The following is a 144,179-nucleotide window of genomic DNA, read 5'->3' on the forward strand; positions in this document are numbered from 1 at the left end:
TACATTAAGTAGCTATTTGTCACTCTGGAGCAACCTTTCGGTTCCCTTTTTGTTCTGTTACCCCATTAAAAACCCTGTCTTCTGTTCCCATCTTTGGGGTATTCCTAGCTTCCGAGCTTTGTGATACCACAAGCTATAGTTCCTCTGTCCTGATTAAAGACCTTATTTCTCCTATATTGATTGTTTCCTTAATTTCCAGGTTAACAGTATATACATACACATATATATTCAAGAAGCAGCCAGGTAGTTCATTGGACAGAGCACTGTACCTGAAGTCAGAAAGACTTGAGTTTAAATCTAACCTCAATGGGGCAGCTAGGTGGCACAGAGGATAAAGCACTGGCCCTAGATTCAGGAGGACCTGAGTTCAAATCTGGTCCCAGACACTTGATACTTACTAGCTGTGTGACCCTGGGTAAGTCACTTAATGCTCATTGCCCCACAAACAAACAAAACAAATCCTGCCTCAAGTATTTAATAGCTATGTGACCTTGGGTGAGTCACTTAACCTCTGTTGACCTCAGTTCCCTCAACCGTAAAATATGGATAATAATAGCATCTACCTCTCAGGGTTATTGTGTAGATCCAATGAGATAACATTTATAAAGCTCTTAGGACAGTGCTTGGCACACAGTAGGTGCTATATAAATGTTAGCTATTATATCTATATGTCTATATGTGTATATAGACATATACACATGTGTATGTGCATATCTATCATAGATAGATAAATAGAGAGATATCTCTGTGTGCAATGGTGTGTTGGGGCCAGCTCTAAGAACCAATTATTAAAGTTTATACCTTAGAAATCTGCAAACATTACAAATCAGGGCTTGATTTATTATTTTGTTGCCTGTCTGGATTTAAGAAAGAGATGGAGAAAATGTTAATAATACAAATTAAACTTTTAAATGTATCCTGCAACCATTTTTCTGAGATCTGGTTGTTAAATGTTTACTAGCACCTTTTGTGTGAATGTATGTCTACCCTTCATCTATGCATCCACGTGTATGTGTCTTTGACAAACTATACCCATCTTCCCCCACCTCCCCACCTCCCCGCCCCTGCCATGTTTGTATCATAGATAAAAGGAGCTATGGGTTTGTATTCCCTCCAAATGCCTTTAACACTAAGCCTGCTATGAGGATCATGGGGTCATAGATTTCATTCTGGAAAGAACTTTAGGGATCAGTTAATTCAAACCCTAATTTTTTCACATGAGGAAACCAGAGAGATGAAATGATTTGCTTGAGGTCCAAGAGGTAGCAGAACTGAGTTTTAGATCCACATTTTCTAATTCCAAATTCAATACTCTTTCTACTATATTAGGGAACTTTCCAGACAAGCCTGAGGCAGAAGAATAATGTTTGTGAGGTTCTCTTTTTTTTTTTTTTTTTGGTAAAGCAATTGGGGTTAAGTGACTTGCCCAGGGTCACACAGCTAGTAAGTGTCAAGTGTCTAAGGCCAGATTTGAACTCAGGTCCTCCAGATTCCAGGGCTGGTACTCTATCCACTGCACCACTTAGCTGCCCCTGTGAGGTTCTCAGCATCAATCCTTCTTACCCACACACAATCCAATTCCTATAGATGGATGAATGGATGGAGGGAGGGATGGATGGATAGATGGATGAATGGATGGAGGGAGGGATGGATGGATAGATGGATGGATAAATGAGGTGGAAGGGTTAGAGTCAGCAGGAGGTCAATGTCTTTCTGATACTACCAGGTCTTCCTGAAGGGAGTGGGGGTACAAGAGAAATTGGGGGCCCCTAGAGCTGAGGACATGCCTCCCCTCTTTCCCCTTCCAAAGCCAGGCCCAAGTACAAGTTCTGGGGCCACAGACATGAGAAGTATTTTCAGGTGGGCCCTTTCTCTAGTCCAAAGAACACTTGATTTTGAACCAGAAAACCTAGATTCATATCCCTGTTCTCTTATTTACTATGAGTATGACTTTGGGCAACTCACCACTTCTCTGGGCCTCAGTGTTATTATTTGTAATGTAACAGGGGATCAAGTCCAGACTTTCCAATAGCTGTATAGTCAGGACTCCATTTCCCAGGAGCCTGGGTGCCTATAGCACTGGGTGATGACATCTCAAGGAGAAGACAGCAGTAAGGTGTGTAGGGGGTAATTACATCAAGAGTACAATGGGGACTTCTGGGCTAGATAAAGAAGGGGAAGGAAGTAAATAAAGAAGGAGACAACAGTGGCATTGTCCAGGAGTCCAAGACAAATTTATCCATTTTAGTACTTTTTTTACAGATAAGGAAAGAGAGGAAGGAAGGAAGGAAGGAAGAAAGGGAGGGAGGGAAGGAAATAAGGAAGAAAAGAAGGAAGGAAGCATTTATTAAATACCTACTATGTGCCAGGCACTAGACTAAGCACTTTACAAATATTATCTCATTTGATCTTCATGACAACACTGGGAGGTAGGTCCTATTATTATCCCCATCTTACAGTTGAGGAAACTGAGGCAGACAGAGGTTGAGTGGAGTCCAGAGAGGTTAAGTGATGAAGATACTAAGAGGCAGAACCAGAATCAGAATAAAGCTCCTTTGACTCCAACTTGGCTGTACCATGTGGTTTGAATCCTGGCTCTGCCCTTATTAGCTGGGTGACCTTGGACCAATCATTTAGCCTTTCTGTGCCTCAGTTTCCTCATCTATAACATCACAACAATAGTACCTGTAGCATTCTCCTCAAAGGGTTGTTGCAACATTCCCAAGAGTGGATACACAAAAATGCTTTGTCAACCATAAAGCACTCTCTAAATGCCAAGTATTATTATTTCCAGGGAGAACAAACCATCTAGGACCTGATTTGCTGGACTCTCTGCTCCATGACCTGGGCCCAAAGGGCTCTGGGTAGGAGGAAACTCCATTCTGGCAGCTGGCCAAAGTCCCCATCCTTTGTGGCCTTTCTGCTTTGGGTCCATGGTGGAGACCAACAAACACAGTAGGAGGAGGCAGGAAATGAAGATGATCTGATGGACACGTCCCCTGAAGCATGTTTAAATGTGAGATTGGTTGACAAGAGTCAAGCTCTGGGCTCAGACACTTGGGTTCTGAGACACTCAGTCTTTTGTCTGAGGACTTGGCATATAGTCAAGGAGGATATTCACTTGGCAAACCAGTCTCTTTATATTCTCCATCGAGGGATACAGAGAGCTGTGCTGGGAATCTGGGAGTAGCTTTCCTCATTTGTAATATGAAAGGGATTGGCCTGGCCACCTCCAAAGATCCTTTCAGTTTAAAATCTACAATCCTATTAATACAATTATTTTGCCCAAAGATATGTCAATAAATTTGACAATCTAAGTGAAATGGATGAATATTCACAAAAATATCAATTGCCCAGATTAACAGAAAAGGAAATAAAATACTTAAATAACCCAATCTTAGAAAAAAAAAAGTTGAACAAGCCATCAATGAACTCCTTAAGAAAAAAAAATTCCCAGGGCCAGATAGATTCACATGCAAATTCTACAAATGTTTAAAGAACAATTAATCCCCATATTATATAAACTATTTGGAAAAAAGAAGGAATCCTACCAAATTTCTTTTGTGACACAAATATGGTGCTGATACCCAAACCAAGAAGAGCGAAAACAGAGAGAAAACTATAGACCAATTTCCTTAGTGAATATTGATGCAAAAATTTTAAATAACATACTAGCAAGGAGATTATAGCAATATATCACAAGGAAGTGGGATTTATACCAAGAATGCAGTGCTGGCTCAATATTAGGAAAACTATCAGCATATGTGACCATATCAATAAATAAATCTATGATTTTGTCTTAAAAGCCAAGCCTTCTGATTCTATCTCCATAGTTTCCCTATGGGAAAAGGTGCACGGGACACAATGAGATCCTTATGAATGAATGAGTGAGTGACCGAATGAATGGATGGATGGATGGATGAATGAAAAGAACATTTATTAAGAGCTTAGTCCTGTGGTAAAGCTTTAAGATACAAACATTTTTAAAAAGCAAGACAGGGGCAGCTAGGTGGCGCAGTGGATAAAGCACTGGACCTGGATTCAGGAAGACCTGAGTTCAAACCCAGTCTGAGTTCAAACTCAGACACTTAACACTTACTAGCTGTGTGACTCTGGACAAGTCACTTAACCCCAATTGCCCCGCAAAAAAAAAAAAAAAAAAAAAAAAAAAAAAAAGCAAGACAGTCCCTGTTCTCAGGGATCTTATACTCTAATTGGGGATGAATAAACTAGAGTTGAGAAACGGGCATAAGGAAGAAGTTGTGTGATGAGCTTGGGACCAGGCAATAGAAAGTGAAAGCTCACCAGTAAAAGCCCAAGTTTTCAGGATTGGGAGTCTGAGTTGGAGGGGAGAGGGAGGGGCCAAGGGCAGGAGGAAGAGGAGGAGGAAGAGACCAGAGTGCTGAAGTGTAGTTTGGAGATAGCCAGAAAGGAAGTAGTGACTACCTTTCTCATAGAGCCTCAGGACTGCCCTGAATTTGACATACTGTGGGGACCTTGAACCCTACTCTACTTCCATGGTCTAAGAAGTGGCTATGCTTTGGCAGGCAGATGCACCCCGTAGTTATCTTAGACATTTAAAAAGGGCTGCTTTAGGTTTCCAGGGCCCTTCTGTCTGCTAATCTACATGACATGGAGCCCCTGGCACCCCTGAGAACCCTGGTTCTGGATGGTCATGTTGCTTTTCTCAGATTTAGTGTGGCCATTTCGTATAGTCCATTATGTAACTCATGGCCTGAGCCCCCATTCTATACAATATTCTATTAACAGACAATGACAGGGGCAGCTAGGTGGTGCAGTGGATAGAGCACCAGCCCTGGATTCAGGAGGATCTGAGTTCAAATCCGGCCTCAGACACTTAACACTTACTAGCTGTGTGACCCTGGGCAAGTCAGCTAACCCCCATTGCCTCACCAAAAACAAACAGACAATGAACTCAAGAGTCATAGATCCTAGAGGAAAAGCATTTAGTTAAGACTTCAAATAATGTGAATAACAAAAGGAAATCAAACAGTTGAGGCATTCTCTGGTTCATACACAAATGAGTACAAACTTCTACATCTTTGGAGGTAGCAGATGCAATAGAAACCTCCTGGGAAGATTTACAAGGCAGTGTAAAGACCATTCCTTTGGGCAAAGAAAAATTAGTTAAGAAGACTGTCAATTGGTACTCTATCTCCTTCTGTTGCTTTTCTGATGGATAGCACAGAGATTTGCTAAACTCCCTGAATAGAATGGAATCTTCTAAAACCTCTCAGCTTGCTCCAGAGTCATGACCCCTTCCCATTCCCTACTCCAAGAACAGTCCAAAGTTTGCCCCTCTAACTCCGATCTCTCTTGGGTAGCTCTTGCAGCTTTGTTCCAGGGCAGATCCCTCTGCTCCCAACTTCTCAGAAATATCCCAGGACTTCCTGGATGCTTAAGCCCAGTAGTCCTCATTCCTGTGCCTCTGTCACACTCATTTCCTTCTGTCCTTTTTCCATGCAATACCTTGTGCTTTTTCTCCCCAGCTGATGCAATCCTGAAATCCATTTGCAAATCCCTAGGGGAATCCAACTTCCTGGAAATACCTCTAGTGAAAAACGGCTTTCCCTGCTTTGTCAATATGGATACCTTGAAGTTGCTCTATTAGTTCTGATAAAATGATACAGTTAAATGACTGGTCCTCACATTCAAATTCTGCCTTTCCCAAGAAGTCTCTCCACTCCTCCTCCCCGCCCATATGAATTGGTACAGAATGAAGTGAGCAGAACTAGATCATCGTATCTAGTAAGGATGATCAACCATGAAAGACTTAGCTATTCTGGTCAATACAATGATCCAAGACAACTCCAAAGGACCCATGATGAAGAATGCCATGCACCTCCACAGAGAGATCTGATGAACTCTGACTGCAGATTGAAGTATGCCTTTTAAACCTTCTTTTTCTTTTCTTTTTTTTTTTAGAAATATGGTTAATATGGAAATAAGTTTTGCCTTATTTCACATGTATAATTGATATCAAATTGCTTGTCTTCTCAATGGGTGGGGAAGAGGCAGGAGGAAGGGAAAGAATTTGGAACTCAAATTTTTTTTAAAAAGAATGCAAAAAATAAATAATTATAGAAGTCTTCTCCCCATAATGGAAGATTAATTGATGCCTCCCCTTCCAAAGCATATAGAATCCTATACTATTAGTGGAGGAAAGGACCTATTCTAATGTCCCTCTATTGTATTAGGTGAAAGCTGACCAATGAGAGAGCCCAAGGTCTCAGGACTAGGAGTCTGAGTTCTGGTAAGAGGAAGGGGAGGAGGAAAAGGAAATAAAAGAGGAAAAGGCCAGAGTGCTGGAATATGGATTGAAGACAGCCATTTTACTGAAAGGGCCACTGAGGCCCATGCATTCATTCATTCATTTATTCATTCAGAGGCAGTTAGGTGACACAGTGTGATAAAGCACTGGGCTTGGGGTCTGGAACACCTGAGTTCAAATCCAGCCTCAGATACTTACCAGCTAAATGGTGGACAACTAGGGTATTTGCTAGATCCCAGTGGAGAAAAGTGTGTAACAACTCCTTGGCAAATCTCAGCTCTGCATCATAAAGATGTCACTGTGTCCTTGGTTGCTGCAAGCGATGGTGCCACAGTGTGTGTTACAAAGAAAGGAGATATTTATTTAATAACCCTGGGAAAATCACTCAATCTCTGTCTCAGTTAACTCATCTGCAAAATGGAGGGGTAAAAATCCACCTACCTCCTAGGGTTGTTGTGAAAATCAAAGGAGATAATATTTGTAAAGTACTTTGAAAACCTTAAAATGCTGTATAAATGCTTGCTGCTATTATTATTCAATTCTTTTGGGGGTGGGGAGGGGCAATGAGGGCTAAGTGACTTGTCTAGGGTCACACAGCTGGTAAATGTCAAGTGCCTAAGGTTGGATTTGAACTTAGGTCCTCCCGAATCCAGTGCCAGTACTTTATCCACTGTACCACCTAGCTGCCCCTATACTATTATTATTCAATAAACATTTATTAAGCACCTACTATGAACCAGACCTTGTACTTGGTGCTGGAAATACAAAAACAAAAAAATGACTCAATCCCTTCTCTGACAGAATTTACCTTCTTTTAGGGCCTAGAGAGAGGAAGGGACTTATTCAAGGTCACACAATGGAGTCTAGTCAAGAATCCAGATCTCATAACTCTCCATCTAGGACTTTCTACTCTATCCAAGGAAAAGGCAGTTTCACTAAACAAACTAGCCACTTCCAACCTCTTCCTTTCCTCCCTATCCTCTACCAGTCTCGCTGAGCCACTCCATAGGCTGCATCATGGATAGAGGCCTTGATTTGGAGTCTGGAAAACCCGGGCTTTAATTCTGCCTCAGACATTCATTTATTAACTGTGTGATCCTGGGAAAAATTACTTGCCCTTTCCTTCTGTGTAAAAGGAGAATAACGATACATAGAGGAGTAACCTCAGAGGACCACTGTGAGGATGACATGACAATATGAACAAAGTGAGGTCTAGTAAGGAGAATGATAAAAATCAGTTATTGTTATTGCTGTTGTCTCTCAATATCACCCTCGGATGGCATGCTGGGGTCCCACCTGATTGATTTAGTAATGTTTGAGAAACCAACCAAGTACCTACTTGGGATGATTAGATATAGGCCACATCTGGTCCTTACACTCCAAATGAGGAAATTCCCTTTACAGATGCAAGTTGACACCTCCTTTGCAAGTTGTCTAGATAACTCCATGCTCCAATACTTACTGGCTGGGTGTCCCAGGGGACAGCTAGGTGGCACAGTGGACAAAGCATTAGCCCTGGATTCAGGAAGACCTGAGTTCAAATCCAGCCTCAGACACTTGGCACTTACTAGCTGTGTGACCCTGGGCAAGTCACTTAACACTCATTGCTCAGCAAAAAACAAAACAAAAACCCCAACTAGCTGGGTTTCCATGGGTTTTCCATCAAAGGGGTCATTTCACCCCTTTGAGCCTTAGTTTCCTCATCTGTATAATAGAGATAAGAAGACTTGAATAGTTTACTTCACAAAGTGGCTATGGGGAGAATATTTTGTAAACTATAGAAGTGCTTAAGAAATATGTATTATCATTATCTGTTAAGGGCAGCTGTGCAGAAGAGATGCAAATCAAACCTTCAGTTAGCCTCTCTTTGGGTTAGCATCACCTTAGGGTATCCCTCTCTGATGTATGTCCTTTTCTGGCCACCTCACTTATGTTTCTCAAGGACAAGGACTGAATCTTGTTCCTTTCTGTCTCTACCACAGAGCCTGAGACACTGGGGCTCAGTGAATGTTAATAAAAGCCTTCAATGCCTTAACCTAAAGGACTGAAGTTCTAAAGGTGGGATTTTAGGCACATGAGGAAGATATTTGGAGAGAGGAGTACCCTCTTTCAACACAATATTTGAGCCATATAAGCAGTTACAAACTCTACCAGTAACAAGGACTATCTATGGCCATGGGGCTCAAGACTAGCCCTCCTATATGACTAAGGACTATTGAACCTTTACCCCTCCCCTTTTGAGTCACAGGTGTGAGTCACCGACCTAACTTTTGATTCTCATGAGGAGAGACCCAAAGAGGATTCAGGGATGCCACCTGGTGGGTGGGGTCAGCACACCTGTTCCTGCCTGGGGCCAGGAGTGGTGTTGAGTGATCCCTAAGGGATCCTAGCTTTCTCCTTAACTGCCAGTCTTTCAGTGATCGAAACCTGATAGTGAGGGGTGAGCCAGAGAAGAGGGCCTTTGTTTAGAGGCATGATAGGCGCTCGGAGTGGGGGATGGCTTGTGGCTTTTTTTTTTTTTTTTTAGTGAGGCAATTGGGGTTAAGTGACTTGCCCAGGGTCACACAGCTAGTAAGTGTTAAGTGTCTGAGGCCGGAATTGAACTCAAGGAACTCCTGAATCCAGGGCTTGTGCTTTATCACTGTGCCATCTAGCTGCCCCCTGTGGCTTTTTTTTTACTCCCCTCTGACCAAACCCATGATGCCAGAATTTCCCTTCTCCACACCCAGTGTGTCCAAACCTTTACTTAGAGGAGAGTAGAAAGGAGGACACTCTGGGATCAACCAGGCTGGACACCAATGCCTATCTAGAATACCCACAGAGGAGAAGGAGAGAAGATGGGGAGGGGAGGAATGCCTGCTATGGAGATGGGAAAGTTGGACCAACTTTATTGTTTTTGTTTTTTTTTTTGGTTAGGCAATTGGGGTTAAGTGACTTGCCCAGGGTCACACAGCCAGTAAGTGTTAAGTGTCTGAGGCCGGATCCGAACTCAGGTACTCCTGACTCCAGGGCCAGTGCTCTATCCACTGCGCCATCTAGCTGCCCCGGACCAACTTTATCCACAGATTGTTGTTGTTTTCATGATCATCAATCATCATTATTGGTCCAGGTCCAGGCCTGCATTTCACTGTTAGGGAGAACTTTAAGAGGACTTTCCCAGGAAAGAAATTTCCTCTCCCCACGTGAAGCCGTTCTGCAAATTATAGCCTTCGAGAGTTATGTAGGACACTGAGAGGTTATATAGTACCTTCCCTGGGTCACACTGCCAGTGTGTGTAAAAGGGAGGAACATGAACCAGTTCTTTCTGACTCTCAGACCATTATTCTATCCCCTAATTGAAGGTTTCCTTCAATACTCAGCTCAAATCCTACCTCCTGCTGGAGACTTCCCAAGCTGCCAATGCCTTCCTCTGTTAGATTACCTTCCATTGCTTCTGTCTATATTGTGTATATACCTGGTTATTTATTCATTCATTCATTCGTTCGTTCATTCATTCATTCATTCATTTATTTATTCATTTATTTATTCATCTATCTATCATCTATCTACCTATCTATCTATCTATCTATCTATCTATCTATCTATCTATCTATCTATCTATCTATCTATTGTCAGGGCAATGAAGGTTAAGTGACTTGCCCAGGGTCACACAGCTAGTAAGTGTCAAGTGTCTGAGGTCATCTTTGAATTCAGGTCCTCCTGAATCCAGGGCTGGTGCTTTATCCACTGCGCCACCTAGCTGTCCCCTGTCCTTGGTTATTTAAAGGTCATCTCCCCCAGTAGAATGTACACTCTTTGAGGGCAGAGAAAGCTTTTTGTCTTTTTTTGTATTTCTAGTAGTTAGTACAGTGCCCAGCATATAGTTAATGCTTAATACTTGCTTGTTGGTTCAGTACCTATTCCACCACTCTGTCTGCTCTTCCTCCTTCTTCTCACTAAAGCATGTAAAATTCTTTCCCATCCATGATCTTCTTTGATAAACCCCTGCCCTTCCTCTTTCCCAGGGTTGATCCTAAGGATCGAATGAGATCACGGATGTAAAAGTTCTTTGTAAACTAAAATGCCACATGTACCTAAGGCCAATACTTGTTACTTTGGGGAGGAGCAGCAGGGGATGGAACTGGGCCCTCCATTGCCTTATTCTGTTGGCTCATAATTGAAGGAGAACACAGGAGAGAGTGCCACCCAACTGCCCAGCCTGGGAAGTGCCTCACCACCTTGGGGGAGCTAGCCTGTGGGAAGACCTACGTTCACTGCATTCTCTCCAGGGTCCCAGAACGCCCATCTTGAGGCTTAAGCTAAACTGTGGGCTAGGGATCCAAGAGGTCTTTAGGCCCCTCCAATCATGCTCCTGAGCAATGCTGACAAAAGCATCTGTAGGGTATCCCTGGAGGTCAAATTCTGCTTCCTGACTTCCTCAGGGGAAGTTCCTCAGTTTAAAGATCCTGCCTAGGTTACCTGATGAGCCCAGTGCAGAGCTTCAAGGGATCCTGGGAGAGTGAGGAAGAGTTGAAGAGAGCTCTTTTGTTTTTGTTTTTGTTTTTTTGCTTTTTTTGCAGGGCAATGAGGGTTAAGTGACTTGCCCAGGGCTACAAAGCTAGTGTCAAGTGTCTGTGGTGGGACCTGAACTCAGGTCCTCCTCAATCCAGGGCCAGTGCTTTATCCACTGGGCCACCTAGCTGCCCCCAAAAAGAGTTCTTTTGCAAAAATGAGTTCTAATCATCTGTCTTTTGCCTCTCTTTGTATCCTTAGCTCTTAGTCCAGTGCCTTGCACTGCTTATTACTGCAAATGTTTATTGTCTTGACTGCCTCCTTTTATTTTATTTTATTTCAATTCTTTTTTGTTAGATTTTAAGTTCCTAATTGTCCCCCTTCCTTCTTCCCTCCCTCCCACTCCACATTAGAGAAGACCACCATTTGATGCAGATTTATTAATATATGTAAAACCATACTCTGCCTACTTCTATTTATCAGTTCTTTCTCTGGAGGTGGATAGCATCTTCCTTCATAGATCCTTTATAGTTGAATCGAGTACTTATAGTACTCAGAATAACTTCGTTGTTCACAATTATTCTTTGACCGATGTTCTTTTTTGTTGTTGTTGTTGTTGTTGTTGTTGTTGTTGTTGTTGTTTTGTTTTGTTTTGGGGGGGTGAGGCAATTGGGGTTAAGTGACTTGCCCAGGGTCACACAGCTAGTAAGTGTTAAGTGTCCGAGGCTGGATTTGAACTCAGGTCCTCCTGACTCCAGGGCCAGTGCTCTATCCACTGCGCCACCTAGCTGCCCCCTTGTTTTGTTTTTAGTGAGACATTTGGGGTTAAGTGACTTGCCCAGGATCACACAGCTAGTAAGTGTCAAGTGTCTGAGACCGGATTTGAACTCAGGTCCTCCTGAATCCAGGATGGGTGCTTTATCTACTGTGCCACCTAGCTGTCCCTAATGATGTTCTTTTGGTTCTACTCACTTCAAAACTTTTCATTATTCATACAAGTCTCCATGCTTTTCTAAAATCAACCAGTTCATCATTTCTTATAGCACAATAATATTCCATCACACTCAAATACTACAGCTTGCTCAGCCATTTACCAATTGATGAGCAACCTCTCAATTTCTAATTCTTTGCCACCACAAAGGGAGCTGCCATGAATATTTTAGAACCTATAGGATCTTTTCTTTTTTCCCTCAACCACCTTGGGAAACAAACCTAACAGTGGTATTTCTGGATCAAAGGGTGTACTGATTGACAATTAATTGCACTGTGTGGATAATCCAAAATGACAGGTAATTTACTTCTCTTTTTTTCTTTTCTTTTTTCTTTTTGTGAGGCAATTGGGGTTAAGTAACTTGCCCAGGGTCACACAGCTAGTAAGTGTCAAGTGTCTGAGGTTGGATTTGAACTCAGGTCCTCCTGAATCCAGGGCAGGTGCTTTATCCACTGTGCCACCTAGCTCCCCCCTAGAATGTTGTTGTTTTGGAGTCCCCCCTTTTTGGGAAGCAGTTGGGGTTAAGTGACTTGCCCAGGGTCACACAGCTATTCTGAGGTCAAATTTGAACTCAGGTCCTCCTGAGCCAGTGCTCTATCCACTGCCCCTTGGTCTTTCATTTTTGAAGAGGACCAATGACATCACAGGGTAACAAGGTAGAATGAAATCAGAGAAGTCTTGTTTTAGTTACTCCCTCACTGCCTGCCCCAGTGCCTGAAGGATGGAAGGATTGCGACAGAGAGGTATGTTTCTCTCTCTGTTGGATGTTCTCCCTCCGTCCAAGTTCTCCTGCGGTCAGCCCGGCCCCACCCTGCCCCATTCTCCACCCTCCAGCCCGTACTCCCCCTTTCCAGCCGGGTACAAGGCAGGACTAGAGTAAAGCTTCCTGCCTCAGGTGGGGGGGCCTTGGGGAGGAGAGGCAGCCACACCCTCTGGCTAAGGACTGTAAAAGCAGGTGCGGGACCTGTGGTCAGGCTCCCATCGCTCCAGGAGGGAACAGCTCAGGTACTTGGGTAGATGGGCTCCTCATCCTTGCCATCCCTCTCTCCTCTTCTGCCCTGGTCTTGCTCCTTTCCCCAACACTGTCTAGGGCTTCTCCCTTTCCAGCCCCAGCCCCACTCCTTTCCTTTCTCCTCCTGGGGTGCCCTGAGCTTTCCTTGATCCCAGAGACCTAGTCTGACAGCCTGAAACTTCGCCCCCTCCCTCGCTCCCCCCACCCCATCCCTTATTATTTTCCCTCATGCCAATGCCACAGACATTCCCAGCCCATGGCTTGGGAGCCTCCTCATAGTGAGGAAACCATCTGGGAGAGGGGTAGGAGGTCAGCAACTACTCACTAATGGGGAAGGGAGGGAGAGAGAGCAGTATGGGGTGGGGGGAGACATAGGGAGCCTTCCTTCTTTCTTACAAGGGTGATAAATAGCTGTGCTGCTCTGGGCTGGATTGTATCAGACCTTTTCATGTGTGTGTGTGTGTGTGTGTGTGTGTGTGTGTGTGTGTGTGTGTGAGAGAGAGAGAGAGAGAGAGAGAGAGAGAGAGAGAGAAAGACAGAGAGAGACACACAGAAAGAGAGAGAGATGGAGACAAAGACAGAGAGAGACAGACACAGAAAGAGAGAGATGGAGACAGACAGAGAGAGACAGACACACAGAAAGAGAGAGAGATGGAGACAAAGACAGAGAGACAGACACACAGAAAGAGAGAGAGATGGAGACAAAGACAGAGAGACAGACACACAGAAAGAGAGAGAGATGGAGACAAAGACAGAGAGACAGACACACAGAAAGAGAGAGAGATGGAGACAAAGACAGAGACAGACACACAGAAAGAGAGAGAGAGAGATGGAGACAAAGACAGAGAGACAGACACACAGAAAGAGAGAGAGATGGAGACAGAGACAGACACACAGAAAGAGAGAGATGGAGACAGACAGACACACAGACACAGAAAGAGAGAGAGATGGAGACAGACAGAGAGAGACAGACACACAGAAAGCGAGAGAGATGGAGACAGAGACAGACACAGAAAGAGAGAGAGATGGAGACAGAGACAGAGAGACAGACACACAGAAAGAGAGAGAGATGGAGACAGAGACAGAGAGAGACAGACACACAGAAAGAGAGAGAGATGGAGACAGAGACAGAGAGAGACAGACACACAGAAAGAGAGAGAGATGGAGACAGACAGAGACAGAGAAATGGGCATACGAAGACAGAAAGTCTCCCCTGGTCTACCTGGGAGGTCCCCTGGAATGAGTCCCAAGCTTCCTTCTCCCATCTGCCCCTCTCCCAGGGTAGCTGAGCACCCTCAGAGAGGCTCAGGACAGAGGGCTTGGTTAATAGATTAGCTGTCCCAGGTGACTGTTATTAGGTGCAACTGTAGTGTTTGGGGAAGGTGTTGAGCAGCCTTGGCAAGAGAAGGAGCCCCGGTTGTGTGGGATGGGGAGCCTGGGCTGCCTCTCCCAGGCTTCTTGTGGGTGTGATGGTGGAGAATGAGGAGGAGGAGGCGGCTGGTGGGTGACTGTTACAGGTCTGGGTGCCTCCCTCCTGCTTCACCTCCCTCTGCTGAGTACTCAAAGTCACTCTCTCCCAGGGCAAGGATGAAATTCTGTCCATGCCTCACAGGATCCTCCCTATTTTCTTCTAGGATGAAGGCGGGGTGTGTGTGTGTGTGTGGGGGGGAATCCAGTCTCAGCTCCATAGAATTCCCCCATTATTCCTCCAGACTCTGCCCCACCAGGTCCCCTTACTCCTTCAGTCCCCAGAGGTCAGATCCCACCGGACCCCTCCCTCCCTCCCCACAGACCAGGTGGACACAGTTCTCTCCCCAGATGGCCTCTCAGCGAGCGATGGGCTCCCTCCTCTGTGGCCCAGGGATCTTCCTCGTCTTCCTGGCAATGGGTGAGTACAGAGGGACAAAGAGGGTTGACTGGGCACCAGCTCTGATTCCTTGTTCCCTGGGGACAGGTGTTTTCTTGTCCCCACCCCAGGGTCCCTCTGGGATTTCCTGAGGGTACATTTCCTTTGTTTGTCTGGTCCTTGGAGGGCTTGCCTTCAGTAGATTTGTAGTCTTGGGGGCAGAATTATCATATTCACTGTGGCTCATAAGGAAACTGAGGCCCAGACAGAGGCAGTGACTTGTTCAGATTCACTGGGACTTAAGTCCAGATCTCTATTGTTCCAGTTCTAGTATCTCTCTATTTTCTCCTGGAGCTCCCAGTTCTATTTACTAGTTGCCAGCTTTTCTGGACAGATTCTTAGGAGACCTGGGTTCTGTCTGGTTCAGCTACTAACTTGCTGTGTGACCTTGGGCCAGTGACTCGCCCTCTCTGAGCTAGTAGGGTGGTGATGGTGATTATGCTGGGGCCTGCCTGTGCCCTAGGGCTGTTGTGAGGATCCCATGAGATTAACCAAGGGGAAAACATAAGGTGATGTTTATTCATTATGATCTCTGGAAGAACTGAACTCTCTTCTTAGCTCCTTTTTCTGCTCAAGTGTTCTCAAGTCCTGCAGTGAGGCTTCTCCAGCCCCCATTCCCCAGCCCCAACCATCTCCACCCCGGGGCCAGCCTAGATAGATTATCGAGCAACTAGAGTGGACTTGGGTTGGCCCACAGACTGTGGTTAGGGCTTTGGGAAAACCCTAAAGCAAGCTGGGCTCAGCTAAGTGACCACAGAGTCTGGGCCCCTTGGTCACTCTCTGGGAGATGTGGGTAAGGAGGCTGGCCAGACCCCAGTCAGACTGGTGGGATGTCTGGGGCAGGCCTGCCCAGCTGAGCATATAGGTCTGGGTTCCAGATGAACGTAACCTCCAAGAGAGTCTGTGAATAATAAGAAAGAGGCTCATTCTGCCCATCTCTGTTCTAGTGGCAGCATCAGACAGCTTCCTGTCATGAATAAGATGGTGGTGGGGGCTTGCTCTCAGCCTCAGGAAGATGGGGGAGGGAGAGGCCTGGGCAACCAAATGGGTAATCGTCTTCTTACCTCAATAGGATCATGGACTTGGATGAAAGGGGCCCAAGAGGCCACTTAGTCCAAATCATTTATTCGACAGAAGAGGAAACTGAGACCCAGAGGGGGCTCACGGTCACCCAGATAGTAGGCAGCAGAGCAGTCGGTTCAACTCCAGATCAAAGTGTCCTTTCTACGATGCCAATCTGCCTCAAACAATCCCCAGCCTGATTTTACTCAGGTTGCAAAATCTAAATCTAAATGAAAGAGCACTGCACTTGAGAATCCAAAGACTTGGGTTCAAGTCACCAGATCTCAAAGATGGAAAGGAACTGGGAACACAACTAGGCCAACTTGTGTCAGAACAGGAATCTTCTTCTTTTGGGGGGTGGCAATCAGGGTTAAGTGACTCGCCCAGGGTCACACAGCTAGTAAGCATCTAAGCCTGGATCTGAACCCAGGTCCTTCTGACTCCAGGGCAGGTACTTTCTCCACACCACCTAGCCACTCCTAGAAATCTTTTTTCAAAAAAAACTGTATTGGCATTTTTGTACTTATGTCACCTACATTTTCCCCTTTATCCCTCCCTTTCCCCCTCCTAGGGAACCATTCCCTATAATCACAACAAAATTTTTAAAGAAAGGAAGAAAAGGAAAAAAAAAATCAGCAAAACTCATCAATACATCGGGGGAAAAAATATGACAATGTATGCAATGTTTCACACCTGTAGATCCCCCACCTTGGAGCAAGAATCTTCTTGATATTATCCTTGATTAATATTATCAAACGCCTGCTTGGATATATTTTGTCATGGGGAGCTCCCTACCTCTTGCCAAGTTACTTAACTTTTGTCTGCCTTCATTTCCTCATCTGTAAAATGAGGAAGTTAGATTAGATGATTTCAAAGGTCCTTCCTGCTCTAAATCTTTAATTCTATTCAAATTCAAATAATTCAAATAATTGAAGACAGCAATATGACCCTACCCTAACTTCTCTTCTCTAGAACTAAACATTCATCATGCACATTTACATATGAGACATGTCTGTATGAAAAGTTACCATACTGTTTTGGATTTAGTCTGGGCAACATCCTCTCTGGGCCTCAGTTTCCCCATGTCTAAAAGGAGAAGGTTGGATTAAATCATTTTTAAAGATTCTTTCCAGGCTCTGACATCCTATGATACTCTCATGTCTCCAAGCCCAAGGGAGGTAAGGGCAGAGACTGGATTTTGAAATATGTCCTCAGGGGCAGCTAGGTGGTACAGTGGATAAAGCATTGACCTTGGATTCAGGAGGACTTGAGTTCAAATCCAGCCTCAGACACTTGACACTAGCTGTGTGACCCTGGGCAAGTCACTTAACCCTCACTGCCCTGCAAAAAACAAAAACAAACAAAAAAAGAAATATGTCCTCAGTGATTCCCTGCCCTTATACACTAAATCAAGCTCTCAGACCTCAAGCAGCTACTCTCTGGACCGTGTGGGCAGAGGGGCTTTAAATCCCAGGGGCACTGCCTTGCCAGGATAACTGGAGGGCAGAGTGAAAGCCAGGATGATGTAGCAGAGAGATCCCTGGGCTGGGAGGCTGAAGACTTCTTCCCTTCACTTGCTCAGTGTAGGATGGAAGGGGTGATGATATGAGTATGAGGCTGAAGTAGCTTTTTTGGTGTAGGTTGATGATTGTGGGCTGGGCTACTAGATGCTTTGTTTGGACCAAGCTGGCACACACACACACACACACACACACACACACACACACACACACACACACCCATATATGGTCAGTACACAGGCTGAGTGGGCATTAGGACCCAAGTCACAAATGAGGGGAGGCCTCTAAGGTCCCTTCCCAAATTAATGGACACACAATCTGTTTCCAAGTATTTGAATAGCTGGCATGCAGAAGGGACTCTGGACTTGTTCTACCTGGCCTCAAAGGCAGAACTGGGAGTCATGGGTGGAGGCTGCTAAGAAAATTTTCAACTAGAAATAAGGAAATATTTCCTAAGAATTAGAGCTGTGCAAATATGGGATGGACTGCCTCAAAAGGTAGTGAGTTCCTCATCCATTGAGGGGTCTTCAAGTAGAGGCTAAATAATCATTTCTTTCCTTCTTCCTTTCTTTCTTCCTTCCTTCCTTCCTTCCTTCCTTCCTTCCTTCCTTTCTTTCTGCAATCAGTGTTAAATGACTTGCCCAGGGTCACACAGCTAATACATATCTGAGGTCAAATTTGAACTCCTAACTCTGGTGCTCTATCCATTGTACCACTTAACTGCCCCTAGATAACCATTTCTCAGGGGTGTTGTAGAGGGGAATCCCAGGTACAGATTAGACTGGATGGAGTCTGAGCTCCCTTCCAGCTCTGAGACACAATAATTCTGTAACATGGATTTTACACAAGAAGTCTGTTTATCCTGAAGGAATGACTTGCTAATAATGGGAGGAATTTCAGCCTTTTCTTGGTGGAGGGATCATGAAGTCAGGAGGGTTCCTCAGTATAGTGATCGTGGGAATGGGTGACTAGACCCCTCTGCCTTCCTTTGTGAGTCAGGAGGGTTACATCTGGAGAAACCCACGTACAGCCCTGCCTCAGTTACCCCATGCCTTTTCCCAGGCAGCCTCTTCTCCAGAAAAAGATTGGTACAGATATAATACAGGCTGACAGATAGACCCTTTCCATCACTGTTCTCTCTTCCTTGGTATTCATACTGCTTAGAAAGGTGGGCACCGGGACCCCAGGTACAAGTCACCTCCTTCAAGCAGTCTCTCCCACAGCAGAGCTCTGTGTTCAGCTATAGCTCCCCAACTCCGTATCTGCCCAACTACTTCTTGACTCCTTCAGTGTCCTAGGTAACGACTATGTAAGGAGAGAACTACTCTGTCAATTGACATGTATTCAGTATTCAGTAAGTGCCTTCTCTGCCCCCCACACTATAGAGGGCAATTGGGCTTAGAAATACAAAAGAACAAAACCATCTCTACTCTCAAGGAACTTACATACTAACAAGGGAGGCAACAAATAGATATGAATACATATTTATGTATATCTGAACATATATGAATATGCATTCATGCAATCTATATGTGTATATGATTGTACATTTCTGTATATCTACATATATATGAATATGTATTTAAGTATATCTATATGTATATCTGAATATGTATTTTGTATATCTACATGTATATCTGAATAGGTATTTATGCATATCTACATGTATATCTGAATATGTATATCTACATACATGAATATATATTTATGTATCACTATGTGCTTATATGAATATGCATTTATGCATATCTCCATGTATACACAAATATGCATTTATGTATCTCTATATGTAGATATGAAATGTATATCTATATGTATATCTATATGTATATGTATACATAGATATACACATATGTATATGCAGAGAGAAAGAGATAATAAATGCAAAATCAATAGTCAGCTGTAACAAGCATTTATTAACAGTGCTGGGCACTGTACTAAGGGCTGGAGATATAAACATAAGCAGAAAGAAGGACTATCCCTGCCCTTAAGGAACCTCCATTGTAGTGAAGAAAGATAACACTGAAAAGGGAGCTGAAAAGGGTAGAGGGAGGTACCCACTGGGGACATGGGGGCAAAGTCTGGTGAGTCAGAAACAACTGGAAGAAGAATGAAGGATAGCTGGCCTGGGGCCCTTCCTCAAAATGATGATTCTGGGAGGGATTCGCCAATGGGAAAAGGGGGTCACGGGACAGAGGGATGTTCTAGGGTGAGAAGGCATCTGAGGCACAGTGGCAAAATCCAAGGAGTTAACTAGAAGCAGAGGCAGGGTAGTTAAAAAAAAAAAAGAGAGAAGTGACCTGCAAAAGGAGGGAGGCCAAAAATAGCTGGACAGGGATGGGGGTGGGGGGTGGGAGGAAATGAGGGAAGGCATCATGTTGAAGGGAGTGCCTGAGCTGCATTTTATTTGTTTTTTTTAGTGAGTCAATTACGGTTAAGTGACTTGCCCAGGGTCACACAGCTAGTAAGTGTTAAGTATCCAAGGCCGGATTTGAACTCAGGTACCCCTGACTCCAGGGCCAGTGCTCTATCCACTGCGCCATCTAGCTGTCCCTGAGCTGCATTTTAAAGGAAGAGAGAGATTCTGTGAGACATAGGGAGTGCACTCCAGGCATGGGGGATGGCCAGTGCAAAGGCATGGAAGTGGAAGATAGAATTTCATGTACACAGAACATAGAGGCAGCCAGTCAGGCTGGATCACAGTGTGGGAGGGGGAGTGATGTCCAATAAAGCTGGACAGATAGGTTGGGAAGTGCTTCAAAAGCTATAAAGGGATGGAAGATGCAGTGTAGCCCATTACACCCCTTCCTTTGCCCCTCCCAGGTCAGTTTCTCACAGTTTCTCACCAGCCACTCCTTGATGCTCCTAAGTAGGATGTCCTTATAGCCCTGGGGGCTCGGCAGCTTCTTTCCCTCTGGGTATCCCATCCAGCACAGCTTCAGACCATTCCTTTGACAAGGAAGAGTCCTAGCCCACTAGGACTGTGGAATTCCCCTTAGCAGAATCCTAGGAAAGAGGAGGACATGAAGGGTGGGGGGACAATGAAAGGCCAAGAGTAAGGGGGCAAGGGTGTAGGTATTGGCTGTGATCCCAGGCCTTTGCCCTGTCTAGCAGGCTCCTGAGTTAGGCAGACCCAGGCATAGAGGGGAGCCAGAACCAGATCTTTCTTTGGTCTTCCTAATAATCCTCTTGTTCCTTCCCTCTTCTTTCTTCTAGGCTGCATGGCAATTCCAGGGACCCATTTGGTAAGAAGGTCCCTGTGGGATTTTTTTTGGTGGAGTTAGGTCCTCTTTTACCAGGGAGGATCCCAGGTGATGGGAGAGGGAGGTTCTCCAAAGGGGATTTAGAAAGCTGACAAACTTACATTGGTGTAGCTTTTATTTTGGTAGGTGGGAGGAGACACACAAACTGATTGAGATACTTCCAAAGATCCAAAGACAGAAAACTCAAATAGAAATGGATTCCCAAGGGCTGCATATTGACTTAGAAAACCACAAATTAACATTATCTGTGTTATATTGTATTCTTATTTATTTCATTAAACATTTACCAGTTACATTTCAATCTGGTTTAGGCCTCCAGTGTGACAGAAAGACCTGGGTTCATATCCCACTTCAGATGTTTACCCTAGGAAAATCACTTCTCTAGCCTCAGTTTCCATATCTGTCAAATCAAGGACCTGAGAACCTCAAATCTCTCATCCAGCTCTGAATCTATGATCTCTATATAAGGGGAATATAAAGTCTTATCAGATCAGTGGACTGGAGGGACCAGAGAATCAATCAACAGGTATTAAGGGCCAGTGCTGGGTTTGGCACTGGGGATACAAGAATGAAAGTGAAGCAAACAGTCCCCATCCTCAAGGAGCTTACAATCTAACTGGGAAAGATAGTATATGCAGATATAGGTACCTATGCACTACATACAGGGTGATGAGTGTATGGAGTGGGGGAGGCACTAGCAGGTAGAGGGATCAGGAAGGGTTTCGGATAGAAGTTGGCACTTGAGTTTGAGTCTTGAAAGAAATTGGATTTTGAGACACAGATATAAGGTGGGAGTGGATTTTAGACAGAGGGAACACAGCCAATGCAAAGGTGTAGAGGCAGGAAACATTAAGCAGGCCGGTTTGGCTGGACAGTAGGATATATGTCAGGGAATAATGTGTAAAAAAGTTAGAAAACAGCCTGCATGTGCTAATGGTGTGTATGTTTTTGCAGTGTACCACGGGATCCATTGATGGTAAGTCTTCTCCTTTGCATCCTACCCCTGCAGACAAGCACAGCCTTTAGAAGGCTGCAGCATTTGTTCCAGACAGAAATGTTTCTGTTAATAGAGGAAGAAAGAAGCCTCTGTTTACACCTCTATTCCCAAAGCAATTTGATTTGATTACATAAAGCCAACAAGTCAAATGAAAACATCAAGTCCCAGAGGTCACCTCATCCAATGCCTACCTGAAACAAGAATCCCCTCTACAAAATCCTTAGTAAATGATGATCCAACCTCTGCTTGAAGATCTTATACTCCCTGCCTCCAGAGATGCCTCATTTTGATTTTGGATAGTTCTGATTATTTGTTTTGTGGGGTTTTTTTAACCTTTTTTTTGGTGAGGCAATTGGGGTTAAGTAACTTGCCCAGGGTCACACAGCTAGCAAGTGTCAAGTGTCTGAGGCCGCATTTGAACTCAGGTCCTCCTGACTCCAGGGCCAGTGTTCCATCTACTACACCACCTAGCTGCCCTGATAGTTCTGATTATTAAGATTATCCTTGGGCAGCTAGGTGGCGCAGTGGATAGAGCACCGGCCCTGGAGTCAGGAGTACCTGAGTTCAAATCCGGCCTCAGCCACTTAACACTTACTAGCTGTGTGACCCTGGGCAAGTCACTTAACCCCAATTGCCTCACTAAAAAAAAAAAAAAAAAGATTATCCTTGCATGGAACTGAAATCTACTCTCTAGTGACATCTCCTCATTGCTCAGTGTTCTGCCCAGTATGATGTTTAAGTCTTCTCTTCTCCAAGTTAAGTATCCACAATTCCATTAGCCAATGGATCTATGACATCTTTTTAAGGCCTCTCACCTTCCTAGTCTCCCTTCTCTAGACAAGCTCTGGTTTGGCAATGTCCTTCTGAAAATGTGGCATCCAGAACTGACCACAGTATTCCATAGGGTCACAGAATTTGAGGCTACAAGGGACCTTACAGATCATATTGTCCCACCCCCTCCTTTTATGGATTGGTAAACTGAGGCCTGGGGAGGTTAAATGGTTTATTTGCTCAAAGCCATACAGGTAGTGAGTAGTGGAGCCAGGATTGGATCCCAGATCTTCTGATTTCAGGTCCAGTGCTTTGTAGGTGTGGCCTAAGTAGGGCAGAAGGCAGTAAAGTTGTTACTTCCAATTATGGAAAACCTAGTGTCCTGCTTTTTAAACTTCTGCTTGGGTTGCAGCCATTTATAAATGAAAATGGCCTTGTATTTCTTCTGTCTTTGGATTTCACGGGGTATGCTGCTAAATGTTTAACCACTAGCCCTCTAAAAATAAAAATGTAAGCACAACATGCTTTTTTCTTTTTTCTTTTCTTTTTTTTTTAGGGCAATGAGGGTTAAGTGACTTGCCCAGGGTCACACAGCTAGTAAGTGTCAAGTGTCTGAGGCTGTATTTGAACTCAGGTCCTCCTGAATCCAGGGCCGGTGCTTTATCCACTGTGCCACCTAGCCGCCCCACAACATGCTTTTAAGTTTAATCTTCATTATTATTAACATTTTCTCTATCACTTCCTTAAGACTAGACAATCAACAAAACAACAAATCAAGTCCAGATTTGTAGCCTTTGCTGATGTGAAGTATACATGATCACACTGAAAATTTAACAACTAGCTTTTGTGAACTTGTTGGAGCTGCTTCCAGTATACCCCTACTTATATATATATATTTTTTTTTGCCAAGAAGATGTGTGTATCAATGCCACTAATAAAGGCAAAATACTTTCTTTTCTTTTCTTTCTTTCTTTTTTTTTTTGTGGGGCAATGAGGGTTAAGTGACTTGACCAGGGTCACATAGCTAGTAAGTGTCAAATGTCTAAGGCCAGGTTTGAACTCAGGTCCTCCTGAATCCAGGGCTGGTTGCTTTATCCACTGTGCCACCTAACTGCCCCAAGACTTTCTTTCTTTCTTTTTTTTGTTGTTGTTTTGTTTTTTGTATTTTTTTTTTTTTGATGAGGCAATTAGGGTTAAGTAACTTGCCCAGGGTCATACAGCTAGTAAGTATCAAGTGTCTGAGGCTGGATTTGAACTCAGGTCCTCCTGAATCCAGGGCCAGTGCTTTATCCACTGTGCCACCTACCTGCCCCAAGACTTTCTTTTAATGAGATTGATAGCATAAACAGAAGCACAATTAATGATTTTGCTCATTTTTCTTCCACGCTAAGGACATTAGCAGGTAATACCAACCTATTTGTCTCTTTGAACAGAAGCCACTATCTGTGCCTCAGAGCAGAGGTGAGTATCTGGCTTTACTGAGGGGGTTCCATTCAGAAAATATGATCTCCTACTCCAAATTGTATACACTGGATCTAGTGCATTCACTACCACCATCTTCTTACTGGGCTGGGTCAGGGGAAAGAAGGGCAATACTGCATGTAGTTATGGGGTGATGGATCTGGCCAAAACCATCCCTTTGTTCTGCAGCATCAGTGAGGAGGCAGTCAGGGCAGCATCCAGTGGGGACCATTCCAACTGTCAGTTGACCTTGGCCCAGTATGCCTGCATCCCGGTGAGGACCCAACCCTGCCTGTGTGACTAAAACTTTACAATGATTCAAAAAAAGTCTCATTCTGGCCAACAAATGTCAATATCTCTACCCTATCTTCTGTCTAACATTTTCCTAGAGCTTCTTATCATGTGGTTTTTTGGTCCTAGCCTGGGCTTTACCACTAACTCATTATTGACCTTCCTCTCTCTGGAGCTAGGGTTCCTCATCTGCTAAATAAAGGGATCATTGATTCTTCCTCATTTTATCTATAGGGAAACTGAGTTCCAAAGAGGGGAGTGGCTTGTCTGTTCTTTCTTTCTTTCTTTTTTTTTTTTTTGTTGTTGTTTTTTTTTTTGGTGGGGTAATGAGGGTTAAGTGACTTGCCCAGGGTCACACAGCTAGTAAGTGTCAAGTGTCTGAGGCCAGATTTGAACTCAGGTACTCCTGAATCCAGGGCCAGTGCTTTATCCACTGTACCACCTAGCTGCCCCCCTTGTCTGTTCTTTCAAAACTTGAATTCAGGACCTAGTCTCTGGGATTGGAAAGACCCCAATGAACATTAAAAGTTAACAGTGTACTTTGTGTGTGAAAATGACACTTAAAGTCCAACTCCACCCTATCCTGAATTCTATGGCAATAAGCAAAAGGCAGTGAATATATTTGTGTCCCCAGAAGTGGGAATGAGCTGCACTGGGTCATCCATACTCTTCCATGGCTGATGGGGTGAAAGCATAGCCAGAGACCAGGATCAGGTCATTCTGGGGCTGGGGTCAGAGGTCAATCTAGGGCTAGAGTCAGAGGTCAGTCTGGGGCTTGGTTTAGGGTTCACTCTGAGGTTCCAAGATGGAGTGGAACTAGTTTGTCAAACTAAGGTTTCTCTTCCCCTCAGAGGTCATGGCTGCAGGTCTGGAAGGAAGATTTTCTGACATCCCTATATCCTTGCCTTGTGGACAGTGGCCCTCCCAGTGCCCTGGACCCTGCATACTCTACCCTGCTCTTCTCCAAAATTGACCTCCCTGTTCTTGAGGCTGCACTGGAGAAGTTTTCCCAGGAGGTAGGTGGCACTGTGAGCCCCAGCCCCTGACGGATAACAAAGGTCAGCTTTGGTGGTGGGAAACCCAGTGTTACAGAGGCCTATGAGGCTGTGTGTCCTCTGTGAAAACACCTGACTCCCTCATCTTCCCATCCCATTTTTGGCCCTGACCTCATGTTATCAGCATGGTAGGAAAGAACTTTATCTAAATCCCTCCCAACCAAGGGGCATGGCCTACACCCCACAATCTCTCAAGAATAGCCCCTTATCCCACAACCTTTAGTCCCAGGCCTGTGGGTCCCACTTGTACATCCTGGGCTTTGGACATCGAAATAGAAATATGATTCCTAGTGGGGTCAGACTGCTCAGTATCTATTGGTCCATAGACTGATTAAGGATCTCCTTCCTGCGTAACCAGGACTCTGTCCTAGTTAGCTCTGTCTCTACCTAGCTTTATGGTCTTGGGAAAAGTTACCCCTCCCTGGCCCTCTTCTCATTTTAAAGATGAAAATCATAACAAATGCCCCGCCAAACTCTCAAGGTTGTTTTGATGCTTAGATAGGATGAGGAATTTGAAAATACTTTGTAAGCCATCCTAATGGGAGGTGGTATCATCATTGCTGCTTGGTTTTTGGTTTTTTGCTTTTTCTCTCTTGGAATAGTTCTCTGAAACGGTACTCTCAGACCAGTGGGCAGGGGTGTTGTTTAATGGCCTGTGGGAAAGGCTGGGACCAACATTCCAGGCCAGGGAAGCCCAGGCCACGTGGTCCCAGTGGCTGTCCCGCCTCCAGCCCTTCCTTCTGCACCTTGAAGCCTTTGACTGCCTGGCTGCCCAGAACACATCCTGTGAGACTTTCCACAACCTGTAAGTGACCTCCACTTGAAGGAATCAGTTTCTTGCTTTGCTTGAGAATTCTGCTTCTACTTCCAGCAGAACTAGAAAGATAAATAGTAGTTATAGGGAGGCAAATGTCAGTTTGATGGGAGGAAAACCCACCTAGCAATTATTGCTGTCCAGCAGTGGGGTTGGCAGCATTGTAGGGAGTGGGGTGAGTGACTGGGTATGTTCAAACAGAGGACAGATGACTCCCTTTCAAGGATGCTAAGGATGCCAAGGAAGGGATTCCTCTACTTTGTAAAATTTTGAACTAGCTGGTTTCTGAGGTCCCTTGCAACTCTCAGAGTTCACCAGCCAGCTTGGCCTGCTCCTCTCCCCAGCATCTCAGCCCTGAACAACATCTACTCAAGCCTCGAAGCAGAGAAACAGAGGAAGATTTTTGAAGGCATAGAAGCCTTCCTCCTGCAAGAGGGTATGCTTACATTTCCTTAAATCAGAAAGACCCTGGGAAAATATACATGGGACAGGGTTGGAATTATATTATCCCAAAGAGAGAAGTCAGTAATCATGTACTCCTTTAAGGCCTGTGGCCCTGCCAATGTGGGCCTCAGTTTTTCTCCCCTATAAAATAGATTGGACCACATGACCTCTAAATTCCCTTTGAGCTCTGAAGTTTTACCTATGTTCCAGGTACTATTCTTAAGTATAATGAAAGTATAATGAAAGAGCATGAGGCTAGAAGTCAGAGGATTTAGGAATAGCTAGATGGTTAGTAGATAGAGTACTAGGCCTGGAGACAGGAAGATCTGAGTTCAAATCCAGGCTTAGATACTAGCTGTGTGACCTTGGGCAAGTCACTTAACCTCTGTTTGTCTCAATCCACTAGAGGAGGAAATCGTAAACCACTCCAGAATCTTTGCCAAGAAAACCCCATGGACAGTATGGTCCATCAGGTCACAAAGTCAGACACAATTCTCATGGGAACCATGGGAAAGTTATTTAATACCAGTTTCTTTATAACACAGGGCTAATAATATGGTCAAAGCTGATGTCTACCGGAGGGAACAGATAATTAGCAGGCCAAGTTCTTACGATTCTTTTTATATTTTAAATGGAATCCTTTTCCTCTTGCTGTTGTTATTGCTAAGGGCTTCTGGGTCCTTTGTGGACATTTGTAAATAATATGTTTGCATTTCTAGTGTATTTGGATTTCACAGGTACTCAACTTCACAAACATTTGAATGAGACCGTGCCCTTGACCAAAGTAGGAGATTTAAAAAAAAGATTAACTTTGAGCCTAGAGGAGTAAACAGAAGCATAATAAATGACTTTACAAATCATTTTTCCCTTCCTTGGCCATTAGCTGGCAATCAATCTGTCCTTAACCATTAAATGTTAAATAAAATGTACCATTTTTTTTTTTTTGCAGGGCAATGAGGATTAAGTGACTTGCCCAGGGTCACACAGCTAGTTAGGTGTCAAGTGTCTGAGGCTGGATTTTAACTCAGGTCCTCCTGAATCCAAAGCCAGTGCTTTATCCACTGTGTCACCTAGCTGCCCCCAAATGTACCATTTTTCATATAATAATAATTAATATTAATAGCTCACATTATATAGCATTTTACAATTTTCATAGTATTTCTCTTATCGCAACTCATTTGACAAATGAGGAGGCTGAAATTACTTGCCCTAGATCATATAACAAGTATCAGAGCTGGGTCTCAAACCCAGGCCTCCTGATTCCAAGTCCAGCTTTCTTTTGACCAGCCCCATGTACTTCATCGCTGTGTATGTAAAGGACACCACTCCCCCACCCCTATTCCCCCACCCCTTGCTCTCCTTTACTTCCACTATATGTTGAGCACTGTGGAGGCCGCACATACTGAAGCCTCCTTCAACCAGGTCTCTTTGTGACCAAAATCAACGTGTGTCTGGGAGCAGAGTTGGGGTGTGATGGGGTGGGGTGGGGAGGAAGGGAAAGGGGATGGACACTTGATACCCAGGACTTCTTTGCCCCCCTGCATTGTCAGACTCTGGGACCCACTGCCAGGATGAGGCTGTGCGGGGCCTAAACTCATCATCCTGGTTGGCCAATTACCTGGGTTTCTTCCTGGAATGTGCCACTGAGGAGGAGCTCAAGAGATTGGTGGATGAATCCAAGGTAGGTGGAGGAGGTTCTGGCTGGCATTACAGTGTCTCCAAGTGGGTCTGCAGAACACAAAATGAATCTATGAGCTCCTCTCTCACCTACCTCTTATAAAGACCTCCTACCCTGGGTTTAGGGCAGGGTCTGGCATATGCTAAACACTTAATAAATGCTTGTTGTGGGGCAGCTAGGTGGCACAGTGGATAGAGCACTGGCCCTGGATTCAGGAGGACCTGAGTTCAAATCTGGCCTCAGACACTTGACACTTAACTAGCTGTGTGACCTTGGGCAAGTCACTTAATCCCAATTGCCTCAAAGAAAAAACAAACAAACAAACAAACAAAATAAATGCTTGTTGACTGACTGATTATCCATTGAGATCTTCTTTTTCTTCAAAACCCAGTGAGCAAGGACTCCTAATGACTAGGGCATCTCCAAGAGCTTGGCCCATCTCTTCTCTTTCATCTGACTCTGTTTATCCATCAGTTACCCTGCTCATAGTTCCTTCTCCTCTCTCAGCTCCAGATGTTAGCGAGAGATCCTACCGCCCTCCACCTGGTCAGCCAGCTGCACCTGATGCCCAACCTAGCCAACTTTTATGCAACCCTACTCACGTCCCCACCTAGCCTTGACCTCTCCAGGTGAGATGGCTCTCCCCTATCTATCTACTAACTCCCTCATCCCTGGGCATCCTGGAGTGAGATAAATCAAGGAGGGGAACATGATATGTGATATGGAAGAGATCTGATGGGCCTTGAGTCTCCATCTTTGACACTGGATTCCCAAGGAGAAGGTCTATTGTAGACTTTTATGTGGCCTTAGAAAAATCTGTACCCCTTCTCTGGTCTTAGGGCAGGACCTCGCCCAAGATATCTCAAAATACTAGAGGAATATCCAGACCTCTCCCCAACCCCTAGGGTCACTGAGGGTATATATCCTTTCTGGGGCAAGGAATCTTGATATTTCTCTTGTCTTCACCTCAAACACCATCTTCTGCCTGAAGCCTTTTCTGACCCCATCCCCACCCACCCCAGTTGCCTCCTTCCTAAACTTCCTTATATTGAACTACTTTGTATATATTTATATTTATTTCTTTTTTCTTTATAGTGAATACGTTTTTACATGTACTTGTTGTCTCTCCCATTAGCGTGTAGCTCATTGAGAATCGGGATTGTGCCTGGCACAGTGCCGTAAGTAGGCCCTTCAAAAAACGCTTGCCTGATTGGTTGATTGTCTCACTAGTATCCCAGACACCCTCATCTGTCACCTTAGTCCAGAGGCCTTGAGAAACACAGAGATCGAGGAGGCCCTGGCCCTGGCCCAGAGACTCAATGAGGTTTGCTTTGACCCACCTTCCCAGATTGATGGAAACAAGTCAGCTCCTGAACCCCCATCTTGGGAAGCCATACAGGTAGTGAGTGCCCTGTGGATTGGGTTTGCTTAGGTGATCGGCTGGGGAGAGTGAATTTCCCTTCTTTCCCTGGACTTGACCACTACCAAATGAGATAGTGTAGGCAAAACACTCGGCAAACTTTAAAGCACTAATTATTGATTATTAATTAATTATTGTTGTTGTTATTATTAATTTATTAATTAATTAGTAATGTTAATTATTGTTGATCATGATGGTGATGATGGTAGTATCACCTTCGGGCTTGTATTCAGAGAGGAGCTTGGTGGTTTGGGGTTATTCTATTATCTTTTTTTTTTTTGGCGGGGCAGTGAGGGTTAAGTGACTTGCCCAGGGTCACACAGCTAGTAAGAGTGATGTGTCTGAGGTCGGATTTGAATTCAGGTCCTCCTGAATCCAGGGCCAGTGCTTTATCCACTGTGCCCCCCATTATCTTCTTAATTAACATAAAAGACAGCTCTGACCTTTATCTTATTGTTCAGTGGCTTTTGGGTGTTTGCCTGTCCCAGGTGTGTCTGTGTCAGGGACACCAAGGTTCAGGGCCTCCATCTTGTGCCCTTGTCATGATTTGACCCCCTTATAGGTGGCATCTGGGCTACTGAGCAGCTTTGGAAACTTTTCACCGGCCGTGTTGCATAGACTGGGTCAAGCAGCCGTGGGGCTGTCAGTGCCACAGATTGAGGGACAGATCAGTGGCCAGGACTTGGTGGCTGCTTTGCCCACCCTAGCCCAGGTGAGGGGCTGGAGCCGTGGACAGGCTCGTGCCCTCACCCACAAGCTCTTGGACTCTGGCTATGAGGTAAATGGGCCCAAGGTACAAGGGGGAGAAAAAATTCAAGGCAGGTAGAACAGGGCCTGCTGTGATGTTTACATCTGTCTCCCCCTACGTAGATCTTGGATGCCCAGAGTCTGGTAGCCCTGGGAAGCCTGGTGGGCGGCCTCAGCAGTGCTAGGCTCCAGAGCTTGGCCCCAGATGTAGTCTTGGAAGCTGTGAAGGAGCCAGAATTTGCTCAGCATCTTACCCACATCCAAGCCATACTGAAAACTACATTTGTGGAACAGGTGAGGCCTGGGCCCTGCGTAGCATATGAATCATTACTTCTATTTCTACTTAAAGCATAGAATGCCTTTCATAAGAAATGTGGAATACAGAATAAAGACCTGTAGTAAAGACCAGAGTAAAGAGCTAGAGTGAATATAGAGTGTCTTGGCCATCTCTCTTGTTTGACAGAAAAGGAAAATGAGACTCATAAGGGGGTGGTGCCTCTGCCCAAACTATAATGGCAAAGCCAGAAATAGAACTCAGGTGTCCAGGGGTGGGGATCTCTCACCACAAAGTCCCAGCCTCAGCATCCCAATCTCTGCCCAGCCTCCTTCTTCCCTGTGCTCTCCCATTAGCTGGCCTTGGCTGTCCCGAGCCCCATTGCCCTTGTGCAGGCTGTGCCAGACTCACTCACCGATGCCATCCCCAGTGCAATGCTGGCCTTCAACCCTGATGACCAGCCCAGATTTGATGACCTCAACAGCCGAAGATGGACTCCAGTACAGGTGATCTACCTGGACCTCACTTACCTTGACCCTCCTCTCCTTAAAATGGGCTCTCGGGAAATTATCCGAGGTCCAGGAGCCCACTTTGATGCATTTCCCCTGTGGTTCTCCAAAGGAATCAGGAGGGGGGAGGGTACGAGGTATCTTCAGAGGACACTGGTGGAGTTATTTCCCTTTTTCTACCAAAGGAAGCAAATATTTAGTAAACACCTTCTAGCACCCCTTTATACCCTATCCCCTATGGGCCAATAAGACATCTTCCAAACCCCAAGAATTCCATCCTATCCCCAGAAGCACTGTCTAGTGACATTCCTTTTTTTTTCCCCCAGTGAGGCAATTGGGGTTAAGTGACTTGTCCAGGGTCACACAGCTAGTTAAGTGTTAAGTGTCTGAGGTCGGATTTGAACTCAGGTACTCCTGACTCCAGGGCCGGTGCTCTATCCACTGCACCACCTAGCTGCCCCATGTCTAGTGACATTCTAAGACTATCTGGCCAGTTTGTCAGAGCTTACCAAGCCCTGTGAATTGAATCCCATCTTTGGAGAGGGGCAGATATTTGGCCAGAATCTAGAGTCCTAATCTGGGGGCAGCTAGGTGGCGCAGTGGATAAAGCACTGGTCTTGGATTCAGGAGGACCTGAGTTCAAATCCAACCTCAGGCTTACTAGCTGTATGGCCCTGGGCATGTCACTTAACCCTCATTGCCCCACAAAACAAACAAAAACAAACAAAAAAAGAATGTAGAGTCTTGCTGGGGGGTGGGGGATGAGAGGGTGGAGCAGTTGGTGCTTTGCTGCAAGAAACTTCTCCTGTTTCCCCCAGGCAGCCATGTTTTTCGATGAAGTGGTAAAGAACGTGTCTGACTTTAATAGGTGGGTTCACCAGTCTCCCTAGGTCCTGGCCATGGCCATGGAAGGCCCTGGTAGGTGTCTATGAATTATTTGTTCTGTGCAAAAATGGAAGCTATTGGTGTCCAATGGAAGAGGAGAACACTACTGCAGTGGACATTGCTATCATTGGGTCTCACTATTCTGATGGATATTGCTATCCTGCTCGCTGTCTCCTGCAAACTCATTTCCACCTTGACCCCTGCCAATTCTTTCCCTAATCCAAATCCCTGAAATTCCTTCCTCCCCTTTTTTTCATCCATCCTTTTAGCCCAATTTATGCACCACCACCTCCAGGAAACCCTCTTTGGTCACCCCAACCCAAACCAGTCTCAGATCAAGCCAACAAACATTCATCTATTGCCTACTATGTACAAGAGAGGAATCCTGGTAGAGTGGATAGAGAGCCAGCCTTGGAGTCCGGAGGACCCTGGGTTCAAATGCCGTCTCTGATGCATGCTAGCTGTGTGCCCCTTAACTCCATGGTGCTCTGGGCAATTCTCTAAGATTAGAAATTGCAGATGAAGTTACATCAAGAAATGGTGTTTCTTCACTGGAGTCCCCCTATACCAATGATGTCACAAGTTTAGGCCACAAAAAAGATGCAAAGTTCTACATTGGACAAACAAATATGGATGTCATGCACATACACACCCTCTGACATGTAGCCCTTAACTACATCTTCTGTGTCATCCTCTAACGTTGTGTTTCATCGTCGGATCCTAGGAAGTGAGCTCCTCTCGGCTGGGCCTGGTCTTAGGCCTCTTCCTCTTCCATCTCTCCTCAGCTCCTCAGCTCCTCAAAGGCAGGGTCACAGAAAACAAAGAAGACAACAGAAGTAGGAAAAGTCCTGAACTTGCAGTCAGATGACCCCACTTTGAATCCTTGGCCAAGTCCCTCAGTGCCTCAGTTTCCACATTGAGTCATAGCATCTATGTCAGCTGGCTGTTGTGAGAATCAAATGAGATTTCATGCATGCACGCATGTGCAACTTACACACATACGTAGATGTACATATATGATGCAGTGTATGTAAAGCATGCATTTATACATGCAGATGTGGTCCTTCACAAGTCTTTAAGCTCCATGTAAATATTAGCTATTATTACTTTTCTCTATAAAATGAGAGGGCTTGGATTAGATGCTCTCCAAAGTCCTTTCCAGATCCCAATCCCCTGATCCTTTTCTGTCTCCTTTTCCCCTCCCCCCTCCCAAACTTTGAGCTACGCAAGGTCAGGGTCCAAGTCTCCTGGAATCCCCTGTGCCTGGTCCCTCCTCTTATTCCACATGCTCAGCACCAGGATGAACATGTAGTACAGTCAGGTTGAGTTGAAACCCCACACCCCAGTCAGAGGCTTGCTCCCCTGGACCCTCAGGTCTATAAGGGAGCAAGAGTCATTGTGTAGACATCCTGGCCTCTTAATTACAATTTCTCCTAGTCATAGTCATAGATTTAGAGGGGGAAAGAGACCTCAGAAGCCATCTGTCCAACCTCTTCATTTTATAGGTAAAGAAACTGAGGCCCAGGAAAGTTAAATAATTTGGCCAAGGTCATACCCTAGTATCAGAGGCAAGATTTGAACCCAGGTCCTCTGACTCCCAAGACCAAAGTGCTCTTTCCACTGCCCTAGGACACTTCCCTCTACTACTTGGGGATTTTTTTTTTAACATGACCAATGAAGAAATTTGTTTTCCTGACCGACTGGGTGTTTGTTACAAGGAATTTATTTTTATGTTTTTTTTCCCAAAGGGTTGGGGGATAGGAGGGAGAGAAAATAGATTTCTGGCAATTAAAAAATAAAACTTCAATAGAAATGTCATATCATTAATTGGTAATTAGTAAATATCGAGACATTATAAAAGAAGCCCAAGAGGAGCATCTGCTCCCGGTGATGCCACTGGTGCTGCCCAGGCCCAGCTCAGACTGACCCAGCCTCCTTTCCCTTCCCAGACTCTCTCCTTATATTTTACATGGCTTCACATGTGCATCAGCCTTTAGCTTGGATGTGGAGCAAGTCCAACATCTGGCCAAGGTCATGGAAAGGAAGAAGGTCATGCTTGGGGCAGAGCAGGTCAGTCGGTCCCATCCGTCCATCTGTCTGGGCGTAGGGGTCGGGGTGGGGATGGTGGATGGGTGGGAAAAGCCTTCGGACCAAAGGGACCACCTTTCCCAAGACATCCTCAGTAGGCCTCAAACCAGGTAGAACTAGGAAGTGGATGAAGTTGGTCTTGGGCTCTCTCTGTTGTATCTCTCCTCCTGGTACTGTGAGGCAGGCCTGGACAGTGTCATTTATGACCTTTCCACAAGGCCTTGATCCCTGCTAGGGTTAATAATGATAATAGCTATCATTCATATAGAACTTTATGGTTTTTAAAGGGCTTTACAAATATTATCTCATTTTATCTTCCCCACAACTGTGGGAGGTCAAAGCAATTAATACTCCCATTTTATAGTGGAGAAAACTGAGGCACAGAGAACTTAAGTAATTTGCCCAGGGTCATATAACTAGCAAGCATCTGAGGGAGGATTTGAACTTAAGGCTTCCTGACTCCAAGGCTAACACTGTCCAATGTATCGCCTAGTTGTCTTGATTCTCTGATCAGAAAAATAAATTCAAGCTATGGTGTTGACTTGAATGACTCATAGCTAATGTGTAGAGCATTGCATCTGGAGTCAAGGAGTCCTGAATTCAAGTCTAGCCTCAGATACTTATTAGATGTATGACCCTGGGCAAGTCATTTAACCTCTCTTTGCCTCAGTTTTCTCATCTATAAAATAGGGGATAATAAAAGTACCTAACTCCCAGGGTTATAGTGAGGAGAAAAATGAAATAATATTTGTAAAGGACTTTGCAGTCCTTTAAATTATATGTGTGTGTGTTTGTTATTGTTGTTGTCATTTAAGTCATGTCTAATTCTCCATGACGCCATTTGGGGTTTTCTTGGCAGAGATACTGGAATGGTTTGCCATTTCCTTCTCCAGCTCATTTTACAGATGAGGAAACTGAGGCAAACTTAGCCCTAAGTGACTTGCCCAGGGTCACACAGCTAGGAAGTGCCTGAGGCCAGATTTGAACTCAGGAAGAGGAGTCTTCCTATCTCCAGGCTGTTTTTGTTGTTATTGTCTGACCCTGGGCAAATCATTTAACCTGTTGGTGCCCCAGGCCAGAGGTGTCAAAGATTGGCCAGGCCGAATGCTGAAGCGATATTCCCCAGAGCTGCCCAAACCAGAATAAATTGGGAAATATTTAACGGGTAAAAATACAATAGAACATAGATAACATCAATATATAGTTTTCCTTCTATATTATATATATACACACACACACACATATATATACATATACATACATATATATACATGTATATACATACATACATACATACATACATATATATATATATATATTCCAGGTCCCTTATATATGGGTTAGTAACCCCCCTTTCCATCTGAATTTGACACCCACTGCCCAAGCCTAGTCTCTAAGAGTCCAAGTTGCTATTATGATGCTTATTCATTATTATGAATAAGAATAATATATGAACTAGTGACATGTGAACCGAGCCCCACAGAGGAAAGCTCTTTTGGGAAGATCTCAGCCACCAAAGGAGATCTTTGGTCCCCTTCAGACAGGGAGGCAGCACCTCAACTATAGGGCCTCAGGTAGACACCCTCCCCTATCTGCAGTTGAGCTGTTTGGCCGAGAGAGTCACTGAGGATGGCATTCTCGAGGACTTGGACGACTACCCCAGGGAGATGTTGCTGTTTCTAAGGTGAGTTCTGAGCGAGATGATCCCTCCAAGCCTTTTCCCTGACCACCCCAACCCAGGATCTATGGGGCCAGGGTAATAATATTGATATTAAGCACTAACAGTTATATAGCATTTTAAGGTTTAAAAACCTTTTTTTGCATATAGGGTATTCCCAAAGTCTTAGTGCCATTTTAAATTGTAGGAATACCCTTATTTGTCATGGGGGTAACCAGGACTTGGACTTCAAGGTCCATGTGACACCCTTGCTGCAGCTGTCCCAAGGTCACATAGCTAGTAAGTATCTAAGGGTGGATTTGAACCTAAGTTTTCTTGACTCTATAGCTGTGTGACCCTAGTCAAGTCACTTAAACTTGTGTCATTTTTGTATCTTTCATAGCCCCAGTACCATGCTGATACTGTGTTTGCAGCTATATGGTTTAGTGGATAGAGCACTGGGCCTAGAATCAGGAAGACCTGAGCTCAGATCCAGCCTCAGATACCTACTAGCTGTGTGACCCTGGGCAAGTCACTTAACTCTGTTCGCTTCAGTTAATGAACTGGAGTAGTAAATGGCAAACCACTCAGTACCTTTGCCAAGAAATGGGGTCATGAAAGAGTCAGACATGACTGAGCAACAATAAAACTTCTTGACTCAAAGCCCAGTGCTCTAATCACTAGGCTACCTAGGGGTCTATAGCATAATCCTATAATCTAATCTGCCCAAGGGTGAGGGAACTGCACCATCACTTCTTGGGTGGGTCCTACCTTGCCTCCTACCACCAATAATGGGCACCATGAGTACCCAGCTTCTGTAACATATTCATAGAATGTCAAAGCTGAGGAAGGCCTTGGAATCTATTTAACTCATTTTATGGATAGAGGAACTGAGGTTCAAAAAAGGGAAGTCACTTATACTACGTTACATCACAATTTAGTCATAGAGCCAACATTTGAACACAGGACTTCCTGGCTTTCCAATGAAGTAAATTCGGTAAGCACTTATTAAGCACCCACTATGTGCAAGATATGGTGCTAGGTACCAATAATAAAGACAAAAATGAAAAAACAAATGGGCACTGCCCTCAAGGAACTTACATCCTAGAGCTGTTTCTGCCATAACGTGCACCCTGAGATAGTGAGGACACAGCCTTAGAGATAGGTGTCAAGTCTCAGAAGCTCAGCGCCCACCAGGCCAGATTCAGTTTCCTCCCCTAGAAAGGGTGGTGCTTGGACTGTCAGATTTCTAAGACTCTTTCTGGCTCTAAGATCTTATGAATCTGCCACATTGGCATGGTTCCCCTCACAATGAGTGGGGCCTACCTTACACTTTCACTCCCCAGCCCCCATAGGGGTGTATCTATCCACACAAAGTCCCACAGATAATCATGTATAATCCCAGCCACAGATGATTACTACCAGTTCTGAGGAAAGGGGCATTTTCTCATTTGCTAGGAAGCCCATGTTGTCTCTGGTGGTTACTACTTTCAGCTTAGGGCCATGTTGACCACCTGTGACCTGGCCACACTTTGAGAGTGACATGGACAAGCTAGAATGTGAGTAGAGAAAGGCAGCCTAGGGACCATGACGTCTAAGTATAGGTCAAAAGAAATGGGGATATTTTAACTAAGAGAAGAGAAGACTTCGGGGAGAACATAGTAATTCCATCTTCTACCATATTAAGAGTTGTGGAACCAGGCTTGTTCTATGGGATTTTAAGCTGAGATGGGGGACTGAGAGGCACTAGGACTAATGTAATTAAGAAGAAGTAGATTTGGGCTCAATATAAGGAAAAGCTTTCTTTTTTTGTGGGGCAATGAGGGTTAAGTGACTTGCCCAGGGTCACACAGCTAGTGAGGAAAAGCTTTCTAACATTAGATTGTAAGCTACTTGAGGGCAAGGACTGTCTTTTGCCTCTCTTTGTATCCCCACATAGTAGGCTCTTAATAAACATTGATTGATTGATTAATAACAATTAGAGATTGATGACAATGAAATGGGCTGGGTTTTTTTGAAAGATCATGAATTTCCCACCTATGGCAATGTTTGAGAGGAAATTGGAGGATCAACCTACCTATGACCGTTATAGAGAGGGATCATGCGTATCATGGGAGATTAGCTTAAATAGCTGGCAGGTTCGTTCCAGTTTGGAGCATCTGGGATTCTGTGAAATGTCCCTGGGGTGTGGGGGGTGGGGTTGATGTGAAAATATGTTATTGGTTCCTTCCAGCCCTTCTGCCTATACAAGGACTGGAGGCTGCAGAAATTTCTTCATTCGGGTGGGAGAGTCCAACCTGGATGTTCTTCAGAAGGATTCGCCCCTGAGATCAAGACTACTCTCGGAGGCCCTGACTTGTCTGGTAGGGAGCTCAGAGCTTGGGGTGGGGAGAGGAGGGTGAACTTGGCAGGGATGTAAGGAAGGCCAGGGAAGGTTGGGCTGAGACTTGAGCCACTTATTGGCTGGGACCGGCTCTGCACCTTATTACTATCTGGCAAACTATATCCCCAAGACTGATTTAGGCTTTTAGCTCCTTAGGGTGCTGAGGGGGCTGGTCTTGAAGATGGGTTAAGAATGGAAAGGGATGCTCAGCTGAAAGCCCCTAACAGCATCTGTTGGGATGGTGATGGGGAGAGAACTCTGGACTTGGAGTTCCTGCTCTATTAATTGCTTGCTGTGTGACCTCAGCTTTCTGTGCCTCAGTTTCCCCCTCTGTAAGGACAATATACTAATACTCATATTGCCAACGTCCAAGGAAGAAGCAGTGTAGAAATGTGAGCTATGCTCTCTTCTGTTCTTCAGAGAGGAGGGAAGGGAAGATTCAGACTCACAAGGAATTGAACCCCAGGAATTGAAAGTACTGATTTGCAGTAATGTGCCCTGTGTAGCAATTCTGTTCTTTCCTCTTTATGTAACCTTAGGCAAGTCACTAACCATTTTAAAGCTGCAGTTTCCTTTTTTTTTTTTTTTTTTTTGGTGAGGCAATTGGGGTTAAGTGACTTGCCTAGGGTCACACAGCTAGTAATTGTTTAAGTGTCTGAGGCAGGATTTGAACTCAGGTCCTCCTGAATCCAGGGCCGGTGCTCTATCCACTGCGCCACCTAGCTGCCCCCTGCAGTTTCCTGATATGCAAAATGAGTATGTTGGATTAGATGGTTTCTGAGGTCTCTCATAGTTATAACAGATGCTGGATATGATACTAATGGATCATATTTCTATAGCCTTGTAAAGTTTACAAAGTGACTTATATACATTATCTCAATTAATCTTCACGACAGCCCGGAGAGGTGGGTGCTGTTATTAACCCCATTTTATGGATGAGGAAACTGAGGCTCAGAGAGGTTACATGATTTATTTGCCCAAGGTCACATAGCTAGGAATATCTAAGGCTGGATTTGGGACTTCATGACTCCAAGTCCAGTACTCTATCCACCCACTATGAACAACAACCACAAAAAGTATAAATGGAAGGGTCACGAGAGACCGAGAGAAATCAGACTGTGTTCCAAAGCCATGTCTGTGAAAATTGGGTTAATTTCAAGGTGTGAGGCTGTAACTGCATCTGTGTGTAACTCTAATAGCACCTAACCCTCCTCCCCACCATCATCCACCCGACACAGATCTCCCTACAGTCAGAAACCGCCGAACCCCATACCAAACAAACACCCCGTTCATTTCTGTCCCATTTCACTGTTTACAAATCTGTGTCCTCAAAGCAACTCTGGGAAAGTGTATTAGGCCCATTTTACTGAGGAGGACATTGAGATTCAGTGATGGGAAATGGATCACACAGGTAGTGAGTGAGTGGCAGAGCCAAACTCAGATTTTCTGAGTCCTGTGTTCTTTCCCCTATATCACATTACCTCTCCAATAGTTGCTGGTATACCCACAAAGGTTCAGAAATTTCAGATTGGGCATGTCCTCTTTGGAGTGGAGCTGGAACTAGTGGTAGTGGGGAGCCCCCTAGGATGCCCACAGAGGAGTATGGCAAGAGATAACTTTTATATATATTATATATATATATTTTAGTGAGGCAATTGGGGTTAAGTGACTTGCCCAAGGTCACACAGCTAGTAAGTGTTAAGTGTCTGAGGCCGGATTTGAATTCAGGTCCTCCTGACTCCAGGGCTGGTGCTCTATCCACTGCGCCACCTAGCTGCCCCCACTTTTTATATTTTTAATGTGAGAAAACTCTTTTCTGAATGGCTTACAAGTAATCACTTGGTCATGAGCCAAGTTGAATGGGATATAGCAAAGCCTCAGTTGGATATTAATAAATAAGGGTTAATTTTTATCCCTGGTCTAAGACCCCCCCCCCTTCCTCCCCCCAGGACCTTGTCCAGGCTCTGTTCGAGAAGGATGGGTGCTTGCCCAGGGACAGGGGAAGAAACGGCCAGGGGATTGTCCCTAGCTGTCAAGGGCTTGGGTGGGAGAACAGCTGATAGAAGGTAGAAGGTACCCTGGGTGGGTATGCTTTGGCAAGGGTCCTAGATTACAGCTATTGGGCCAGGCTGAGAGGTTGCTGTCACAGGGCATTTCGGATACACGAGTCAGCGAGGAGGACATTCAAACCCTGGGCCGGCTGGCCTGTGACCTGGCGGGACGTTATATCAACAATTCTGCAGAGGTGCTACTGCCTCGGCTGGAGCATTGTGGTGGCCCCTTTAGCCCTGACCAGAAGGAGGCCTCCAGCATGGCCCTACGTTCCGAAGATTCTCCCTATGGGTAAGGCACCTCCCTCAGAGCCTATGGAAGAGTGAACGAGAAGGTCTGTGAGTATGTCTGACACACATATAGGAACATGCATATGAGGACATGTGTAAATGAGTATGTATATGTATGCATGCATGCATGTGATCTTGCTTCTGTCATTTTTTTTTTTTGCTGGGCAATGAAGGTGACTTTCCCAGGGTCACTTAGAAGTGTCAAGTGTCTGAGGCCGGATTTTAACTCAGGTCCTCCTGAATCCAAGGCTGGTGCTTTATCCACTGTGCCACCTAGTTGCCCCCACTTCTGTCTTCTTGAGGGTGTTTTTGTCTATTTCCAGCCTGAGGGGGAACTAGCTGGACCTGGGCTAGGCTGGGTCCTACCCCACCTCAGACTCAGTTGGGTCAGTCTCTTCCATCTGACCACCTTTTGACTTCTGCCTGTCCATCTCTGCAGCCCCCCCTCCAGATGGTCAGTATCTACCCTGAATGCCCTTAGGGGCCTGCTGCCGGTTTTTGACAGGCACATTGTCCAGAACATCCCCCAGGTGAGTGCCTTACCAAGAGGAGATGAGAAAGATAACCTTGATCACAGGGTATGGGAGTGACGGAGGGAGGATGGCTGAGAAGGAACCAAGATCCAGATGTAGAAGAAAGAAATATCAATCTAGTGGAGCAGGAGCACAAATGCACACATTGGAAGTGGTGCCTGAAATTCCACCATTAGGGCTTTGTCCCTTTGATTAAAGACCCTGAGGCCTATGAGAATAGTCATCTGCCGTTCTTTTGGTCACTGATTTCTCAGTGTGAAATAAAATCTAAGAGTAGTTCCTAATGAAGATGGGGGAAGGGCCCAGAAGAAACCCCTTTGTGGGGACAAAAACAAACTTCACTGAGCCCTATCCCCAATCCTGCCTCTTCCCCCCCCCTTATTACTCCCTTCTCTCTACCCTCATCCTCCAAAAAAAAGTACCTGACCTCTAAAACAGGAACTGAATGGGACTCTCTCACCCTAACCAAGGGCTTTTGTATTTCATGAGGGCCCCAAAGAGACAGAGCTCTAATATAGGAATTTCAGGTAATGGGAGAGTTTAGGGGATGGAGATTTGGGAATCCCTCACAGCACACCTGATAGGGCATGCCCTGGGCTTGATGACTTACCCAGAATTTCACAGTGAATTAGGGCAGACCGACACCAGGCCAGAGCTGTGCACCAGACTTTGCTACCACTCAGGCATGGCCCCTTCCTCTCAGAGTGTTGTGACCTCCTGGCTGAAACGTGCCCTCCCAGACCCCTCCTGGCCCCGGCAGAATCTGAGAGCCTTCATCCAAAACCTCCAGTCTTCCCGATATAGGAGGGCTGCCGGTGAGTGCCTGGGGATTCCTGGGGGTGGGGGGAAGGTCAGCCCTCAGTGACCAATCTTGGTACAATGGGCCCAACTATTAGAAACTTCCCAACATGGGACCCTGGTCTGCCAACCTAGGGGTGGAGCAAAGCCCAAGTTTGGTAGTTACTGGCAGGGGCAACTAGGTGGCGCAGTGGATAAAGCACCGGCCCTGGATTCAGAAGGACCTGAGTTCAAATTTGACCTCAGACACTTGACACTAGCTGTGTGACCCTGGGCAAGTCACTTAACCTCATTGCCCTGAAAAAAAGAAAAAGAAAGAAAAAAGAAAGGAAAAGACTCTAGAGGTAGTTACTGGCAAAGACTGGGAGAGAGAACATTTTTAGCAGCAGTCAAGGCCAGTAAGAAGGTGAGGAGGGACGGAAAGAGAAGAGAAGTCAGGTATAAGAGGGAAGTTTTCTTGTCTGGGAACTTCTGACTCTCATCTGAGTCAAGGAGGAGAAAAAGTTGGAGGGGGGAGGAGCAGTTCAGAGAATTGCGGGAAGGATAAAATAAGAGAGATTGAGGGAGAGGAGAGGAAAAGAGGAATGGGAGAAAGGAGGAAGAAAAGAATAGGAGCAGATGACAGACAAGCAGAAGGAAAGGGAAGGAGAGAATAAGGGAGAAGGAAGGGAAAGAAGATGGAAGAAAAAGGAATGGGAAATCCTGTCCTCCTCCCAAGTCTCTGCCAGTAACTACCACTCTTTTTTTTTTTTTTTTAGTGAGGCAATTGGGGCTAAGTGACTTCCCCAGGGTCACACAGCTAGTAAGTGTTAAGTGTCTGAGGCTGGATTTGAACTCAGGTCCTCCTGACTCCAGGGTCCGTGCTCCATCCACTGTGCCACCTAGCTGCCCCAATAACTACCACTCTTGACCTTTGCTCTACCACAGGGAGGAGTGAGAACAAAAAGGAGAGAAGGGGGAGAGAACTAGGCAGATGAGGAACAAGGGAATGCTGGGGAGAGAGAAGGTAACGAAAGGGCAAGGATGTAGCAGGACAGGGTTTTGGTGTCTAATGTGTGCGGAAGGAGGAGAGGGAGATGAGGATAGTGTACACAGACTCAGACTAATGCCAGCTGATGTGGTGCCCACAGCTCAGTGCCCAGAAAAAGAGATCACAGAGATAAATGATGACCTGGTGTTCATGGATGAGGAGCAGGTGAAGAGCTGTTTGAATGCATCTCTGCTGGCAGCCAACCTGGACAAACTAAAGGCCATCCCCTTCACCTATGACCAGGAAATGATCTTCAAGGCTAAACTGGATGAGGTACCGTGGGCCTCAGCCTCCCCCTACCCCCAAATATACATAATTATCATCCCACTTCCCAAAGCCCTTCCTTCTCCATACTCTCATCAGACCTGTGAATGGGAAAAGTGCTGGGCTCGGCGTCCAAACAGGAGCTTTGGTTCTGCCTGTGACCACCGCTTAATTTCTCTGGGCTTTAGTTTTCTCATCTGTAAACCTAGAGGGCCAGAAAAAGGATGCGGTTTATCTCAAAGTCACCCAGCAAGTTAATAGGGGTCCTGGGATGGGAACCCAAGGCTCCCTGCCCTTTCCACTATACTACTTCTTTTTTGTTTTGTTTTATTTTGTTTTGAGGTAGGGCAATAAGGGTTAAGTGACTTGCCCAGGGTCACACGGCAAGTAAGTGTCAAGTGTCTGAGGCTGGATTTGAACTCAGGTCTTCCTGAATCCAGGACTAGTGTTTTATCCAGTGTACCACCTAGCTGCCCCCTATACTACTTCTTTATTGTTTTTTTTTTTTGTTTTGTTTTGAGGGGTAAACAGGGGTTAAGTGACTTGCCCAGGGTCACACAGCTAGTAAGTGTCAAGTGTCTGAGGTCATATTTGAACTCAGGTCCTCCTGAATCCAGGGCCAGTGCTCTATCCACTGTGCCACCCAGTTGCCCCCTTCTTTATTGTTATTATACCATTCCTCTTGCTTGTTTTTATAACCCTCTATTTAGGAGGCTGGGCTACAGGCTAGAGTGCCCAGGGACTCAGGTGACAGTTGATCCCTTTTCTAGAAAGGTCCCACAGGGCAAGGCCCCCCTCTTATCCATCAGTTGCCTCCTACTAGAGTCTCTAATTGCTAGCACTGAATGGCTACCCATCTTACCCCTTAGTTGGAGAAAACCTGCTCAAGACATTGTGGTACAGTAGGAAGAATCCTGGACTGGTAGTTAGTTCTGCCTCTGCTTGCTTCTTGTTGTCTCTGTGACCCTAGCTGAGTCTGTTCACTTTTCTGGGCCTCTGGGCCTTCCTTTATAAAAGTGGAGATTGGACTAGAGGCTTTCTAAAGTCCTTTCTGGCTCTGACACCCTCCCACTCCATTTTGCTTGGGTTATTGGAGGGCAGTGCTTCTCAGGGAGAACCCTGGAAGTTGTGATGCCAGTGTTTTTGCTTCCAGATTAGCTAACTGGGAGTGACCTCCTTAGTAGATCATCTATAACCTGTGCTTGCTATGCCCTAGCTATCCCACATCAGCCACCCTACTGTGCCCAGGGAATACAACTAATTTAATATTTTTATTATCTTCTCTTTGGGTATTATCTTGAGGAAGATTCTCCATCTTAAATTTAAAAAAAATTTTTTTTTTTGCAGGGCAATGAGGGTTGAGTGACTTGCCCAGGGTCACACAGCTATTAAGTGTCAAGTATCTGAGGCCAGATTTGAACTCAGGTCCTCATGAATCCAGGGCCAGTGCTTTATCCACTGTGCCACCTAGCTGCCCTCTATCCATCTTAAAATTGAGGGGGGTTATTCACACTCTTCTCTGCTGGCTCAGTAAACAGACTTGATTGAAATTCATTTCAACAAAAGAAATACTGAGGGGGTAGCACTGGCCCTGGATTCAGGAGGACCTGAGTTCAAATCTGGCCTCAGGGGACAGCTAGGTGGTGAAGTGGATAGAGCACCGGCCCTGGAGTCAGGAGTACCTGAGTTCAAATCCGGCCTCAGACACATAACACTTACTAGCTGTGTGACCCTGGGCAAGTCACTTAACCCCAATTGCCTCACTAAAAAAAACAAAAACAAAAATAAACAAACAAACAAATAAACAAAAAAAACCCAAATCTGGCCTCAGACACTTGACACTTACTAACTGTGTGACCCTGGGTAAGTCACTTAATCCTCATTGCCCTGCAAAAAAGAAGAAGAAGAAATACTGAGAGTTCTCTTACACTCTTCCTCCCTTTCCAGCTCTACCCAAATGGGTACCCTGAGTTTGTGATGAATAACCTGGGCAGCCTCTTTAAACATGTTACCCCTGAAGAAGTCAGGAAGTGGAATGTGACCTCTGTGGAGACTCTGGATGCCCTGCTCAAAGCCAGCTCTGAAAATGATGATTTGGTGATCTCTTAGCTCCCTAACCCTTAATATATTTCAAGACTTGGGTGGGTGTTCTGGGGCCCTACAGAGATTTTAGTGAGTGTGGGTCTTTCTACAGGCTAGTTGCCCCATAGTGGGGAGTTATTTCCCTTTAATTATGAGCCAGCAGAATGAGGTTATTAAGGCCCCAGTCCCTACTCCTTGTTTCTTCTCCCCGAAAGGAAAGGGGAAAAAAAAGTCCTTTATATGCATGAGGCTGGGGCTGTAGATTAGTGTACAAAGGGATTTTATATCCATGACCTCATGTGATCTTCAGGACAGCTCAGGGAAGGGGTGAGGTCCCAAGATTATTGATTAAGATCATGGGTGGGGAAGAGATTTGCAAGATGCTATAATCAGCTCTCTAGATCAGACACCCAGGGAAGGTACTTCTGTCCTTTAAGCTGTGCTCTTTCCAGCTCCCAGACCTGGAGCCCCAAGTCAACAACATCCAGCCTCCTAAAGGCTGGAGAGGACAGACTAAAACGTTCTCTTGCATTTCCTAGAATCCTAGGGTCTTCAAGTCATAGATTCTGTGAGACTGAGCTTCTGTTATTGTAGGATCTGGCAGTGATTAACCGCTACATCCAAGGTGGCGGGCCCCTCAATGTCACCGCCCTGAATGCCATTGGTTCCAAATACCTCTGCCGTCTGACCGAAGAGCAGCTCAGTACCATAGAGCCATCCGCCCTCAGGTGAGCACGGGCCTTGGAACCAGCACCCCTGCCCAGGCCCTTGGGGTGGGTTTCTAGGGAGCTCAGAGCAGGCTGTAAAGAACACAGATTCATTGGTTCTTTTTGCATCCCCAACACTTAGCACAGTGTCCGTCACGTTGTTGTTCAGTCATTTTAGTTGTGTCCAACTCTTTATGACCCCATTCTGGGTTTTCTCAAGTAAAGATACCGCAGTAGGGGCAGCTAGGTAGAGAAGTAGATAGAGCACCAGCCCTGTAGTCAAAAGGACCTGAGTTCAAATCCAGCCTCAGACACTTGACACTTACTAGCTGTGTGACCCTGGGCAAGTCACTTAACCCTCATTGCCCGCCCCCCATTCCAAAAAAAGATACTGGAGTGATTTGCCATTTCCAGATCATTTGAGATGAGGAAGCTGAGGCAGGCAGGGTTGAGTGACTTGCCCAGGGTCACATAGCTAGTGTCAGAGTCCAGATTTGAACTCAGGTCTTCTTAACTCCAGGTTGCCAAGCTCATCTGCTAGGGAAAGATAAAACCATCTTAGCCAAACCTAGTTATAGGGCAGTTAGGTGATACATTGGGTAGAGTGCCAAGCTTGGAGTTAGGAAGGCTCATCTCTCTGAGTTCGAACCTTGCTTCAGACACTTACTAGCTATGTGACCCTTAGCAACCCTGCTTACCTCAGTTTCCTCATCTGTACAATGAGCTGGTGAAAGAAATGGCAAACCACTCCAGTGTCTTTGCTGAGAAAATCCCAAATGGGCTCACAAAGAGTCAAACATGACTGAAATGACTGAACAACAACAACAACAAATTCCAAAGCCCAACCAAGGCAGCTTTTGGGTAATCTGCCAATCTGTAGATCAGATAACTGCCATCATTGTGGGTTGGTACATTAATTCAGATAATTGAAAGAGAGTGAAGAAATGATTCTTCCTTTGGTATTAGTACAGAGGGAATTCAATTTAATTCAATTAGCATTTATCAAGGGCCTACTATGTGGAAGGTGCTGTGCTAGCTGTAGCTGCCTAGGAATCCAAGGAAATAAACAAATTATTTCCTATGGTCAAAAAAGTGTACCCTTTCTGGGTGGGGGAGGGCAGGGGAGAAACTGTGATTATTTCCCTAGTGTAGATGTTGGGCCCCAGTGCACACACTGGGGAGTGGGAAGGGTCCTGCCAATTACTAATGAGGTATTTTCATGGTTACTCAGAGTTCCAACCCCAGAATTTGGAAGGAGTAAGAGCAGGAGGCCCGATGGGATGAAGTCATCAACAGACATTTGTTAAGCATCTACTCCGTGCCAGGCACTGTGCTAAGCACTGGAACTAAGAAGAAAGGGCAAGGGTATGGAGACCCAGTCAGCCTCTGCTTCCAAGGAGCAGGGTCTCACAGTCTAATGGGGAAGATAATATATAAGCAAACCAAGAATATATATATGATAAATTGGAGAATATCTAAGGAGAAGACACTAACATTAAGGGGGATTGGAAAAGGCTTCTTACAGAAGGGGGCATTTTAGCTAAGACTTTACCTGAGAAGCCAGGAGGTAGAGGGGAGCAAGGAGAGCAGGCCAGGCATGGAGGATAGATTACCGAGTTAGGAGATAGAGTGTTTTGTGTGAGGAGCAGTTAAGGAGGCCAGAGTAACTGGATCATGGAGTACACGGAGGGGAGTAAGGTGGACAAAGACTGGAAAGGTAGGAAGTGTCCAGACCATGAAGGCTTTAAAAGTCAGATGGTTTTATATTTGAGTTTGGAAGCAATAAGGTGCCATTGGACTTTATTGATGAGGGGATTAGTGTGGAATTTGTGCCTTGGAAAGATCACATTGATAGCTGAGTGGAGTTTGGATGAAGGTGGGGAGAGACTTAAGGCAGAAAGGTCAACTAACAAGCAATTGCAATAGTCTAGAAGTGAAGTGACAATGGCCTGCACCAGGGTGGTGGCAGTGTCAGAGCAGAGAAGGGGCCACATAGGAGAGATGTCACAAAGGTTGATTAGATAGGCCTTGATAAGAGATTGGATATGGGGGGAGTTGAGGATGACACCTAGGTTTCAAGCCTTGGTGACTGGGAGGATGGTGGCACCCTTGCTGCTGCTATTGTTGGTGACTTAAGAGGATGGTGGTAGCCTTGCTGCTGCTATTGTTGGTGACTTAAGAGGATGGTGGTAGCCTTGCTGCTGCTATTGTTGGTGACTTAAGAGGATGATGGTAGCCTTGCTGCTATTGTTGTTGTTGTTGTTGCTTATCCTACCCTTGATAGTAATTGGGAAATTAGGAAGAGGGGTGGGTTTTGTGGGAAAGATAGAGTTTAGTTTTGGACATCCTATTTGAGATGTTCAATAAGCAGTTGGAGAGGTAAGACTAGAGTTCAGGAGAGCAGTTAGGGCTGGAAAAATAGATCTGAGAATTTTTTGCACGGAGATGATCATTATTCCATGGAAGCTGATGAGATCACCAAGTAGGATAGTGTAGTGGGAGAAGAGAAGTGGGAACAGAATAGACCTTGGGAGCCACCCATAGTTAGTGGGTGTGACCCAAAGGAAAATCCATCAGAGGAAAATCCAGCAAAGGATGCTAAGAAAGAAGAGGCATATAGTTAGGAGAATTAAGAGATGAGAAAAACCTGGAGAAATGAGAGTATGAGAAGAAGAGGGTGCGATCAGCAGAGTCAAAGGCTGCAAAGACATTAAAGATGAAGATAGAGAAAAGGCCATTACATTTGACAGTTAAGAGATAGTGGTAACTTTGGAGAGAGCAATTTTAGTGCAATAGTGAATCCAGAAGTCAGAATGCAGAGAATTCAGAAGAGAGTAAGAAGAAACAAAGAGGAAGCACCTATTGTAGATGGTCTTCTCAAGTTAGTTTACCCACAAAAGGGAGGAGAGCTGGAGGATGACAACTAATGGGAAGGCACAAGTCAAGTGACGGTTGGATTTATTTTGAAGATGTAGAGACATAGGGTCTCCGTGAGTATTTGTGAGTAGCATGAAAGCAGCCAATAGACAGGGAACATTGGAGATTATTGAGGGTGGTGGTGATAGAGGTAGCAATCTGCTGAAGATGTATGGGATGGGATCATTTATACATGTAAAAAGGGGTGTCTTGTCAAGGAGAAGGACCTCCTTATCATGTAAGTTGGGTGGAGGACAGAATGGCAGAAGGCATCAGGGTGATATGAGATGAGGAAACCAGGAGGAGATTCTCTTCAAATGGCCTCAATTTTCTCAATGAAATATGTGGCAAGGCACTCAGCCAAGAGAACTGGGGAGGGGCAGTTAGGTGGTGCAGTAGATAAAGCACCAGCCCTGGATTCAGGAGGACCTGAATTCAAATCTGGCCTCAGACACTTGACACTTACTAGCTGTGTAACCCTGGGCAAGTCACTTAACTCTCATTGCCCCTCAAAAAAAAGAGAACTGGGGAGGGGGAGCCATGGGAAGTTTGAGGAAGAGTGAAAAGATTTGGAAAAACCACTGTGAGTGGGATAATGGATCAGTTAGGTAGGTGGAAAAGAATTACCTTGCCCCAGCTGAGATCATGTAACATATGGTTTCATGATAAAAAAAGGAGAAGATGAAAGTTCAGAATAAGCTAAGAGGTAGATGAATACCAGTATGGATCCATGGGCAATGTCAGCCTCAGGGAAAGCCATAGTTAGATGTCAGATGTCAGGAAACAAGACCAACCTATTTTTATTTAAGGTGCCTGGTGCCACAGGCCCTTTGGATGAGATTTCTAGGTTCTGTAAAAATGAAGAAACCGAAAACATGATAGCTGAAGAGGACCTTAGAAGTCATCTTGTCTATCTCCCACCTCATTTCACAGATGGGGAAACTGAGGCTCAGAGAAGGGAAATGAATTATCCAAAGTCACATTGTGAGTTAATATCAGAGCTAGATCTAGAACTGAGGGCTTTTGACTCCTAGCCAGGGCCCTCTCTGCTACAGCACACTGACCTCTATCATTCTGTAACCTTCTGCAACTTGCTTTAGGCATTGAGGCTCTTAAATTTCTCTAAACTGAGTCAAAACCTTTTGAAACACTTCTGTTTAAGTTCTTGCTATGGAGGGGATGACCACGAAGCTCTTGTAGGCTATCTGCTAGAGAGAATATGGGAGGGTAAGATTCTGAGAAGGAAAAAAATATATATATATACATATATATGTCTGTGTATATATTTATAAATACACACACATGTATACACATGTGTGTATGTATGCATGTATGTATAATGTATCTATCTCTCTGTCTATCTATAGCTCTATCTATGGATATCTTTTTTTTTCTTCTTTTTTTTTTGGTGAGGCAATTGGAGTTAAGTGACTTGCCCAGGGTCACACAGCTAGTAAGTGTCAAGGGTCTGAGGCCGGATTTGATCTCAGGTCCTCCTGAATCCAAGCCCAGTGCTCTATCCACTGCGCCACCTAGCTGCCCCTATCTATGGCTATCTTAAGACAGTACCTCTCTGCCTGACTATGTGGCAGCCCTGTCTTTGGTGCTGGGTTGAGGTGGGAGGAGTCAGTAACTACTGATCTTTTAGCTCTTCTCTTCTTCCTCTCTCTGCCGCTGCCAGAATGGCCAATCCCCTGAACCCATCTGCCTGCTCCCAGTCACAACAGAAAATCCTCTATCCAAAGGCCAAAGCTGCCTTCCAAGGGATACCAGATGCAGAATACTACATGCGAATCCGACCTTATCTGGGTAAGGCAGGGATGAGATGTGTGGTGTGGGGAGATAGGAGGAAGACAGTAGGGTGAGAAGGGAGTCATTTGTTGGTGGGGGAATGGAAAGGAAACATGCTCTGTTGAAAAGGACGCTGGGTTTGCTGTCAGAGGACTCTGGCCGCACATTACCTCTGTGACTTTGGGCATGTCACAGAGTTCTCTGAGCTCCTGAGTTTTCTCACCTATAAAGTGAAAGGGTAAGGACTAAATGACTTCTCCAGCTCTAAACTATGCTCCTGCACTCCTATTATCATTCCCTTCACTATCGAAGGTATGTTGAGGGCAATAGAAATTTCATTTATTCTGCTTGGCCTCAGAAGATAGAATGAAGGCCAATGGAGACAGGCCATAAGGAGGAGAATATTGCCTTGATATGAAGAACTTCCCAACAATTAATTTGAGAAGCAGTGTGGTACAATGGAAAGAATACTGACTATGTAGTCAAAGGACCTGGGTTTGAATCCCAGCCCCTACACTTGTTACCTGTGTAATCTTGAGTAACCTCTTTCACCTCCGAAACTTAATACCTATATAGTCTTGAGTAACTTCTCTAAGGGGTTGAATTAGATGACCTAAAAGGCCCCTTTTGGGTCTCTCTCTGTGAACCTTTGGTCTTATGAAAAGTAAAATGGGTTGCCTTAAAAGGTAGTGAGTTCCCCATCATTGCAGAACTTCAGAGACTGGTTGATCCCTTGTCAGAATTGTTGTAAGGGGGAAGCTAGGTGACCTCTGAGGTCACTTCCAACTCTGAGATTCTGTCTCAGAGTGACTAGGGGAAGGGACTAAAGAGAAGGGGAACTGTGGATTAGGCTTGGTTCTGGTTTTCCCATAGAATATTGCCTCAGCTTGATTCTTCTTTCAAATCCAGGCAGGTCCTAGCTGAGCCAGTGTTTCTGAGCCCCATGACCTCTCAGAGCTACACTTAAACCTCGATTCTCCCTGTCCCACTGCAGAGTAGAGAAAGTCAGGGGTCAGAAAAGTCATGGAACATCAAATCTAGAAGGGTCCTTGGAAATCCAGTCCAACCCTTTCATTTTATAAAAGAAGAAACTGAGGTTAAGAAAAAGAAAGCCAAATTCATCATTCATTGATCACACAGCGAGCAAATAACAGAATTGGGACCAGAACTCAGTTCTCCTGAATAACAATCTAATGCTCTTCCCACCATATCAGACTGCCTTAGGTTCTAATCCCAGCTCCATTGCTAATTTGCTCTGTGATCTTGAGCAAATCACTTCCCTCTCTGGGTTTTAGTTTCCTCTTCTGGATTATTTTCTTTAAGGTCCTTCCTAGTGCTGACATTTTGCATTTGATGGTTCTTCTAAGTAGGGCTGATATCATCCTGCTCACTGCTAATAGGAGGAGCCAGGGACCAGGGTCTTGCTCGCTACTCAAATTCCTAGGTTGCCTCTCTCTCTCTCTCAACTCCTAGGTGGAGCCTCCACAGAAGATCTTAAAGAACTCAGCCAAAAGAATGTTAACATGGACATGAAAACATTTAAGAAACTACAAGAAGCCACCATCTTGGTACAGTTAGAACCATCACCCTATTGGGAATGGCCAAAGGGGAGGGAGGAGAGCCCTAACACAGGAGGTCAGTGGGAAGCACTGGCACATGGTGCCACTTTGAGGGTGAGATTAGTATGGCAATGGCCCCGGTTAGATTCAGAGGCTTCAGTTGCTTGGTTGGAGGCAGCTTAAATTCTCACTCAGTTGTTTTTTGTTTTGTTTTTTGTTTTTTTTGTGAGGCAATTGGGGTTAAGTGACTTGCCCAGGGTCACACAGCTAGTGTCAAGTGTCTGAGGCTGGATTTGAACTTAGGTGCTCTTGACTCTATGGCCAGTGCTCTATCCACTGTGCCACCTAGCTGTCCCTCTCACTCTCACTCAGTTTTGATCTGGGTTTAAATCATAGGCCCCATAAACTTGATTAATTGAGGTTGGGAGTGAGGGAAGGATTTATGCAGATGTGGACCTCTTTTCATCATGACTAGACCATAACTATCCTAGGAGAGGGCGGAGGATCTTCTTAGAAATCCCAAGGCTGGGCTCTGGGACCCTCAATAAGATATTGGGTTTGTCCTTCAGCCATTGACCCCAGAGGAGGTACGTGGACTCCTGGGACGAAACCTCAAGGAACTGAAGGCCGAAGAGAAAAACCCTCCAGTCCGAGGATGGATCCTTAAGCAGCGTCAGGAGAGCCTGGATGCCTTGGGCATTGGGCTCACCGGGGGGATCCCCAATGGCTATTTCATCATCAGCCTCAGGAACAAAAATTAGACAACAGCCTTCCTTTTGGGAAGGGGCCTGCATAGGGCTTTGGCCTGCTTTCATTCCAGGAAATTATAAAAATAAAAGAAATCACTTTACACCCTGAGTTTCATCATCTCCCTGAGGTTTGGCTACTTCCTCCTTCCCTTCTCCCACCCTCCAAGAACCCTCTCTATATAATCAGGACAGGTGGTATTAATAGAATTAGGGAAGGAAGAGGCTATCTTTTTATTTTGCAGGGCAATGAGGGTTAAGTGACTTGCCCAGGGTCACACAGCTAGTAAGTGTCAAGTGTCTGAGGCTGGATTTGAACTCAGGTCCTCCTGAATCCAGGGCCGGTGCTTTATCCACTGCACCACCTAGCTACCTCCTTTAAGGCTATCTTTTACAACTTGTTACACAGAGAGGGAAATAGGAAGTGATCTGAGCAAACTCACTGGACAAGTTAATGAGAGCTTGGACCCTAACCTGAATCAGGCTGAAGTAGGAGGGAATGGTGAGAATCTGACAGGGAATAGACAGGTGCTGCTTCTGACTCTGATGCTCATTTGCTCTCCATTGCCTTCGGCCCTTTTCCTCTGCAGATCCCAATCCCTGAGAAAGCAGAGTCCTTGTACACTAGTCTACAGGTGGGCCCCACTAGTTTGAAGTACTCTTGTGATGAAAAGTAGGGACTAAAGGGAGCCCTGGGGTCTATGATAACTCTTAGGAACAGAAGCTGGGAGGTTCTGTTCCTGCCCCTAGATTGGCATTTTGGCTGTCTCCTAAGGGCCTTTATCCTCAGGGGCCTCTGAGCCTTTGGGGGTTTGCTGGGATGATGGCTCATTGATAGCTGGTGCCAATTCAAAAAGGGAACAGGGTGTCCCTGGGCATGCCTATCCCTCACACAGGGAGGAGTGAAAGGGGCAGCTAGTGCTGGTTCAGTATCTGTGTGGTAGGACCCTAGGTGAGAAATGGGAGGAACTTGGACACAGCTAAGTAATAGTCGTGTTCTTACTCTATCTTCTTCCCCTATCTTGAAGTCTCCTGATGCTTTGATTCCTGGCTTGAGAGCCTGTAAAGCTTGCACGGATGAGGCATTAGACCTGATTCATTGCCCACTTGGGTCAGTAACCCATATTGACATTAGCTCCTTTCTCCTACCACCAGTGTTACCGGACTAATAAAATGTGTCTGATGCCCACCAGGGTACAACCTCTACTGTGGTCTTAGAAGGCTTTATCTGTCCCCAGATGAATAAGTACCTCTGGGAGTCTGAAAAGGGGTGCACTCTCCCCTCCTCCAAGGACTAGGTACATGAAAAGGAAGGAGTGGTAGACAAGTGTGAGGAGAACCTCAGATTTATTAAAATCAGATCATAAAGATAGCAAAACTTGAACTTTTCCCACTCAGAGAACCACAGTTCTTGGCAGGGGTACAGTGAGGCTTCTGTTAGGGGAGGCCTGAGCATCTGTATTTCTGAGCATGCTCAGCCTGGATTCATTCCCTGTCCCCCAACCTTGGACCCTCAAAGACTCAAGAAAAACAGACTGCCCCAGGTGGTTTGCCCTGTGTCTCCAGCCCATGGACAGTGGAGAGCTGCCCTCCTCAGGGTGGTCCAGCCTGCTCCCAAAAGGGCATTCAGTCCAGATCCTGTCTGTCTGGAGTCCAGGGGTGGTAAGAACCTTTGTGAGGATGACTCTTGTGGGAAGGGAAGGGCAGAGGTCACTGAGCAGGCCTTCCAATGGGTACTCCCAGGGTTCTGAGCATAGTTGGACCTCCCAAAGGCCAGGGCCCATCATCAGGTCAGGGCCAAAGTCAGCTTCAAGTCTGCTTGGCACCCTTGTCCATTCTGAGTTGAGGAGAGAAGAATATAAGGGTCCCAGTTGTAGATCATACTCCATGCTTTGGGGAAGGGAAATTTTTGATCCAAAGAGGGTGATTGAGTCCAGGTGGGGTTGGTAAATGAAGAAAATTCTTGTCCAGGAGTATCAAAGGAGCTTCATGAGTAAGATAAGGCCTATCGGAAGGCCAAAGGCATTGAGGAGGCAGAAAGGTGTCAGGACGCAGCAGCCTAGAAGGGAGGAACAAGGAGGAGAAATTGGCACCAGCATGAGTCCCAGAAACATACAAGAAGCTCTCAATTAATCACCCCAATGTTGGAGGGGGAAGAAATATTCTTTTTAAAAAAGCATTTAAAAGCTTTTAAATTAAAAAAACCACAACTATTGCTTATTGAGTTTGGAATGTGTCTTATTTCTTATATTTGGGTGTGGGTGTGTCAGACATTCTCGGAATTCATAACATTTCCAGGAACATGATAAAGACATGATAGAGCTGATAGTGTTTCCGTTCTTTTTTTTTTTCTTTTTAGTGAGGCAATTGGGGTTAAGTGACTTGCCCAGGGTCACACAGCTAGTAAGTGTTAAGTGTCTGAGGCTGGATTTGAACTCAGGTCCTCCTGACTCCAGGGCCAGTGCTCTATCCACTGCGCCACTTAGCTGCCCCCATGTTTCCATTCTTAATTCATCTCCATCCCATCCCCTTAACACTCTGCTAGCAATGAATGGATCACCTCCCAGAATCATGCAAAGCACCAGCCTGAGTACAGCTGCCCCTTCATTCCCTAAGCCTGGTATCTCCCTGCCTCACACCTTCCCTAGTTGAGGAAGAGGAAAGTGTGTCCTACAGCTTAAATCTTTTTTTCCTGGTAGCTGAGGGTGATTGGGGAGCCTTGTACCTCCTTCCCACACAACTTCCTACTGAATGGAAGTCTCCATGCAAAATGAGAATTGACAAGAGATACCGCAGCATCAATAAAGGGGTGGCTTAAGGAAACAGAAACAGCAGTGATGTCAAAGAAGAGGAGATGTGAGAAGCAGTGGAGAGTGTTACAAAGAATGAAGCCACCAAGAAAATCACAAAGAGACTGAGAGCCTGAAGCTTCACTATGGATAGTGGGGAGTGGGACTGCAGTTTCTCACTGGGAGTTGCTGGGGCCCCGGATACCTACCAGAGGTAGGGGAGTGAGTGGCATGCCCACTTGGTGAAGCAGAGGAGCTGTGCCCTTTGTTAGTGACCCATGCAGAGAGAGGCTTCCCAGTGGTGGAAGAGCCGTGGTGTAGCTGTTCTGGGGTCCGATCGAACCCCAGGGCCTCCAGAGCTGACTGGTTCTGATTTTGGAGCCAAGAGTTTACAGCTGGGTTGCTCCGGGCCTTCCGAAGGTCGGCCACGTTTCGTCCAAGTAATTTTGCCACGATGCTGAGACTCAGGTTCTGTGTGGAGAAAAGGAATTTGAGACTCACTTTTTTTTTTTTTTAGTGAGGCAATTAGGGTTAAGTAACTTGCCCAGGGTCACATAGCTAGTAAGTGTTAAGGCCGGATTTGAACTCAGGTACTCCTGACTCCAGGGCCAGTGCTCTATCCACTGCGACACCTAGCTGCCCTGACCCTCCCTTTATTTATCAGGCACTCTCCTGCCTGCTACTCCTTACCCCTACAAATTAGAAGGCCATTTAAAGTCCTTAAGCCAATGAAGAATAGACCTGGTATCACTTCAAACCAAAGAGTGACACAATGCAGGGGCAGCTAGGTGGTTCATTGGATAGAGCACTGGCCTTGAAGTCGGGAGGACCTGGGTTCAAATCTCACCTCAGACACTTACTAGCTGTGTGACCCTGGTAAAGTCACTTAACCCCAATTGTCTTAAACATCAGGGGCCATCTCCAATCATCCTCATCTTTATCTTGCCACTAGACCCAGATGGCTCTTGAGGACATTGTGAGGTTGGTGACTTTGCACAGCCCTCCCTCACTTAAATCAAAGTCACTGCAAGTCATGACATCACTCTGATGTCATGAGCCTCTTCCAGAATGAAGGACAAACAACAATAAGGGCACAATGCAAAGACCCCTGGGCTGGGACTCAGAAGACCTGCATTCTACTCCCATCTCTGCCACTATCCGATCACTGGATAACCTTGGGTGAGTTATTTCCCTTCCCCTAAGCCACAGTTTCCCGAGCTGTCAGATAGGAATAATGATAACCTTTCTAAAAGCCCTGTGAAGTGGACAGGGTAAATATCACATATAATCTTATGTTATCCTTTACAGCTTTACAAAGAACTTTCCTATCCACTCTTGGGTGGAAGCACTTTGTAAACAGCTCAGTGTTTACAGCTGTAGACAGCTCACCTCATGTAAACATGAGGGGCTATTTTTACTAGGAACAAGTCTGGCGAAGGGGCCCCATCCTCATTCTGTCTGGCTCAACCTTATATTAATTAAAGTGGACTTGCTTCCCACTGGGCACAGAAGGGGAGGAGCTTATCTTGTCTTAAAAAAAGCTTGGCAGATAATCCCTGTGAAAGTAAGGGAGAGGGGCAGCTAGATGGTGCAGTGGATAGAGCACCGGCCCTGGAGTCAGGAGTACGTGAGTTCAAATCTGACCTCAGACACTTAACACTTACTAGCTGTGTGACCCTGGGCAAGTCACTTAACCCCAATTGCCTCACTAAAAAAGAAAAAAGAAAGTAAGGGAGAAACTGTGAAAGGGTCATCTAGTCCTTTCTCCTGCATAAAAACTCTAATGCCAACTTCTATGCCTCTTGTCTGGACAGCCAACCTGGGTACCAGGTTCAATTCCATTCAACAAATATCTTTGGAGCACCTTCCTTAGGTGTAGCATTAGTCCTTACCCTCTGTTTCAAGCTCTTCCCTCTAGTCCAGAGTTCAAATCCAGGCATCCTGTATTATTTCATCTGATTCTCACAAGAGCCTTGTGTGGTCTGTACTATTGTCCCTATTTTATCAACGAGGAAGCTGAGGTTACAGGAGGTCAGGTGACTTTTGCCATTGCTATTAAGTTTCTGGGGCAGGATTTGAATTCAGGGCTATCCGACTCCAATTTGCCATTCTACCTGCTACAACGTGCCCTTATATCTGTATCTCTGATTTTAACCTCTTTCCTGAGTTTCAGCCTTAAATCTCCTGTTGCACATCTCCACTTGATGCCACCTCAAACTAAACATCTCCAGAATGGAATTTGTCGCTCTCTCTCCAAAATCTGTCCCTCCTACCCGCTCTATTTCTGTTCAAGTCTCCATCATTCTCCCAATTACTTCAGGTTTGAAACTTTGGCATTATCTATTATCTTCTCTATTTCTTTTATTTTTTTGCAGGGCAATGAGGGTCACACAGCTAGTAAAAGCCAAGTGTCTGAGTTCAGATTTGAACTCGGGTCCTCCTGAATCCAGGGTCAGTGCTTTATCTACTGCGTCACCTAGCTGCCCCATCTTTTTTCTTTCTAATCACCTCCTCACACCCAATTATATCCAATTAGGCTCTGTGGATACATCATTGGACCTAGATCTAGGAAGACCCAAGTACAAATCCAGTCTCAGACACTTACTAGTTGCATGACCTTGAGCAAGTCATTTAATCGATGTCTGCCTCAGTTTCCTCAACTGTCAAATGGGGGATAATAATAGCACATACCTCCCTGGCTTATTGTAGAATATCTGTACTTTTCAAATGCTATATAAATACCAGCCATAATAATAACAATGGCAATTATTCTTATTATTAGTTATCAAGACCTTTCAATTCGACTTCTGTTAACATCTCTAAAGTCTGTACTTTCCTTTCTACCATCACTACAACCACCGTGGTTCTGGCCTCTTCTCATTTGGATTATTTTTATAGCTTCCTACCTGATCTCCCTGCCTCCATTCTATCCTCCTTCAATTCATCCTTCACCCTGGCATTAAAGTAATCTTTGTAGGACTACTACATACAAGTCTACTTTCATCATTCCTCTGCTCCAAAACCTTCTGTGGTTCCCCATTGCCTGCTGGATAAAGTACAAGTTCCTTAGCCTGGCTTCTAGGGTCCTCTACACATTCTGGCTATAGTAAGTCACTGTCTTTTCCTATTCTCATCCTGTATTTCCCAGGCACAGTTCATTTGTTCACACTGTCCCCTCTGCTTGAAACGGACTCCTTCCACATTCTTTTGAAATCTCTCCCTTCAGGGGTGGCTAGGTGGCGCAGTGGATAGAGCACCAGCCCTGAAGTCAGGAGGACCTGAGTTCAGATTCAGCCTCAGACACTTAACACTTTCTAGCTGTGTGACCCTGGGCAAGTCACTTAACTCCAATTGCCTCATCAAAAAAAAAAAAGAAATCTTTCCCTTCAAGGCTCGGCTCGGTTGCTATCTCCTCCATGAAGTCTTCCCTGATCCTTCCCAGCTGGAAGTGATTCCTCTTTTAATCTCCTCTACTTCTCTACTTGGCCCTTTCCCCAGACATTCAGCACATGACTTGCATTATACTTATTTGTTTTATCTACCCCACGAAAGTATAAACTCCTTGATGGCAGGGATCATGACTAATTTCATCTCTTATCCCCAGGTCACAGCACAGTGCATTGTACATAGGAGGCATTTAATAAAAAGTTTTTGAATTAAGTTTATACTTTGTATTCAGCAGCAGTCTCCAAAGTGGGAACAAGGGGATCCAGGGAAGTGTGGCATGACCATGGGATTAACCAATTAGAGCTGGAAAGATGGGTCAAATCCAACACCCCCCCCCACAATAGCCGATTGTGGGACAGCTTCAACACAACCACACCTGCCCTTTATTCCATTATCTCTTTCTTTTTAATTATTATTTTTATTCCATTATCTCTTTTTTTGGGGGGTGGGGCAATGGGGGTTAAGTGACTTGCCCAGGATCACACAGCTAGTAAATGTCAAGTGTCTGAGGCCGAATTTGAACTCAAGTACTCCTGAATCCGGAGCCAGTACTTTATCCACTGTGCCACCTAGCTGCCCCCCTCCATTATCTCTTAACACTCCCCCAACTCTACCCCTTCCCACTGCCCTGAAAGCTCCTAATCTTCCCTCTTTTGCTCCAGTCACTGATTCCTCATGGCAATTATAACTTGACAGGTAGCACGAGGTACCCAGGTACCTTTGAGAATATTTACTCCCCCAACCTGCCTTCACACCCACCCAACATCCTCTCTACATATGACTTCATGGTTCAGGCTGGTGGCTTTGGAGGGTGGGCTCTGTGCTCTGGGGCACTAGCTCTCAGGGCCTTGTGGTCCCTTTCCCTACTATTTTCTGGAGTTTATATCAGATGAAAAGTTGATAATAGTTCAGATAAGGGATCAAAGATATGAAGAGGAAGTTTTCTGGGGCAGCTAGGTGGTGTAGTGGATAAAGCAGGGTCGTGGATTCAGGAGGATCTGAGTTCAAATCCAGTCTCAAACACTTGATACTAGCAGTGTGACTCTGGGCAAGTCACTTAACCCTCATTGCCCCACCAAAAAACCAAAAACAAAACAAACAAAAACTGTGAATGACCACCTCAAAAAAGGGTTATAAATCACTAATAATCAGAGAAGTTCACATTAAACCAAGTCTGAGGCATGTCTTACCCCAGGGATGTGCGGAAGCCTGCTTGAACTGGCTCCCAAGAGCCCATTGTTACATTTTCAGTGTGGGCATTTACACTTTGGACAAACTCAAGATTTGATTAATTGTTTTGTTGATGGTCTGGACTTGGAAAAGTAGTGGGAAAATGTTAATGCTGCAGATTTAACTTGAAAATGTATTGTGCACACATTCAGACAGTGGTCATTAAACATCTACCAGCATGCCCTTGCTTTACATCCATCAAATTGACAAAGATAGAAAAATTCAATATTTGTGGGACTATAAGAAAACAAAGGCAGCTAAGTGGTGCAGAGGCCTGGGCTTGGAGTCAGGAAGACTCATTTTCTGAGTACAAATCCGGCCTCACACTTATGAGCTGTGTGACCCTGGGCAAGTCATTTAACCCTGTTTGCTTTAGTTTCTTCATCTAGAAAATGAGCTGGAGAAGGAAATGGAAAATCACTCCAGTACCTTTGTCAAGAAAACCCCAAATGGGGTCATGAAGAGTCAGACACAACTGAAGAACAAATGGGAAAACAGGCATTTTAATTCACTGTTGGAATAGCTGTGAATTAGTCTAACCATTTTGGAAAATCATATGGTATTATACGATAAAATTTAAAACATTCATACCCTTTGACCCAACAATCCCACTCTTGGGTTTGTTAAAACAAAATTTATCAACAAAAAATGCCAACTCTTATTATTACTTTTTGGGGGGGGGGGCAGTGGGGGTTAAGTGACTTGCCCAGGGTCACACGGATAGTAAGTGTCAAGTGTCTGAGGCTGGATTTGAACTCAGGTACTCCTGAATCCAGGGCTGGTGCTTTATCCACTGCACCACCTAGCTGCCCCCTATTATTACTTTGTACGTAAGAAATAAGAATTTATTAAGTACATACTATAGGCTAGGTTCCGTGCTTTACAAATATTATTTCATTTGATCCTCACACTAACCAGGGGAGGTAGGTGCTATTTTCTCCATTTGGGGGTGCTATCCCCATTTACAGATAAGGAAACTGATGCACAGAGATATAAAGTGATTTACATAGTGTAACACAGCTAGTATGAGAGTGCTCTATTCGATAAGTCACAGCAGGCTCCAGATTTGTTGCTGCTGTTGGTGTTGTGGTGGTGGTGGTGGTGTCATTCAGTCATGTCTGGCTTTTCGTGATCCCATGGATCATAGCACTCAGACCCTCTATTCTCCACTATCTCCTGAAGTCCATCCAGGCTCACCTTCATTGCTTCTATGACATGATTTATCCATCTCTAGATAGCTACAAGTTTATTTGCATTCCTTAATCTGAAGTTTTGGAGGTTTTTTGGACTGTTTTATCTCACAACTAGCTAATATAATAATAATGTTTTCCATGACTACTCGTGTATAACTTATTTTGAATTGCTTGAGTTCTTGTGGGTGGGGGGTGGGAATGGAGGGAGGAAGAGAAGTTGGAACACAAAGTTTAAAAAAATTGATGTCAAAATTTATTGGATGCAGCCAAAGAGTATATAGAGAAAAATTTGTATCTCTAGATATGTCTCAATAAAATAGAGGATCAATTAATTAGGCATGCAATTAAAAAAAAACTGGAAAGAAAAAAAAGAATAAGCTCCCTGAAAGCAGGGTTCCCATCTAATTCATCTTCCTCTCTCCCTCAGAACCCTACATACAGTACACAGCAATAATGTATTGAGGGGCAGCTAGGTGGTGCAGTGGATAGAGCACCGGCCCTGGAATCAGGAGTACCTGAGTTCAAATCCGGCCTCAGACACTTAACACTTACTAGCTGTGTGACCCTGGGCAAGTCACTTAACCCCAATTGCCTCACTAAAAAAAAAAAAAATAAATAATGTATTGAATGACATCTCTTTCCCAGTCTACTGGCTAATGACTAAGGGGGCCCAAGCTGGGCACTTACCTGCAGCACCTCTGGATTGAGACTTGTGAAGGTGTCAATGTCCATAGAAATATTGTCCCGAGCCAGGTACTTCAGGTCTTCAACAGGTGCACCACCTAAATTAGTAGGAACAGAGATACCTTCATCACCTCCCTATTTGGGGCTCATGGGGAGAGGGGAAAGAGGAGGAAACAGCCCTGAGCTTAAGGCGGTACGAGGGAGCTCTATACTCCCTACTAATTCAGAATTCTTAGTTCCAGGACATAGAGCATACAGTCATTTAGCTAGGAGAGACAGAGGAGCCCCCAACACAGGTCCTGCCTTTAGGGAGCTCAGAGTCTTGGGTAGATCAAGGAGGAACAGACCTGGGCATTCACTTTTGGTATTGCTCAAACCGTCCCCAGGGCCAGGGCAGAGTGGTCTTGTTTGAAAGAAAACCTGGTCTTAAGGATGGAAGCTTAAGCTACTGTGGACAAGACCCACTTGAGAAATGATCACAGAATCGCAGAATTTGAGAGCCGGAAGTTCCATCCCTTTAATCCAATGCGTATACAAAAGGAATCCCCATTTTAACACATCCAGCAAGTGACGTCCAGACTCTGCTTAAAGACTTCCAAGGAGAGGGAACTCAGAACCACTTGGGGTAGACCATTCCCCTTCTGGATAGCTCTTATTGGTAGGAAGTTTTTCCTAAGATCAAAGTTAAATTCACCCATCACTCCTAATCCCCGTGACTGAGAGCCAAATAAAAAGAGGGATTCAAAATAGGAATTTTCTTCCCAAGGTAAGAGTCAGGGTCCAGGAAAAAGAAATGAGGCATTGCTATTACTAGTCTAATAAACTCCCTGTTATCCAAGATCTATGGATCTCCAACAGAATTATCCAAATTTATGGCTCTTCTTCCTGTCTTAGGTCTTAAACACAGCTCTCTACCCATGATCCCCTCTCCCAGAGGCAAAACTCAAGCATCCTCAGTGTGGCTGTAGAATAAAGACTAAGGAAAGGGACCCAAAACCTCAAGGCTTAGTTCATGCTTCTTCTCTTCCTCCTCTGGGAAGCCTTCCATGACCATCCATTTCGCAGTGATTTTATTGTCCCTTTAACTTCAACACTGAAAGCTTAGACCATAATCTATTTAGCCTGATATTTGAAGTTTATGCATCTAGGACTCCAGTCTTATTTCATATAACTCCTCCAAAAACACTTTGTTACCCAAACTTAAAATGCCATCTCCTTCCTCCGGTCACTTGATCAGGCCATCCTTGGGTCTAGAATGCATTTCCTCATCTCCTATTTTTATAATCCTCCTCTTCTTACTCTTAGGAGTCTTCCCTGATTCCCCCAGGGGAAAAGTATTGATTATCTTTTCAAATATTCCTTGAACACTTTGTCTGGATCTCTCTTTGGTCCCCATCACCTCCTGCCCTATTCACTTATATATTGTATTATCTCAGGTAAACCCCTGGAAAGGAGGGATGGTATCTTTTTATAATCTTTGCATCCCCTGGACCTATATTAATGCCTAGCACTTAGTAGGTACTTAATAAATGCTTGAATTTGAATTGGCACTAGTATTTGAACTTGTTTGAATCTGTATTGGTGGTGAATTTGTACTAGCATTAATAAATGCTGAATTAGAATTTGGATTGGTCTCTAACTTTTCCATGTTGGTGTCATCTCCCAGTTTTATCTTTCCCCCACTCCATCCTGCCACTCCCCTCTAAGACTGTGAGCTTCCCCAGGGACAGGACTAGAGTCTTTTTCCTTTACAAAGGTGGTGGCTATGTGGGTGGAGAGGTATATGAGAACTATCAAGGTAGAAACAAGAAGACTTGACCAGATAGATGTAGGAGGTGACACCCAGGATGTCCCAGAGACAGTTCAAATTCAGCAAGTCCAATATCAAATCCATTATCTCTCCCCCCATCCCTCATCCAAACCCTTCCTTCTTCCAGATTTTATTCTTCACCATCAAAGGTAACACCACCTTCCAATCAACAAGGTATCCTCACTCCTCTCCCTCCCTCACTCTACATGGGCAGCCAGTTGTGAAATCTTGCCATTTCTGCTTCTGCAACATCTCTTGTATTGGTCCTTTCTTTATTCACACAACTACCACTTTTATTCAGGCCCTCATCATGTGTCATGTGATCATGTAATTTAGGGTTTAGAGAGGAAGACAGAGAACTGAAGGCATTCCAAAGAAGAACAATGATTGTGGCTAAGGTATAGAGAGGTCTTCAGGGGATAGTGAGGAACCTGGCCTGGCTAGATTAGTATATGGATCTATAAGGGGGTAATAAAAGAAAAATTGAATGAGCTATAAGGTAGGGCTGGACTGTAAGGGGGCCTCAGTAGCTTGGACTTGCTTCTGGGGATATTGGGAAGAGAATGGAGATCTGATTCTAGGCAAATCTCACACAGGTAGGGTTGGATGTAGCGGTAGTAGGTGATTGTGCCATTGGACCCAGAAAAGGCCTCCTTGGCTTTCTCATATAGGTCATCCTTCCTCTCTTGAGCACAGGAGGAGATGTCCAGGGCCCCTGCCCGCCTAGAGAGAGCAAGAAGAGTCAGGGTGAGGTTGCCAGGTTCACATTCTGCCACTTTTTCCACACCCTCCTCCCACCTCCCAGGAATTCATCTTGAGCCCCATCCTACAGGCCTAACTAGCTCTGAATTAATTTCTCTCCAAAACAATTAATTTTCCCCTACTTTTTGTGGGGCAATGAGGGTTAAGTGACTTTTCCAGGGTCACACATCTAGTGTCAAGTGTCTGAGGCTGGATTTGAACTCAGGTCCTCCTGAATCCAGGGCAAGCACCACCTAGCTGACCCTCATTTCCCCCCATTTTGCAGGGGAAAGGTGACTACACTCTAAGTAGAAGTGAGGCCACTTAAAATAGTAGAAAGCAATAGTTCTGACATTTCCTAGCTGTGTAACCTTGGGCAAGTCACTTAAATTTTCTTAGCCTCAGTTTCCTCAGCTGTAAAATGCATGACCTACATCACAGGACTTCATAAGGGCTTCATCAATTGTAAATTGTCATGTAAATTCAAGCCCTTATTACTCTTCTTATATGATCATGGGATCATAGATTTAGAGATAGAATAAACTTTAGGAGCTATTGAGTACAACCCCCTAATTTTTTTTTCAGTGAGGAAACAGAAGCTGAGAATCATTAAGTGATTTGACCAGTCACATAGCTAGTAGATGAGGAAGGATTTTAACACTAATCTTCCTGATTCTAATTCCAACACTATTCACTGCAACACCCACCTGCCTTATTTAATTTACTACCTGAGCTCTAGGGAGATCTAGAGTCATGGCCACATGGCCATGATTGTGGGGCCCAATGGGAAAGCAGTGAGCCCCTTTTCTGGGTCTGTAATAAAGGAAGCAGAGCTGTCCAAAGTGGGGGTATGGTGTTAATTTCCATCTTTTCTGAATCTTCCAAAAGACCTAGAGAAGCAGGAATACACTCCCTCGACCCCTGTACCTCTTAGAATCCTGAGCTCTCTTTAAAACTCAACATTGAAGAGCCAGATCTGGGTTGGAATCCCAGCTTTGGTACTTGACTAAGATATGTGACATTGGGCAAGAAAGTCATCTTCTGGGGACTCAGTTTCTTCCTTTGTAAAATGAGGGGATTTAGACTAGATGATCTTAGAGGTCTCTTCCAAGCTCTGACATTCTGGAAGCCTATAGACTCCATTTTGGGAAATGCCAGCTACCCCAGGAAGCTCTGCCCAGTGGTCTGGCCTATGGCCTAGTTAGGTTGTGATCCAACCCTCAGCCAACTCAATCCAGGCTTTCTTTGTATTGGAGATGCTCTCCCCAGGCACACTCACCTCAACTCCACAGGCCGTATTGCTTCGATCTGCCATGGGCTCATCCAACAGAGACGGAAGCCACCAATGGCCACCAGCAGGGCCCCTGTCACAGTGCCATTCAACTCCAGGTATTTCTTGATGACAGCCTATGAAAGAGCCATGACCCCTTACTCCTGTAACAAGCCCCTTCACTTCCCCAAACGCTCTCCCATGGATTCTCCAGAGGCAACATTCTAAAGCAGAAAAGGCCTGGGACTCATAGTTAGAAGTCCTGCCTGAAGCAAAATCTTAAGTCTGCCACTCACTGACCTTGTATCTATACCACCTTAACTTCTGCCAGGCTCAGGTTCCTCACCTGTGAAATAGGGATGCTAATACTGAATCCTAGTCAACCTCACAGCATGGGGACAATTATTATCTCACTGGAACCTCACAACATCCTTCCAGGGTTGTTATCTCCATTGTGTGAAGGGGATAATTAAGACTTAGAGGAAAAGCCACTTTCTCAAGGACACACAGTGCATGGCAGAGCCAGAAAGAATAAAGTCTGGTCTCCTGTTGTAAGGTTCAATTGGGATCATGAATGTAAAGAACTTTGTGGACCTTAAAGTGTTACATAAATGCTAGTTATGGTTTTATCGTCATCATTATAATCACCACCACCACCACACCTCCTCCTCCTCCTTCTTCTTCTTCATTAGCCTCCAGTGTGATAATGACATCATTACTTGAGGTTCCTTCTGCCTTCCTTCTGAGCTCAAGCAATTTTTATAAAGCAGTACAGGAGTGGGGGTACAGCAGGGTAGCTAGGTAACACAGCAGATAAAGCACCCAGCCTGGAGTCAAGAAGACGCATCTTCCTGAGTTCAAATCTGGCCTCAGACACATACTCGTTGTGTGACTGTGGGCAAGTCACTTAACCCTGTTTGCTTCAATTTCCTTATCTGGAGAAGGAAATGGCAAACCACTCCAGTATCTTTGCCAAGAAAACCCCAAATGGGGTCACAAAGAGTGGAACATGACTGAATAACAACAACAAAAGGGGGTACTAGCAAATATTTAACAGCTAGGCTCTGCAGGAAAGAATGCACACAATAGTTTTTAAGTTTAATCTGAATTATTAACACTTTGTTAAATCTAGACAATCAACAAAATAATCAGAGAAGCCCTGATTTGCAGAGGCTATTGCTGACTAATTCTTTTTTTTTTTTTTTTTGGTGAGGCAATTGGGGTTAAGTGACTTGCCCAGGGTCACACAGCTAATAAGTATTAAGTGTCTAAGGTCAGATTTGAACTCAGGTCCTCCTGAATCTAGGGCCAGTGCTCTATCCACTGTGCCACCTAGCTGCCTCGCTGACTAATTCTTAAGGTGTAAATGATCACACTGCAAGCCTGTCCAGCCTTCCCCTGTGAGGAGAGCCCTCTACAGGAAAGGACAGGTACTGTCTCTCAGAGTGACCTGCTCTCAGTTATCCAGGGGCATAGGGTCAAATAGGTCTAGAAAGGGTAGGGATCTTAGAGGTCACTGTGTTCAACCCCTTCATTTTACAGATTATGAAATTGAAGCCAAGAGAGGTTGGGGCTTACTCAAGATCACACAGGGATTGAGTGGAAGAGCAGGTAATTGAACTCAGGTCCCAAGACTACCCTAAGTTTAGCACTCTTTCCACAACACAATGAAGTAGAGAGCAGGATTCTCCTACATTCTGGGAAAACTCCTAACATCATCTGTCCTGCCTGAGGCATAAACTCATTTTCCATTTGTTCAGCAGAGACAACCCTACTGTATTAAGTTCAGAACTTGGAACCAAGGAAGTGGTGAATAGAGAGTTGGGAGTTCACTAAAGACCAGCTGATGTAGGAGGATCCTGCTTCTAATGGTACCAGGAAGAGAAAAGTTTCTACAAAGTAGAAACCAGTCAGTTCCTCTAAGGAACAGGTTTCTGATGCTAACAACGTTCCAAAATCTGCTTCTAGCTGGACATGGCTAACACAGCTTTTAGAAGCATTTCCAAGTCACCTTTTCAGGACCTGGACAGTTCCCCTTCCTAGAGATTGGGTCAGAAGTCTTGTCCTGTTTCCCCCCCCCCCCCCCCCCCCCCCCCCCCCCGCCCCACGCACCTAGGTGAGTTGCTTGGTCATTCCCAAGCAGCAGAAGGAATGGTGGGCAATACAAATCAACATTCAGAGCTGTAACTAACTTTTCTCCATTCTGTCAAGGACAAAATGGTCACACATTGTTTCACAATTAATCAATTGGTCTTTAGTGAACTCCCAACTCTCTATTCACTACTTCCTTGGTTCCCAGTACTGAATTTAATACAGCAAGAAAAGGAGAGAAGAGGGTGATTCATTCATTCATTCATTCAATAAGCATTAGTAAGCAGCTAGTGGGCAGAGACATGAATACCTGAGTTTAAATCCTTTGGACACTTTCTAGCAGTGTGACCCTGAGCAAATCACTTAAATTTTGGCAGCCTCATTTTCCTCATTTGTTAAATGGAAATAATATCACTTATTTCTCAAGGTCGTATGAATCAAATGAGATAATATATGTGAAACCCTTTGCTATATAAAGAGCTATATAAATGAGCTATTATTAAGCACCCATTATATCCCAGGCACTGAGAATTAAAAAAACAAACAAAAACACAACAACCTCAAGGAAATCACATTCTATGGGGAAGAAGCAACATGCACATAGAAAATTAAATACAAAATAAATGCAATGTACGTACAAATGGAAGGAATCAGGCTAGGTTTATTCTAGAAGGTGGCCCCTGAGCTAAGGTATGAAGGAATTCAGGGATTCTAGAGACAGAGATGAGGAAGGGATATGTTCCAGACATGAGGTGGCCCCTGTCCTCAGGAAGCTCATAGACTGACTAAGGGGACAAAATATCGAGGGGTGGCAAAACAATATCTAACCATGCCAGTCCTTTTCTCAAAAACTTTCCAGGGCTCTCTATTCCTAAAATGTTGTTGTTCTTTAGGCATTTTCAGTTGTGCCCAACTCTTTGAGCCCCTACCAGCTCGTTTTACAGATGAGGAAACTGAGGCAAACAGGGTTAAATGATTTGCCCAAGGTTACACATGTAAGAAGTATCTGAGGCCAGATTTGAACTCAGGAAGATGAGTCTTCTTGACACTAGGCTAAGTGCTTTATCCACTGTATCACCTAGATGCATTCTACTAGACTATAATCTCCCTACTGGAAGAGACTTTATCATTTTTAGTTTTCATATCCCCGGCACCTTGTACAAAACCCTACATGTTGTAATGGAATTTATTAATTTGATCATTGACAATGCTATGCTAAGGTTTAGTAAAAATACAGCAATTCAAACAGTTAAAGAAGAGAATCCAGCTTTCCAGACCAGAGTCCAGAATCCAATTTCCTCCTGATGACATCTTACCACTTCAAGAAGACAAGAGAACTCAGAGACTTTATATGAACTGTTTTGCTTTATTAGTTTTTACTATCTCCTTTCTGTTATAATATACACTATCTGTAACATGTACTCTCTGCAGAGGCTCTCCCTTTGCAAGACTAATGTCAAAGCGTCGGTTCATGAGGACAAAAAAATCGCCCCTCTGGACAAAACTTTCCTCTCTTCCTTTTCTATATTGTTGTTCACATATTATTAGTTAGCAATAGTTATTATATTATTTTTACTGTTCCGTCAAGGAAACATTTTGTTTCTTGAGGAACAAAAGGGGGGGATGTGGTAAAAAGTTTTAACAGTCGGTTAGATAATGGAGAGACACCAGGTTTTTTTTAGGACCACCCTTTTGGGGAGGAGACCAACAGCATGAGCTACGCACACCAGTCCGCCTGCAACGCATGCCAGATTGCCTGCTGAGCACTCAACTTCCAGGGTGCGAGCTTAAAAGGCAAGGAGAGAACGGAAGTGGGGCCTTTTTTCCTGCTCTGCTGGTCTCCTGGCTGCGCTGCACAGACAGACGCGGACTGGAGTCTGACTCGGCCCGGCTCTTGGTTAACAGCACGTGCTTGACTCGGTCTCTCTCCCCAAAGGTGGCCTTCGGCTTTTGGTGAGTTTTATACGGAATATAGACTAAGCCTAGACTTAAGACGATTTGTATTGTATTTCTACTTTCCTATCCTTCTAATCAACATCACCTTGTGATTACCATGCAATAAAAGCTCTATCTAGAAAACCAGAAGCTTCTTCCATTTACTAGTCTGGGAGATAAATTAAGGGAAAGGTTAAGTAGGGTAGATTTATGATCTAATATCCAATTTTAATCTCACAATGTACAGTTATCCCTCCCACATTATCACTTTTCCCATCTCAATTTCAATTAATCACAGGTTGGCATAAGAAATTAAAGAGGAATTTGGGGGGGAGTTTTGCAGAAGCTCCAGATGACACACAAAGTCCAGCAAGTGACGCAGAAATGTTTGGAAACTCAGAAATGTATAAAATACATGTATAGTATTGCATAATATCAAAATATTTTATCTTTTAATGTTGCAAACACCCCATAAAAGAAAAAGAAAAAAAGCAGGCTTCTCTGGTTTGAAGGGAAGGCCAAAAAATTTTACATGGATTTTCCAGCTATGGGGGGTGCAGCATACCTAATCCCTAGATGTGGAAGGGATAAGTGTAATAGGCACTTAATAAATGTTGAACTGAATTAATTTGCTTTGAATTGAATTGAAGACAGACTCAACAGACAAAGGATGATGACTTAGAGGAAAGAGCCCAGTTCTATACTAAGGGTCAGGATCCAGTTCTGAGTTTACCACTGACTCATGGTAGGACCTCAGGCAAGTCACTAAATCTCTCTAGACCTCAGTTTCTTCATCAGCAAAATGATGGGGCAAGGGGGAAGAGGGATCAAACTTGATCCCTAAGGTTCCTCCAAGCTCTATCATCATCTTATCTTACCTCTATCACAGGACAGTGGACTCAAGTGCTAACTCCCTTACCTGAGTCTGGTTTTCCATAGCTACATCAGAGCCCAGCAAAGCCACCACGGTGTCCCCAGATGTGATGTTCCAACGACTGATTTCATCATTGGAGTACAAGTAGACCAAAGAGGCAATCAGCTTCAATTGGTCCTCTGGTACACCCCCTGGATAGATCTGGGAAGGAGAGAGAGAGAGTGGTCCAATCAGTATGGAAAAATGAGGGCTCCTATCACCCAACCTTTTGTCAATAAACTTCTAGGACAAGACCCCTTACAGAAACTACATCTTCATATATGCAAACAAAGGGTCCCCGTTTATTCTGCTAGGTACAATCACACTTATGTCATGATATTCTCCTAGTCCAGAGAAGTACCCCATTGCTGAATTAGATCAAGGTCCAATTTCTCTGACTAATATTCATGGACCTTCACAGTCTGATCTCAACTTCTCTCTCTAGCCATGCACCCTCTGTTCTTTCTTTTTTTTTCTGGTGAGGCAATTGGGTTAAGTGACTTGCCCAGGGTCACACAGCTAGTAAGTGTCAAGTGTCTGAGGCCAGATTTGAACTCAGGTTCTCCTGAATCCAGGGCCAGTGCTCTATCCACTGTGCCACCTAGCTGCCCCACACCCTCTGTTCTTTTTTTTTTTTTTTTTTAGTGAGACAATTGGGGTTAAGTGACTTGCCCAGGGTCACACGGCTAGTACGTGTTAAGTATCTGAGGCTGGATTTGAACTCAGGTCCTCCTGACTCCAGGGCCGGTGCTCTATCCACTGAGCCACCTAGCTGCCTCCATACCCTCTGTTCTTATCAGGCTAGTCTCTGCACCAAGGCTATAACCTCACAGGCACATTCAGAGGCAATGAAGCATTTGTGGACATGTGGATCTCTGCTTTTAAAAAAGTCCTTCATTCTGACCACACAATTACTTAGGAAGGAGACCTTGAGCCACAGTCTCTGGAGTCCAGAAAACCAGGAATTTCTGGGGTTAAAGGGCACTCTGCACTCTCACACTCCTGCCAAGGACATTCTTTTTTATGTGGTATCAGTGTAGGGGAGTAAAAGGAGGGGAATATGTCCTACATCCTCTGCCACGGGGTTCCTAAGCTGTCAGTCAGCATTGGCAATGTTTTAACACTCAAATAAAAAACTATAATTGGATGTCTTTATACCAATTCACAGCTTAGTTAGCCAGTGACAAGGTGGGAAAGGGGGGAGAGAGGAGAAGAAGAAGAAGAAGAAGAAGAAGAAGAAGAAGAAAAAGAAGAAGAAGAAGAAGAAGAAGAAAGAAAGAAAGAAAGAAGAGGAGGAGGAGGAGGAGAGGAAATGGTCTCCTTCTTCCATTTTTACTTGTCCATAACTATTTCTGAGATCTTGCCAACATACAATTTTTGTATGCATAACTTCATTTCCCCCCAGGTGATTACATTCATCCTGCCTCTGCTTTGCTAAGATGGTTCTTCTTCATCCCAGATATTGAGGGGTGACATAAGGGTCACTGGAAAATCCCCACACACTCCAAAACATCTTCACACCCTCCTATCATGGTACCATTAGAGCTTCACCCCTTAGAGGTAACCATTGCCTTATCTTGGCTCTGCTTTTAAAAAATGAATGTTCATTACCTCCAAACATGAATAACGCAGGGCTACAGTGTGCTGAGTCTAACCAACACTTTCCTCAGAGATTGATGGTGTAAGGGGCTAAAATTCTAGCTAGTCTGTCTAAAATATCTAATGAGTGGTCACCAATAAATTATAAGCTTTAGCAAGAGTTAGACTTTTAAGCATTTATTAAGGAGAATAAAAATTTGGTGAAAAGAAAGGGGGGGCAGCTAGGTGGCACAGTGGATAGAGCACCGGCCCTGGAGTCAGGAGTACCTGAGTTCAAATCCGGCCTCAGACACTTAACACTTATTAGCTGTGTGACCCTGGGCAAGTCGCTTAACCCCAATTGCCTCACTAAAAAAAAAAAAAAGAAAGGGGAAGGCCTAGATTCATCTATCTATTAAAGGGAGAGAACATTTCTAGCTCCTTTCTCCACCCGAGGCCTGAGGAAAGAGTGCAAGAGAGCCAGCCTTACCCCCTCTTCCTCCCACAAGCAAACATCACTTCCTGATGCCAAAGAAAAGCTGCATGGCCTTGCCCTCAGAGGCCTTCTCCTCATGGTGGAGCTTTCCTACAGTAAGTCTCCAGCAGGCGGTGTCATTCCAATCATTACAATGGGAAAGTAATAGAAGGAAGACCTAGGGTCCCGGGAAGACAAGACTAGTAAAGAAGGAAGATGCCCCCAAAGAAGGGGGCAGCACAGCATTCCAGGGACAATCTTTGCCAGGGTCATATTCCCACCATCCAGAGGTGGCCAGTACCTCACTGAGTTTCCCCTTGACAACACGTTGGCACTCTCTTGGCAGAGGGTGCTGGAGCAGTGGGTTGAGGTTAGCTTTCAGGACCTTGGTTCCCAAGCAAGACTTGAGCTGTGTGCAGTCATAACGGACCATGAACAATTCATCCTGGAGCACCTGAGCTGTGATATTTCCACGATTGCATCTTCTTCCTGGGGTCCAAGAGGCAGATGAAGAGAGGAAGTGAGACTTGTTCCTCAGCGACAACCCTAAACCATTCCAAAAGCTCAACTCTGACTCTCAACTGAAACCTAACTTCTGCCCAACCCCCACCAGCTGCAACCTTGACTTCAACTCCAGCACCATCCAAAAATCCAGCCCTAGCCCTAACCCAAAGCCTAATCCTGATGTCAACCAGAGAGCAAACCTAATCCCAATCCCAACTTCAGCTCCATATCTAACTCTAATCTAACTCCCATATCCCATCAGACCTTATCAGACTTCTTATATCTAACCCATTAATTAGACTCCTAGCCAGAACTTGCCAAGCCCCACCAGACCCCTAGTGCATCAAACCTATAACCTTAATTCCATATCTAACCCCAACTCACTTTAACCTTTATTCCAACCTGAGATATAACCTAAATGCAACCGAGATCTCCTATTAACTTCAAAGCTAACCTCATTTTTAGTTTCTAACTTTAACTTAAGTCACTAACCTTAACTCTGAACCCCAGTCTCAAGCCCAAACTCAGCCCTAACCCCAGCATGATCCATGAACCTAGCTGCAATCTCTTTTCTTGTGTGTGTATGTGTGTGTGTGTGTGTGTGTGTGTGTGTGTATGTGGCAATTGGGGTTAAGTGACTTGCCCAGGATCGTACAGCTAGTAAGTATCTGAGACAGGATTTGAACTCAGGTCCTCTTGACTCCAAGGCTGGTGCTCTATCCATTGCACCATCTAACTTTCCCCTTCCTCCTTTCTAAAGCCTAGTTCTCCTCATAACTTTTCCCCCCCAGAATCGTCCTCTGCCACAACATCCTTTTTTCAAACACTTTCTCTTCCCCACAGTTTCTTCCCTTTTTGACTTCCTTTTCTTTCTTCCTACAACCTCCTCTCCCTGGACTCTTCCTTTCATTTTCTCCTTCCTTTCATTCCATTCTCTCTGCTTTCATTTTCTCTCCTAGAAAACTGTCTTGAAAGGCAGCTGGTAGAATAGTGGATAGAACTGGGCCTGGAGCCAAGAAGATTTGAGTTCAAATCCAGCCTCAGATACTTACTAGCTGTGTGACCTGGGCAAGTCACTTAACATCTATTTGCCTCAGTTTCCTCAGTTGTAAAATGAGGATAATCAAGGCATCTACTTCAGGGCTGTGGTGAGGATCAAATGAGATAATATTTGTAAAAGCACTTGACACAGTACCTGGCACATAGTAGATGCTATGTAAATACTTATTCCCTTCCTGTTTCCTTTCCCCTTTTGCAAAAACCACAGAACATACAGGATATATCCAGTTGGTTCCCCTACCTTGAGATCATCCCCATTTCCTCTTGGCCCTGGTCTCAGAGCAATAATTCTTTTCCCTTACTTATCTAGAAGCAAAAAGTCAACCAGAGAAGGGCCCCTATCTGACCCCAGACTGATCATGGGGAACCCTGGGGAATGGGGTCAGAACCCAAGGCCTTCCACTAACCTGCCTCCCGGTTGGCTCTTGACAGTGACAGTTCCTGAGCAAGGTAGGAATCAACAAAGCTCTGGACACGGTTCTTTGGCAAGCTTCCTGCTTGGTATCTAGTGACTACACCCCGAAAGAAATCCTTACTCACCTCCTGAGGCAAGAGAGAAAGTGCAGATGAAATGGTTCTCATCATTTCCTCCATGTTAATTCATCAATGGCCAGAATTTATCAGTCAATCACTCAATAAGCATTTGTTAAATACCTGCTATGTGCCAGGTCCAGTGCTAGGTAATGAAGATATGAAGACAAAAACAAAATATTCCCTGCCCTCAAAAAGCTTACATTCTATTAAGGGATACTATATAGATAGATAGATAGATAGATAGATAGATAGACACATATATACATATAGATATATATATATAGAGAGAGAGATGAGATAAATGCAAGATAAATTGGGAAGGGAGGCACCAGCATTGAGAAGGACCAAGAAAGGTTAAAGGTGTTGTAATAGGTGTACCCTGAGCAGAGTTTTGAGGGACACAAGGAACTCTAAAGATCTTCTCCCATTAGCTTATGCAGCCTCTTATTCTCAGCCAGGGTCCCATGTCTAGCCCCCAACCTCTTCAGGGTCCCTACCTTATTCACCATCTTCCATAGAGTAGCATTTACATAAAATGCCAGGGATCCAAGACTCCAAAGTCTGTCAAGATTCCAGGATCCAGGAGCCCTGTGTCACAAAGGGAAAAATAAAGGGATGGAAGATTTGGGGAGGGAAGTTCCTTTGACTGTGGGGCCTGGGCTCCAATATTAGTTGGAAGAAATTGGTACAGGGACATGAGATATAAGGAAATAACTTGGTTTTTGTGGCTTATGTGATGGGTTGAATTATTCAGCTTTTTGGAGATGATAGGAACCCCAGACCTATTTCATTTTTTCTTTTCTGTTCCTGTGAACAGAGTAGGCAAAAGTTAATTAACTCATGGTTGCAGTAAGAATGTGGGCAGTACTCCTCCAAATTTGCCATGTGATCAGAAGGCTTCTTAAATGACTGAAAATGAGCCTGTGATTATAGCTTGGACCAAAGAGCTCTGACCGGAGTATCCGAGTTAGGCTAATCCTAAATGATAAGGGCATATTTTGGACAATAGATGCTATTTTTGTCCGGGGTTGCTAGATGGTATGGCATTGGGACTGACAACCTAGAATAGAACATGGGAAACTGAGCCTGGGGAGGATAAGGAAATTAGTTATGGTCCATCCATTCTGTACCTAGGCAATTTTCTTTTTCACACTGCCAGGCATATTATTTCTGAATTAGTATAGTTATCCCTTCAACATCATAACTTTTCTCATTGTGGTTTTGATATATCACGGGTCAGCATAAGAAATTAAATGGGAATTTTTTTGTGGAAGCCACAGATGACATCACGCAAAGGCCATCAGATGACACACGAAGAGTTTAGAAATTCAGAAATGCATAAATCTATGTATAATATCATATAATATCAACATATTTATCGTTTAATACCATAATAATTCAGACTTTTTCACTAGGCAGAATCTTAAATGATATCAAGTACCTTTCATTTGAGCCCAAAGTCTTATTTCTCTATAGGCTTGTAAACACCAGTCTGACAAAAGATTTTTATGGGCATTGGCCCAACCCCTGTAATGTAGAAGGGAAAAATCTTTTCCCTTTTAAATAAATCCTTTAAAAATACTTATGTGTTGTGCAGTATGTAAGCAGATAGGGTCATCAGGCAGAGAAGACCCGGTTATAGTAATGGCAGAAGAACTAGGTCCAGCAGATCTCTGAACCCAGGAAACCTCTGGATCAGGAAGGTCCAGGTGCTTTGGGCCTCAGGTTGAGGATTAGAGACTAGTGAAAGTTTAGAATTTTGCAAAAGAGAAAGCCCTGGGGTCAAAGCCTAAGGGCCCTTGTTATTGTTCCTAAGAGGAAAAGCTGGTATTTGTAGAAAGCATCAATAAATGAGACCCAAGGCCCAGGCTGAATCCATGTTTGGTTTTTTTTTTTGGTGAGGCAATTGGGGTTAAGTGACTTGCTCAGGGTCACACAGCTAGTAAGTGTCAAGTGTCTGAGGCCGGATTTGAACTGAGGTACTCCTGAATCCAGGGCCAGTGCTCTATCCACTGCGCCATCCAGCTGCCCCTGAATCCATGTTCTATATGGCATTTGGGCAATGACACTCTTTCTTTCTTTCTTCCTTTCTTTCTTTCTTCCTTTCTTTCTTTCTTCCTTTCTTTCTTTTTTTGTGAGGCAACTGGGGTTAAGTGACTTGCCCAGGGTCACACAGCTAGTAAGTGTTAAGTGTCCGAGGTCAGATGTGAACTCAGGTCCTCCTGAATCCAGGTGGATGAATGAGCAAACCCCAAATCCCAGAACCTCCTATTTGGAAGAGACCTCAGTGGTCGCTAAGTCAAACCAGTCGTTAGACTCCAAGTTCCTGAAGGATAAAGAATGAGGGTGATATCTAATGAGCCTGCCCAGGGGCTTACACAGGTCTGTGCACATTGGAGGGCTCCAGTAGAAACCTGCTGAATGAATAAGGGAATGACCGAATAAGCAAATGAGTGAATAAAAGAATGTTCCAGAGTTTTCATAGTGTGCCAATCTCTCTCCGGGTGAGCCAGAGATTTGGAAATGGCCAAGTGAATTTGATCCCTGTATACACCTAAATCAAAACCTTCAGCTTCTCTCCCTCCACCCTCTTCCCAATCCACCATATATATATATATATATATATATATATATATATATATATATATATATATATATATATATATATATATTCAAAATCTACTGTGTGAGGAGCTCCATAATCCAGTTTGGAGATCTAATATGGTGCCATCCTTCAGAGAAGATGATGACACGGCTGCTTCACCAAGCCAATGGACCATAGGCATTTCTTTATTTTTTTTTCACAAGCATTTCTTAAACATTTACTTTGTGCCAGGTACTGTGCTAAGCTCTGGGGATAAAAAGAAAGGCAAAAATGTGTTTCCTGACCTCAAGGAGCTCATATTCTAAAGGGGGGATTAATGTACATGTAAAATATAAATAGTATATATACTATAAATACTATATATATTTAAAAAAAAATTTTTTTTTGGTGAGGCAATTGGGGTTAAGTGACTTGCCCAAGGTCACACAGCTAGTAAGTGTTAAGTGTCTGAGGCCAAATTTGAACTCAGGTCCTCCTGACTCCAGGGATAGTGTTCTATCCACTGTGCCACCTAGCTGCCCCTAAATACTATATATACTATAAATAGTATAAATGGGAGGTCATCTCAAAGAGATTACTAGCAGTTTTGTTGGGGTGGGGGGGCAGAGAGGATGACTTGGGCCTCTTGCAGAAGATGGGATTTGAGTTGAATCAAAGGAAGCCAGGAGATGGAGGTGAGAGGAGATTCTATTCAGGCATAGGGGATAGACAATGCAAAGACACATTAACAAGAGATAGAGTGTCTTGTGTGAGGAACAGCAAGAGGGCCATTGTCCCTGGATCATAAAGTAAGTGGAGAGAAGTAAAGTGTAAGAATGGAGCAGCTAGGTGGTGCTGTGGATATAGCACTGGGATTGGAATCAGGAAGACTCCCATGAGTTCAAATCTGCCCTCAGATGTTTACTAGCTATGTGACCCTGGGCAAGTCACTGTTTGCCTCAGTTTTCTCATCTGTAAAAATGAACTGGAGAAGGAAATGGCAAACCACACTATAGTATCTTTGCCAAGAAAATCCTAAATAAGGTCATGAAGAGTAAGACATGACTGAAATAACTGAACTACAAAGTGGAATAAGACTAGAAAGGTAGAAAGAGGGGCAAGGTTGTAAAGGCCTTTAAAAGTCAAATGTAGGGATTTTCTATTTAATCCTAGAGATAATAGGGGACCATTACAATTCTTTTTTTGGTGGGGCAATGAGGGTTAAGTGACTTGCCCAAGGTCACACAGCTAGTAAGTGTTAAGTGTCTGAGGCCGGATTTGAACTCAGGTCCTCCTGAATCCAAAGCTGGTGCTTTATTCACTGCGCCTCCTAGCTGCCCCCGGGGACCATTACAATTTATTGAGTAGGGGGATGATATCGTCAGATTTGAACTTTAGGAAGATCACTTAGGCAGGTGAGTGGAGGATTGACTAGAATGGGCAGAGACTTGAAATATGGAATCCAACTGGAATGATATTGCAATTGTCTAGGCATGAGGTGATGAGGGGGCAGCCATGTGAGCAGAGAGAAGGGAAAATACATGAGAGATGCTGTAAAGGTAGAAATAATGAGATTCGGCAAGAGGATGGATATATGGAGGGAGTACAAGAGAGGTGTAAGAGATGATATTGGGTTGTGAGCTGGAGTGCCTGGGAGGAAGGTGATACCCTTGATAATAACGGGTCAATTAGAATGTAGGTGTGTGTGTGGGGGTGGGGTGGGGTGGGGATGATAATGAGTTCTGTTTTGGATTTGCTGAGTTTGAATGATTCACAGTGCATCCAGTTCAAGATATCCAATAAGAACTTGGTAATGCAAGACAAGAGGTCAGGAAAGAGGTTAGGACTGGATAAATAGATCTAAGAATTATCTACATAAAGATGATTGAATCCTTGGAAAGTGAGGAGATCACCAATGGAAGTAGTATTGAGGTAGAAAAGGAGGGAGGCCAAGGACAGACCCTTAGGGTCCAACCTGTGATTAGCAGCTGTGACCTGTAGGAAGAAACAGAAAAGGAAACTGAGAAAGAGCAGTTATATGGGTAAGAGAAGAACTAGAAGAGAAAGAGAGACTGTCCAGGGATCTACAGAATCAAATTTTGCAGAGAGATCACTAAAGATGAGAATTGAGGAAAGGCCTTTAGATTTGGCAGTTGGGAGATAATTGGTCACTTGAGAGAGAGCAGTTTCATTTGAATGACAAAGTTGGAAGCTGGACTTCAGAAGGTTTAGAAGAGAGGAAATAGAGGCCCTAATTATTGTCAGCTTTCTCAATGAGTTCAATCACAAAAGGGAGAAGAAATATAGCAGGGATGGTTGGATCAAGTGAGTGTCTTTTAAGGATGGAAGAGACATGAGCATGTTGGTAGGCATCAGGAAAACAGAGAGGAAAAAGAAGGAAATTACAGATTAGGGAGCAGGGCTGACAGAGCCGGCAATCTGCTGGAGATGATGGGATGGAGTGTCATCAAAGGTGCACGTACACGGGTTTGCCTCACTGAGGAAAAGGACCTCTTACTTCTCTGCAGAAGACAAGGGTGAAGGAGGAGATAGTGGGGGAAGATGGCTGAGTGATGTGAGATGAGGAAGAGGGGAGAAGAGAGATCTGTGAATGACAACAGCATTAGGGGATGAGCGGTATCCCTAGAAGTGAATATGGGCTGCATTAAGCTAGCCACATTCTCACCCGATACAGTCTTGTGTCCAAACATAGACATTTGTAGGACCGCTGGTGGAGTTCAGGTGTCAGTCTAACAATGGATTCAGGGCTTAGTCTGGGGCCAGGGGTAGAGGGCTTGATCTTGGGTTGGGGAACAGAGTGAAGCTTATGGGACCATATAGGGATCAAACCCTTGGCTTTGGACTCATTATGATCATACTCTAACCCAGGGGTTCTTAACCCTTTGTATCATGGATCCTTTTGGGAGTCTGGGATACCCCTTATCAGAACAATGTTTTTAAATGCATAATATAAAATACCCAGGATTACAAAGGAACCAATTATATGAAATAAAGCATCCAGGTTCATAGACTCTTTAATATCTCTCCACAGACCCCTTGGGTGGGCGTGCGTTGTGACTTAAAAACCCCTGCTCTAACTACCCCAGTAGTTAACCAACCACAAAACCATAGCTGTTCAATTAACCAGGTAAATTCCAAATCCCTGTGTCCCTTGGAACACTTGATTTGGCCTGAGAGTCTCATAGAATGTCAGAGCTACAAGGGTCTCATGGCACCAACTTCCTTATTGTATAGAGTAAGAAATAGAGGCCCAGAGAGGGAGATGTGGCTTGGCGATGGCCACACAACCAGCCAGTGTTTGTTGAGTGGGTTAGCATAGAGTGGATGTTCTTTTTTTTTTTTTTTTGCAGGGCAATGAGGGTTAAGTGACTTGCCCAGGGTCATACAGCTAGTAAGTGTCAAGTGTCTGAGGTCATATTTGAACTCAGGTCCTCCTGAATACAGGGCCAGTGCTTTATCCACAGCGCCACATAGCTGCCCCCACCCTGGATGTTCTAAAGCAGCATCGATATTTGGGCAGCCTACCCCACTGACGTGGCCCCACTGTGAAGGAGCTCATTGAGGGCTTCCCGCTGTCCTGCTGTAAGCTGGGAGCAGAGTTTCAGGTTGTCCAGGATGTGGGGGTCTGAGTCCAGAATGACAGCTGGTTCCATGTCACAGACCAAGCCACCCAAGGTGCTCAGGTGCTCTTTGCTCAGATTGGTACCTGGATGTCCCTGTAAAGTCAAAAAGAGGGAAAACAGAGGAGTGAACCATCAGATATTAGAAATAGAAGACTTCCCTCCTGGTGTTAGCCTATATAAAGGCACGAGGGGGGCAGATAAGATGTCATGTATGGAGAACATCAATGAGGCTAATTTGTTTGGACCATCAGGTACACTAGGGGATATAATGTGTAATCATCCTAAAAAGGTAGGCCAGACTTTGAAGAACTTGAAATACCAAACAGAGAAATTTAAATATTATCCCAAGGGCAATGGGGAGCCACTGAAGTTTCTTGAGCAGGGGAATGAATGCATACTCTTCTTCTTCTGCCCTAATCATCAATGACACATTTGCTCTCTGAGCCTCAGTTTCCTCCTCTGTCAAATGAGGGATTTGAACTAGATGACCTCTCACATTCTTTCCAGCTCAAAATTCCATGAATACAATAATCAAGATGGTGAAATTAAGGTTCAGAAATCACACTGCAAGTTAGTGGCTAAACTAGGGCTAGAATTCAGATTCCCTAACTCCTGACTCAGGACTCTTTTGGCTACAGTCATGATTTTTTTTTACCAGCACTTCTCTTTCCTTTCCAGCACCATGTAATTTTCTCCCAGGGACAGTCCCTATTTCCCTCCCCACCTTTGGTATCTTCCTGGGATACGAGGGGAGAAATGTCTGTACCAGACAAGCCAGGGACATGTTCAGTAACTCCCTCTTCTGAGCAGACAATCCAGACAGGAGGTTAAGGTTCCCCTGGGAGGCCCTGCTGACAAACGCTCGGCACTTGGCTCTGTCCACTTTTCTCAAGCTGTCAGAAATGCAAATTGTTGTTAAGTTGCCACTGAGGTCCAAAGCTTTCCCCTTCTTCCCATCTCCCCTACCCAGTCCACATGGGAGAATCTGGCTGCATGGAGGAGGCTGCATCCTAGGGAATGTCAAGGGGAAGAGCTCTGGGGATACAGAGTTTATGGCAAAGACTGCCTGGGTATCACACCCAGCGGTGGGAGATAGTAAGCTCCCTATTACGAGGAGAGTTCCATCAGAGACTAAATTACTTTCTTTTTTCTTTCTTTTTTTTTGTGAGGCAATTGGGGTTAAGTGACTTGCCCAGGGTCACACAGCTAGTAAGTGTCAAGTGTCTGAGGCCGGATTTGAACTCAGGTCCTCCTGAATCCAGGGCTGGTGCTCTATCCACTGCGCCACCTAGCTGCCCTGCACTAGATTACTTTCTATTTGGGAGGCTCAGGTTGGATGAGAGGTCTCTTCCAGCAGCCCTGAACACTTAGGATTTAAAATTTTTTTTTCCTTTTTTTTTTCAGGGCAATGGGGGTTAAGTGACTTGCCCAGGATCACACAGCTAGTAAGTGTCAAGTGTCTGAGGTCAAATTTGAACTCAGGTCCTTCTGAATCCAGGGCCAATGCTTTATCCACTGCGCCACCTAGCTGCCCCCAGGATTTTATGATTCTATCCCTTTTCTGTTCCAAGTAGCCACCAGAGAGAGGACAGCCTAAATGTGTAACCTAAAGGAATGGGAGCATCTCAAACACTGTTATAAGTGTGTAAGGGATAATTGGTGGGGAAAGGCTAGAAAGTGTTTCATTTTGACCCTCTCCTAACACTTCATCCATTCGTGGCTAAGTTGGGTAAATTCCCATTTGATACAATAGATAGAGTGTTAAATGTGGAGTCAGGAAGACCAGAATTCACATCCTACCTCAGACATTTGCTAGCTGTGTGACCCTGGGCAAGTCATTTAACCTCTGTTTGCCTCAGTTTCCCCATCTGTAAAATGGGAGTAATGATAGCACTGACCTCACAGAGTTATTGGGAGGATCAAATGATATAACATTTATAAAGTGCTTTGTAGACCTTAAAACATTATATAAATATTATTATGATTGTTATTATTAATCTTGTTCGGGGGACACTCACTCATAGAAGAGCAGTAGATCCGGTGGATAGTCAGCAAAGTCATTTGTCAGGTTATGGAGAGCCAGGAGGTTTGCCATACAACTCAGCTAGAAGAGAAGAACAGACAGTGGGCAGAGGGGAGAGGCATAGCCACTCCACAGCCATCAAAGGGCATTCATGCATCACAACTCCATCCTGTCCCAGTGAACAGGAACACCACACTGGGATTCCAGGAACTCAGGCCTTGGGTCTGCCTCTGAATAGTTGAACAAGGTACTTTCACTCTCATCCGTCTAAAGGCTTTGGATGGTTGTGAGTGGTGGGATCTTGTAGGAGGGGGAGAAAAGCAGGTCTGCTTTGACAGGCCAGGCCTGAGAGAGCAACATCTAATGGAGAGACTCTATCTGGGGCTTTCCCCAGCCCTTCCTCCTTCTGGGACCTCAGGGACCCGAGCAGAGAGCTGGGAGGGGGTAGGGATTGGGCCGGGTGTCCCTGATCAGGAGAGGAAATGAGCCAGAAGAAATAGCCTTTTTTCAGCACTTAGCAGCGAAAGGCCCCCTGGAAGGGAAAGTTGGCCCAGCCTGGTACCCAGGGATCTGGCCTCAGAGGATCTTAGCTTGAATCATATGCTGAACTAGAAACCTGAGTGTATTACTTGGCATACCTTTACCTGAGTGCATATTACCTGGCCATGTCATTACCCGAATACATTGCATAACACAGCTGAGCTCATTACCTGGCATATATTACCTGAGCACATAACATCTGGCACAACCTGGTCTGGCATCCAACTTTACCAGAATGTATTATCACCTGACATACCTTCACCATGGATGCATTATCCACATCAGGTAGGCACATACCACACTAAAACCACACAGACTTGGCACACTATTACCTGGCCACATCTTTATCTGAATACAGTACCTGGAATACCTTTACCACAAACATATTACTTGGCACCTAAGGCCATATTTAATTGGCACATTAATTATACCTTTGCCTAAATAGATTACCTAGGGATGGGTAGGTGGCAAAGTGGATAGAGCACTGGACCTGGAGTCAGGAAGACTCATCTTCCTGAGTTCAAATCTGGCCTCACATGCTTCCTAGCTATGTGACCCTGGGCAAGTCACTTGACCCTGTTTGCCTCAGTTTCCTCATCTGTAAAATGAGCTGGAGAACGAAATGGCAAACCACTCTAGTATCTTTGCCAAGAAAACCCCAGCTACTCAACAACAACAACATATTCCCTGGCACACTTCTACTTGTCTGTATTGTTATTACCTGGCCATGCCTTTACCTTGACTATATTACCTGGTACATTTAAAATCAGGGTTCCTTCCCCTAGGCGGGTTGACTGCCAAGGCTAATGAGCCCCACCTGCTCACGGCTATACCCACATATGTGAAAGGCTTCAGGAGTTAACCCCGAGGAAAAATCAGGAGTCAGAGTCCCTTAGGCAGTTGGATGTTGGACATCACATCCCTCTGGCAACTCCTGTGGCGGCACTGGTGCCAAACTGTACTGGCTCTGCCTCTCCTTTGGATCCACCAATGTCATGGAGAGGGAAAACCTGCTGCATGGGCAACAGCTTGTTTTCCATACTGATCTGCCCAGGCCAGCGCCCTGAAGAGGACACTCCAGCTACTCCTTATGGGGTAGATACAACACAGGATGCGGCAGTTAACGGTTATAAGTCACTTAGGAGCTGTGGCTACCACACCGGAAAGCACAGCCACACTGTGGCCTGTGGCTCTTCAAGGCACTGATCCATGGTCATCTGCAACTGGTGGAGGCCTACTATTACCTGGTATGTATTTACCTGAACAAGTCTGACCCTGTCACTCATGGCCCATAAGCTAAAATATCAACATTTCCACATGGCATTTAAAGCCCTTTGCAGTGGGGTGCTATTTTTCCAGGCTGAGTATATATCTCTCCTTCTGCTATTCTAAGCTGCAGTCAAATTGGCCTAGTCTGTGTTCTCTGTACAGAACATTCCTCTCTTCTTCCTGCCTTTGCATAGACTGCCCCCTCCCCATACCTAGAATGCTCTCCCTCACTGCCTCCTCTGGGTGCCCTTCAAGGCTCAGCTCAAATATCATCTCATTCAAAGGGCCTCTCCCCATTCCCTGAGCTGTTAGTGCCCTGTCCAGATCTCTGCGTGTTTATTTTCTATGTAAATATCTGTGAGTGTGTCTTGTGCTCCTAAGCAGGAGCCATTCACCTCTCTGGTGTCACAGGCCTCTTGGGCAGTCAAGTGAAGCCTCTGAATCCCCTTTCAGAATAATGTTTTTTCTATAATTGAAGGAGATTTTAAATTTCCGCTAGGGAGGAGTAAAATTGAAGATGCAATCTCTTTTTCATCTATATTCACAGATGCCCTGAGATCTAGCTACAGACTCCCTTGATCTAGCAGACTGTAAATTCTCAATGGTGGAGGAATGACTAATTTTCATATTCATATTCCCTGTACCTGATACATCATGGATATTTAACAAATGTTTGTTTATTGACTGATTGAACACACATCCCCCAGGACACTATTACCTGGATCTGTCTTTCCTGAATATAATACCTGATATTCTTTTACCTTACATGGCTACATCATTATGTGGCCAAACCTTTACCTGAACACATATTATATGACACACCTTTACTTGAACATTCTTTACCTGGCGCAACTCCACCTAGGTAGGGTGCTTTATTTATTCTGTCAGAGGGTCTGTGATTAACAGGCCAGCCATTGACAATTACCTCCCACATCCATCCACAATAGTTAAGGGGGCATGGCTTAGTTCAAAGGGCTCCCTGATCACAAAGGGACGGCTTTCTCATTCCCTGTTGCCCAGGCATCATATTACCCCCTCCCAGCTGTGGTGGATGGTGAATTTCCCAATAACCCTCTTCTCCTTGAGCACTGTGGGTACAGCATGCGGGTTTCAGAACAGCAAGAATTCAATCTGACAAGCATTCAGCAAGGATATTTCCTATGTGCAATGTGTAGAGGGGAAGAAAAAAAGGAGAGGGAGAAACAACTTTCCATAGCATGAATCCAAATTAACTTGGGGGTGCTTGGGCACAGAAAGCAAAGTTGTATTGTCACAAATAGATTATATGCAAATAAAAAATATGCAGAATAGACATTAAACATATGCAAATGTAACCCCCTCCCATCCACCTGGGTGGCACTCCTACCTGTCCGGCATTTAAGGTGGCCTTCTGCTTCTGCACTTCCCTAACAAGGGAAGAAAACTGAGCCCCGGATAGCTGGCTGGCCTCCTGGCACTGGAAACCTTGTAAGATGGAGGCAGAAAGGCTAAGACGAGAAACATAATTAGGCATAATTGGGATCACGAAGGCCAGAAAGGGGAAGGTTTGAGGGTGAGTTTCAGTTACCATCAGTAAAGAGTGAGGGCAATTCTATGGGCCACCTGAAGTTATTTTCACCTTTTACCAGTGGGCAAAGCAAGAAGGGGGGGATTTGGAGTTGTAAGCATAAGAGATATGTGTTCGACAAAGGGGAGGGGAAGAAACATATGAAAAGCTCTGAAGACTTTCTCTGAAGAGCTTGGAGAACCAGAAATATTAATATTAATAATGCACACTGCAATTTAGGCTCAGGTCATTAAATTTGACATTAAGTTATATCTAAGGCATTTCTAGCTTGCAGAAAGTCCAAACTGACATAGTCTCCTATGCCTTCCAACATGACTCTCTACCCCAAGTTAGCATTGATAAGGAATGGAAAAGAAAATGGAAAAGATCATAATATATTCAAATTCAGTTTGGAGTTAACATTGCAGAATAGTGACTACTCAGTTTATTCCTGAACCATTTCCTCTTAAAATAATTCCTTCCTGTGATCAATATATGAACCGTGAATTTCTAAGGGGAAGATACTGTCCCCAGGTAGGTAAAAGCACCAGTCACTACAGAGAATAGGAGAGCAATCATCAGGTTTAAGTTTGGATTCTTTTTTTTTCAATTGCATGTAGAATTTTTTCTTTAGTGAGGCAATTAGGGTTAAGTGACTTGCCCAGGGTCACACAGCTAATAAGTGTTAAGTGTCTGAGGCCGAATTTGAACTCAGGTCCTCCTGACTCCAGGGCCAGTGCTTTATCCACTGCGTCATCTAGCTGCCCCAAAAAGAGATACACTAATACACTGTTAGTGGACCTATGAATTAGCCCAACCATTCTGAACTGCATTTTGTTTTTGTTTTTGTTTTTTGTTTGTTTGTTTGTTTGTTTTTTGGTGGGGCAAAGAAACTAAATGTAGGTTTTTAGCATGCTTATGTAATAGGATTACAGATTTAAAACTAGAAGGAACCTTAGAGATCATCTAGTACAACCCCTTCATTTTACAGTCAAGGAAATGAAGTCCCAGAGAGAATGGTTTAAATTTAAATGGTTTGCCCAAGGTTACAGTAAGATAGTGAGAAAGCCAGAACCAGAATGTGGGTCATCTGACTCCCACTCACTCCAGCGCTCTTTCCAATATGTCTTGCTGTCAAATGACTTGTTCAATTGGAAATCAGTGGTCAAAAAAGACATTCCATAATAGATAAGTGGTCAAAGGATGAGAACATGTGGTTGTCAAGAGAATCAGAAACCATTAGCAACCATGTGAAAGGATATTCCAAATCTAATTAGAAATGCAAATCAAAGGGCAGCTAGGTAGCACAGTGGATAAAGCACTGGCCCTGGATTCAGGAGGACCTGAGTTCAAATCCGGCCTCAGACACTTGACACTTACTAGCTGTGTGACCCTGGGCAAGTCACTTAACCCCAATTGCCTCACACACACACACACACACACACACACACACACACAAAAAAAAAAGAAATGCAAATCAAAACAAGCCTACCTGGGAAATTGGCAAAGAGACAAAAGATGAGAATGGTACATGTTGGAGGAATTATGGAAAGACTGGCACACTAATGTATTGTTGATGGAGCTGTGAATTAATACAACCATTCTGGAAAGCAGATTAAAATTATACAAATAAAGTGACAAATGTCTGTACCCTTTCATGCAATCAGCCTGAATTTATTAAGTTTCCACTATGTGGGGGGTAGCTAGGTGGTGCAGTAGATAAAGCACCGGCCCTGGATTCAGGAGGACCTGAGTTCAAATCCTGTGTCAGCTACTTGACACTAACTAGCTGGGTGACCCTGGGCAAGTCACTTAACCCTCATTGCCCCTCAAAACAAACAAACAAAAAGTTTCCACTATGTGCTAAGAACTGTACTAAGTGAAAGATCTAGAGATTCTACTACTAGTCATATACCCCAAGGAGGCTATAGATAGTTTCCCCATAAATACCAAACCACTTATAGTGGCATTTTTGTGGTAGCAAAGAACTGGAAACAAAGTAGATGCCTATCAATTGGGGAACAGCTAAACAAGCTGTGGTACATGAACAGAATAGAATATTACCGTGTTGTCAGAAACAATGAATATAACGACTTCAGAGAAGTTTGAACTGACTGCAGATTGAAGCAAGAAAAGACAATAAAACAACACACACACAATGACTACAACAATGTCAATGGAAAGAATAATCACCACAAAACAATAAAAAATGAATGTTGTGACATCACAAAAGAACAATTTAACCCCATAGAAGAGATATGAGAATAACAATAGCTATCAATTTATATTGTGCTTACTAATGGCCAGGAACTATGCTAAACACTTTATAATTATTATCTCATTTAATCCTAATAACAACCCTTAGAGATAGGTGCTATTATGATCCCCATCTTACAGATGAGGAAACTGAGACAAATAGGGGTTAGGTGACTTGTCCAGAATCACATAGCTACTAAATGTCTGAGGCAGAATTTGAATTCTGACTCCAGACCAGGAGCTCTATCCATCATGTCACTTAGCTGGCAGAATACACCTTGTCTACTATTTTGCAAAGGTAGGGGATCCACAGGTATAGAATATTGCATAAAATATCAATTTTTTGATGTATTAATCAGTTTTGCTGATTTTTTTTCTTCCTTTACTTTCTTAAAAAATATTGTAAGAGATGGCTTTTTGGAAAGATGAAATTTAGGTGATGTAAAGACTAAAGCTATCAATAAAATTTTATTTTTAAAACTAGCTAGGGGGGGGCAGCTAGGTGGCGCAGTGGATAAAGCACTGGCCCTGGATTCAGGAGTACCTGAGTTCAAATCTGGCCTCAGACACTTGACACTTTATAGCTGTGAGACCCTGGGCAAGTCACTTAACCCCCATTGCCCTGCAAAAACAAAAACAAACAACAAAAAAAAAACTAGCTAGAGGGCTAGACCATTGATATCTAGCCACTCTACCCAAAAGTGCAGCTGGAAGCTGGATGAACACTATATTTCAAGAAACCATAAATGAAAACTGCCCATCTATTAGAACAATATAGCAAGGAAAAGATAGAACCCACGGATCACCTCCTGAAAGGAACCTCAAAAGGAAAAGTCTCAGGAATATCATAGCCAAAATCCTGAACACCCATGTTAAAGTAAAAAGAACTGCAAGCTTTGAGAAAGAATTAGTACAACTACCGCAAACTAAAGTTAGGTTTGCACAAGACCTGGAAGAACCTACTATAAACAAGAAGAGATTTTGGAATAGAATTTTACAAAAGGGAAGTACAAGGCTTACAATCAAGAATAACTAATTTACTCTTAGAAGCTGAGCATAATCCTGTAAGGAAAAATGTCTGAGGCTGGATTTGAACTTGTTTCTCTGACTCTAGGTCCAATGCTCTATCCACTGCACCACCATGCTACCTTTACAGATAAAGACCACAACTCATACCTATTTATACAGTGGTGCCCTTATGCATGTCCTCCTGTAAGTTCCCCCACAGGGAGACAATGTGATCAAAGACTTGTGGAATTAAGTTCAGCATGCTCAGAGGCCTTCATGGAGTTGATGGCTACCCAGTGGAGTACACAGACTGACCACCAGTTGTCCATTACATTAGATACTAGACTTGTCCATTCTCTTTTTCAGTCATATTTGTTTGTGGGCATCCTTCACTCCATGTCTACTTCATAACTCCCCTGTTTGTAATGCAATGTGACCTGCTCACACCTACCACATGCTTCTCCATTGCCTGTTGGATAAGCCTCATCCATGATTTGCAGTCATACAACAATACCAGAAGAATGTTAATTACTGTTCGGATATTGGTAATGAGTCTTTATTTCGGGGAAAAGGTTGTAGTCATTAAAATCACTTTAAAACTGCTTCTTTCTCCTCTTCAATTCTAGGCTCAACTCATTATTCATTTGAAATGTCTATCCATGACCTCCATGGGTTGTTCATATGACTGCAAATTACACTTTGGACAACAAGCATTTTTCATCCCCTTAGTTTTTCCTGTGTGAGTAATAAGGTTGAACTCTTTTGAATAGTCATGGATCTTATTTAGGAAGCTCTGTCATGTTCTAGAGCTTGATACCGATAGGATATTATCCAAAGGAGAAAAAAGAGTATCTGATGAACTTCATCCCATTAGGAAATTAATCTGGGACTTGGATTCTGTGTTGAATCTCTACCAGAGGTGTGATCCATGATACTTCTGCAACCTTCACTAGATTAAAATATAACTGGGAAACATATAACAAAATAAATTTTAAAATAGAACACAGATAATGTTAATATGTGGTTTTCTAATTCAATATGTGGCCTGCAGGGATCCTTATATACAGTTTAGTGGCCCCAGTTTTTATTTGAGTTTAACATCACTGGTCTACCTGATGATTATGGTGAATACTTTTATTGAGCATACAACTATCTCACTTTTTATTCTTCCATTGAGATACTGATGATCAGAAGCTTATTTCTGTCATTATATCTTTCAAGAAATCTCACATAATTTTGACACATGCATAGGAGGCACCTTGTTGGAGTCGTTAAGATGGTACTTTGGGGCAGCTAGGTGGCACAGTTGACAGAGCACTGGCCCTGGATTCAGGAGGACCTGAGTTCAAATCCGGCCTCAGACACTTAACACTTACTAGCTGTGTGACCCTGGGCAAGTCACTTAACCCTCGTTGCCTTTAAAAATAAAAGATGGTACTTTGCCTCACCCAACCAAATTCTTTCTTTCTGGTCAACAAAGTTTAGAGAGATCTCATGGTTTCTGTACCTTTCAGTCACTTGTGTGATGTGAAGAGGTGATTTACTGTGGAACATATTTGCAAATACATGCCTGTTCCTGCCTGATACAGGAAATCCTTGATGCATACATGGATTATTCTCAAAAAATGTTTATAGATGAGAAAGCAAGTATATGAGTTGATAAGTTACTAAAGTCCTTTTAGGTGCCTTTTTGCATATTAATAAAGTATGAGTTTTTCTTCTCATTTGGTATTATTCCCCACATTGATCATCAGTCCCTCAACATCCTTATAGTTGTCCCTCTTCCAGCACAGATCTCCTCTATATAGCCTCTAGTTGCTTTTTTCATCTTTGTTTTTTGGGGTTTGGGGTTTTGGGTTTTTTGCAGGGCAATGAGGGTTAAGTGACTTGCCCAGGGTCACACAGCTAGTAAGTGTCACATGTCTGAGGTCAGATTTGAACTCAGGTCCTCCTGAATCCAGGGCCAGTGCTTTATCCACTGTGCCACCTAGCTGCCCCCTATCTTCATTTTCTTTGACGTATAATCTTGTCATTGTGTAGCAAATCCAAGATGTTAAGATATCGAGTTCAAATTGTAGTGCCTTTTCCACCCTTTATGATGAAGAGAGTTTGTTACAAACACCTTTGTCTAGCATTCCATATTTGTCTGTTGTCTTTCCAGTTACATCCTCCAATGCTCTTGGGATGATTTTGCTTAATTGGATCTCTCACCAAAATTTCTGTTTTTCTCTTCACTGTTTCTCATTACTTTTTGAGGCAATATTGCTCATAATCTTTCACTGTCCTTCTCTGTAAGATTTCACAAAAGGATTTATATTCTAAACTTATTTTGCTCTGGGATTCCATATCTATCACCTTGGCACAGAGATCAGGTATTTGCTGACTAATTTGCCACACAAAATTGTTTTAATTAGTGTCAATGACTTTTCTGCCATCCATTTTGGCATCAATAACTTTAAATTAAGTCAGGATGGTACTGTTTTCATTGCGCATCATATCGTTATCTTACGTTTATTCTTTCTTCTAGTTTTGTGTTAATTCCTATCTTTAAGAAGTTGGTATATTGACTATACATAGTAGACTCAAGAATGACTCTCAAATCAATAACCAGTCCTTTCCTTTTTGTTAAAATATAATCAATTTCATTTTTTGGGTAATTTTTTTCATGCTTGACATTTTTAGTACCTCCTTTTTTTGGTGGGAGTATTGATGATGTCTAAACGTGATACCTCTGGATAATCTACAAGTCTTTGAAAGCTTTACTTTTAAATCATATTTTCTAATATTTTTTTGCTGTCCTCACCTAGACCCATTTTTGCATTGAAACCACTGAGTATCAAAGTATATGTTAATTTAAATTGGAGGGTGTTATGAGACTGCTCATTGAATTCCTCCACCTTTTCATAGCCTACAAGAGATGTTGCATAAGCTGCAACTTTTTTCATGATGGTTTAGTAGCAAATATTTATCCTGAGCACTGCAATACAAGATGACCAAATGTCCCATGAAATATCTTACACCTTTGGATATATGACAAAACCAATTCTGCCAACCACTTTATTTGCCCCTCCAAGAGGAATCTATGTTCCATTGACCTGCAATATAGTGAGAATTCTGAGCCTGATACAATTAACTTTCTTCAATAGTATGCCCACTTGTTGGTCACTGGACAAGGATTTCACATTTAGAGTACCAACGGCTAAGTTAATGTTTATCAGTGATCTAAAAACTATGAACCTCTGCTACCACTGCTATAGAAATGAAAGGAGACTGCACAGGACCAAGAACCATTTTGCTTTTGTCTTTGTTTTCTGGGTTGGAGTGGCCAAAGAATTCATCACCAAGTGGCTAGCCAACTGTCCATATTCAGCTAGGTTGACTGGTCCTCAGAAAGCAGACACAAGCCTGTTGCCAGAACTGCCCAGGGAAGATTCCCAGCATGGCAAAAATTGCTAGATCCTTCATTTCCCCTAGCATAGTCTTTGAGAACCCACAATTACTTCCCTACCACAATGAGCCATTGGAGGAAATGGGGATAATTAGCTTTTAGTCAATATTGACACTAGTATTTTAAAGAGGAGTTAAATAAGTACTGGGTTGTGTGCTAAATTCTCTGACACACCACAGGGGAAAGAACTGGAGGCTTAGTAGACACTACCATCCACCTGTGTCTACATCAACAGGACCTCCAGATATATAGGAAGGTGTCTAGGAGAAACTAACCTCCTCTAAGATGACCTGTCATCTATTCTGTGTATATTAGGGAACTGAGTTCTTGAGACAAAGGACTGTCTTTCTATTTAGACCAAGGGCTCCCCAAAGAGGAGCTATTTATACCCACTCCTCTGAATCATCCCCTAAAGCCTTTTCCAGCCCATCATGATGCTCCTATGCCTACATGATTCCAGGGGTCCAGTGGAAAGAACACTAGATTAGGACTCAGAGGACCTGGGTCCAAGTCCTAGCTCCATACCATACTTGACCTTGGTCAAGTAATTTCCCCTTCTCAGTTCATTCCTCGCCACTACCCCTCAGGTCAAAGATTGAAATTGAACCAAGTTGGGGCAGCTAGGTGGCACAGTGGATACAGCACCGGCCCTGGAGTCAGGAGGACCTGAGTTCAAATACGACCTCAGACACTTAACACTTACTGGCTGTGTGACCCTGGGCAAGTCACTCACCAAAAAAAAAAAAAAAATTGAACCAAGTCACCTGTAAGGTTTCTTCTAGCTCGGACATTCTGTGTTTCTGACTTCCTGCCCATCTGGTGCAACTTTGTCCGTGTTTGAATGAGCGAGTATAGAATCCTTTGGGTTCCTCTTCTTGACTTTCCTCATTGGCCTGAAGTTCAGCCCCACCCATGGAACCAGATGGTCTCTCTCCCAGGGGACTATTTCTATCAAACTCACAAACAACTAATTGCTCTCCTGGGGTCTTCCTTTTCTCTTCCTCTCCCTGGGTTGATGACGTCTATGTCTCTTTCATTGAATCAGCCAAAGAAAAACACTGATTTCATCCTTATCGAAGAGAATCTGGATCCAGCGGTGCCCAGCTATGCCCTGTACTAGTGGGGAGCACTGGGGCTTTGTGTAGTCTAGTTGGTCCTGCCCTCAGGGGATCTCTCCTTAACTTGGGGGCTTTATCTAGGTCTGCCTTGGCCCTGCCCTTGAGAACTTCCCACTGCTAAGAGCTTCATCCAGCCCAGCCTACTCCTGTTCTCCGGGAGCCCCTTGCCCTGCATCAGGGTTCGACCGCAACAGGGGTACTCACCGGGCCACCTGGCTGCCCACGCTGGAGGCCAGCCCTTGCTGGAAGAAGCCCGAGGCCTGAGGAGAAGAGCAGTGTGCAGTCAGAGACACAAGAAGGACAAGGCCCCGGGGCACTACGTAACCTGGAACGAAACCCAGACATGAAGAAAGACGACACTTCCTTCCAAGTAGTAGCTGTAGCTGCCCAGGACCCCTTGGAATGGCCTCCTTAAGGTCAAGTGGGCCATTCTCCCCTCAGTCCTCACTTACTTTGGGAATCCTTCTATGACTGATCCCACTCAGCCCTGGTCACTCCATCACCTCATTCTTCCAGAACCCTCTGTGGTCTCCAGTTGTGCGAGCCTGTTTCTTTGTGTCAAACTTATACATATGTGCCACCTCCCTCTTTAGGACAGGAGGTCCCTAAGGTCAGGACCATGTGGTTCACCAGATCTCACACTTAGGGTAGACCCTGGGTCTTCCCTTTCTCTTTTCTCCTCTCCCTTTGTGCAAAATGTAGGGCTTTTGTAAACAATAAAAGCTCAATATGTGTTGTAAACTGAAAGATCACTTTTGGAAGGGTCTCTCCCTTCTCACTAAGAGGACATGGAAAAGGGTCAAGGACTTGTCTGCCATAGAGAAAAATCAGAGAGCCATCCCCACAGAGAAGGGTCAGTGAGATGCACCACCACCCCACCATAGAGAAAGGTAAGCTGTCCTCGGTGGAGAAAGATCAGTGAATGATTTCTTATGGGAAAAGTTCAGTGAACTGTCCTCTATGAAAAAGGGTCAGGGATCTGCCTTCCACAGTGAAGAGTCAAGAGAACCATCCCAAAGGAGAAGGGTTGGTGAATCCCCCTAGTGGAGAAGGGTCAAGGAGTAATCCACATAGAAAGGGCTGTTAACTCTCCCCTATTGAAGATGGTTCATAAATCTCCACCTATGGAGAAAGGAGGTACATTGATGGAGAAGGGTCAGTGAGCTGTCCTCACAGAAAAGGTTTGGGGGGCTGTCCTAAATGGAAAAGCATCAGGGAGCAATCCCTAGGGACTAAGGTCAATGAATAGCATACTTCCCATGAAACAGAGTTGAGTCATTTTCCTCAAAGAAGTGTCAGGAAGCCGTTTCCAAAGGAGAAGAGTCAGTGACTCTCTCTCTTCCATAGACAAGAGTCAAGGAGTTATCCCTTTGGATAAGGGTCATTAACTGCCCTCCATGGACAAGAATCAAGGAGCTATACTTCCTGGAGAAAGGTCTTAAGCCGCCGCTCCTACCGATCCCATGGTGGCCTGGTTTTGGAGTCTGTGTGTGAATCCTGGCCCTGTCATTCATTACCTGTGTGAATCTCGGGCAGGTCACTGGGTCTGAGAGTCCTCATCTTATTGAAGCTCTAAATCCAATGATGCCGCATCTCTGCCCCAGGAAGCCCCTTCCTCTCCTCTAGCCTCAGTAATGCTATTGTAACTCGGTTTGTGGAATGAGGCCAAGACCAGGCCTCCTCAGGCTTGTGCAAGCATTGGCTCAGGCAGCAGGGCGGCCGGGCCCCAGGCCCACATGACCTGCCATAGAAACCCCACTGCGTCAGCCGGGAGCCATCAGCCTTTGGGGAGCTCCCTTATCTCGTTGGGGCCCCTCGGGGACCATTTAGTAAATCACTTCTTCAGTACTCCAGGGGTCCCTAGGGACCTAGAGAATCTGCCTCAACAAGATCCAGGGCCAGGAGGAGAGAAGGAAAAGCAATGGAAAGAAAGCACACCTGTTACCTTCTCCCTTTGTGGACTCCCCAGTTATTCTAGGACAACACCCCCCTTCATTCCCAAGAATAGGGCAGTCCCACCATGGGTCCACAGAGAACATCACTCTCATATTTACTGAGGCTATGGGAGTATAAGGAACATCCTAGGGCAGTGATGTCAAACTCATGTCAAAATGGGAGCTATTAAACCATACACAAGGATCCCAGAAGGAAACCTATTGGCTTAGAAAAACACATAGTAACATCATCTATGTTTGATTGTCTTTTTATTTATTTTGTTAAATATTTTATGATTACATTTTAATATGGTTCTCGGAGTGATTGGGGCAGCAGGCCTGTGGTTGACACCTGTCTTAGAGGATTCCTGGGGCAGAGATACCAAATCCTAGGACTTTGAACTGGATCTCAGAGCCCATCTAATACAACCTCCTTATTTTGAAGAAGGCCCCATATAAGTTAAGTTCCAAGGTAACTAATGGATGGAACTCCGAGTCTTCACTCCCTCAGTGGCCTATCCATCCTCCTCCCCAAATTGGCCGGGTCAGAACTGCCCTTTGGTTCATCATCCCAGTTCTACATCTGTGAGAAATTGACCCTACTGGAAGGGATCCAGGATAATGGGACATGGGGTTACACACCCTGAGCTTGGATTTGAGTATTGGATTTGGGTCCAAGCTCTGGTGCTGTGTATCTATGTGACCCTGAACAATTCACTGCCCCTTTCTCGGGCAGCTTCCTACTCTGTAAAGTAGGAGTAACTGCACTCCAACCAGGAAAGTACTTTGTAAACTTTAAATCAACATAGAAGTATGAACTAGGGTTATTAGTATAGCTATCATTTTTATCTTATTAGATCTTTATTGAGAATCAATACAGTTTAGTGGAAAGAGACCTAGAAGACTTGGCCTACCATCCCAGCTCTGCCACCAACTCAACATGACAATAGACCAGACCCTTCTTATCTCTGTGACTCAGTTTCTTCCCTTGTAAAAAGGGGAGGAATAGACTAGTATGATAGAGATGGAAAGAACACTGAGGCCTTGGTTCAAGCTTAGCCTCTGATGTGTGATCTTGGACAAGTCACATAGCCTCCCTAGGCTGAACTTCCTCATCTGTAAATTAAGGGAATTGAATCAAAAGCCCTCTGAAGTCCCTTTCAGCTCTTAACCTAGGGTCCTATAATCTTCAAAGTCTCTTCCACCATTAATTCCTGTGACTTTATAGTGGCTACTTCCTCATGGCCTCCCTGTCTCTACCATGAGCTTCTACCAAGCCAATCCTGGATGCCCCTTTCCTTCACCTCAGTCACCTGATAGACAGAAGCTGGTTATTTGCTTTTTAATCCCAGTACTTTCTCTCTTTCAACAATATCCTATTTATCCTTCTTTGTATATATTTGTATGCTGTCTCCCTCATTAGATTGTAAGCTCCTTGAGAATAGGAACTATCTTTTGCTTCTTTTTGTATCCTCAGCATATAACACAGTGCCCGGAACATAGAAGGCATTTAATGATGTTTATTGAATTGAATTTCGTGAAGAACTTTACCAATGAAAAAGACCTCTGGATTGGGAATCAAGAAATCCAGGATGTAGCCCCAGCTCTCTGCCACTACCTTGCTGAGTGACTTTAGGTAAGTCATTTCCCTTCTCTGGTCCTCAATTTTCCCTTCTCTAAAATAAAGGGCTGGGAAGTGCTTTCCAGCTCTGACTCAGTGATTGTGTGACTGGGTAGTCTTGAAAGGTTCCTGCCCCTCTAAAATGCTATGAATCTCCTAAGGGAGATAGGCTAAGAGACCCCAAAATGATCGAGTTCCAGAGCCTAGGGAGCTTACCTTGAGATTAGGGGCCCATGTAGATTTCTGTATTCACTAGACCCATTCCTTCTAACTAGGTTCTGGGTCTGGCTCATAAAGCCACGGACACTCCCAATGACTGGATTTCTCTCAGTAAGGTAAAGCAACTCCCAGACCAATATGGAGGGGGCAGCTAGATGGTGCAGTGGATAGAGCACCAGCCCTGGAGTCAGGAGTAACTGAGTTCAAATCCAGCCTCAGACACTTAACACTTACTAGCTGTGTGACCCTGGGCAAGTCACTTAACCCCAATTGCCTCACTAAAAAAAAAACAAAAACAACCAGACCAATATGGACCAGCCTGTGAATTCCCTGGGGGCAAGGTCTGTGTCCAGAGCCTAGCTACATGTCATAACCTGAAGACTGTGCTACTACTGGTGATTGCAATGAAGAGTCTCAACAAAAGAGCTTGGCATTGGAGGAATTCCATTAGATCCTTCTCCCATTCCCAACATAGATCTTCTACAATTCCTTCCCTCCTCCTATCCCTTAAACCAGGCTTATTCCTGACTCTGTGCCTTTGCTGAAGCAGGCCTCCCACCAGGAATGCCCTTCCCATGCCTGACTGCTGATACAAACCCCACCTGTCCTTCAAGACCCAGCTAACTTCAACTCCTACAGAAAGTCTCCCCTGACTCTTCCAGCTCACAGTGATCTATCTCTCCCTTCTTAGAACTCCTTTCACTCTTAGAATCCAAAGTCCAGAGTTTAGCACAGAATTATTCTCTCTGTACATGAATCCTGCTTCCTCAAGACTGTGAGCTCCCCAAGGACAGGAGCTGAGTCTTTTTCTCTTCTGTCTCCCCCTGACTGTGAACTCCCCAAGGGCAGGGCCTAAGTCTGTTCTTCCTCTGTCTCCTCCAGACTTCATTTCATGAGGGAAAGACCTGGATCTGTTTCTTTTCCATTTCCCCAGACTCTGAGCTCTCCAAGAAAAGGGTCTGGACCTGCTTTTCTTCAGACTCATTTAGAGTTCCCAAAAGGTGAGTCTGTTTCTATGTCTTTGTCTTTCTTTCTTTCTTTTTCTTTGTCTGTTGTTTCTGTCTCCACTACACTATGATCTCTCTGAAGGCAGGGTCTGGATCTATTCAGGCTCCAAGTTCCCAAAAGGCAAAGGCTGTGTTTTTTTCCTTCCTTCCCTATCTCCCCTACAGCATTCAGAATTGAGCTGGACATCCTGGGGTGCTAAGTGAAGACTGAGCGATTGATCTATGTATGAAGAAGATGATCAGGGTGAATTGGCCCCAACTATGACCTTTTGTGATGATGCCCCATCTACCCATCTGCAGGAGAGCCCAACCAATACCAAGCCTTGGTGGGAAGGTTTGGTCTGGGTCAGACTAGTCTGATTGTAGTGGCGATGCCTATCTCCGTCGCTCTCTAAAATGACCATTGAAGAGGGATGGGCACTCTGGGAGAAGGGACATCTTGGGGAGAGGGATTATCCAGAAGGAGGGATGAGAGAAAAGGTAGACTGGGAGAAGGGATAATCTGGGGAAACTAATGGACTACAGGAGAGGGATAGCTTGGGAACAGGAACTATAATGGGAAAAGGGATACCCTGGAAGAAAGGGAAATGGACACACTTGGAAGAGGGGCATATTTAGAGGAAGGATAACCTGAGGGAAGGGATATCCTTGGAAGAGGAAAAACCTGGAAGAAAAAATAATCTGGAAAAAAAGAATGGGAGAGCAACCTGGGAGAAGAGATGCCCTGATAGGAAATACTCTAGGAGAAATCAAATGGGCTATTCTAACTCCATTTTGAATTTTCCCTCAGGATTAGTTGGCTTCCCTGGAATCTGGAATGAGCTTGGATTTGTCCCTGGTCTATTTTCTCCACCACCACCATCATTACCACCATCCAAGGTTCTACAGGAATTGGTCACTACAGTCCCTGACCTCGGAGAGTTTAGGGTTCCATTACATGAGGCCAGGTGGTTAGCACTACCACCGCCATCTCATCATCTGTCCTGGTTGAGAAAAGTTGTGGCTTCGGAGGACCCAAAGAAGCAGATAACCCCAAATTCATGTCCTACACCTCACTACTATTATGGGCAAGAGAAATGAGATATTGCTCTAGCTAGTTCTAAATCCCTTTCCTTTGGAAGAACAAGAGGCAGGGTGTCTAGACAAGATTGAGGTGGGGAGAATGAGGGCAGAATGGTTTGAAGATCAAGCTAAGGGCCACTGCAGTGTGATTTTCCCCACCCAGACCCCTTTGATATAAACATCCAGTCCTCACCTGTTCTGGTTCCCATGGCTGTTCACTGATGGTTGAGAGGTTGGCTGTAGTGAGATTGTCCCACAGCAGGTAGAAGCTGGGGATCTGGGCCACCAGCTCCGGGGGCACGATCTCTACAATTTTGGTGACGGGCAGCGGATGAGGAACAATCTAGGAGGCAGGAAGGAGGAGGCATATTCAGTTGCTATGGAAGTTTTCTGTCACCCTGACGCAGCTGTCATCCTGCTATTCCAGTGACCTTGCATCTACCCAAGCGGGGCTCCTCTGAGAGCTCACCGCCCATTCCCTCCATGGCCTCATCCTGCCCCAGTGGGGTATGTGAGGCACAGAGGGTGAGGGACTTGACTAAGGTCACATAGCAAGTTGAATGTCAGAGCCAGGACTAGAATATGGGCCTCCCTACTCCCTCCTCCCCCAGCTTCTGCTACTGCACTCACCAACCATCCTCAATGTCTCTAGGGAGGAAAAAAAAATCCCACAAATATCTTGGCTTCAGGAAAATGGGAATAGGAAGGGAGAGACAAGTTGGGTGAAACCAAGCACCTTTCTCAATCACCAATTAAATCTTGTGGGCTTCAAGAATACAGTGTGCTTCCAGTTATCTAATCAGTTGGCCAACAAATATGTCTTGAGGTAATAGGAAGTACTACACAAGGCAATAATAGTCATTCATGAAGGCAGGCTTCCTGGAAGAAGCAGACTAGAAATATCCACTCAAAGTAGAGTCTAGCAGAAGGAGCATTGGAATAGGAATGAGAAACCACGTTCTCTAGTCCTGGATATGCTCCCAATTTCCCCTTTTGTGGGGAAAACAACGAGATTGGACAGGGCTGTCTTTCAAGTCCCATCTATCTCTAACGTGTATTTAATGTGCTTTCACGATGTGCTAAGCACATAAATCAACAAAAAGACAAAAATAAAACAATCCCTGCTCACAAGCTGCTTATGCTCTGTCTCAGGAGACAACATTCACCAATGTAAGTGTAGGTAAATACAGCCAGAACATATACAAGGTAATCAGAGAAGGAGAGTACCAATAATAGGGGTTGGGGTGGGGTGGGGTGGGGGATGAGAGAATGAGGAAAGGTTTCATGTAAAAAGTGCTGCTTGAGGGGCAGCTAGGTGGGGTAATGGATAAAGCACCGGCCCTGGATTCAGGAGGACCTGAGTTCAAATCCGGCCTCAGACACTTGACACTTACTAGCTGTGTGACCCTGGGCAAGTCACTTAACCCCAATTGCCTCACCAAAAAAAAAAAGTGCTGTTTGAGGCGAGTCTTAAAGGAAGTAAGAGATTCTCTGAGCCCTGTTCTAAGGTCCCTTAACTAAAGGGCACTGGATTTGGAGTCAGAGGAACTGTTTTGGACCCTGGCTATTTACCCCGGCTGGAACTATTGAAATCTTGGCCTCTCTTGGCCTGTTTCCTTATCTGTAAAATGAAGAGGTTCAAAAAAAAAATAAATAAATAAAAATAAAATGAAGAGGTTTGACTAGATGGTCTCTGGAGGCCCTTCCAACTTCAAATCCCTGATCCTGTGATCTACTGTTTTGTGTTCTTAAGGCTCTTTCTTTTTTGTTTTGTTTTGTTTTGTTTTTTTGCAGGGCAATGGGGGGTTAAGTGACTTGCCCAGGGTCACAGAGCCAGTAAGTGTCAAGTGTCTGAGGCCAGATTTGAACTCAGGAATTCCTGAATCCAGGGCTGGTGCTTTATCCACTGTGCCACCTAGCCGCCCCCCTTAAGGCTCTTTCTAAGGCTCTGGAATTTTATGTTCTCAGTCAAAGGGCATGAAAATTCCTCATGATTCCATTGGCAAGGCAAGGGGAGAGAAGCTCTGGATGTTACAGGTTGGATCACAGGACTCCAAAATTAAACCTGGAAGAGACCTTGGTGGCCACTGGTCTGACCCCCTCATTTTAACCTTTTTTTTTTTTTTTTTGCAGGGCAATAGGGGTTAAGTGACTTGCCCAGGGTCACACAGCTAGTAAGTGTTAAGTGTCTGAGGCTGGATTTGAACTCAGGTCCTCCTGAATCCAGGGGTGGTGCGTTATCCACTGTGCCACCTAGCTGCGCCTGACCCCCTCATTTTACAGAGGAGGAAAATGAGGCCAAGAGAAGTTGTTTGTCCAAGGGCACACTTGGACTAAATCACTTAGGAAGATTCAAACTCGGGTCTTCTGATTTCCAAGCCCAGAGCTTTTCCTGCTACATGCCCTTTGTGGCAGAGGTCATTGGAACCATGTTATAACCCAGCTGGGGGCTTAGCGAAGAAATAATTAAACAGGCTGCTCCTCTAGTATATTAAGTATGACATCACTTAATCTCTCATTGTTTCCTGACAACTCTTAAGGATTCGATCTGGAGTTTCATCTACAGGTGATTCAGGTGAAATCACAGGGAGGAGGGAGGTAGATAGACAGCCTTGGAGACAGAGAGAGAGATAGGGGTAGAAATGGAGTCAGAGATGAGATAGAGATGGGGATAGAGATAGAGACAGACTAGATAGAGACAGAGATAGAGATAGAGACAATGATAGAAAGAGACAGAGACAGAAACAGAGATAGAGATATGGAATCACCAGATACCCTACTGACAAGGCAAGACAAGAGGCTTCCTATGTTACAGAGGGGAATGCTGGATACTAGATATTGGAAGAGATCTCTGAAGTCATTGAATATGCTCCTCTCATTTTGCAGATGGGGAAATCTTAGAGAATGGTTCGATGATCTGCCCAAATCCCACGGGCAGCAGAGCTTGGATCTAAGCATTTATTTTTACACATTGTTCCTCTAATGTCTCCAGACTCCAAATTCCAACCCCTTCTCCTTCCCCACCCAGCATTCTCAGTCCTTTGGGTAAAGCTAGGATAGCCTAGACTGGAAAAATGCTCTGTGGCTCTATCATAGATGCCCCTGCTGGGACTCCTGCCCCCAAGTCTGGACAGGTGGTAATAAGGGTAGGGGGCAGCTACTTCCAGCTGATTCCAAGTCCCTCAGATTCACCCTGCTGCAGAAGAGCCAGCTGAGTGTCTTCCCCCTCCCCAACTCCCCTTGCCAAGAAGCATTCTGCCAAGAGTGTAGCCCCTAGACTCCCTCTGCCAGGGCACACGGAGCTAAGGTGTCACCCCAATAGGAATCCCAAGCCAGTGGCATCCCCACCCCAGACTTACCCTGTCAGTAAAGACCCTCTTCAGATAGGTGGGGGCATCTTGGAGGCCACGGAGGAAGGTGGGAAGTCTGGCAAGGTGACTGGCATTCGCGGGGGAAAGGGCACGGAGGATAGCAGTGGGTAAGCCAGGTACCAGGGATCCCAGTGCCTCCAGTTTGCCAGCCTGTGGGGGCAGAGATATGGGGGCAAGAGGAGGGCACTAGCTTCAAAAGGGGCACAAGCTGACCCTCTTTGGCTCATGCCCCACCAAGTACCCACTTCACTCATGCTGGGGCTGGCAACAAGGCATGGCACAGCTTCTGCCCACAGCCTCAGAAGCCAGCAGTGAGCCAGGGGCAAGCAGGATTTCTGGAAGGGGGGCAGGGAAGGGAGTGTATAGGGTGGTTCTATGAGCCAGGTGATACGGTAACACTAGACTCTCCCCAGGGCCTCCATGATACAATCTTGCACCTGCTCCTCCTGCCTGGCTCCCCTGGGGGGACACCAGGGAGACTGAGCTCACTGTTTTCCTTAGGTCACACTCCTCTGCTCAAGGATTCACCCATCCACAATCTTCCCCTCCAAGAAAAAGGGCGAAACCTGCTGCCTCCTCCACGCAGTCCTCCATGATTTATCCCCACCCCAAGGCTCCCCACTAACATCTCCTCACAGCTTAGATCACCCATGATTTGGACTCTCAGGTCCCCAGTTTCAGTGTGTATGTGTATGTACACATACACACACAAAACACACATACAAAACTGATTGTAACCTTGGCAGGGAAGGCTTTAGCTGCTGGGGGGTCTCCTGTCAAAAGTGATGCTTGCACCATTTTAATAATCATAATGATATGTGATCGAAGGTTTGCAGAGCGTTATATGTATATCTGTGCAACATTTGATCCTCACGGTGATCCTGGGAAGTAGGTGCTGTTATTATCCCCTCCTGGGGAGGAGGGATGAAGGAGCTGAGGCTCAGAGAGATTGACTTGCCCGGGGTAAGTGACAGCTAGTAAGTCTCTGAGACAGGATTTTGAAGTCGACTCCTCCTGATTCTGGAAGCTAGAGAAATGTTGGCTAGGATTCTTCCAGGGCCACTGATGCCACCCACCTGCTTTCAAGTGAGGGCTCAACTTCTGATAAGAAACCCTCTGATGAAAAGTGTCCTCTAAAGACTCTTTCCTTCCTCTGACCTCCCATGTTTAGTATCAGAGCCTACAGTCTAGCCTTCAAATCACTGTTCAGTGTTCTTAGTCTAGAGAAGGGTAGGGACCAAATTTCTTCCTTCTTCAATTCCCCTGAGAGGAATACAGGACTGGGAATATGGCTAGGGCCTGGAGGCTTAGTGATAACTGGTTTGAATAATAATGATGATAACATTTACATAGCATTTAAAGGTTTGCAAAGTGCTTTGCAATATTATCTCATCTTATCCTCACAACAGTCATATGCTCATTTTACAAATAAGGAAACTGAAGCAGACAGAGAGAAGTGACTTGCCCAGGGTCACACCACTAAATAAGTGTCTAAGGGTGGATTTGAACTCAGCTCTTCCTGATTCCAGGTCTAGCACTCAATCCACTGTGCCACCTAGCCAACCCATGAAGGCAAATGGTTGAAAAAGAATAATGAGGAATAATGTGGAATAGAAATGTGGCAAATGGAAGATAATGGAACAGAATAGAATGGAATGTTTGGGACTGATGGGATTTGAAATGAGGTGGGATAATGTGAGCTGGTATAGTATGGGATGAGATGGTGTGGGATGGAATGGGACGAGATAGGATAGGATGGGGCAGGATAGAATTTTTTCTTCCTGGAGATGACTGACATCTGTAAGGACTTGGTATTTTTCCTGGGCATGGAGGGGTGCGCGCACGCATGTGTGTGTGTGTGTGTGTGTGTGTGTGTGTGTGTGTGTGTGTGTGTGTGTGTGTGTGTGTGAGACAGAGGGAGGCAGAGACAGAGAAAAGAGAAAGGGAGGGGAGGGGACAGAAAGAGAGAGAGACACCACCTGGGAAGCAGTTAAACAGCTTCTTACCAGGAGCAGCTCAGGTGGAAGCTTGGAAACTAGCCCATAGGCCTGGCCCTGGTCCCATCCAATGACTTTTCCAAGGGCCTGCACAGATGCCGCCACATCCTCCTCTGAAAGTATAACAATCTGTCCCTTGGTCAGGCCCACTGCCTGCTGGCCCAGGGCAACGAGGATGCTCTGGTTAAATGCTGGGATCTGGTCCACCAGCATTGTGGCCAACTAGGAGAAAGGAGATCACAGTCACTGCCTGAACAAAGCAATTGGGCATAGGTCACAGCACAAAGGAAGGAGAGGAGACCAAAGCAGAAACCTCTAGACCTAGAGAGCAGGGAGGACCGGGAGAGTCTAAGGAGTCTCCTGCCTCCTCAGGGGAAGGCGTCTTAAGTGAAGAGAGATTCTCATCTTTTTAGGATGAAAAATTGTGATCAATCACTTTGGGACATTCCAGAAGCATGCTCTGCGGTGCAGCCAGAGAATTCAAGGCTTAGAATACAGCATTAACATGGACAAGGTCACAGTTTTGATCCTACTAAAGGACCCCAACATAGCAACACAATTTCCCTGCAAGACTGACTCCCCCCACCCAATCCAGCCCCCAAACTCTGGTCCCAGACTGACTCCCTAATCCCAGTGTAGGGGAAAGGGGCCTTCTACCTGCCGAGCAGGGGGCAAAGGGGCCCTCAGGCCCAAGACATCTGTGCCAGTCCTGTCGGAAGATCCACAGTTGTCATTCAGTTTCCTTATCACCTTCCATAGGGTCTCTTCTCCAAGGGAATGGAGGGCAGAGGCCTCAAGTGAAAAACACAGGAGCTTGTCTGGGAGCCTGGGGGAGAGATAAGGGGCAGGTGAGGACAGGTGGGGGTGGGGGTGGGGGGATTTGGTCTTTCTCAGAGCTAGGGAGTCTGGTTTCCTAGGGAGCCCAGAAGCCCTTTAACACCTTTTTCTATCCTGGACCCCACCTCGGGCAGTCTGCTAAAGCCCCTGGACCTCCTTCTCAGAATAATATTGTGAAATGAGCAAACTAAACTTGCAAAGGAAACCAACCAGAGTGAAATGAAGATGCAATTTCTCTTCCTCACTCAAGTTCACAAACCCTTCACAATCTGTGCACAGGGGACCTAAAGTGAAGATGCCCAGTTGTGCTGGGTGGAAGCTTATGGCACAGACAAAAGAACTTTCACTTAGAGGCCCAGGACCAAAGTTCAAATACCAGCTGGGCCCCATATGATCTTAGGTAGATCACCAGCCTGTCTCTGTCCTCAGTATTCTCATCAATAAAATGATCCCTAAGATTCCTCCTAGCTCTTTTTTTTTTGGGGGGGGGGGGCAATGAGGGTTAAGTGACTTGCCCAAGGTCACATAGCTAGTAAGTGTCAAGAGTCTGAGGCCATGCAGGGCGGCTAGGTGGCGCAGTGGATAAAGCACCGGCCCTGGATTCAGGAGGACCTGAGTTCAAATCCAGCCTCAGACACTTGACACTTGCTAGCTGTGTGACCCTGGGAAAGTCACTTAACCCTCATTGCTCCGCGCAAAAAAAAAGAGAATCTGAGGCCACATTTGAACTCAGGTCCTCCTGAATTCAGGGCTGGTGCTTTACCCACTGCACCTCCTATCTCTTAATCCTGTGATCATAGGAACAAAGTGAACTCTTGGTTATCCACGTCAATGGACACACCTGCTCCATGGGGCAGGCTAGGTGGTATCACAGTGCACAGAGTACTGGGCCTGGAGCCAGTAAGACCTGAGTTCAAATCCAGTCTCAGGTACTTCCTAGCTGTGTGATCCTGAGAAAGTCACTTAGCCCCTGCCTCAGTTTCCTCATCCATACAATGGGGATAATAATAGCCCCTACCTCCCAGGGTTGTTGTGAGGATTAAATGAGATAGTAATTGCAAAACACTTAGATAGAGTATCTGGCACATAGTAATTGCTATATAAATGTTTATTTTTATTATTATTATTATTATTATCCTACATAAACCATTGCCAGATGACTTCAGAATACATCGTATGCTTAGGGGGCCAGATGTATTTATTTACCTTCCATGTTATATCTTATTCTGCCTGATGCCAAAATGGATCGGATTTCCCCCAGAACCAGCCCAGTCCAGAACTCAATACCCATTGAAAATAGCCTGACACAAGAGAAAGAGCTCAGGACTTGAAGTCAGAAGCCCTGGGTTCTGGTCCTGGTTCCAGTCCTGACTTCCTATGTGACCTTGAACAAGTCGTTTCTCTCTTTGAGCCTCAGTCTCCTTCCCTGTAAAGGAGGGAAAATCATAGCATGACCTCCCCTCCCCCCTTACTCGGAAATGGTGAAGTTAGGGGTCTTGGCCAGAAGAGCTGAGGTGAGTAACCACATCACATTCCTGGGGACATCCTGCTGACTGAGCAGCTGGAGGCTGTCTTGTTGAGAGGCCAGTGTCTGCAGCTGAAAAAGCATGAAAAAGTTCAAAAGGAACAAAATCAGAATCACCTTCCAGAACCCAGGCAGCCTGTCTAGTAAAAACTAGGCCCAGTTCTAGTGAAAACCAGGTCTACCTTAGGGTAGACCAACAGAAAGCAGGCCCTGGGGCCAGGAGGCTCTGAAATTCCTGTCTCCCTTCTGATCAGGGAGGTTGAGACGGGGTGGGACAACAAGAGGAACAAGAAGAAGTCCCTTGAAAGAGGGAAGGATAAAGGATAACAGGAGGAGGAAAGAAATAAAGGACCCACTATGGGTAAACCAGAATTCTGATCAAGGGCTACTGGTGTAATCTGGTGAGCCTGAGTCAGCCACAAGCTAAGAAATGATCCCCAGGCAAAGTCCAGAGAGAGGCCTTTGTTTTTTTCTCCATACTTCAGGTTGGTTCAGACCCACATCCCAGCTAAGGGGGATTGGCCATCTGTCTGCTTCTCCCACAGGGTTGGGCCCATATCTCTTGACTTTGGGAAGATACTCACCAATTGCTGGTTGTAGCCCAAGAAGTCACGGATGTCATCAACACTGCTCAGGCGAATATAGTAACCCAAGTAGGCTGCGAACCAGCCAGGGGTGAGGGGATCACTGGAATTGTAACACCGGGGTCTGACCTGAGTACCTGGGGATTGACCACAGGAAATCATCCAAAGGAGGACACAGGTTCACACTTATACATAAGTGGAGTTCATGGGACTGGATGTCAGGGGAAGTACCAAGAGAGACCTTCAAACAGAGGTGGGCTGGAGCTGATTGGAATGGGCACTTGAGAGTCGAATGTTAAATTTTCAGTGAGAAATCAGCTAATCCTACAAATAAGGGCTAGGTTTATTGTTTTGTTGATTGCCTAAACTGAAGAAAATGATAGAGAAAAAGTAAATAATGCAGATTAAATTGGGGGGGGCGTGGCAATGAGGGTTAAGTGACTTGCCCAAGGTCACACAGCTAGTAAGTGTCAAGTGTCTGAGGCCGGATTTGAACTCAGGTCCTCCTGAATCCAGGGCCACTGTGCCCTGTGAATCCACTGTGCCACCTACCTGCCCAGATTAAATTTTAAAATGTGTTGTGATTACTTTCCCTTCACCCACCCAACTACAGTTAAACATTTATCAGCACACCACTGCCTTCAAAGATATTCCCTATGGCCTATCATAAGACCTGAAACTTCACCATTAGAAACTTCACCCTTTGGGCTAAGACATTGAAGGTCACTGCTAAAATGCAAATATATTACCTGGAAGTTAATAACCTGTTAGTGATCTGACACAAAGGGAAAGGAAAGGGGAAAGAGGAATAAGCATTCACATAGTGCATCATTTGATTTGCTCATTTGATACAAGTCACTTAACCTCTGTAGGCCTCAGTCTTCTCATCTGTAAAATGAGTAATCTAAGCGAGTTGATCTTCAAGGCCCCTTTGAGCTTTAAATCTTATATTCCATCACTTGGCAAAGAGCAGGATGCCCCATAGACATAACATAAAAGTTTAGAGTGGAGGGGAGGTCATTTCTGCCTTGCTCACAATTTGTCTGGGATTAGCCCCAATGTCAATATCCTTCCTCTGGGAAAGCCTCCCCCAGACCCTCTGGGCCCACTGGCACGCACTCTGGGGCCTTACCTGTCAGGTAGGAGTAGATGTGATGATACACCTCTTCTTCCCGACCCTTCAGAATAGATGGACCATTGCTCACACTGAGAGTGAGAGGCACAGAGAAAAGAAAATCAGAGTTGGTAGGTGCTCTTGTCCAACCCATACCTGAAAAAATAATCCTCTTTACTGTGTCTGACAACATCTAATCTTTGCTCGAACACTTTATGTGATGTGGAACTCACTACTTTCTAAACTGGTCTATTTTACCGAGTGAGACTCAGATTTGGAATCAGAGAACTTGAATTCAAATCTTGTCTCTGTTACTGCCTCTGTGACCTCAGTTTCCTCATCTATAAAATGAAGTTGGATTAGGTGACCTCTAAGGTCCCTTACAACTCTAGATATATGATCCTCTTAATTATTGAACAGGTCTTATTTTTAGGAAGCTCCTCTTTATATCTTGACCAACCACAAGCATTTATTAAACACCTGCTGTATGTGAGGTGCTAATGGTACAAAGACAAAACAGACAATCCCTGCCCTGGAGAACCTTTCGTTCCCGAGTTAAAATCAACCTTCCTGTAACTTCCACCCATTAGTCTTAGTTCCACCCTCTGGGACCAGATGAGAGGAATCCAGGCCCTTTCCCACATGATAGTCCTTGAGATATTTGAAGATAGTAACCATGTCTTCTTTTCTTTTTCTTTTTTTTTTTTTGGTGAAGCAATTGGGGTTAAGTGACTTGCCCAGGGTCACACAGCTAGTAAATGTTAAGTGTCTGAGGCTGGATTTGAAGTCAGGTACTCCTGAATCCAGGGCCAGTGCTCTATCCACTGCGCCACCTAGCCGCCCCTCTTCTTTTCTTTAAGCTAAGCATTCGACTTCCTCCGACTGATCCCCCTAAGCATGCTCTCAAGCCCCCTAAATCTCGAAGCTTCGGTGGTCATCCCAATCACTGTCCTCTGGATCAGCACCACTTTGTTCATTTCTTCCCAACCAGGAGGGGCTGGACGCTGTATTCCCGATGTGCTCTGCCCCCATTCCTGCCACCGTCCCCCCATCCCCTTCGCTGCCACCCTTCCAGAGTGGCAGGACTCACTCACATGGCTCGAAATGCTGGACAACTGGTGTTCTCTGTAGGGAGGAGTTCTCTTTGAAGGAAGAAGAAATAGAACAATGTCCGTACATCTGTCCATGTGTCCACAGAGACGCTGCCATTGGTCAGCAAAGAGAGTCCAGTCTCAATGACCTCCTTGGTCCTGTTTGGCAATGACTCCTGAGAAGATGGAGGGAGATGGCAGGGTGGGCCTGGGCATCTTACCCCAAATGGTGGTAGAGAATGGCCCTGACCCCTATCCACCCCATGCCTGGTAGCTGTGTCTGCCTGGAGGATGACGGCGGGGGGGGGGGGGGGGGGCGGTATCTGAGGGATCAACTAACTACACTCTCAGGCTACAGGGATGAGATTTCAGACAATACCCAAAGGCATCCCAGTGGCTCAAAGTCCTCAAACTCTTCCTTAGAAAGGCGACATGGTGTAGTGGGAAGAGCACTGAATGTGAAGTCAGAAGGTATAGATCCCAGTATGCCTCTTACCACTATCTGTGTGTTACTGCCCAGCACCATCTGGGATGTTGCTTTTCCTTTATGGGCCTCAATTTCCTCTTCTGTAGAATGAAGGGGTGGGACTAGGTAACCTACAAGGTCCCTGTTCAGTTGATTTCAGTTGGGTCTGATTCTCTGTGACCCCATTTGTGATCCAGCAGAGATGCTAGAGTGATTTGCTATTTCCTTCTTCAACTCATTTTATAGATGAGGAAACTGAGGCAAATAGGGATAAGTGACTTGCCCAGGGTCACATAGCTGGTAAGTGTCTGAAGCCGGATTTGAACTCAGGAAGATGAGTCTTCTTGACTTCAGGTCTGGCACCATATGCCACCTAGCTGCCCCCCAAGGTCCATTATCTCAATTATCTTAATTTAAGTAATTTGCCCAAGGGCTATCAGACAGTAAATGCAAGATGTGGGTTCCTCTTCCATCTTCCCGAGTCAACTCAGCTCAGCTCAGTTTAACTCATTCCTAAGATCCTCTTAAAGAGCCCCGGATCCCGTGTTGAAGTTTTGCCACAGTGAAAAAGGGAGAACAGAAGGAGACGCCATCCCTGCTCTCAGGGAGCTTTAGTGTGTCACTGATCAGTCTTTGATGATACTGATTTGAGGCTGCTTGTAGATCTCAAGGCAGGAAGACCTGGGTTCAAATCCAGCATCAGACACTTACTATCCAAGTGACCTTGGGAAAGTCATTTAATCTCCATCTGCCTCAATCTCCTCACTGCTAAAATGGGGGCGATGATAACAGGGTTGTCTAAGCTCAAGTGAGATAGTATTTGGAAAGTGCTTTCCTGAACCCCGAAAATGCCATGTAAATGTTAGTTACACTCAATTTCTCTCCCTCCCTCCCTCTCTCTCTCTCTTTTCATGCAGCATCTTCTACCATTTTTAATTGTTTCACGAGTGTTAGTTTTAGGTAGTCGTTGTGGCCACAAATGACTTCAAGCTCTGAGGCCCGGCCCCTTCCCAACTCACCTCCTCCAGGGACCCCCCCACCCCAGCACAAGGTTAGGCACACATGATCAGCATCCAATCAACATGATCTGAGATAGTAGTTGGGGGTGGGATATTGTAACTGGTGACTAGTGTAACTGGTGGGATATTGTAACTGTTCTAGGCCTCCTACCCTATGAAGGGCCTGCAATTCTCCCTCGCCTCTAGAGGAACAGGTTGGACCAAAAGACCTGGATTTTAGTTCTGACTCTCATGTTGGCCCCACTGTGTGTGACTGACCCAGGGAAAATCTTTTCTCCTCTCTGAGTCTCGGTTCCAGGCCTACCAGGGAGGGGAGGTGGGGAGCATGGAAAATCATGGAGATAAGGAGACTCCATTCCCCAAGCCCTGGAGCTGAATTGCTTACAGGGCAGGGCAGGAGCTTAGGGAACTGAATTCCCTGCCCAATGTTCCCCAAGGAGCCCATTTGCCAAATACCAGCTGCTAGGTGATAAATGGGCCCTTGGGGGTAGCTGAGGGTTGGTGATGAGTCTCCCTCCCTCCTTCGTGTTTCCCCTTCTACAAGGGAGGGCCTTGGGAAAGGAGCTGACTATACAGACAGGGGTGACATTGCCTCTAGAAGGCTACTTGGAAATGTGAGGTAAAAGGATGGGTTCTAGGGAAGAGTATTGAGGTATGTGGATAGAAAACCCCTTTCCCTTATGATTGGTAGGAGTCCTGTGTGCTTGTAACTGTCTTTGTGTTGTGACCGAAATTGTCAACTTTTGAGATGTTTCCTCGAGCATGCCTTACATTCTAGGGTACACAGTTTTATGCGTACAGATCCAGCTCAGATCTTTGAAATGGGTGTTGGCAATAGGAAGCCATGCCCCTAAAAGGGAAGGGGCTGCTGGGTACATTGTTTTGAATCTTTTTAAGAAGGCAATCAGGGTTAAGTGACTTGCCCAGGGTCACATAGCTAGTAAGTATCTGAGGTCAAATTTGAACTCAGGTTCTCCTGATTTTAGGGATGATGCTCTACCCATTGTGCCACCTACCTGCCTCCTTGAGTCACTCTTGGTTTTGTTTTGTGGGGCAATGAGGGTTAAGTGACTTGCCCAGGGTCACACAGCTAGTAAATGTCAAGTGTCTGAGGCCAGATTTGAATTCGGGTCCTCCTGAATCCAGGGCCAGTGCTTTATCTACTGTACCACCTAGCTGCCCCTCAAGTCACTCTTAGTGACAGTCAGTGTGATAGTGCTGCTCTTAGAGTCAGCCAGGAAGACCTGGGTCTAAATCCTACCTCAGATAGCTGTGTTATTCTGGGCAAGTCACTTTAAGTCTCAAGCCTCATCTGTAAAATAAGGATAGCAGCAGCAGCTTGTTTGTTGTTGTTGTCTTGTGGCAGCTAGGTAGAGCAGTGGATAGCGCCCCAGACCCAGAGTCAGGAAGATCTGAGTTCAAACAGAGCTTCAGACACTTCCTAGCTCTGTAACCCTGGGTAAGTCACTTAACCCTGTTTGCCTCAGTTTCCCCATCTATAAAATGAGCTGGAGAAGGAAATGGCAAACCATTCCATTATCTTTACCAAGAAAATCCCTAAATGGGTGGACACAACTAAAAACAACTCAACAACAACAATAAAGCAGTATTATCTCTGAACCCAGGGAAGCCAAGCAGACTTACAGATTGTAAAGTCCAGGTATCCCAAACTGAGGTGGCAAGATCTTTAGGACATAGACTTAGAGCTGAAGGGGCCTCAGAGGACATCAAGCCCATCCCTGTCTCTTTATGGATGAGGAAAAGAAGGCCCAGAGATATTAAGCAGCTTGAGCAAAGTTATGTAGGTACCAGAGGTAGGGTTTGAACTCAGCTCCTCTGACTCCAGGGAGGGTTCTCTTTTCATTATACCACATTGTCCCTAACAACAAGGCTTGAGAACGTCAAGAAATGCAAGTCTTGGAGACAGGGGGAGGCCCCTTGGATCAGCTGCAAAGAGGAGTTGTTGACCAAGAATCCAGAGAGATTCTGGGCCTGGGTGCGGGTCCTTCTTATCCCTCTGCATCCATCCATCTTACAAACTCTCCATATTCCAACCCTCACAGCATGGCATAGCAAAACCAACTCTGGCTTGGGAAACAGATGATCTGGCCATGATTGTGGCTGGGCAAGGTGGTCCTATTTTCTTCATCTATAGAATAAGGCAGTTGGACTTTGGCTGATGTTGTTCAATTATTACAGTCATAGCCAACTGTTTGGGTTCCCCCCTCCTGCTTAGGGCTTCCTTCTCCAGCTCATTTTACAGATGAGAAAACTGAGGCAAGTAGGCTTAAGTGACTTGCCCAGGGTCACACAGTTTGTAAGTATCTGAGGCCAGATTTTTTTGGGGGTGAGGTAATTGGGGTTAAGTGACTTGCCCAGGGTCACACAGCTAGTAAGTGTCAAGTGTCTGAGGCAGGATTTAAACTCAGGTCCTCCTGAATCCCAGGCCAGTACTCTATCCACTGCGCCAACCTAGCTGCCCCCTGAGGCCAGATTTGAACTCAGGTCTTCCTGACTCTAGGCCCAGCACTTTGTCCACTGCATCACCTAGCTGTCCCTTAGCCTTTACGACCCTATTTTCTTCATCCGTAGAATGAGGCATTTGGATTAAATGGCCTCTAAGTTCCCTCCCGGAGGAGTCTATAGTTTAAAAAAGGACTACAGATGGGCAGCTAGGTGGCACATTGGATAGAGCATCGGCCCTGGAGTCAGGAGTAACTGAGTTCAAATCCAGCCTCAGACACTTGACACTTACCAGCTGTGTGACCCTGGGCAAGTCACTTAACTCCAATTGCCTCACTAAAAAAAAAAAAAAAGGACTACAGAGAGGGCAATGTTTAATACAAAAGAATTAATGTCACAGATCTAGGGCTAGAAGAGAACTCAGAGACCATTTGGTCCAAAGCCCACTCTTTATAGATGAGGAAAACAAACATTTCAAGCATCCTGACATTATCATTGGATCATCAATTTAGTGCTGGAAGAGAGTTAACTTGGAGACCATCTGACCCAAACTTTGCCCATTTCTGCCATTCACTGCTTGCCCAGAGGCAATGCCAGGCTGATCACAGACAGGTGCTTGTGTTTCACTTGCTCTGCCCTCCATGTCCCCAAGTCAGCCTGAGCTGCCTCGGATTCCCAGAAAGGGTGAAGATGCTGAAGAGTTCAGCTGGAAGTGGCGGAGGTGAGAACCGGTCCTTACCTGATTAGTGAAGTTCTTTGGAAGTCCCTCCAACGCGGTCTCATTTAAGGCACCTTTGGTGGCTGCAAGCTGAGCCAGCTGCCTCAAAGTGAGATGGTCCAGGGCTTGGAGCTGGAGACAAGCAAAGGGGGAGGTAGATAAGGGAACTAGGCCGGGACTAAGCCCACTTGGGCCATCCACTTGTATTGGAGACCAGTGATTGATGAAGAGCTCTGTCTCACAGGAAAGAGGCCTCTAGGTGGCACCAAGCAATCGGCACCAACCAAAACTCTGGGGAAGAGTCTGCTTATTAATTGTCTCCATCAAGGTCAAGGTGAATCCCCTTAACTGATCATTTACTTTTCCACTGGGGAAAAAGTTGGCACCCTGGCCTCAGTATGACTCCTAAACCCAGCCCTAGACTGACCCCTATCTCTAGTTAAGTACAGAGACTTTTTAGGGGCGGACACATGATTTAACTGATGCAGGGAATTCCCTCCATCAATGCAGATTGCAACTCATCTGTAACTTATGGACTTGTTTGAGTTGTTTGAGGGTGTCTAGAGGTTAAGTGGGTCCTTCATGACTCCACAGCTAATACATGTTCAAGATCGAAGTCTTCTTGACCCCAAAGCCGGCCATCTATTTATCATATACACTGCCTCTCATTTTGAGACCTAACCCCAGGCTAAGACCAGTACCAACTCTGATACAAGTCTAAGCCCTAAGATTGGGCACGGACTCCCCTCTAAACCTGGCCAGGGAGTCCTAACCCAGGCCCTGGTCTTACCCCTAACTGGACACAGACTGACTCATAGCCAACCTATGCCACAATCTAACCCCTGAAACTGCATCCAGCCTGGTCAAAGATAGAAAAGAACATCGGATGAAAAGAACTTTGCCTCTGTAATCAGAGAACCTGGGTCCAATTTCTGTTGGGTATGAACACTGGGATTGGCAATCTGTAAGAGTCTGCTACCTGTGTGACCTTGGGTAAATAATTTAACACCCCAGGCCACAGTTTTCTCATCTGTAAAATAAGGGGATTGGATTCTATTGCCTTTGATATTCTATCTCACTCCAACTCTGTGATCTCATGATCCCGGTCCCTAGCTGACCTCTAGGTCTGACCCCAAACTGACCTCTATCTTTATATGCAGATCCCAGACCCAGAACAGCTCAGGCCCTAGGTCCTAACAAGAAACTGGCCTCCAACTGCGGTCCTGGGATGACCTTCAACTCCAGCCCCAGGCTGGATTCTAGCCCTGGCACCCAACTAAGCCTTGGCCCAAGAGTGAGCCCTCACCCCAGCCTGAGGTCAGACTGAGTCCTGACCTTAACTAACTTCTTAACCTGGCCCCAAACCAACCCTAGTTCCAGACTAACTCAGAACGGTGCCTAACCCCAGACACCAATTAATCCCTAATTTGAAAGATCTAGATTCAGAAGATCTAAATCTGGTTAGTGACTACCCACCTCTACACTCTCCCTACTCCCCCACCTCACTCCCAGCAGCATGATGGAGCAAAAACAACCCGGATTTGGAAACAGAGGACCCTTATGGGATGGTTCTGGTGGAGACCTTCGCTGAAACATTCATCCTTACTCAATGGACCAGAATTGCCTGCCAAGTGCCAGGATGAGGGTGGGTGAGCACTGTGAAATATGAGGTCCTGCGAACACATGCAGCCCTACAACTCCAAAGTCCTTTCATTACCCTGATCATTCCATGTACTGGGACTTACCCCATTAAACTGGGTGTTGAGAGCAACCAGGTCCCCATATGTGGCACATCGGCTAAATCGGCCAAGGTTGGCATCCAACCAGGCTGTGCTGCTGTTCATCTCTGGAACACAGGTTAGTCCTGGCAGAGATATGGCACATCACCAGTGGCCCCTCACCCTCACTGCTTCAGAGAGGACCCAAGCATCCACTCCAGCACGCAACACATCCATGGTAGGGCATGTGGGCTGGGATACTGGCAATCAGCATTAGCGCACAGATAGGGGGTGAGGGGAGATGAAGGGGGAAGAAGGGAAGAGAAGCCAAGCTGTGGGGACCGATATGCATATCTGCAGATCTTCTCTGGCCCTTTGTACCAGGCTATTCCATATACACTTTGATTGATTTCCTCCTCTGGTCTATTTTCCATTCCCAACTTTTGTTTCCTCTTGCTTAGTTTCTCCATTTCCCATTCCTTCTCTTTTCTGTGCTCTCTTCCCATTGACCCCCACGCTCTACTATATTTCTCTTGCTATGTTTCTCCCTTTGCTTTGTATCCCCTTTTGCTGTCTCACCCCAATCCACTCATTTCTTCTTTTCTATTTCCCACCACCATTTTCCACCCTCCACATTCTATTTCCTCACAACACAGTTTTTCCTCTCCCTTTCTTCCTCTGTTACATAGTAGAGAGCGCCAAGAAGAGGAGGAAAGTGGGGGAAGTGTCCTCACCACTGGCGTTCAGGCGTGTCAGGACAGGCCACTGGAAAGTTGTGTAGACAGCTTCTTGGGTTTCTTGGCTCATCCCCTCAAATTCCATATCCAGCCCTTGAACACTGGGACACAACCCCAGGGGATTTCTCAGAAAAGCAGATACACATCCCTCCTCCAGTACCCCAGCATCCCTTCCCTGACCCTTAGATGACCCCTGCCCCATTGATAGCATACCCTCAAGAATTGAGTATGACCACTGGGATTGGCAGTCTGTGAGGGGGGGGGAGAGAGAGGGAGAGAAAGGGAGAGAGAGGGAGAGGGAGAGGGAGAGGGAGAGGGAGAGGGAGAGGGAGAGGGAGAGGGAGAGGGAGAGGGAGAGGGAGAGGGAGAGGGAGAGGGAGAGGGAGAGGGAGAGGGAGAGGGAGAGGGAGAGATTGTGTGTGTGTCAGCGCTAGTGGTGTGGTGGTGGGGCAGCTAATTGAGGTTACAGGAGAGTAGGAGAGGTAGCTGGTAGTAGGCAGGATATAGGCAGGAGGCTAGATTGGTGACAGAAAAAGCGGGAAAACAGCAATAGTAACCTATCAGTAGGTAGAGTCAGTCTCCTCTGATCTAGGCTTGGTGGAACCTCTCCCCACTGGAGGCCTTTGGCCGTATGCCTGAGGATCTCTTTAAGGAAGCAATAGAGTCCCAAGCCCCAAGATGTTCTCCAGGTCTAGGCTTGGGAGGTGCAAGGTGAGGGGTAAAAGGCAATAGAATTTTGGAGCTAGAAGGGACCTCTGGGATCATCTGGGTCAATCTCAACACACACACAAAAGACTCCTCATTATAACACCTGCAATGGTGGCATGGTGCTCCTGTGACAGCGAGTCGGCATCCATTTCATTGTTGGACAGGTCTAATTGTTAGCAGGATCTTCCTTACACTGAGTGCCTGCCCTTGTCGCTCCCACTTCTGTCCTTGGGAGCCAAGTAAAGCAAGCCTGATAAAACCTCTTCCCCATGACGGCCCCTCCTCCTCTACCCAGTCTTTAAGATCTTCTCTAATCCCTTCAAACCATCCAAGGATGTTGCAGTTCCGAGGCCCCAGGTCACTCTCCTCTGGACACACTTTCAGTTCATTCATGTCCTTCCTAAAACCTGGTGGCAAATATTCCAGCTATGTTCTTGTCAGGGCACGGGATGGAAGGTGATTTACCTCTCTTGTTCTAGACAAGATGCCTCTAGTAATGTAATCTAAGAACACGTTTGCTTTTCTTGGCTAAAAATCGATCACACTATTGATTTATATTCAGGTTGTGGTCCAATAACACCTTCAGGTCTTTTCCCCACTGTGGAACTCTCCGACATCCGTGAATTAATCCTCTCTCTCTACCCAGTGAGCTCTCTTCACTCTCTTTTTCCCTGCTCATATCTGTATGGAATCTTGCAATTACCGAGGTATTTTCACCTAATAGTTTGAGATTTTCGTGAATAGTTTGAGAGAGTGGCTATGGAAGGATAGGTGTCAAAGAAGAGAAACTACTTACCCAAGGTCACCCAAGGGATTAGTGGCAGACCAAGACCAAAACTTAGGTGTCTGGCCCCAAAGCACAATCCTTTACCCAACATGCCGCACGACCTTTTCTGTGGCTGGGGGGCTTGCACAGGTCTTTCATTGGTTCCCAAGGGATGGGAGACCCCGAGACAAGGCACATGCAGGGGTACAGCTGGATCAATGGGACAGGGCTGGCAGGTTCTAAGTAAACCAATATTTCCTTGCTCTTCTAGACTTAGCTACAAGACAGATTTGAGCCTTTAATGGAAATGTGTGTGGGGATGAGACAGGACACCCAAGGCTTTAGGACGGGAATATGATTGGAAAAAACCATTTCTGTGCCCAGTGACGGAGGCCTCCAGGTCGTGCCAAGCCTTCTTCCCATGATGCAGCTCCATGCTGTGTGGGGTTATCAGAGATAGAGCTTTGAGGCTTTTCCTTAGGAAGGGGGCTCCCTGAGGGAAAGGGCCTTGTCTCTCCCTCAGACAGAGAGATCCCCAAGAATGGAGGCCATTATCTCCCCCTCAGATAGGAGGCCGGTGCCTCCTCCCTCACACACAGGAAGCAAGGCCTGTGTGTCCCCATCAGAAAGAGGGGCAAGAACATTGTCCATAACAGGGCTCCCCAAAGGGCAGGAGCAGAGTCTCTTCTTCATCCTGGGAGCTCCCCAAGAGCAGGGACAATATTATCCCCCACCCTGGAAGGGGTGTCCTGAGGGCAGAGGTGCCCTGATGGGGGGTTAGACTGAGGGCTACCTCAGGAAGGGGAGAGGTATCTCCCTCGGTCATGAAGACAGGGACTCCTCAGACTTGGGGGAGCTATGTTGTCTCTCCAACTGGGGACTGTATTTTCCCTCAGAATGAAGGATCCCTGCTGGGGGAGGGGAGGGGGAGAGAATGCAGCTCTCTCCTCAGACTAAATATTTCCCAAGGATAAGAGAAGTGTCTTCTACTGAGACTGAACTCCCTGAAGGTGGGATATATATATATATATACACACACACACACACACACACATATATGTATATACATATATGTGTGTATATATGTTCGTGTGTATATGTGTGTATACATGTATGTGTGTATGTGTGTATGTATGTGTGTATGTATGTATGTATGTATGTATATGTATATTTGCAGGGCAATGAGGGTTAAGTGACTTGCCCAGGGTCACACAGCTAGTTAAGTGTCAAGTGTCTGAGGCTAGATTTCCAAGACCAACACTTTATCCACTGCACCACCTAGCTGCCCCCGGGGCTATATTTTAATCTACCCAGACCAAGGGCTCCCCCAGGATGAGGGCCACAGACTAGGGCCATAGACTAGGGAGACAGACAAGGGCTTCCTTAAGCACAGAGCCATCTCCATTTCTCTATTTCTCCCCTCTAGGTCCCTGACACAACCCAGGGCTCTGCATCCGGTTCTGTTTTAAGAAAATAAAGCCCAAACACCTTCCATATTGGGGGAAATAAAGTTGTTGATTTTGATTAGCCTCCCCATCTAGGTTCTGGGAAGATGGAGAAGGGGTCCAGTGCCTAGTTAACCTACACGGCCTGGTATTGTTCGCAGCCCAGGGTACTGAGGGGGAGGCATCGTAGATCTTCTCTGGACAATGATACCAGAAAGGGCTGGAGGAGACCCTGGAACCACCAGCGCAGGGATGGGGGATCATTAAAATCCAGTCGTCCCTGGAGCATAACAGTCCACAAAGCCTTCTTAATGGCCGCATGGCAGGCAGAATCATTCACCTGAAAGAAACAAGCATTTTCCCCAAATATGCATTACCTACTTGTCAGTGGGCAGCCCCACCCAGGGCCCAAACACCCAGGCCGAGGGCCTCTGCAAGGAAACAGAGGCAAGAGGCCAAGGCACTAGACAGTCTAAATGGCAGGCCATTTCTGGGGTGCAGCTCCCTCCCTTCATCAAGCCTAGAGAAGGCGTGTTAAAAATCCTGGGCCATGAGGATTTGTGAAACACCAGGCACTGCCCCTATCCCCTGCTCTCAGCCCATTGTTCTTTATTCCACCACCACCCACACTATCCCCCCAGTTACCTGACCAAGGGCGACCTGTAGTTCTGTGAGGTTGGCGTAGTTAAAGATTAGGGTCAGGGTCTGTGCCAGCCCTGGATCTTTACACTGGGCACTGCCCAGCCACACTTCTAGCTCTTCTCTGTTCAGTGGTGACCCTTGGGCACTCTGGGGATCAGAATACATAGGGTAACAGTAAGAAAGGAAGAGAGCAGGGACTACAGGGTATCAGAGGCCACAAGACTGGGCTCCCCCAACCACAACCACAACCACAACCCCAGACACACACCCTGGGAATGCTGCTTCACAAAACCACCAAGTTGTTAAAGCTTGTTTCCAGGCCTTGCCACTGAAGGCTCTTCTACTCCACGGGGCCCCCTACCCCTGGTGTTCAGACCCTTGACCAATAGTGCCCCATCTCTTAGAACTTCCCAATTCAAAATTCTAGAAAAGGAAAGCACCTTAGATATCATATGATTAAAGATCTAGACTTGGGAGTGTCTTAGATACTACCTAGTCCAAGCCCCTTATTCTACAGATGAAAAAATCTGAGGCCCAGAGAAGTTAAACAACTTGCCCTAGATCACTCAGCTAGGAGGTAGCAGAGCCAAGATTTTAAGTTAAGGCCTGTGACCATAAGTTCTTCATTTCCCTTTCCATTTTTTTAATAAGAAACATTTAAAAAATAATAATAATAAACATTTTTTATTTAAAGTTTTGAGTTCCAAATTCTATCCTTCCCTCCCTCCCTTTTCCCTTCCCTAAGGTGACAGGCAAGCAGATATAGGTTATACACGTGCAATTATGTAAAACATGACAGGGGCAGCTAGGTGGCACAGTGGATAGAGTACCGGCCCTGAATTCAGGAGGACCTGAGTTCAAATCTGGCCTCAGATACTTAACACTTACTAGCTGTGTGACCCTGGGCAAGTCACTTAACCCCAATTGCCTCACCAAAAAACAAAAACAAAAACAAAAAAACATGACCATATTAGTCATTTTGTATAAGAAAACAAGAATAAAAGAAAAAAAATGTGACTATAAATTCTACATTTTTCCTCTTCACAAGGCTGCTTCCTATAACAACACCACCACTAATAGCTGGCATTTACATAGCATCTACTATGTGCCAGGCACTGGGCTAAATGCTTTACAAATATTACCTCATTAGATCCTCACAACAACCCTGGGCAGTTGGTGGTACTATTACCCTCATTTTACAGTGGATGAAAGTGAGGCAAATAGAGGTTAAGTGACTTCTCCAGGGTCACATTGCTAGTAAGTGTCTGAGGCTGGATTGGAGCTCAGGTCTTCCTGACTCCAGGCTAAGCTGTATCCACTTCTCCACCTAACTGCTTAGTCCTAACCCACCAACCTTAGAGATGAGGAAACTGAGGCCCAGAAAGGTTATGATTTACTCAAAGTCACCTCAGCCCAGGACTTTCATGGGGAAACTGAGGCGAGGAAACAGGAGAGAATTCCCAGAAGCACTGGGGAAAATGGAAGAGCATGTCCCCAGGAAGCCAGGTTATTATGTGAAATTTCCAAGGTCAGAGGGGGTAAGGAGCTGGGACTGGGGCCGGAGCTTTTGGAGAGCAGGAGTAGGACTTTGAAGATGGGATTCCCAGTTTTCAAGGACTGGGGAGAGAGGGCATGGCAGGAGAGAAAGGCTGGCAGAGGGTGTCAATAGGGCCTCCTACTCACCTTGTTGCAGACAAAGTCCCTTAGGCTGATGCCTTCAGCACTTTCTCCAGGGCTGAGAAACAGACAAAAACAAAGAGGCAGAATCACCCTATAAGTCATCACATCTAGCTCTACTTGGCCGCTGGTCCCTCTGCACAAGCTGAACACTGTCTATCATTAAATATCTAGGATGAATGCAGAGATTTCTCACTGGGACCCTGCTGCCCCCATTTCCCCTCAGCACCAACCTGGGACTCCTTATTTGAGGGTAGATAAGTGTGGTATATAGCTTAGCACCATCCATACTCTCCTACCTGCCCGCTACTACTCCTGAGAAGCCACAGGATATGGCTAGAACTCAGGGGACATTAGGAACCTATCAATTTCCTCTCCCCTTTATGTCTTCTCTCTTCCACGGCTATCCCCAGACCTACGATGGGTAACAGCAGAAAGTTTGGGACAGCTAACCACAACACAAAAGACTGTGAGATTTGGTATTGCTTCTATATACCTGAAAAATGGCAAAATTCTCTCACAGCATCCTACGGATCAAGGACCCTACCATTTAACTAGCAACCTGGCCCTCCTATATGTGCTATCTTCCCAGTGGAGAGCAGGAATCACCTTACTTTTCAATCTGGACCCTCAGTATTCAGCACAGTGCTTTGTATGTAGTCTGTTCTTAAATGCTTTTCATTCACTCAATGATCCATTCAAAGGCTTTGCTAAAAAAGCTTGCTGGCCCGGTGAGAAGCCCTTTTCCCAGTGTAGCTAAATCAGGAATAGCTATACAGACCCCCTGCTGGTGTGGGTAGGGGGTTGGAGGACGCTGAGAGTAGGTGAAAGAGTGGAGTTTGGCGGGGAGAAGGAGGAGGAACGGGGACAGGGATAGCCTGATAGACTGAGGGACTAAGGAAAGACTTTCTCTTTCCAGGCCAAAGGAGTGTAGGGTGGGTTTGGACCAAAGGGGCTTTGTAGTGGGATAGGGACAGAGAAGTAAGACTTCTCAGGGGAGGGGCAGCTAGATGGCTCAGTGGATAGAGCACCAGCCCTGGAGTCAGGAGTACCCGAGTTCAAATCCAGCCTCAGACACTTAACACTTACTAGCTGTGTGACCCTGGGCAAGTCACTTAACCCCAATTGCCTCACTAAAAAAAAAAAAAAAGACTTCTCAGGGGGCCTGGGGAAGGGGCAGGGGCTTCTAGACCTGAGGGGTTCACAGAAGAGACATATCCCAGCCTGATTTTTGTCTCTCTTTTGCCCCTAGTATACAGCTCAGGGTGGGAGCTGTGCTGGGGGCAGAGTTGGGGAAGATTTGTGGCCCCAAGAGACCTGACCTGAGTAGGGGTAGCTCTCCCTGCCCACCACTGCAAAAGAACAAATGAGAGAGATGAAGGGGCTAAGTCCCAAGGATAGAGCCCCACAGTGGGAGGTGGGAAGGAGGAAATGACTATAAAACAGGATACTGGCTGAGGAGTCCAGATGTGAATGATGAATAAAATGCTTGTAGATTGAATGAGTGATTGCTTTCTAGGAAAAAATGTGGTGTGTAAGCATATTTCTTCCATTGAAACAACCTCTGGGCCCCCAACAATTCAGCTTCCTGGATTCCCCCTTGACCCCAGGTTCCCCAACCTGATGGGTCCCCAGCTCCACAGAACTCTTACCCCTTTCTCCCTAAAGCCTTAGTCCCCTGGAGCTCTGGTCCCCCGACTTTCAGGACTCCCACTCCTTGAATCCTCTCATTCCCACCCTCTGTTCCCTTGGCCTCTGACCCCTAGATTCCCAGAATTCCAGCTTCTAACTCCCTCCCTCCCACTCAAGGGCCTGCTCTGGCCTGATCAGAAACAAAGCCAAAGAATACCCTCCTTACCTGGGCTCACCACCGCACAGTGTTGTTTCTGGGGGGGAAAGAATGGAAGTAGAGTGAGGATTCCTGCCTCAGAATGTCCCAAGGAAGGGAAGGACAAAATGAGATGGCATGAGCTTCTGAGAGATTAGACACTCACCGTTTATCCCAGAGCCCCGGCACTAAAGGAGAAAAGAAACAAGAGGTACCTGATGACATGAACCAAAGTCTTCCTCCCCACCATCACTTCCCTCCCCCACCTCCTGCATCTTTCCCAAGCTACTCCCTTAACTATTCTGGGCTAAGCAGTTGGGGATCCAGGAGGAAGAGACATGGGCCGAGCCTTTAGAAAAAACCATCCCATTTGGCTAAAAATAACTCCTCACATTTGATTGTCACAACAAGCTAGAAGCAGGATGTTCCTGCGGCCTTGGGGGCCATCTAGGCCATTGGGAGAGCTGCCGGACAATTACTTCTCCTGGGGAAGTTTAGAACCCAGGATAGCACATAGGAAGAATGGGACTCAGAAAGGGCCTTAGGTCTTAGCATCCCCCCCCCCTCCACCCCATGCAGCACGTGCTAACCCTTCCCAAGCCCCACCGCTCCAACTCACCAGGGTGTCGTCCTCCAAAGGGTTGGTATTGTTCCCCAAGGCTTTGCTCCCTATGTTGGCGTTCCCCGTGGTGACATTGGTCCCCCAGACTTGAATCCCTGTGGTAGCATTGTTCTCCAAGGTGTCTCCGTTGATCCCCAAGGACACATTGGTCTCTGTGGAGACGGTCCCCAGGGTGACGTTCTCGGAAGTTTTGTTCCCCAGTATGTCGTGGTTCTCTGTGGTAAGGTTGGTCCCCAGGGTGGCATTGTTGTTCCCTGTGGTGGAATTGTTCCCCACGGCAGTATTGTTCTCTGTGATGATATTCTCCAGGGTTTTGTTCTCTGTGGTGGCGTTGGTCTCCAAGAAGGTGCTGTTGTTCCCCAAGGGTATGTTGATCCCCAATGAACCGTTGTTCCCCATGGAGACGTTCCCCAAGGAGGCGTTCCCCACGGAAACGTTCTCCAGGGTGGTGGCGTTGTTCCCCAAGGTATCGTTGTTCTGTGTGGCTTGATTGTCGGTGGTGGGATTGTTCCCCAAGATAGTGTTGTTCTCCATGGCTTGGTTCTCGGTGGTGGAATTGTTCCCCAAGATATCGCTGTTTTCCGGGGCTTGGTGGTCGGTGGTGATATTCCCCAAGATACTGTTGTTCTGCGAGGTTTGATTCCCGATGGTGACATTGTTCCCCGTGGAAGCGTTGATCTCTGAGGTTTTGCTCCCCGGAAGGACATTGATCCCTGCGGCGGTAGTGTTCCCCATGATATGGTTGATCTCCTGGGCTCTGTTCTCCAGGGTGATATGGATCCCTGCGACGATACTGTTCCCCGTGATACTGTTGATCCCCGACGTTTGGGTCTCTGTGGTGGCATTGTTCCCTGTGATTGCGTTGTTCCCCATGGTATCTTTGTTCCCCAACATATGTTTGGTCCCTGAGGTGGTGTTGTGGCCCAAGGTGTTGTTGCCCGAGGTGCCGTTGTTCTCCGTGGTAGCATTGCTCCCCAGGGTGGAGTTGTTGCCCGGTGTGCCATTGTTCCCTGTGGTGGCATTGTTCCCCACGGTGGTCTCTATAGTGGCGTTGGTCCCTTTGGTGGTAGTCCCTGTTGTGGTGATCCCCGGGATAGTGCTGTTCCCCATGGTGGGGCTGTTCTCTGCAGCCCAGGACAGCCCTGTACAGCATGGGTAGAGACAAGGAAGGAGCTACACAAGTTGGCCTCAGAGGGAGTGGGGGAAGGGTGGACACTGGGGATAGAGGGATATACCCTCAAAGCGAGCACGTAAAGATATTTTCTGGGGGCCCGTCGGGATCAATGGCAAGGTCTGCCCTCCCCTAACTCCCTCTCCTCCAGAAGTCCTCCTTTACCTAAGGGAACTCAATAGGAAATGAGTAGGTAGAAGGGAGGTAGAGATGGCCTTGGATTGGGGAGTCAAGAAGCCTGGATTCCATTCCCAGCTCTGCCACTCACTTCCCGTGTGACTTTGGGCAAGTCTTTTCTCCCCTGACTCAATTTTCCTCATCTATAGAAGAGGTAGGGGTGGGAGTAGGGGGTATGAACTAGATAATCTTTCAGGTCTCTTCCATCTATGACATTCTATGTTTCGTGTAGAGAAAGAGAAGTGTAGGGGACAGAGGACAGAGAAAGGACAGAGAAAAGAGGAGGGAGGGGTAGAGAGAGGCTCACTGGGTGAGGCTGCCCACCCACTCAGCTCACCGAGGCATAGTCCCGAAAGCAGAGCCAGGAACTGGGTGGGGAGGCCCATGGCTCCTAGGTCCTCTTCCTCCCAAGGAGCAGCTCCTGAGCCTCAGAGAAATATAGGGTGAGACCCTCACACACAGTCTCAGATGTCCCCTTCTCAGCCCTGGGCTGAGGCAGAATAAAAGAACTCTCCTAATTGGGGCAAAAGGGGTGGGTATGAGCAGGAGGTCTCAGGAAATCACCCACCACCCTCTTTCCAAACCCTCCCCCCTACGCCACACTCTCTACCACTCCTTTCTTTCACATCCACAACCCCTAGTCTACTCACCTCCCTCCCTCAGCCCTATTTCAGTCCTTGGATATACTATGGTAGGAGTAAAGGGGCTTGAAGGAAGATGGGGACAGTGACTGCCCTTGGGTGTGGACATGGGCACTGACCCCTTCATCTTTCCAAGAAAATGAGACACAGGCTCCTGCTGGAGTTGGAGCTATAGCCAGTGGGTGAAATTCAGCCCCACTATTCCAGGGGCTGATTGGGGATGGGGGGGTGGGAAGAGGGCAATCAGCTTCATTTCCCTCCTCCTCTTCCTCTTCCTCCTCCTCCTCCTGCTCCCCCATCCTCCTCCTCTTTCTCTTCCCTGCAAGCCAGACCTGTCCTGCTGGACATAACCTTAAGCAAGGTGCAGGGCACTCCTGAAAAATAGTGGATACAGCCCTGGGAATAGGATGGATTCTTTTACTACATAATAATAATTATTAATGATGGCAATTTAGTTTGTTGGGACTAAAACATGGATCTTCTGTTTAGTAAGGCCACTGTGACATCCAACCACTAACCCCCAAAGTAGGAGACAGAACCCTTCTAATAATGGAATCTTGGGCTCAGGAGGGCCCAAGTTCTCCCTCATTCACTCACCCGCTTTGGGAAATGGGTGCCCCTAGGTGGTCTTACCTGGGAAGGGGAGCGTATGGGTCACCTAAAGAATGGGAACCAGCTCTGTGTCTCCCCAAGCAGTAATGTGTCTCCCCTGGGTGTCCTGGACAAGATTTTATGGAATGGGAGGTACTGAGGAGAGGGGTGTGGTAGGAACTAAACCCACAGGCTCTCAGGTGAAATGAGCAGCAAACAGACACAGCAATTTCATCAGAAACTTCCTTCTGAGAGGGTGTGTCTTATTCATTCTCTGGGTGACCTGCAGCCCTAAGGCCACCGAGGAGCCAAAGACTGCCCCTCTGCGTCTGCCCTTGCTCCCTGTCCTTCTCTCTCTTGCCCACCCCCACCCCCCTTCTCCTTCTTTCTTTGCTCTGTCTTCCTGTCCCTTTCTCTACGACAAATACAAAAATAACAATACAAAGGGAAACTCGGCAGAGGAAGAAACAGAATAGCGGAGGAAAGAGCAGAGGAGAATCACAGAATCCTAGAAGATGTGGAAAAAACCTCGAAGATCACCTAGTGTCCAACCCACATCTGGGTAGGAATTCCCTCGTGTGACATTAACAACAAATGGTCATCCATCCACTGCCTGAAGGCCTCCAGCCAAGGGGAACACAATGACTTTCACTTTGGGAGAGTCATTTTGTTAAGAAGTTTTCCTATGCATCAAGTCTAAATCTGCTGCCTGCTTGCCCCAATTTCTGTCCTCTGGGTCCAAATTGAATTAATTTAATCCCTTGTTCCACCTGACAGCCTTTCACATATTTAAAGACAACAATTATGTTCCCACTGGGTCTTCTCCAAGTTAAACAGTCTGGAATCCTTCAACCAATACAACCAATATTCTAATGGTATGGTTTCCAGTTCCCCTTGCATCCTGGTGGCCCTCCTCTGTAAGCTTGTCAATGTCCTTCTGAAAATATGGTTCCTACAATTGAACAAAGGGCTTCAGATAGGGTCTGACAGGGCAGAGGGCAGCACGACTATCACCTCCTTCATTTGGAACCTTCCCTCTCTCCATTCAGTCTTCTTTGGCTACTGGCCGTACTGCTAGCTGCTGGTGAATTTGAAATACATTCAAATTTGCACATCTTTTGGACACTAAATATTGTTTGGTGACGTCTCTATGTTGTTCTTGTGAAATGGATTGGTTTTTAGCTCAGATATAAGGACATTACATTCATTTCTACTAAATAATAATAATAATAATAATAATAATAATAATAATAATAATAATATAATAGCAGTTTTGTCCAGCACCTTGCTAAGCACTTTATAAAATTACCTCATTTGATCCTTACAAAAACCCTAAGAGATGGGCACTATTATCATCCCCATTTTCATTTGAGGAAACTGGGTGGCACAGTGGTTGGAGGAGCTGTCCTGGAATTGGAAAGTTATTATTGTTGTTCATTCATTTCAGTCATGTCTGACTCTTTGTGATCCCATTTGGAGTTTTCTTGGCAGAGATACTGGAGTGATTTGCTATTTCCTTTTCCAGCTCATTTTATAGATGAGGAAACTGAAGCAAACAGGGTGAAGTGACTTGCCTAGGATCACACAGCTAGTAAGTGTCCAAAGCTGGATTTAAATTCAAGGAAATGAGTCTTCTTGACTCCAGGTCTGGCACTCTATCCACTGTACCACCTGGATGCCCTGGAATCAGGAAGACCTGAGTTCAAATCCAGCCTCAGACACTTACTAACTGTGAGCCCTTGAGTAAGTCACTTAGTCTCTGTTTACCTTCATTTCCTTAATTGTGAAATGGGGATAATAATAACACCTGACAGGGTTGTTGTGAGGATCAAATGGCATAACATTCATTAAGTGCCTGCCACATGGTAGGTGCTATATAAATGCTAGTTCTAATTATTATTATTATTATTAAACAGAACTTAAATGACTTGCCCAAGCTCATACAGCTAATAAGTATCTGAGACTGGATTTGAATTCAAGGCTTTGCCTCAGTTTCCTCATCTGTAAAATGAACTGGAGAAGGAAATGGCAAACCATCCCAGTATCTTTGCCAAGAAAACCCCAAATGCGGTCATGAAGGGTCAGACAAGACTGAACAATAATGACAACAAAAAAATTCCTGGCTCTAGGAAGAATTTCATCTTATGAGACTTGGTCCATAATTCTAGCCCACTGCAGTCTTTTTGGATGCTGCCTCCATCCTCTAACATGTCAGCTAATTCTCATAGCTTTGTCACCTGCATATTTCACAAGCATGCTGTCTATCTATACCTTTATTCAAATCACACAACACAGAGGGATACAGAATGAGAGGGGAGAACACAGATGATGTGCATACTGAATGGCCAATAAAAAATGGGGGGGCAGCTAAGTGGTGCAGTGGATAAAGCACCAGCCCTGGATTCAGGAGGACCTGAGTTCAAATCTGGCCTCAGACATTTGACACTTACTAGCTGTGTGACCCTGGTCAAGTCACTTAACCCTCCTTGCCCTGCAAAAAAAAAAAAAAAAGTGTACTAGGGGAAAAAAAAAAAAACTAACCTGAGGAAGTTCAGGTCACCTGCATAGATTGCCCACCCAAGGAAGAACAGCACTTGCTCTTGATGTTTCAGGGCTGAGCAGCAGGGAGGGGGTGCTATCTCTCCCAGTCTCACACCCTGGGTACCTGTTCTCTTTCAAAGGTGAAATGAAAGGCTTAGGTCAGATCCTCTCTAAAGATTCCGCTAGACCTGATATGCTGTGTCCTGTGATTTCAGAGGCTTATGAAACTGAGGTCCAGAGGAGGGATTTGACTTACCCAAAGTCAAACTGGGTTAGAATGGCAAAGTTGGGACTCAAACTCAGGCCCCTGACTCCTAGTACAGAGCACTCCCCAACTAGGGTAGACAGTGAAGTCTGTGAAAATTAGAAAGGAGAGCCATTAGTCCTGCCCCAGGCGGAGAAAGCCAAGGCTCAGACAGGAGAACTTGTACATGCCAAATGGATGGGACCTTGGATGTACCAAGGTTTGAGTTCAAATGGAAAGTGATGAAAGAAAAGATCCCCTAAGGAGAGGTTCAGGCTTATCTGGGGACCAAAGAAAGCACCACTGAAACTCCAAGTTACCAAGCAGAAAGCAGATTTCTAAAGCGAAGAGTCCCAGTGGCTTCTATGAAGGTGGCGCATAGCACCTGGGCTGAGGGAGTAACGGTTTAGGTCACACGGGCAAGGGCTGAGCTCATCCAAGGATCAACCTGAGAGCTGGGACAGAAATGGCAGGTTGATATCCAGGTAACAGTGACTGTAAGAACAGGGCTCTATAAACCATACCTTCTCTTCAGTTATTGTTTATATGAATTTTAATACTCCCATAAATGCCTAGGAAAACTCCCCTAGTAAAGACTGAATGAGCACCGGCCCTGGAGTCAGGAGGACCTGAGTTAGTTCAAATCCAGGCGCAGACATTTAACATTTACTAGCTGTGTGACCCTGGGCAAGTCACTTAACCCCAATTGACTCACCAAAAAAAATAAAAGGACTGAATGATCTCCAACTTTGTCTTGGATGAGGTGAGGAGAGAAAGCTTTTGTCTCTAGTTTCAGGATAGAGTGGAGAGAGAGAGGTGCCAAAATCCCCCTGGAGGCCCCAGGCTGGGGGGTCCAATAATCCCAAGATTGTCATGGGGCCTTGACCCTACCAGACAGGGCAAGAGAAGGCTCAGGTAGAATGACTGGTGCATTAAGTGCCATTTTGGGTCTCTTGCCTCCTGGGAAGGAGGGTGTCCTCACATTCAGGTCATGAGCTTCCTTATAATCTAAAGCAGTTTCTTAAACTGTGGGTTGCAACCCCACATGGGGTCATGTAACAGAATGTGGGAGTTTCAAAAAATTTGGCAGTAGCTGTTTGATTTGTATACCTATTTTATATACTTATATACCCAGGCTTGTGTAAAAATTTCTCCAGTGAAAAGGGGTCACGAGTGGAAAGAATTTAGGAAGCCCTAATCTAAAGGAGACAGGAAATGCCTCTGTGGAATAGACAAGACATTCAGAATCCCATTCTCCTGAAACATCAGAGCTAGAAAGGACCTTAGAGATCATTGAATCAGAGATTCTAGAAGGGACCTTGGAAGCCATCTCTTCCAATCTCTTAATTTTAAAGATGAGGAAAAAGTTAAGTGACTTGCCCACCATCTCATTTAATGTCCTTTAGAAAAAAAACTCAACAGATTGAGAAGAATGCCCTGAGGAAGCTAGGTAGTACAGTGGATAGAGCACTAGACCTGGAGTCAAATCCAGTCTCAGACTAGTTGTGTAATCCTAGGCAAGTTAGTTAACATGTTTCCCTCAGTTTCCTCAGTTGTTAAATGGAGGACAATAATAGCACCCACCTCTCAGGATTGTTGTGAGGATCAAATAAGATAATATTTGTAAAGCATTTAGCACAGTGCCTGGCACATAGTAAGTCTACATAAATGCTTATTCTCTTCCGCTTCACTTCACAGGGGCAGCTAGGTGGCACGTGGATAGAGCACTGGCCCTGGAGTCAGGAAGACCCGAGTTCAAATTTAGCCTCAAACATTTAACACTTACTAGTTGTGTGACCCTAGGCAAGTCACTTAATCCAAATTGCCTCACCAAAAAAAAGAAAGAAAAAAGAACAGATTAGCCTAAACAAAAGCATAGAAGAGGAAATGAGCTATGGAGAAACTGTTCAGTTCTATTAATAAGATGTTCTGAGTTGCCATTTTGGAATTATCTGATCTATTCAGCCCATGCTCATCTCTAAATTCTTACTGTTTCTTTGGAATCCTCATCCCTCTTTCCCTATCCAATCAGCCATGAACCTCTCTATCATCACTAAACACCATTCACAACATGCTACGGATACTTACCCTGACTGACCCTTCCCTTCCCTTCCCTTGGCTCAACATAGAATTCTCCCCTTTTCCCCCCTTTTTGCTGGCTTTCCTCCATCTCTGCCCCATAAACACCTGCCCTATTCGTTTGACTTTAGGATTAGTTTGTTGTTTGTTTATACAGGTATCCTTTACAGACCTGTCCCTCCACTACATAACTTCGAAGAGTAATCTGTTTTCGATTAGAATCTAGAGATATGGCCAGTCCCAGCAAAATCCCCGATCCACCCTCCGGGGGAAAGGAGGGAAAGTTCATTGGTACATAGATTTAGAGCCAGAAGTGACTTTAGTCATGCTCTGTCATTTTACATATGAGGAAACTGGTGCCTAGAAAAAATTAAGTTCCTGAAAGTCATACAGTCAAGTGAAAGTGGTAGAATTTGAACCCTGGTCCTCTGATTCCAAAGCCACTTGACCAATGCTTCCCAGTTGAGTAGAACGGAGCTCCAGGGCCCTGAGGAAGTTACTGAACAAAAATTTCATTGGAGAAAGTGAGCACATTTGGATTGTTTCCCAGATTAAAAACAACAAATGGATCAACAACATCATTTTAGACATTTCTCCCCATTGCCTTACCATCAAATGAAAAGTGTTATGTTTAGAACAAAGAAGGTGATAGTTATAGAATCATAGAAGTTCAGAGTCAGAAGGGACCTCAAAGGTTATCTATCCAGTCCAAAACAGAGCAATCCCCTTAACATCACCCACAAGCTATCATCCAGCCTCTACTTAAATGCCTCTAGCAACAGGAAGCTCATTACCTACCCAGAAACCTATTCCACTGTGAGGCAGCTCTGGTTTAAAGGTCATTCTTCCTTTAATCCACCAAAATTTGTCTCCCTCTAACTTCTCATCATTAGTTCTTTTTTTTTTTGCTGGGCAATGAAGGTTAAGTGACTTGCCCAGGGTCACACAGCTAGTAAGTGTCAAGTGCCTGAGGTCGGATTTGAACTCAGGTACTCCTGAATCCAGGGCCGGTGCTTTATCCACTGAGCCACCCAGCTGCCCCCCCCCATTAGTTCTAGAGCTGCCCAAAAGAACAAACTGAATCCCTCTTTCTCTTTATGGTCCACCAAGTATTTAAAGACTATGACCAAGCTTTCTCCCAAATCTCTTCTCCACACTAACTATCCCTAGTAATTTCAACTCATTGTCAAGTGACAGAGCCTCAAATCTCATCATTCTTGTTATCCAGCTAAGAATGGGTATCCTCTGCCCTGCCCAGACCTATCTCTTTCTGGATCCCAGTTTTTGGGGGAGTCCCTTCTTCCTACACTTCCTGCTCAGAACGGACATCCTCTGCCCTGGTCAGACCACAATTAGAGCATTCTTTCTCATTTGGATGCCAATTATTTTGGGGGAGGTGGCAGAAGCTAGAGCAAGTCCAGAGGAGGGTGAGGGTGGTGAATCAGTACCTAAAGCATCATGATATAAAACTCTTAGATCAAAGGAACCAGGGTTGTTAATCCTGGAGAAGGGAAAGGTGTCAGGGTTGGCAGCAGGTACATAATAGCTCTTATCAAATATCTCAAGAGTTGTGAGGGGGAAGATGAAGCAGATTGAGTCTGTATATCTCCAGTGAGCATCTGGAACCAACTAGGGGAAAAGTTAGGTGGAAGGAGATTTCAATTCATTATTCAATAAGAACTTTCTGATAGGTAATAGTCCACCATAGAAAGGGCTGCCTCTAAGGTAGTGCACTCATCTCTGGAAGTGTTCAAAGGCTACATGGTCAATTATTGGGTTTTTTTGTTTGTTTGATTTTTTTTTTTTTGCAGGGCAATGAGGGTTAAGTGACTTGCCCAGGGTCACACAGCTAGTGTCAAGTGTCTGAGGCCGAATTTGAACTCAGGTCTCCTGAATCCAGGACTGGTGCTTTATCCACTGCACCACCTAGCTGCCCCATGCATGGTCAATTATTAGGGACACAGCAAACGTCATTCCATCATAAGGAGGGGGTGATTCCTAGGGTCCCCTATCTTCGTAACACCCTGAATTTAGGATTTGAAATCTTTTGGAAAAAACAAACAAACCTGGTTTGAATTTTCCATCTGCTTTCAGTTCCACCTGTTTCCACTGAATCCCTCCTTCCTAACCTCTTGACAACTATTCACGATGCCCTTCTTCATTCTCGGTCCTTTCAACCTCCTTACCACCTTTTCCTTGCAATCCCTTTTCTACTCTCTCCATTCTTATTCCCTTATTGACCCATCTCTCCTATGTGCTAGACCCTGAATGGGATGCAGAGATAAATAAATGACAAGTTTCCCTGCCCTTGGGGAGTTTCTAGGCTGGTAGGATTGATAAAAAAAAAAAAAATTCACCACATAAATAACTATGATAGGGAGAATGTGATGGAACTTCCAAAGCCCTTTCTCATTGATTATTTCACTGGATCCTCACAACACCTCTATAAAGGAGGCAAGGATTATTATCCCCATTTTATGGAGAGGGAAACTGAAGTCCAGATTGGGGAAGCAGTTTTCCCAGTCATGCATGCAGTGAGTCAGTGGCAGAGTGGGGAACCAGAATTAACTCTCCTGGATCTCTCTTTACATTCCCACCCCAACCCTAGGAACTCAAGGTTCTTACCCACGCCTCTGTCTCTCTTTCTCTGTCTCTCTGTCTCTGTCTCTGTCTCTCTCTCTTTCTCTCTGTCTCACTGTGGGGAGAATTCTCCTACTCTTTTCCTTTCCCTTCCCCTAGAACCTTCTCCTACATCTCTCTTCTCCCTGCCTCCCTATCAGGGTCATCCCATGGATAGCAAAATTGTCAGGAGACTCCAGCTGCCTTTTTAGGATCACCATTTCCACTAATCCTGTCTCAGATGAAAAGAACGGCCTCATTCTCACTAAAGAGTGAAAGGCTTTCCTTTCAAGCCAGAAGGGACTTCAGGGGTCACCTAGTCCAACCCCCTCATTTTAGAAATGAGAAAACTGAAACCTAAAGGGGTTAAGTAAATTGCCCCAGAACACAAAGATTCTAAACATCATTGGTGGGATTTGAATCTAGGTTCTCAACTCCAGAGGCAGTGAATTTTTTTTCCTCAATGTACCACATGAGCTTCTTGGTGCTAGCTCCAGCCTCAGAGCTGGGAAGTCCTGGGTGCAAGTCCTGCTTTCTCACACACATTTGCTGCAAGACCCTGGGGCAAGTCACCTAATTTCTCAGTGGTCTAGGCAACTCTCTAAGACTATAATTTGCAGAGAAAGTATCAATCTGCATGGGTAGAGGGAGTTGCCTCATTTGGGAGTTCTTTATAGCAACCAAATCACAAGTCTGGTTTCTGTTCCCTACAGAGCAGAAAGCTTAGTCCAAAGAGGTGATTCGCTGACTGTGTGGATTGTCGGGAAGGCAATGTAAGGTGGCATTTGGGGCTGGAGGAGCCATTTCCAGTCTCCCTCACCTCACAGTTTCAAAGATAGCCAATGATTCTGCCAATAGTTAGGGCCAACCCAGCTATCTGACCGACCACAGGAATAGGCTGGGGCCGGCATAAGTGCCAGCGACTCTCTTTCCCTTGGATGAACTCCAACTTGGCAGCTCATCCCCATCCCAGGCCGCATGAAGCCTGCTCAGAGGGAAACAAGGCCGTTCCACCCCAAAGCTCACACCACTTCCTCATCCCTCTGTGGTTTCAGGGAGAAAAGAACAAGCCAGGCCTCCCCTTTCATCTTACTCACCACCCCTTCCCACCCCCACTCTCTTATCTGGTCCTTTAGAAAGGCTGAATTCCACACCCCTGATTGCCGAGGGCAAACACGCCAGGACCCCGGCCAGAGCCCATCAGGAGACCAACCCAGAACCTTCCTTAGAATCAGAATCATGGAACTATAGAGACATAGAATGTCAAGGGATCTTAGAGGCTGTCCAGTCCAACCCCTCTGGTACAAAGAGGAAGAAACTGAGGTCTATGGCAGGAAAAAAGCTTTGCTCAAGATCCCACCACAGAGCCCCAACTAGAATCCAGGTCTCCTGTCTCCTGGTTGCCTGTTATCACCCACCCAGACCCATTCTCAGCTCACGGAATCACAGCAATGGAGGTGGTCCTAGAAACAGTCGGTCACAGGTTCCCTATCTTTTCACAAGCTCTCCAGAACCTCTATGACCTTGTCAATTATCCAACATGTTGTGTAATTTAAAATTCTAAGTGTGGGTTCTAATCTGTCCCCCCAGTTTTGGGGGGAAACTGACTAAAATCACTGATAAATGAGTTTAGGTCAAATTCATTGGTTCACTGGGCCCAAAAGTGGTCAAAATTCAAAGTCATTAGCTTCCGAGAACAATTACTTTCTTAAGTACCCTTAAGTACCAGCCAGATGTGCTTAACTAGAAGTCAGCCAGTAATCCATTCAGCAGTCCCTTATCCAATTCAATCAGTTTAAATTAATCTCCAGGTGGGCCCCTGAGTATCTGCTAAATCTCATCTATCACATTCCATTATCTTGACACAATTCTAGTCTACCGGTAGGGGGCAGATAGGTGGCACAGTGGATAGAGCACTGGCCCTGGAGTTAGGAGGACCTGAGTTCAAATCTGGCCTCAGACACTTGACACTTATTAGCTGTGTGACCCAACTGCCTCAAACATCTGGGGCCATCTCCAGTCATCCTGACAATATATCTTGCTACTGGGCCTAGATGGCTCTGGAGGAGAGAGTGAGGCTGATGACTTTGCAGGGCCTTCCCTCACTTAAATCCAATTGGGTGCAAGTCATGACATCACCCCGATGACATGGACTTCTTTGAGAATGGAGGACAAACAACAAGTACAGTGGTATCTGCTCCTCTACAGAAAGTTGGTGTTCCAGCTCCCTGTCTCTTCCTACATATGCACCCACTTGCTTACTCTCATCTAGAATGCCCTTCTCATGCTACCCCTATCTGTGCAAATATTACTCATCCTTCAAGGATGGACAAGCCCTCTCTCCTTCCTTCCCTTTTCCTATATTTTTTTTTAAGTGAGGCAATTGGGGTTAAGTGACTTGCCCAGGGTCACACAGCTAGTAAGTGTTAAGTGTCTGAGGCCAGATTTTAACTCAGGTCCTCCTGACTCCAGGGCCGGTGCTCTATCCACTGTGCCACCTAGCTGCCCCCTTTCCTATATTCTTTATGTCCTATAGTCTAGTGATAGGGATAGGTGACCCCAGGGCCATCCCAAGTCAGTCTCTCTCGCTCTCGCTCTTGCTCTCATTTAGACTACTTGACTCCCGAAGGAAAACACATGTATATTAATAATTATTAATAATAATAAGAGACACTTATGTCATGGGGTGCAGAGCACCCCAGAAGTTCTCTGGGGCACATCAAGGAACCTTCTCCTTAAGAAGCTAAACCAGAGGACAGATAAACGCCTAGAGAGATAAACTGAACCAAATCGGACTGAGCTAGCTTCAGATTCCTACCCTTCATTCTGGTCTCCCTTACCCTGGGGAGATAAATTTGGGTGTGGCTGCGGCCTTTGTGTCCTGAAGAGAGGTCTGTAGCCAGCCCTCACCCAATTCCTCTAGTCACTACCAGTGGGGGATGGTCCTCCCTCACTAAAGGAACTTTTCAAGGGCAGATGGTCCACCCCCATCAGTCCTCTATAAAAGTACCTTCCAGTCTCCTGTTCGGGGAGATTTGGTACCTCTGAGCCATGTGCCTTGTGCCTGTCTCCCCATGAGAAGTCCAAGGATTTCTTTCATGATTTCCCTCCCCCCACCCTTCCCTTCCCTTGCTCCTAAATAAACCACCACTTTATTCTAACTACTTTTTGTGTGCATGAGGGTATAATTCTTTAAAGAGGAATTCCTAAGAACCCCAACTCCTACCACAACCCCGTATCCCATTCCCCCATTACACTTACGTAGCATTGTGTAGCCCTTTTATGTATGAGGGAGTATCTGGGATCATTATCCACCTTTGACAGATGAGAAAACTGAGGCATGGACCAGTTAGTGACTGGCCTGGGCTTCCTTCCAAAGCTAGTATGTAACAGAATTGGGACTAGAACCCTACCTATTCTCTTGATCTCCAAGGCCAGTAGGCCCTCCAACACATCATTACTCTGTGTAGATTCTGCCACCACCTTCTTCCCACCCCACTCCCCTACTATGTGAATCATAGTTTCTCTCAGTTAGGCCCAGGTTTCCCCCAGACCCACACCTACCTTCAGAACTACTATCCACTCAAAGAAATAAGTAGGCAAGGCAGCTAGGTGGCGCAGTGGATAGAGCACTGGCCCTGGATTCAGGAGGACCTGAGTTCAAAGCCAGCCTCAGACACTTGCCACTTACTAGCTGTGTGACCCTGGGCAAGTCACTTAACCAATTGCCTCACCAAAAAAACAAAAACAAAACAAAAAAACCCAAAGAAATAAGTAGGCTTGATTCTCTGTCCAGAAGTCTTAATATTTACAGTGCTTCTATGTGGAGACCTTGACAGGGATTAACTAATACATTTAAGAAAAACAAAAAGGAGTAGACCATAACCTTGCAAGGCCCAAGGACAAATAATCTCAGGTATATGCGAGTGTGTGTGTAGTCCCTGCCAAGATAGAAAAAGACTAACAGGAGACCTGAGTGCCCAGGATGGGGGAGGGGGCGTTGCATCTTGGACTAATAGCTTTGCTTGCTGCCAATCTTCGGCCCTCGATTCATTGGGGAAAGACCCCTGAATCAGGAAAAGGAACAAGGAGAGGAGAAAGCTGGGTCCCTCCCCAGGCAAGGGCAGAAAGGGGTGGATAAAATGCTAGAGGCAACATAGGTGAGGAACTAGGGAGTCAGAGAAACTTGATTTGACTCCCAGCTCTATGGCTTATGTGACTTTGGGGCAGCCACTCCTCCTCTTTGGGACTCAGTTTTCCTCATTTGTATAAGAAGGAATTAGAATAGTCAATCAAGTCTAGTCCAGCTGTATTTTCTGAGATCTGACAGACAATTGTATAGAGTAGGAATTAGTGATTTCTTCTTACTGTTGGTTTTTGGGGGGGGGGGGGTTGGAATCAGTGAGGTTAAGTGACTTACCCAGGGTCACACAGCTAGTAATCATCAAGTGTCTGAGGCTGGATTCAAACTCAGATCCTCCTGACACCAGGGTTCTGTGCTCTATCCACTGCACCACCTAGCTACCCCACTGTTGCTATTTTTTTTAAAGGGTTTTGCTGAAGTTAAGATGAATTTTGGTGAGACCAGGATTATCATGGGATAGAAGAAAGAGTTCTGCCTGACCTGGTAGCCAAGAGACCTGGGCGCTAGCTTCCCCACAAACTGCAGGTAAGCTACTTCATAAAACTGAGGACCCCCTAGTAAATCACTGTGGGATCACCTCCAGAACCAGAGGACAAGGTCGGTGAAGTGAACTCTAAAACACTGATACAGAACAGAGGAGATCAGCTACCTCAGAAAGATTTTCTTTAAACAAAAAAAAAAGGGGAGGGCAGCTAGATGGCACAGCAGATAGAGCACCAGCCTTGGATTCAGGAGGACCTGAGTTCAAATCCAGCCTCAGACACTTAACACTTACTAGTTGTGTGACCCTGGGCAAGTCACTTAACCCCAATTGCCTCACCAAAAAAAAAAAAAAAAGACAAAAAAAATCCGTTGAAGTCCTTTGCTTTTACATTGCATTCATTTCTAAATATTTTCCTTCTTCCCACACTCACTGAATCTTTTCTCTTGACAAAGATTTTTAAAGAGGGGGAAGGGGGATGGAGGGAATGGCTCAGTCAAAGCAACTCAACTCTGGGAATATAAACAACATTCCACACCCATAGTTCCCCACCCCAGCAATGAAGCATGTTTTCTCAATTTGTCTCTAGAGCCAAGCTCAGTTTTTGAAACTACAGTTTCCCATATTTTTTTTTGATTGTTGTTGTTCTTTCTGCTCACGTTGTTGTCATAATGTGGATTATTTTCCTGATTTTGCATACTTCACTCTGTATTAACTCAGAAGTCTCTTTCATGTCCCACCCACCCACAGCCTTCTCCACCTTCCACAAGAAAAGCCCATATGCATGTTGTTGAAAAGGCCAGGGGGCTTCCTAAATCTGAGCACTGGGTCCAGGTTCTTCCATTAAGAGGAAGGTGTCAGGACAGCTAGGTAGCACAGTGGATAGAGCACTGGACTTGGATTCAGGAGGACCTGAGTTCAAATCCAACCTCAGACACTTGACACTTACTAGCTGTGTGACCCTGGGCAAGTCACTTAAACCCACTTGTCTCACCAAAAAAAAAAAAGAGAGAGGAAGGTGTCCATTTAGATAGAAGATTTATAGCTAAAAGGAACTTTAGGGACAGTTTAACAGATAATCCCCTCATTTTACAGATGAGGAAATTAAGGTTTATGAGTTGCCCACAGGGTCACCCCGGAGGTAAGAGGAATGTGGTTTTCTGACTCCAGATTCGGTGCTTTTCCCATGTGGCCACAAAAGGAGGCCCAGGAGCACAAGAAGGGCCGTATTTTAGTGCCGTTCTAAGATAAGACACTGTGACGTGTCTCTGTCATGAGGAAGTGCCCCCAAGGGACAGAAGGTGAATGGGACAATAGGAATGTGTCTGTGGTTAAGCATCTAGCTCACTCCAAAACAGAGGGTGCTCTGACTTGCTGTGGGAGGATCATCCCATCACCTAGGCAGGGAGTGGGGAATAGGGCAGTGTGAAACAGTGAGAAATAGCTGGGAAATCAGAAGAGCTGCCTTCCGGGCTCAGTTCTGCCCCTTTTTCATCAGATAACCAATTCGTTGGGCACAGTGGGCACATGCTAAGTAAAACAGGAACAGTGATAATCTGCACTATGCATTTCATAGTGTTGACAGAAGGATCAAATAGGACCACTGAGTGTAGTGAGAGGGTGACTGGGACTCTGGAGTTTGAGAATCTGGATTCAAATCATGCCTCTGATGATTACCACCTGAGATATCTCAGCAACTCACTTAATCACCCCAAGTTTCAGTTTCTTCCTCTGTAAGATGAAGAGTTTGGACCAGCCAGCCTCTGAGGTCCTTTCCACCTCTAGATCCTATGGAATGGAATAATCCATGTAAAATGTACTACAACTGTAAGGTACTATTATTATTCAGAAAGATGATGGTACAGTAAGACAAGCTGGAGTCCAGCCCCAGTTCCACCACTTATTCACCCCATGGCCTTGGACAAGTAAACCACTAGATAGATAGATAGATAGATAGATAGATAGATAGATAGATAGATAGATAGATAGATAGATAGATAGATAGATAGATAGATATGTCATGGGGCCCAGAGTACCCCAGAAGTTCTCTGGGGCACATCAAGGAATCTTCTCCTTGAGAAACTAAACCAGAGGACAGATACGCCTAGAGAGATAAGAGGAACCAGATCAGACTGAGCTAGTTTGGGGACCTCCACCCTTCATTCTGATCTCCCTGGGGAGATAAGTTTGGGTGTGGCTGCGGCCTTCATGTCCTGAAGCAAGAGATGGTTTGAGAGATCCATAGCCAGCCCTCATCCAATTCCTCTAGCCACTACCAGTGGGGGATGGTCCTCCCTCACTAAAGGAACTTTCCACAGGCAGATGGTCACTCCCATCAGTCCCCTATAAAAGTACCAGCCTCCTGCTTAAGGAGATTGGTACCTCAGAGCTACATGCTTTGTTCCATACCTCTCCCCATGAAAAATCCAAGGATTTCTTTCATGGTTTCCCTCCCCCCCTTCCCTTCCCTTGCCCCTAAATAAACTACCATCTTATTCTAACTACTTTTGTGTGCAAGAGGGTGTAATTCTTTAAAAAGAGGAATTCCTAAGAACCCCAACCCCTAACCCAAACCCTTACCCCATTTTCCTCCATAACAGATAGATAGATAGAAAGATGATACAGATAGATAGAAAGATAGATGATAGAGATAGATATGTATCTTTATAAATGTATATATGTATGTATCCCCATTTTATAGTATATATGTGTGTGTATGTATACACACACACACATATATACACACACATACACTCTCAATCTCAGAAGGTGTTGTAAGGAAAAGCACTTTAAAGACAAAAAAGCCAACTTCAGGTAACACCATGTTCCTCTCCAAGCTAAGCTGGGCAAGTATGTACACCATACTTGAAGAATCCCAAAGTGGGTCCTTTTTTATATAAAAAGGATTATCTTCCAGTTTACCTACAGCCAGCTAGGTGGTGCATTGGATAGAGGGCTGGACCTGGAGTCAGGAAGACCTGAGTTCATATTTGGCCTCAGACACTAACTAGCTTGTGTGACCCTGGGCAAGTCACTTAACCCTGTTTGCCTCAGTTTTCTCATCTGTAAAATGAGCTAGAGAAAGAAATGGCAAACTACTCTAGTATCTTGGCCAAGAAAACCTCAAATGGTGTCATGAAGAGTTAGACATGACTAAAATGACTCAACAACCACCACCTTTTAAAATCTATCTGTAGGTTCTGCTGCAGGGAGAAATGGCCCATGAACCTTATGAGAATAATGAATGCAAGAAGACTTTCATGGAGAGCTAAGACCCTTTTTTTCATCATCGGGCAAATCAAAGCAAAAAGAAACCTTATAAATATGGTGAATTTGGCAAAGCTTTCAGACAGCCCAAGTCAATATCAGAGAATTCATAGTGAAAAGAAAATTATTTATATTTCAAGGGTTGGCAGTCTAAACTGCTACCTCCTTTTGTAGGACCCACCAGCTAAGAATGTTTCATTTATTTATTGATTCATTAATCCATTAATTTATTTACTATCTATTTATTTATTCATTCATTTATTAATTCATTCATTCACTTATTTTATCTATTTATTTGTTCATTCATTTGTTTGTTTGTTTGTTTAATTATTTAATTAATTAATTCAGTTTTTGAGGGGCGATGAGGGTTAAGTGATTTGCCCAGGGTCACACAGCTAGTCAGTGTCAAGTGTCTGAGGTTGGATTTGAACTCAGGTCCTCCTGAATCCAGGGCAGGTGCTTTATCCACTGTGCCACCTAACTGCCACCAAAGAATGTTTGGTTTTTGTTTGTTTGTTTGTTTTAGTGAGGCAATTGGGGTTAAGTGACTTGCCCAGGGTCACACAGCTAGTAAGTGTCAAGTGT

At 45.3% G+C, this 144,179-nt stretch overlaps 2 protein-coding genes across 2 annotated transcripts; one reads left to right on the top strand and one right to left on the bottom strand.

Moving 5' to 3' along the window:
- The first annotated feature begins 12,768 nt into the window (after positions 1-12,768).
- On the top strand, positions 12,769-52,864 carry LOC122735829. The gene is made up of 28 exons (XM_043977632.1): positions 12,769-12,779; positions 14,605-14,674; positions 20,491-20,519; positions 21,492-21,513; positions 23,739-23,766; positions 23,956-24,040; positions 24,909-25,073; positions 25,715-25,917; positions 26,271-26,362; positions 27,921-28,051; positions 28,556-28,677; positions 29,279-29,447; positions 30,031-30,246; positions 30,339-30,509; positions 30,846-30,995; positions 31,817-31,866; positions 33,833-33,953; positions 35,570-35,655; positions 37,862-37,991; positions 40,161-40,354; positions 40,793-40,883; positions 41,590-41,701; positions 42,815-42,987; positions 44,926-45,075; positions 45,655-45,788; positions 50,365-50,492; positions 51,948-52,042; positions 52,603-52,864. Exons 2-28 carry the CDS (start codon positions 14,605-14,607, stop codon positions 52,792-52,794), a joined length of 3,309 nt encoding a protein of 1,102 aa, XP_043833567.1. The 5' UTR covers positions 12,769-12,779; the 3' UTR covers positions 52,795-52,864.
- A 1,891-nt stretch (positions 52,865-54,755) lies between these two features.
- Positions 54,756-84,088, bottom strand: LOC122752951 (mesothelin-like protein). Its single transcript, XM_043999969.1, has 13 exons — positions 84,080-84,088; positions 83,279-83,364; positions 82,027-82,270; positions 81,163-81,353; positions 75,530-75,620; positions 74,906-75,041; positions 73,237-73,481; positions 70,889-71,044; positions 65,953-66,080; positions 64,525-64,655; positions 62,126-62,220; positions 55,778-56,039; positions 54,756-54,838 (listed from the first exon to the last, which is right to left on the bottom strand). The coding sequence occupies exons 1-13, from the start codon at positions 84,086-84,088 to the stop codon at positions 54,756-54,758; spliced, it is 1,857 nt and encodes a 618-aa protein (XP_043855904.1).
- Between the last annotated feature and the right edge of the window lie 60,091 nt (positions 84,089-144,179).

This window comes from Dromiciops gliroides, chromosome 1, assembly GCF_019393635.1.
Source record: "Dromiciops gliroides isolate mDroGli1 chromosome 1, mDroGli1.pri, whole genome shotgun sequence".
Lineage (NCBI taxonomy): Eukaryota > Metazoa > Chordata > Mammalia > Microbiotheria > Microbiotheriidae > Dromiciops > Dromiciops gliroides.

What these genes read in the sequence shown, in the direction of transcription:
- LOC122735829 (XM_043977632.1), top strand. Translation starts at nt 14,605, where the DNA reads ATGGCCTCTCAGCGAGCGATGGGCTCCCTCCTCTGTGGCCCAGGGATC. An exon ending in CATCTTGGGAAGCCATACAG is followed by an intron (nt 29,448 to 30,030) that starts GTAGTGAGTGCC and finishes ACCCCCTTATAG; the next exon opens with GTGGCATCTGGGCTACTGAG. An exon ending in AAACTACATTTGTGGAACAG is followed by an intron (nt 30,510 to 30,845) that starts GTGAGGCCTGGG and finishes CTCTCCCATTAG; the next exon opens with CTGGCCTTGGCTGTCCCGAG.
- LOC122752951 (XM_043999969.1), bottom strand. An exon ending in AGTGGGGCCACGTCAGTGGG is followed by an intron (nt 75,621 to 81,162) that starts GTAGGCTGCCCA and finishes TTTGTGACACAG; the next exon opens with GGCTCCTGGATCCTGGAATC. An exon ending in CACTCACTCCCCTACCTCTG is followed by an intron (nt 54,839 to 55,777) that starts GTAGGTATCCGG and finishes CCTCCCTTCTAG; the next exon opens with GCTGCTGCGTCCTGACACCT.